The 144179-nt window shown below is 43.2% G+C and overlaps 2 protein-coding genes across 5 annotated transcripts; one reads left to right on the top strand and one right to left on the bottom strand.

Annotated features, from left to right (window-relative positions):
• Positions 1–34708: 34708 nt before the first annotated feature.
• On the top strand, positions 34709–36446 carry MIXL1 (Mix paired-like homeobox; the record flags this gene model as incomplete). Its single annotated transcript, XM_080698699.1, has 2 exons — positions 34709–34906; positions 36141–36446. The coding sequence occupies 2 exons, from the start codon at positions 34709–34711 to the stop codon at positions 36444–36446; spliced, it is 504 nt and encodes a 167-aa protein (XP_080554825.1).
• Positions 36447–45711: 9265 nt separating this feature from the next.
• On the bottom strand, positions 45712–140028 carry LIN9 (lin-9 DREAM MuvB core complex component; the record flags this gene model as incomplete). Of its 4 annotated transcripts, XM_080699055.1 has the most annotated exons (15): positions 45712–45817; positions 49968–50065; positions 50166–50345; positions 54671–54796; positions 76330–76410; positions 81027–81128; positions 81917–82036; positions 86980–87113; positions 93435–93592; positions 96605–96730; positions 99735–99868; positions 122199–122303; positions 124867–124961; positions 130892–130924; positions 139950–140028. In XM_080699055.1, the coding sequence occupies 15 exons, from the start codon at positions 140026–140028 to the stop codon at positions 45712–45714; spliced, it is 1677 nt and encodes a 558-aa protein (XP_080555181.1). The 4 variants fall into 4 exon arrangements, with proteins under 4 accessions (XP_080555181.1, XP_080555182.1, XP_080555183.1 ...); XM_080699056.1 differs by lacking the exon at positions 76330–76410; XM_080699057.1 differs by lacking the exon at positions 81027–81128.
• Positions 140029–144179: the final 4151 nt, after the last annotated feature.

Here is a 144179-nt window from a genome sequence, read left to right as displayed (position 1 = left end):
TTCTTGTGATACTGGGGGATTGAACTCAGGGGCATTCTACCTCTGAGCTACACCCCCAGCCCTATTGTGTGTGTGTGTGTGTGTGTGTGTGTGTGTGTGTGTGTGTTACTGGGAATTGAACCCAAAGGCATTCTACCTCTGAGCTACATGCCTAGACTGATTTTGTTTCTTATTTAGAAACAGGGTCTCACTAGGTTGCTGAATGTCCTTGAACCTGCAGTCCTCTAGTCTCAGCTTCCCAAGCACTAGTATTACAAGAGTGTGCCACCACAGGCAACTATTTTTTTTACTTATTTATTTTTAGGTGGCAATGGTAATTGAACCCAGAAGTATTCTACCTCGAAGCCATACCCTCCTATAACTTCAACCATATATGTGTGTGTGTGTGTGTGTGTGTGTGTGTGTGTGTGTGTGTGTATGTATATATAATCTTCAACCATATATATACATACACACACACACACACACATATATATAATATATATATATATAATATATATATAGTGGGGGGGTCTGGGGATGGAACCAGGAGCATTCGAATTCCAAGCTATACCCCCTGCCCTATTTTTTATTCTTTATTTTGAAACAGTCTCACTGAGTTGCAAAGGGCCTCACTAGGTAGCTGAGGCTGTCCTCAAACCTCGATCCTCCAGTTTCAGCCTCTCGAATGCTGGGATTACAAGCGTAGCTCTCCTCCTCCTTCTTCTCCTCTTCCTCCTCCTCCTCCTCCTCCTCCTCCTCCTCCTCCTCCTCCTCCCAGACCCATTTTATATTTTATTTGGAAACAGGGTCTCACTGAGTTGCTGAGAGCCTCACTAAGTAGCTGAGGCTAGCTTTGATCCTGCGCAATCCTCCTGTCTCAGCCTCCCAAGCACTGGGATTACAAGTGTGTGCAACCATGCCTGGCATTCATTTTTGTTTTGAAACACGATTTTGCTGGGTTGCTGAGAGTCTCAGTAAATAGCTGAGGATGGTCTTCAATATATGATCTTCCTGTTTCCTCCTCCCAAGTACTGGGATTATAGGAATGCACCACCATGCCTGGCTTCCCAGCAGTATTTTATTTTTTTATTTTGAAATAGGATCTTTCCAGGCATGGTGGTGCATGCTTGTAATCCCAGCATTTGGAAGGCTGAAACAGAATGATCGCGGTACCCGGACAGCCTCAGCTACTTAGGCCCTTTGCAACTCAGTGAGAATAAGATATAGGGCTGGGGCTGTAGCTTGGAGGTAGAATACCCCTGGGTTCCATCCCCAGTACTGCAAGCAAGCAAACAAACAAACAAACAATAACACACAGGGCTGGGGTGCACGTATGTCTCCACCATCTTGTATCCCATTAAGATGTATGACTATGAGCCGAGCACACGCTTGTAATCTTGGTATCCGGGAGACTAAGACAGGAGGATCACGGTTCACGGACAGCCTTTGCTACATAGTGAGGCCCTTTTCTTGAGAAGACTCTGATTCAAAATAAAGAATAAAAAATAGGGCTGGGGGTGTAGCTCGGAGGTAGAATGCCCCTGGGTTCCATCCCCAGTATACCACGAAAAAAGAAAGAAAGAAGGAAAGAAAGAAAGAAAGAAAGAAAAGAAAGAGAGAAAGAAAGAAAGAAAGAAAGAAAGAAAGAAAGAAAGAAAGAAAGAAAGAAAGAGGGTCTTATTTAATTATGGCACCTTGGTCTTGAATTTGCATTCCTCCTGCCTCAGCCTCCCATGTATTAGGATTACAGGTGTATATCACTGTGCTTGGCTCAGCCAAAATTATCTTTTTGTGTTGTTACTGTACCAGGGATTGAACTCAGAGGCATTCTATCTCTGAGTAAGACCTCTAGCCCTTTTATCTTTATTTTTGTAATCCCAGGGTTTGGGAGGTAGAGACAGGAGGATCACCCAAGGTTCAAAGCCAGCCTCGCTGGTTTAAGAGACCCTGTTTCCAAATAAAATATAAAATAAAATAGGTCTGGGAGTGTAGCCCATAGGTCGAAGGGTTTCCAGGAACCCCAATACCACCAAAAAAAAAACAAAAAAAAACCCCATAACTTTGCAGGGTTTGGTGGTGCAGGTTTGTAATCCCAGCATTCAGGAGGCTGAAACCAGAGGATCACGGTTCGTGGACAGCCTCGGCTACTTAGTGAGGCCCTCTGCAACTTAGTGAGACCCTGTTTCAAAATAAAGAATAAAAAACAGGGCAGGGGCAGGAGATGTAGCTTGGAGGTCAAATGCCCCTGGGATCCATCCCTAGACCCCCACAAAAAAAACAAAAGAAACAACAACAAAAAAAAAACTTTGCTTCCTTCCTCTCTTGCAAAAGTTCTATTTTTATACACTAGTTTAAAAAATATTGATTGGTCACTTACTCTATGAACATGACACAGCAGTGACTTGTGTTAGCTACCCCTAAAGATTGAACATTATTTATCCAATAAATAATTGAGCTCCTTCCACATCTTCTTGATGACTGTGAGGGTGGCCCCTGCTTAGTGTGCCTCGGGGTCTGGGTGTCTTGAATCTCAGCCCTTCAGGCCCAAAGCCTCTTTGCCAAGCAGATTGTGTGTGTGTGTGTGTGTGTGTGTGTGTGTGTGTGTGTGTGTGTGTTTTACTAGGAATTGAACTCAGGGATATTTTACCTTTTAGCTATACCCCCTAGCCCAATTTTATTTTTTGTTTTGAAACAAGGTCTCATTAGGTTGCAGAGTCATACTACTTGCTGAGTCTGGCTTTGAACCTGCAATCCTCCTGTCTCAGCCTTCCAAGTATGGGATTCATACATCTGCTACCACGCCCAGCTTTCAACTCTTTAGGAAAAAATAGCTTATGTGCCGGGTGTGGTGGCGCACGCTTGTAATCCCAGCATTTGGGAGGCTGAGACAAGAGGATCACGGTTCATGGACAGCCTCAGCAACTACTTAGTGAGGTCCTTTGCAACTCATTGAGACCCTGTTTCAAAATAAAGAATAAAAAATAGGGCTGAGGGTGTAGCTTGGGGGTAGAATGCCCCTGCGCTCCATCCCCCATACCGTAAAAATAAATAAATAGATAAATAAGTAAGTAAACAAAATAAGCCGGGCGTGGTGGCTTACACTTGTAATCCCAGCATTTGGGAGGCTGAGAATGGAGGATCATAATTTGCGGATAGCCTCAGCTACTTAGTGAGGCCCTCTGCAACTCAGTGAGACCCGGTTTCAAAATAAAGAATAAAAACTAGGGCAGGGGGTGTAGCTCTGGGTCGAATGCCCCTGGATTCCATCCCCAGACCCCCCCCAAAAAAAAAGAAAAAATAGTGTTAGATGAATTAGATTCTTACTTCAGAAGCCCCCCCCAAAAAAAAAAAAACTAAGTTTCCTGAAAGGCCCCGGTCTAACCAGTTAAGCTATCATCGCCCTCTGACCACACCTGGTCACTTACCTAGGAGACCTGCCCCCGCTTGGTGCCTTTGGCCAACCAGTGAAAAGGACATTCCCTGCTGACCCTGAGCCAATTACCTGGCTGCACGACCCCCTCCCATGGGACTCTAGGCTATTAGTTCAAAGGGCATTTCTCCTAGCCTATTAGCCCCCAATCCGTAACCCCAACCCCCTATATAACCCTGATCCCAGCGTGTGGTCTCTCTCTTCCTGGATTCTTCTTTCTCTCTCTCCCTCTCTGTCTCTCCCTTTCTTTCTTTCTCTCTCTCTCTCTCTCTCTCTCTCTCTCTCTCTCTCTCTCTCTCTCTCTCTTTCATACCTGCCCCTCCAATAAATCTCTTGGCTACAAGGTGGTCTCTGGTGTGGTCAAACTTTGTCCATTCAAATAGTTTATGTAGTAAACAATTTCCCCAAAATTTCAGTGTATGTTAAAAACCATGTGCAAATGCACTATGCTTTTTTGTGAAATGCATGTTCTAAGCTCATTACAGGCTTCTTGAGTTTTTGTCTCCATGACTGTGCAGCAGCGTGGGAGGGCAGGTGATTGAGCCATGCAGGACTTCCAGGGCCTCGCCCTGTTCATTGCCCCTGGCTGTGAGCCCTGCAGAAAGGCCTTGTCCTTCCAGATAGCAGGTGGGCAGTAACTGAAGCCAGACTGCCCGCCCAACCACATAGCTTCAGATCAGCAGGAAGTCCTTACACCCAAGACAATGTGGTTTGCAAGCCCCAGCTCAAGGCCAAGGGTGTTGGCTTCCCAGGTGCCAGACAGCAGGATTCCAGCTGAGCAAGATATGGAGGTAATAATCAAAGCCCCAATTATAAAGGACCTTAAAATAAGTACCAAGCCATGCCCTCCCCCTTGCTCAGGTATGTGTGCCAGGCTACATCTAGTTTTTTAGTTGAACATGGGTGTTCTACCACCGAGCTGTATCCCCAGCCTACCTACCTATCTTACCTATTTATTTACTGTGGTACTGGAGGTGAAACCCAGCCACCACGCCTGGCTAAAAAGCAGCATTTTTTGTTTGTTTGTTTGTTTTTTGGTGGTACTGGGATTCCTGGAAACCCTTCTACCTCCGGGCTACACTCCCAGACCTATATTTTATATTTTTTTAATTTGGAAACAGGGTCCTCTAAGCCAGCAAGGCTGGCTTTGAACCTGATCCTCCTGTCTCCGCCTCCCAAGCGTGGGGATTACAAGCGTGTGCCACCACACCTGGCAAAAGCAGCATTTTAAAAGATGTCTTGGAGCCGGGCGTGGTGGCACACGCTTGTAATCCCTGCACTTGGGAGGCAGAAACAGGAGGATCACACAGGTTCAAAGCCAGCCGCGCGCTGGTTTAGGAGACCCTGTTTCCAAATAAAAATATAAAATAGGTCTGGGAGTGTAGCCCAGAGGTTGAAGGGCTTCCAGGAACCCCAGTACCACCAAAAAAAAAAAAAAAAAAAGATGTCTTGGAGCTGGACATAGTGGCACACGCTTGTAATTCCAGCACTTGGGAGGCTGAGACAGGAGGATCACACAGGTTTGAAGCCAGCCTCAGCTACTTAGTGAGGCTCTCAGCAACTTAGTGAGACCCTGCTCACTATAAAATAAGTCTGGGAGTGTAACCTGAAGGTAGGAAAGCCCCTAGGTTCCATCCCCAGTACCCACATACACACAAACCTAGGGGCTTTACTTACTAATTGCTTACTAATTATATATATATATATATATATATATATATATATATATATATATACACACAGTGGGGATCCATTAAGGCCTTCCCCTAGATTAGTGTCTCTGACTCAGCAGTCCTTCGCTTTGGGGAGAAGATCAGATGGTGATGGCATGAGGGTATTGATTGCTCTACCTATAATGTGTGTGCTTTGGATTTGGTCTTTATTGTATTCCGGTGGTGATGACACGAGATTGTTGATTGACCTGTAGCTAAAAAACAAACCCATCATCGGCATCAGCACAATAAAGATGAGATTGACCCCGAAGTAGGCGTCGGCACAATAGAGAATACTGACCCAGGCGTAGTCGTCGACCAGTAGGAAATATTGACCCAGGAACAGGGGTCGACCAGTAGAGACAGGAGGCTGGCGGCTCCCCCACGTTAGAATTAAAAATTCTTCATCCTCACGCCTCTCTTCAGAACCCGTACTTCTGCCGGCTGGCTCAGGCAATATGTAAATACATATATATATTTGCTTAATAATTGCTGAGTCTGTCCTCAGATATGATCCTCCTGTCTCAGCCTCCCAAGCACTGGGATTACAAACACACACCTCCGTGCCTGGCTTTGAAACAGTCTCACTAAGTTGCTGAGGGCCTCACTTAGTCAAACCTTTGATCATCCTGTTTCAGCCTCTTGAGTAGTGGGATGACAAAACTGGCTGTGCTGATGGGAGATTCTTGTTCTTTTTTTTTTTTGGTGCTGGATATCAAACCCAGAGGCATTCTACTATTACAGGAGTCTCAGTCTCCCCCTCTTCAGTTTCCCTCTGGTTCCCAAGACAGGATTTCCGGAGGCCAAAATCAGATCTACATGATTAGATAAGCTAGCTAAGATGGTAGGTGGGGGTCAACCTTCATGAAAGTAGACACCTCGCCACACCTTATTGGGGGAGGTACCTTACAGGGACGTTCACTACATCAGGATTACGTAAACAAGATGGAGGTCATGGGTATAAAAAGTCCGGTCCACATGCTGTATCTGGGGAGTGGTGAATTGGCCTGGGCCACCCTCCCCTCTCATTTTGGCATGGGGTTATAACTATTTTCTGTATTTCTATCTTTTTAATAAACTTCTTTAAATCTTCAGCAACTGTCCAAGCTATGCATATTTTATTTATTCTTAGCTTAGGACAAGAACCTAAGGTTTTTCTGTTTTTGGTCATTTTGGGTTTTGTAATGGGTTGGGGGAAAGTGTGTCCGGGACCCTAGCAGGGGTTCCTGGGGAACAGTTTCCCCACAACCATACTCTCCCCAAACTGTAACACAGGATCCCTGAAACTGATTTATTTATTTATTTATTTATTTATTTATTTATTTATTTATTTATTTATAGCACTGTATGTGGAACCCAGGGGCATTCTACCTCCAAGCTACATGCCCAGCCCTATTTTTTATTCTTTATTTTGAAACAGGGTCTCACTGCATTTCAGAGGGCCTAAGTAGCTGAGGCTGGCCACTAATCCAGATCCTCCTGTCTTAGTCTCCCAAATGCTGAGATTACAAACGTGCACCACCACGCCCGGCCTATTTATTTATTTCTGGATTGAACCCAGGGGCATTCTACCTCCAAGCTATACTCCCAGCCACTTTATTTCTATTTTATTTTATTTATTTATTTTTTATTTTTTTATTTTGCTGGTCTGGGGATGGAACCCAGGGCATTCGACCTCTGAGCTATACACCCCCTGCCCTATTTTTTATTCTTTATTTTGAAACCAGGTCTCACTGAGTTGCAAAGGGCCTCACTAAGTAGCTGAGGCTGTCCGCAAACCGTGATCCTTGGGTCTCAGCCTCCCGAATGCTGGGATTACAAGCATGTGCCACCACGCCCGGCTTTATTTCCATTTAATTTAATTAATTAATTTATTTATTTTTGGTGATACTGAAGGTAGAACCCAGGGGCTTTCTACCTCCGGGCTATACTCCCAGACCTATTTTATATTTTATTTAGAAACAGGGTCTCACTAAGTTGCTGAGAGCCTCATTCAGTAGCTGAGGCTGGCTTCGAACCTGTGCGATCCTCCTGTCTCAGCCTCCCAAGAGTGGGGATTACAAGCATGCGCCACCATGCCCAGTGTTGGGAATCCAGCCCAACAGCGGCAGGGCTTAGCCAGATGATGAGTACCAACGGCCCGATCACCACACAGAGCCGGGAGATATGTCAAGCAAGATCTCATTTATTTCTCTCCAAGCAATCATATATATAGCACCAAGCCATGAGGGGAATTCCCATGAGAAATAGCCTAGCCTATCCGGGATATCACTAGCACATAGTTTACAGCCAATCCCAGGCCAGTACATGAGCCATTCATGTGTGCAGAAAGCTCCTTTAAAGGTATAAAAGGGAAAAACAGCTCAGTCTCCCCACCCATAATGAATGGGGAAACCACGCCTTCGTAGCTTCCTCCGGGCGCCATCTTTAGTCCATTTTCTGCTGAATCACTTTACTTTTTTTTGCCTTAGGCTGCATCTCCTTAGCCGCTGTATGGACACACCCCATCAGCCCGGCTTTTATTTCTATTTTAAAACAGGGTCTTGCCAAATTGCTGAGACTGTCCTCAAACCTGAGATCCTCCTGTCTCAGCCTCCCAAGCACTGGAGTTACAGTCATGATGAAGAGCCAGTGTGACTTCATCTTGTATAACAACTCAGTGCTGTTACTCTGGAACGCAGTACATGCTGAACCCTGTTTAACCTTTGCACTGTTATCCTAAAATTGTAATCGTTTAACCCCTGCTTTCCTGAAATTGTAACTACCTCTTGAATGTGATCACCAGTCTTCCTCCTCTCTGTTCTCCGATAAACTGCAGGCCAATGCTCAATACAAAGTTCGACCCCTCCCCTGGGAAAACCTAAAGAAGACAAACTGGTTTCCAGATATGCACCTAAGTGGGGGCTAGCCAACCAAAAACTGATACCTGTCTCCGTTAAGGGAACTTAGCCAATAAGAAAAAGGTCAACTATAGTTAAGGGTTTTATGGTTTTTCCTTCATAAAAAGGGCCTGGCTGACTGGAAGGGAGCACAGCTCTGATAATTGGCTCGAGAGTCTATAGCCCCAGCTAGCTAGTAATTTTTCTTTTATGCTAAATTCTTCTAAATTCTTTAAATAAAATTTTTAATAACCTGTTGGTGTGTGGCTCTTTTCACCCCCGCATAGTCCCAGCCCAACAATGACAACCAAGTTCTGGGTAAATTATTTGATCCCGTCCCAAGCATCAGTATCATCATCTTTATGTGTGGCTCTTTTCACCCCCGCATAGTCCCAGCCCAACAATGACAACCAAGTTCTGGGTAAATTATTTGATCCCGTCCCAAGCATCAGTATCATCATCTTTAAAATAAATTGTGAGCTTGGCATGGTGGCGCAAGTGTAATCCCAACATTTGGGAGGCTAAGACTGGAGGATTGCGGGTTGCAGACAGCCTCAGCTACTTAGCAAGGCCCTTTGCAACTCAGTGAGACCCTGTTTCAAAAATAAAGAATGACACCAACAACAAATGCTGGCAAGGATGTGGAGAAGTGGGAACTCTAAAACATTGTTGGTGGGATTGCAAATTAGTGCAACCACTTTGGAAAACAGTATGGAGGATCCTCAGAATTAAAACAAATCTGCCATTTGACCCAGCAATACCACTTCTGGGTATCTACCCCAAAGAAAGGAAACCAAACTACCAAACTAATTCACATGTTTTTATGTTCATAGCTGCACAATTCACCATAGCCAAACTACAGAACCAGCCAAGATGTCCAGCAACAGATGAATGAATTACAAAACTGTGGGATATGTACACAATGGAATTTTACTGAGCCATAAAAAAAAACACAATTGCAGTATTCACAGGGAAATGGATGGATCTTGAGGATATTATGTTAAGCGAGATTAGTCAGTTGCTAAAAGTAAGGAATTGGATGCTTTCCCTAATATGTGAAAGCTAAGGTGAAATGGGTCATAGGAGGAACTCCAGGTTAAAAAGGAAATCCTATAGAGGAGCAAATAAGGCAACCTAACTGTGGGGATGGGGGGGGACTCTTTAAAGTGCACGAGGTACTTATTCATATCATAGTCAACCACTAAGCCAAGCATGAGAGGGAGGGATGGGGAAGTAGTGGGGTGAACTTGGTGGGGACTGGCTGGGTGATGTGTGCATTTATGTCTATGCAAGGTTTTTATTTCATTATGATGTATAAATACAACGCACCAATAAAAAATTAAAAAAAAGAAATGAGCCGGGCATGGTAGCGCAAGATTGTAATCCCAGCACCTGAGAGGCTGAGACAGGAGGATCACACAGGTTCAAGGCCAGCCTCAGCTACTTATTGAGGCTTTCAGCAACTTAGTGAGACTCTGTTTCAAAATAAAGAATAAGCTGGGCGTGGTAGCGCACGTTTATAATCCCAGCATTTGGGAGGCGGAGACAGGAGGATAGCGGTTCAGGGACGCCTCAGCTACTAAGTGAGGCCCTCCGCAACTCAGTGAGACCCTGTTTCAAAATAAAGAATAAAAAATTGCCGGGCGTGGTGGCGCACGCTTGTAATCCCCGTGCTTGGGAGGCGGAGACAGGAGGATCGCGCTGGTTCGAAGCCAGCCTTGCTGGCTTAAGAGAACCTGTTTCCACATAAAAAGGTAAAAAAATAGGTCTGGGAGTGTAGCCTGTGGGAGTGTATCCTGGAGGTAGAAGGGCTTCCAGGAACCCCAGTACCACCAAAAAAAATAAAATATAAAAATAAATAAAAAATTGGGTAGGGGGTGTAGCTTGGAGGTCAAATGTCCTGGGGTTCCATCCCCAGACCCACAAAATAAATAAATAAATAAATAATAAAATAAATTGAGTGGAGTGTGGTAGCACACACCTGTAGTCCCAGTACTTGGAGACTGAGACAGCAGGATCACAGGAGTTTACAGCGACTCTCATCAACCCAGTAAGGCCCTGTTTAAAAATAAAAACAAATTAGAGAATGTAGCTCGAGGTAGAATCCCTCTGGGTTCAACCCTCATTACCACACACAAAAATAAGTAAATCCAGGTATGGTGGCACATGTTTGTAATCCCAGTACCTGAAAGGCTGACAAGGAGGAGCGCAGGTTCACAGCCATCCTCAGTTACTTAGGCTCTGCACAACTGATTGAGACCCTATTTCAAAATAAAGAATTAAAAATAGGGCTGAGGTGTGCTCAGAGGTAGAATGCTCCTGGGTTCAATCCCCAGTTCCAATAAATAAGTGAAGTGAAGCCAGGCGTGGTGGTGCACACCTGTAATCCCAGTACTTGGGAGGAGGAGAGCCTTAGCTCTTAGTCTTAAGTAATAAGACTCAGCAACCTAGAGCGACCCTGCTTCAAAACAAAAACAAACAGCCAGCGTGGTGACCAGACTCTCTTGTATGGGTGCTGAGAGAGGAAGGAAGGCGGGACCCTGACAGATGGCAAGTTAGAGCGAAGCCAGGGATCATCTGTTTTCTTACTAAATCTGCTATCTGAAGACAGGGCGGTCATCTCAAGACTCAGAGCTTGGGGTTCCTGTGGAGGAAGCGGCTCCCTTCCTTGGTGCTCCAGAGCCCCTCGAGGAGGCAGGGAGGTATGTGGAGTTGGCACCACAGCCCACAGGGTGCTGCGTATCTAGAGGGACTGCGTGGAGGCCAGGGCAGGCCCACCCCGCCTACAGCCATTGGGTCTTGTCATCTGTAGCCTCAGAGCCTCAGTTTGCCAGCCTGTGAGATGGAGGAATAGTCCTTGAAGAGTGGGTCATTGGGGCATTTGAAGAGATGCTGTGTGCAAAACCACACCGACAAGCGTGCACCACATGCCCAGCTTGTATGTATTTTTTTAACTTTTTATTTTTTTGTGGTACTGGGTATTGAACCCAGGGGATTCTAACACCATGCTATACCCTCAGCCTGTTTTTTTTTTTTTTTTTTAAATTCTTTCTGTCTTTACTTATTTATTTTGTGGTACTGGGGTGGAACCCAGGGGCTTTTCTACGTCTGGGCTTTACTCTCAGACCTATTTTATACTTTATTTGGAAACAGGGTCTTACTAAGTTGCTAAGAGCCTCACTAAGTAGCTGAGGCTGGCTTCGAACCTGTGCGATCCTTCTGTCTCAGTTTGTAATCCCAAGTGCTGGGATTACAAGCGTGCGCCACACACCCGGCTTTTATTCTTTATTTCGACAGGGTCTCTGTAAGTTGCAGAGGGCTTCCCTAAGAAGGTACCAAAGAACTCCATACAAATGAAAAACCTGTTTGGGGAATCTCTGTCCTCTCTATCCCTGCCTCTCTAGCACAATGCTGTCTTTTCCTCATTTCTTTGCACACTCTGGGGCAGATGGCCTAGGTGTTCCTCTGAGCAGGAGTCCTCGGCACCAGGCCTGGGACTAGTACGATCCTTTCTGGAGAAGCCTCTGGGTCCTTGGCCCAGATCTCTGCAGCTCCTGTCTCTGCTCCTTGGTTGGGTTGGGGGTTGGTAGGGGCTGAGAATTTGAAACCAGTACTCATCAAGTCTGTTCTGGGCAGGGGCCAGGAGTGACTGAGGCAAGAGAAAGAGAGGCTGGATTTCAGAATTCAAAATCTCTTCTCCAGCCAAGTGTGGTGGTGAGGAGAGAGAAAGGAAATAGGCAGATAGGGAAAACGCCTGGTAGAAAAAAGTTAATTTCCTGAGTTTCCTGAGGGGAAACAAATACCTGAAATTCCAAAGGCTCAGAGATAAGAAGGCTAGAGCTTCACAAAGCCATCTGTTTACTAATCAACAAACCCAGGAGCCCTCACAGAGCAAGTGGACACTCCTACTGAATGAAATGAGATGAGACCCTTCAAAGGACTTGCAAATACCCTATGCAAATTCTGAGAGCTACTTCCTAGAATTCTCCTTTTGGAATCCCAAAGTCACCCTAACCAAAGAGATCGCAAATGATCAGGCCTTCGCCTTACTCGAACTGCAAAACGGGGACTTTTCCTCTCAGGATCTCCTCCCTTTTGGGGGAGCTGTTCTCTCTCTCGCAGGTCGTGTTCTCTTGGTGACTCTCGACTAGTGACCTGAAGGTCTCTGCTGGACATCATGGCTGAGGAGGCCCCTAGAGGTGACCTGTACCTCTTTTCTGGCAGATTGTGTGGACTCTGGAAGAAAGCAGCCTGCACCTGAAGGCAATTCGGCTTGGGCTACTCTCAAGTATTGTCCTGAAGGCAGCTGCTGGACCCAGAGTTCCAGCCCCTTTGGGGGTGTTCAGCCACCCTTGCCCCATTCCCTGCTGCTTCCAATAAACCTTTTACTCCCCTTCCTGAGGTCTGCGGGTGTCATTCTTCGCTCACCGTAGACCCCCGTTTCAGTGGCACACACTTGTAATCCCAGTACTTGGGAGGCTGAGACAGGAGGATTGCAGATTCGTGGCCAGCTTCAGCTATTTAGTGAAGCCCTCTACAACTAAGTCAGATCTTACTTCAAAATAAAAAATAAAACAGAGCTGGGGGTGTAGCACAGAAGTAGAACGCCCCTGGGTTCCATCCCCAGTGCTGAAACAAAAAACAACTCTCCTCCTTCTGGTAACCTGAAGGCCACTCCCCTCCTCACCCAGTGCCTGGCTTTCTAATCAAATTTCACTGTTCCTCCAGAGCTGAATGCATAGAAAAGAAATTAGGAACTCAAAATAGTTTGATGGAGGCTGGGCGTGGTCGTGTAGTCTTGTAATCCCAGCATTTGGGAGGCTGAGACTGGAGGATCGCGGTTTACAGATAGCCTCAGCTATTTAGTGAGGCCCTCCACAACTTAGTGAGACCCTGTTTCAAAATAAAGAATAAAAAAATAGGGGCAGAGGGTATAGCTCAGAGATTGGATGACCCTGGGTTCCATCCCCAGACCCGCAAAAAAAAAAAAAAAAAAAAAAAAAGAAGAGAAAGAAGACAGACAAGAAGGAAAAGTAAAATATAATTTTCATATAAGAACCTGGAGTTGAGCCAGGTGTAGTGGCGCACGCTTGTAATCCCAGCATTTGGAGGGCTGAGACAGGAGGATTGTGGTTCGCAGACAGCCTCAGCTACTTAGTGAGGCCCTTTGCAACTCAGTGAGACCCTGTTTCAAAATAAAGAATAAAAAATAGGGCTGGGGGTATCGCTCAGAGATAAAATGCCCCTGGGTTCCATCTCCAGTACCGAAAAAAAAAAAAGAAAAAGAAAAAGAAAAACAGAAAAAAAACCCCTGGAGCTGAAGTGCTTCAGCTTCTACTCCCCAAACCAGTTCTCTTTACAAGGCCTGACTCTCAAATTCCTAGGAAATTTGTAGACCCTGAAAGTAACTGTAATTGCCCTATGCATTGGTAATAAGTCAGGTACAATACTTTGAGAAAACTATAATTTAGGACACTCCAGCTTATCTGCAAATCAGCTGATAAGGACCCCAATCAGCTCGTGGACCCTAAGGTTGACCAGACCACAAGATCACCAGGAATCGACTCAGGACTACCGGACTGAGATCATCCTCACACCTTCTCTAGCCCACCCCTCACAAAAGAAAAGAGCCCTTCTCTCCCCTATATGCCTTTCTCATCTTGAGGAGGCTCACATTCTCTCTTGAATGTATATTTCTTCCCTTTTCTTTTTTTTTTTTTTTTTGTGGTACTGGGAGTGGAACCCTTCTACCTCCGGGCTACACTCCCAGACCTATTTTATATTTTTATTTGGAAACAGGGTTTCTTAAGCCAGTGAAACTGGTTTCTAATGGAACCAGCGGGATCCTTCTGTCTCCGCCTCTCAAGCCTGGGGATTACAACCTTGTGCCACCACGCCCGGCTTTCCTTTTCTTCAAATAAACCCCTGTCAGTGTCTCTGACTGATGGGTGTTTAAATTCTTTTCTGTCATGTTAGCCAAGTTCCTGAGTCCCAAGGATCCTGAGTTCCTGAGCTGAGGACTCACCCTGACAGTGGCACGTGCCTGTAATCCCAGCACTTGGGAGGCTGGGATAGGAGATGCAGATTTGCCACCAGCCTCAGCAACCTAGTGTGAAACCCTGTTTCAAAGTAAAAAATAAGCTGGGCGTGGTGGCTCACACTTGTAATCCCAGTGCTTGGGAGGCTGACACAGGAGGAGCCTCGGCAATTTAGTGAGGCTCTCAGCAACTTAATGAAACTCTGTCTCCAAATAAAATATAAAATAGGTCTGGGAGTGTAGCTCAGAGGTAGAAGGCCCCTGGGTTCCATCGCAGCACCACAAAAAAGGGGGGAATTAAAAATAGGGATGGGATGTAGCTCAGAGGTAGAATGTCCCTGGGAATGAATAAATAAATAAAAGATGGGTGTGATGGGTAAACACCTGTAATTCCTGTACTTGGAAGGATGTGGCAGAAGGGTTGTGGGTTCTGCCTCAGCAAGTAGTGAGACTCTTAGCCACCTAGTGAGACCTTGTTTCCAAATAAAAAAGTAAAATAGGGGTGAGGGCAGAGTTTGGAGGTAGAATGCCTCTGGGTTCAATCCCCAGGGCCAAACACACACACACACACACACACACACGTCCCCAGAAAGTTGTTCTGTGCAGCCAGGTTTGGATCCCGTTGATCTGTCTCTTTTCACACATCTGGAAACAGGCCGAGAGAGTGCAGCATTTCCCCAAGGTTACCAGGCCCAGGACTGGGCTTCTGACCTCCACCCCAGGATTGGGTTTCTCTGCCTTCTCTGAGCCCACTTGCTCAAGGAAAGGGCAGATTTTGTCCTGAACAGAGAGGCCTCTCTCCCACCAACTCACACCGTCGGTGTGGCTGATTAGCCTGCTTTTTCCCGCCATCCCTCCGCCATACCCAGCATTTTTTTTTTTTTTTTTTTTTTTTTTGGTGGTACTGGGGGTGGAACCCAGAGGCTTTCTATCTCCGGGCTATATTCCCAGACCCATTTTGTATTTTATTTGGAAACAGGGTCTCACTGAGTTGCTGAGAGCCTCACTAAGTAGCTGAGGCTGGCTACGAACCTGTGCAATCCTCCTGTCTCAGCCTCCCAAGCGGGATTACAAGCGTGCGCCACCACGCCCGGCTCCCAGCAGTTATTTTTTATTTGGGACAGGATCTCACTAAGTTACTGAGGGGCTTGTTAAATTGCTGATACTGGCCTTGAACCTGTGATCATACCATCTCAGCCTCCCAAGTACTGGGATTAGTTCTCCTTGTGGAATTAGAGAACAAGTCCTTTATCTGAAAATGGGCAAACACAGGAAAAGAAACAAACATTTATCTTTTCTTTAATCTGATAGTTAATGAAGAAAAGTTTCTTCTATCTGGGCAAGGCGACATGGCCCTGTTAATCCCAGTTCTTGGGAGGCTTAGATAGGAGGACTGCAGATTGAAGGACAGCCTCTGCAATTTAGTAGACCCTGTTTCAAAACAAAAAATAAGCCAGGCATGGTGGTGCGCACCTGTAGTACTTGGGAGGCTGACGGGAGGATCATAGTTTTTTGTTGTTGCTTTTTCTTTTTTTTGCGGTACTGGAGATGGAACCCAGGGGCATCCTACCTCTGAGCTACACCTCAGCCCTATATTTTATTCTTTATTTTGAAACAGGGTCTCACTAAGTTGCAATGGGCCTAAGTAGCTACAGCTGACTTGAATCACAACCCTCCTGTCTCAGCCTCCCAAATGTTGGGATTACAAGCATGCACCACCATGCCCGGCTGGATCATAGTTCTGAAACCAACCTCAGCAACTTAGTAAGACCCTGTTTCCAAGTAAAAAATTTAAAAATAAGCCGGGCGTGGTGGTGCACACTTGTAATCCCAGCATTTGGGAGGCTGAGACCGGAGGATCGCAGTTCGCAGACACCCTCAGCTACTTAGTGAGGCCCTCTACAATTTACTGAGACCCGGTTTCAAAATAAAGAATTAAAAAAAAAAATAGGGCAGGGGTGTATGTTCGAAGGTTGAATGCCCCTGAGTTCCACCTCCAAACTTGCAAAAATAAATAAATAAATAAATAAATAAATAAATAAATAAAAATTAAAAATAGGGCTGGGAGTGTAGCTCAAAAATAGAAAGCCCAGCCGGGCGTGGTGGCGCATGATTGTTATCCCAGGATTCGGGAGACTGAGACCTGGGGATCGCGGTTCATGGACAGCCTCAGCTACTTAGTAAGGCCCTTGAAACTCAGTGAGACCCTGTTTTGAAATAAAGAATAGCCGGGCGTGGTGGCGCACGCTTGTAATCCCCGCGCTTGGGAGGCAGAGACAGGAGGATCGCGCAGGTTCGAAGCCAGTTGCGCGCACTGGCTTAAGAGACCCTGTTTCCAAATAAAAATGTAAAAATAGGTCTGGGAGTGTAGCCCAGAGGTAGCAGGGCTTCCAGGAACCCCAGTACCACCAAAAAAAAAAAAAAAAAAAAGAAAGAAAGAAAGAAAGAAAGAAAGAAAGAAAGAAAGAAAGAATAGCCGGGCGTGGTGGTGCACGCTTGTAATCCCAGCATTCAGGAGGCTGAGACCGGAGGATCGCGGTTCGCGGACAGCCTCAGCTACTTAGTGAAGCCCTCTGCAACTCAGTGAGACCCAGTTTCAAAATAATGAATAAAAAATAGGGCAGAGGGTGTAGCTCGGAGGTCAAATGCCCCTGGGTTCCATCTCCAGACCCACAAAAAAAATAAAATAAAATAAAAATAAAGAATAAAATATTGGGCAGGAGGTGTAGCTCGGAGGTCAAATGCCTCTGGGTTCCATCCCCAAACACGGAAGATAAAAAAATTGAAAGCCCTTTGTGTTCAGTGCCCAGAACCACAAAAAAAAGAAAATGGCTGGGGGTGTAGCAGAGAAGTAGAACATTACATAGTTCAATCCCCAGCACCACAAACAAATTAAGTAATAAAGGCTGAAACAGGAGGGTCACAGGTTCACGGCCAGCCTCAGCTTAGTGAGGCCCTTTGCAACTTAGTGAGACCCTGTTTCAAAATAAAGAAGAAAAAATAGGAGCCGGGCGTGGTGGCGCACACTTGTAATCCCAGCATTCGGGAGGCTGAGACAGGAGGATCACGGTTTGTGGACAGCCTCAGCTACTTAGTGAGGCCCTCTGCAACTCAGTGAGACCCTGTTTCAAAATAAAGAATAAAAAATAGGGCTCGGGGTGTCACTCGGAGGTAGATTGCCCCTGGGTTCCATCCCCAGTACTATAAATAAATAAATAAGTAAAATAAAATAATAAATGAGCCTGGCGTGGTGGATCATGTTTATAATCACAGCATTCAGAAGTCTGAGACTGGATTGCTGTTTGCGGACAGCCTCAGCTACTTAGTGAGACCTTGTTTCAAAAATAAAGAATAAGCTAGGTGTGGTGGCACGCACTTGTAATCCCAGCGCTTGGGAGGCTGAGACAGGAGGATTACACAGGTTCGAAGCCAGCCTCAGTTACTTAGTGAGGCTCTCAGCAACTTAGTGGTGAGAACCTGTTTCCAAATAAAGTATAAAATAGCTCTGGGAGTATAGCCCCTGAGGTAGAAAAGCCCCTGAGTTCCACACTCAGTACCACAAAAAGAAAGAAAGAAAAGAAAGAAAGAAAGAGAGGAAGAAAGAAAGAGAAAAAGAAAGAATCTGGGCATGGTGACACATGCTTGTAATCTCAGCATTCGGGAGGCTGAGACCAGAGGATTGCGGTTTGGTTCGTGGACAGCCTCAGCTACTCAGTGAGGCCCTCTGCAACTTAGTGAGACCCTGTTTCAAAATAAAGAATAAAAAGTAGGGTAGGGGGTGTAGCTTGGAGGTCAAATGCCCCTGGGTTCCATCCCCAAACCCGAAAAAAAAAAAGAAGAAAAAGAAAAAGAATAGGGCTGAGAGTGTAGCTCGGAGGCAGAATGCCCCCGGGTTCCATGCCCATACAGCAAAATATAAAAATAAAATAAAAAAATAAATGAAAAGTGTTGAGGATGTAGCTGAGAAGTAGAACACCCCTGAGTTCAGTTCCCAGCACCACAAAACAATAAATTAACTAATAAATAATAAAGAGGGCTGGCATGTAGCTCAGAGGCTATTGTTTAGGGTCTGGAGCACGGCGTGATTGTTAGGGTCTGGAGCACCGTGATAGAGCGCTGAGTGCCTGCGTGCCTGTGTAGTACTGTGGATTGAACTCAGGGGCATTCTACCTCTAAGATATAACCCCAACCCATTTTATGTTTTGTTTGAAACAGGGTCTTGCTAAATTGCTGAGCGTCTTATTACTTGCTGAGGCTGTCCTTGAACCTACTATCTTCCTGTCTCAGCCTCCCAGGTATTGGGATTATAGGTGTGCACCACCATGCCTGGCTTGAATCTATTTGAAAGTATCTTTTTCTCTTTGGTCTTTGATGGTACTGGGGATTTTAACCTAGGGTTGTGCTACCACTGAGCTACACTCCCAGCCCTCTTTTTTATTTTTTAAACAGGGTCTCGCTTGCTAAATTGCCGATCCTCCTATTTCAGCCTCCCAAGTACTGGCATTGCAGGCCTGTGCCACACCTCTGGGCTTAAAAGAATCTTCTTCTATCTTGGATCCACCAACAATCTGTTTGACTAAATCAACTCAGGGTGATATTTTTCGTGGCACGGAGGTGCCCTTACTAGTATAGGCAATCCATTAAGAACTGTATTTTGGGAATATGCACCCAATACATGCAGGCTGAGATAGAGTCCAGAATCGATCTGAGGTTACTCTGGGTGTCTGCTAACACATAAATTATTCAAGAGCAGAATGGACAGACATCGGCAGGTGCCGTGTTCTACTGGGCCTCTTTCTTTACTTTCCTTGTCTGGAATACTTCTCGCAAGACACATGATACATACTAACTCAACACCATCTCACCTGCCAGAGAGTCAGAGAACTGCAGGAGAGTTTCACTATAGGATTAGAAGAGAACAGAATGAGCCGGGCGTGGCGGTGCACACTTGTAATCCCAGCATTGGGAGGCCGAGACAGGAAGATCTCAAAGTTTCGAAGCCAGCCTCAGCTATTTAGTGAGGCTCTCAGCAACTTAGAGAGACCGTTTCCAAATAAAGCATAAAATAGGCCTGGGAGTATAGCCCAGAGGTAGAAAAGCCCTTGGGTTCTACTGCCAGTACTACAAAAAAAAAAAAAAAAAAAAAACACGCTTGTAATCCCAGCATTTGGGAGGCTGAGACTGGAGGATCACGGTTCATGGACAGCCTCAGCTACTTAGTGAGGTGCTTTGCAACTGAGTGAGACACTGTTTCAAAATAAAGAATAAAAAATAGGGCTGGAGTATGTATAGCTTGGAGATAGAATGCCCCTGGGTTCTATCCCCAGTACTGCAAAAAATTAAAAATAAAACTAAAGGAGTCCATGATGTGGTGACACACGCCTATAATCTCAGTACTTGGTGATAGAAATTGAATTTGTATTAATTGCTAATAAGAACAAGTTTTCTTACTTAGGCAAAATGATAAAATCCTTTTCTCTGTCTCTAAACCGTCAGCCAAGGGCTACAGTCAGGGTTGATCTTGGTTAACTAAAAGTTGGCTTGTGCTGGGCGTGGTGGCGCACGCTTGTAATCCCAGCAATTAGGAGGCTGAGACTGGAGGATCATGGTTCACGGCCAGCCTCAGCCACTTAGTGAGGCCCTCTGCAACTCAGTGAGACCCGGTTTCAAAATAAAGAATAAAAAATAGTGCAGGGGGTATAGCTCAGAGGTCGAATGTCCCTGGGTTCAATATCCAGACCCACAAAAAAAAAAAAAAAAAAAAAAGTTGGCTTGTTAGCCTAGCTAAACACTGAATGGTTTCCAACATAAGTAACTTCTAGCAGACAGAGATAGGGAAAAGCTGAGAAATCACTAAGGACACAGGTGGTCAGTACATACTTCAAACTTTAAGAATAAAAATAGCCAGGTGTGGAGAAACACACTTTTTTTTTTTTTTTTTTTTTTTTTTTTTTTTTTTTTTTTGCAGGTCTGGGGATGGAACCCAGAGGCATTTGACCTCCGAGCTACACCCCCTGCCCAATTTTTTATTCTTCATTTTGAAACAGGGTCTCACTGAGTTGCAGAGGGCCTCACTATGTAGCTGAGGCTGTCCGCGAACCGCAATCCTCCAGTCTCAGCCTCCCAAATGCTGGGATTACAAGCGTGTGCCACCATGCCTGGCTTGGCACACACTTGTAATCCCCGTGCTTTGGTGGCGGAGACAAGAGGATACTACAGGTTCAAAGCCAGCCTTGCTGGCTTAAGACTGTTTCCAAATAAAAAAATGTAAAATAGGTCTAGGAGTGTAGCCCGGAGGTAGTAGGGTTTCCAGGAACCCCAGTAACACACACACACACACAATCAATAAATAAATAAATAAATAAAAATAAAACCAAAAACAAAGCGGGCAGCCTGACCTTGCTAACCAAGTAACACATTTTGGTCGGTGATATTGAGGAGGTAGAAAGGAAATAGACAGATAGGGAAAAGGCCTAGGTAGAAAAAAGTTAATTTCCTGAGTTTCCTGAGGGGCAACAAATGCCTGAAATTCCAAAGGCTCAGGAGATAAGAAGGCCAGAGCTTCACAAAGCCATCCTGAGTTTCCTAATCAACAAACCCACCGAGCAAGTCTGGCATTCCTGAAAGGAGACCCTTCAAAGGACTTGCAAATGCCCTATGCAAATTCTCCTTGGAATCTCAAAGTCACCCTAACCAAAAGCAAACTTGCAAGCGGTCAGGCAAGGCCAGTCAGATGGCAAACGGGGGACCCCCGGGGATCCTCCTCCCCTTTTGGGGAGCTGTTCTCTCTCTTGCAGGTCGTGTTGGCACTGAGAGAAGGCAGAGTGCATCTGAGGGCACGTGGCTCGGGCGACTCTCGAGTAGTGGCCTGAAGACCTCTGCTGGACATCAAGGCTGGCCAGGCCCCTAAGGGTGACCTGTACCTCTTTTCTGGCAGATCGCGTGGACTCTGGGAGAAAGTAGTTTGCAACTGATGGGCGCTTGGCTCGGGTGACACTCGGGTAGTGACCCTGAAGGCAGCTACTGGACCCCGGAGTTCCGACCGCCCCTATGGGGTGTTCGGCCACTTTTCTCTATTCCCTTCTGGCAGATCACGTGGACTCCGGAAGAAAGCAGCCTGCACCTGAAGGCAATTCGGCTTGGGCTACTCTCAAGTATTGTCCTGAAGGCAGCTGCTGGACCCAGAGTTCCAGCCCCTTTGGGGGCGTGCAGCCACCCTCGCCCCATTCCCTGCTGCTTCCAATGAACCTTTTACTCCCCTTCCTGAGGTCTGCGGGTGTCATTCTTCGCTCACGGTAGACAAGAACTCGCCAGGTTTTCTCTCAAGAAACCCCCGTTTCAATATCAGACCTGCCTGTCCCAATGAGGATGAACAAAAAGGCTGACGGAAAAGGCTCACACAGCAGAGATGACTGGCGGCCTGCACCTGCTTTGGGTGCACAAAGAGGACTATTGGCTAAGCAGGATGGGAGGAAGGAGATGATGAATTCTTATAGATAATGAACAAATAAACAAAAACAAAAAAAACTAAAGGCGTCCATGGGCGTGGTGGTTCACACCTGTAATCCCAGTACTTGGGAGGCTGAGACAGGAGGGTCTTAATTTGAGGACAGCCTCAGCAACTAAATGAGACTGTCAGCAATACAGCAAGACCCTGTTTCCAAACAAAAAATAAATAAATAAAAAGGAATAGGGATGCAGCCTGGAGGCAGTGTAAGGACGGCCTGCTTCAGACCTGGGCAGCCAACGGTGCTGCCTCTCGTCATCTCCCTTGCCAACAGGTAACAGGCTCCTGTCAGTTTACAAGGCCCTGCACCTGGCTGTGTGAAGCCCAGAAAGAACTAACTCAAGACGACTTGGACATGGACTCTTCTGACCAGCCCATGCGGCCCTGAGAGCTAACTCTTAAAGGGAGCTTGACTCCTTGGTTCAGGGAGAATCTAGGGTTTGATTCTGAGCCCCAAGTTCAACTGGTTTCTCCTGTTTGCTAGAAAATCAACAAATATCTTTTTCCATCTTCCCAAAAGCTTGCCCCCATTATTTGATTCTGCAAAATGGGGCAGGCACCTGGAATTTGGTTTCTGTAGAATGCCTCTGGGTTCAATCCCCAGGACCAAAACCAAACAAAAACAAAAACCCAAAACTAAATGAGTGGGTGGGAGGTGTAACCCTTGGTTCTAACACTAGCTCTTCAAGGGAATAAAAACAAAACAAAAAAACTTAAGTTTTTTTTGTGTGTGTGTATGTGTGCTACTGAGGATGGAACCCAATACCACACACACACACACACACACACACACACACACACACACACACACACGAAGCTGGGCGTGGTGGCGCACACTTGTAATCCCAGCATTTGGGAGACTGAGTCAGGAGGATCTTGGTTCGTGGACAGCCTCAGCTACTTAGTGAGGCCCTTTGCAACTCAGTGAGACCCTGTTTCAAAATAAAGAATAAAAAATAGGGCTGGGGGTGTAGCTCAAAGTTAGAATGTCCCTGGGTTCCATCCCCAGTACCGCAAAATAAATAAATAAATTAATTAAAATGAAACAGGAGTTGGGTGTGGTGGTGCATGTTTGTAATACCAGTACATTGGAGGCTGAGATAGGAGGATCACAGGTTCAAGGACAACCTCGGCAACTTTGTGAGGCTCTCTACAACTTAATGAGACCTTGTTGCAAAATAAAATAGGACTGTGGGTATAGCTCAGAGGTTGAACGCCCCTGAGTTCCATCCCCTGTACCACAAACACACCACACACACACACACACACACACACACACACGAAATAGGCTCTTGCTGTGTTGCCGAGGTTCTTAGTTGCTGAGGCTTGCGGAGAACTTGCTGTCCTCCTATCTCAGCCTCCAAAGTCCTGGCATTACAGGTATATGTCACTGTGTCTGACAAACGTTCAGCACTCTTCAAGCTAAGGAGCCTGTGTGTCCAAGCCCACCTGTTTGGCCTGGGCAGTTTCATGAATGTTCTTAAAGTGAACATGAAGATTCTGAACCTCAGCCGGGCGTGGTGACGCACGCTTGTAATCCCAGCATTCGGGAGGCTGAGACCGGAGGATCGCGGTTCGCGGACAGCCTCAGCTACTTAGTGAGGCTCTTTGCAACTCAGTGAGACCCGGTTTCAAAATAAAGAATAAAAAATAGGGCAGGGGGTGTAGCTCGGAGGTTGAATGCCCCTGGGTTCCATCCCCAGACCCGCAAAAAAAAAAAAAAAGATTCTGAACCTCTTTATTTGCATGATTTTATGGAGTTTTCTGGGTCAAGAGACGTGTGAACCATTTTCACAGATCATCTCAGGCTGCTTCCAGATTACCGCTTTTGAAGAAAGGCCATTTATGAACATGATACTATTTTTAAAATTTTTTTATGATACTGGGGATTGAACCCAGGGGCATTCTACCTCCGAGCTACACCCTCAGCTCTGTTTTTTAGTCTTTATTGTGAGACAGTGTCTCATTAAGTTGTGTAGGGCCTCACTAAATAGCTGAGGCTGTCCTCAAACCTGCGATCCTCCTGTCTCATCCTCCAAAGTATTGGGATTACAAGTGTGTGTCACCACGCCTGACATGATAATTCTATTTAACACATTATTCAGCCAAATCTATATGAGACTGGTAAAAAATAAGAGATCATTTATGACTCAAAGTTCTGTTTAAACAATAAAAATAGTAGCATATGCCAATAATCCCAGTACTTGGGAGACTTAGACAGTAGATTCTCAGGTTTGAAACCAGCCTCAGCAATTTAGTGAGCAGTTGTCACGGTCACCGTCATCTCCACTATCATCAGTATTTTCATCATCATCACCAGTATTACCATCATCATCGGTTTGCAGGGTGGATACTGCAAACTCTCTGACTGGTCCTGTTTTTAGGTCTTTGAAGCAGTACAGGTAGAGGAGAATTAAGATTTAGATGGTAGGGCCGGGCGTGGTGGCGCGCGCTTGTAATCCCCGTGCTTGGGAGGCAGAGACAGGAGGATCGGTGCAGGTTCGAAGCCAGCCGCGCTGGTGTAAGAGACCCTGTTTCCAAATTTAAAAAAATATAAAAATAGGTCTGGGAGCGTAGCCGGAGGTAGAAGGGTTTCCAGGAACCCCAGAACCACCAAAAAAAAAAAAAAAAAGATTTAGATGGTAGGAACGGTGACCACCCAAAGGTCACCAAGAGACCCATATTCTCCTAGGAAAGTATATGATTTGGAAAGGGCTGGAGGTAGCTCAGAAGTAGAATGCCCCTCACTTCAAACCCCGGTACCATAAAAAATAAAAACAAATAATAAAAATGGGAGTCTGGGCCGGGTGTGGTGGTGCACGCTTGTAATCCCAGCGTTCGGATTGTGGTTTGTGGACAGCCTCAGCTACTTAGGCCCTTTCCAACTCAGTGAGACCCTGTTCCAAAAAATATAAAGACTATCCGGGCGTGGTGGCGTGAGATTGTAATCTGATCGCTCAGGAGGCTGACACAGGAGGATGACACAGGTTCAAAGCCAGCTTCAGCTACTTAGTGAGGCTCTCAGCAACTTAGTGACACCCTGTTTCTAAAGAAAGTATAAAATAGGTCTTGGAGTATAGGCCAGAGGTAGAAAAGCCCCTGAGTTCCACCCCCCAGTACCACAAAAAAACTGTATATATATACACACTAAAAAATAGGACCGGGTGTGTAGCTCGGAGGCAGAATGCCCCTGGGTTCTATCCCCAGTACTGGAAAAAAAAAAAAAGAGTCTGGAATTCAAATGTAATTGAATGGTTTTGCATCAACTACTTATATCTCTAAAACAACACATAAAAAGTTATCAAAGAGCCAGGTGTGCAGGGCTTGGTGGTGCACACTTATAATCCCAGTACTTGGAAGGCTGAGACTAAAAACTAGGGTTGAGGGTGTAGCTTGGAGGTAGAATGTCCCTGGGTTCTATCTGCAGTACCCGCAAAAAATAAATACATAATAAAAATAAATAAAAAATAGGGCTGTGGGAGTAACTTAAAGGTAGAATGTTCCTGGGTTCAATCCCCAGTACCTCAAAAAAAAAAAAAAAAAAAGGCCAGGAGTGTTGGCACACACGTGCAATCCTAGTATGTGGGACACTGAGACAGGAGGATCACAGGTTCAAGAACAGCCTCAGCAAATAGTGAGACTCTAGTCAACCTAGTGAGACCCTATTTCAAAATAAAAATAAAAAATAGGGATGGTGGTGTAGCTCAGAGGAAGAATGTCTGTGGGTTTACTTTCCAGTAACACACACACACACACACACACACACACACACACACACACACACACAGAGAGTTATCAAAGAAGCCAAATGTGGTGGGGTGGCACAAGACCGTAATTCCAGTACTTGGGAGGCTAAGACAGGAGGATCACAAGTTTAGGCTAGGTTCAGCAATATAAGGAGACCATCAGCAACTTAATGAGACTCTTTCAAAAAATTCTAGGGGGAGCCGGTCATGGTGGCGCACGCTTGCAATCCCAACATTTGGGAAGCTGAGACAGGAGGATTGTGGTTTGCAGACAGCCTCAGCTATTACTTAGTGAGGCCCTTTGCAACTCAGTGAGACCCTGTTTCAAAAATAAAAAGACTAACTGGGCGTGGTGGCGCAGGCTTGTAATCCCAGCACTTTGGAGGCTGAAACAGGAGGATCGTGCAGGTTCAAAGGCAGCCTGGGCTATTTATTGAGGCTCTCAGCAACTGAGTGAGACCCTGTTTCCAAATAAAATATAAAATAGGTCTGGGAGTATAGCCCTGGGGTAGAAAGCCCCTGGTTCCATCCTTAGTACCACAAAAATAAATAAATAAATTAATTAAAGACAAAAAATAGGGCTGGGGGTGTAGCTCAGAGGTACAATGCCCCTAGGTTCCATCCCCAGTACCGAAGGGAAAAAAAAATGGTGGGGGGGAGTACTGGAGATTGAATGCAGGGACCTTACCTCCAAGCTACTTCCTGGCTCTATTTTATTTTTTTGTTATTGAAACATGGCCTTGATAGGCCATGCTGACAGGCTGCTGAGGCTAGCCTTGAACTTGTTTTAGCCTCCCAAGTAATAGGATTGCAGGCAATGCCACCATGCCCAGCTTCTGTTTCAAAATTAACAACAACAACATATGGGGTGGGGGCTGAGAGTGCGGCTCAGGGTAGAATGCCTCTCACTTCAATCCCCAGTTAAAATAAAAAAGTTAAGCCGGGCATGGTGCTATGCCTGTAATCCCAGGAGGAGCACAGAATGGAGGCCAGCCCCAGCAATTTACCAAGGCCCTCAGCAACTTAGTAAGATCCTGCTTCAAAATAAAAACTAAAATAATGCTGTTGAGGGTGTTGGTCAGCGGTAGAATGCCCCTGGGTTCACACACACACACACACACACACTCACACACACACACACACACACTAAATAAACGAAAGAAATTTCTTGTATTTGCTAGAATTTGTCTGGCACCCCCTGAGCAACACACAAATGCGTCTTAATATTTTAATACTTTCCTGGCACATTAATACTTTTTGGAGGGTTGTTGTCTTCGGTGCCTTGGAAATGAAAGATGGCTCAGAAGCAAATGCAGAAAGTGAGAGGAAATGAAAGGGACCAGGATCAAAGAAAGGCTCAGGGTGGAGGGCCATCAGCGCCTCCCTGGTTTCCCCTTTAATAAGACACCCAGGGCTTTAGGCTGTGAGAGGGGCTGACTTAAACAAAGAGAGCCCAGGAAGAGAGCACTTAGCACTTGGGGAGGAAGGACAGGCTTGTGTGATATTTAGGTGTCAGGACAAGAAGCCAGGTGTGCTGGCACAGGCTTGTAATCCTAGTAGTTGGGAAGTTGAGACAGGAGGATTGCAAGTTCAAAGTCAGCCTCAGCAATTTAGCAAGGCACTCAGCAACCTAGTGAGACTCTGTTTCTAAACATGAAATAAAACAGGGCGGGGGGTGTAGCTTGGAGGTGGAATGCCTCTGGGTTCATTTCCCAGGAACCAAAAGAAAAAAAAAAAAATTATAGTGAGTATAGTGGGGAATACTGAGAATGAGCCAGTACGTGGGAGGCTGAGACAGGAAGATTGTAGGTTTGAGGCCAGCCTCAATAATTTAACAATACCCTTAGTAATTTGGAGAGATCTGTTTCAAAATAAAAAATAAAAAGGCTGGGGTGTAGCTAGAGGAAGAAGGCCCCAGAACCAAAAAAAGAAAAGAAATATTGAGTCAGGAATGGTGGTGCACGCCTATAATCCCAGCACTTGGGAGGCTGAAACAGGAAGACAGTCTCAGCAAGTAGTGAGACTCTTATCAACCTAGTGAGACCTTGTTTCCAAATAAAATAAAATAGGGCTGGGGGTATCAACCGGATGTGGTGGTGCACACTTGTAACCCCAGCATTTGGGAGGCTGAGACAGGAGGATTGCAGTTCAAGGACAGCTTCAGCTACTTAGTGAGGCTCTCAGCAACTCAGTGAGACCCTGTTTCCAAATAAAGCATAAAATAGGCCTGGGAGTATAGCCCAGAGGTAGAAAAGCCCCTGGGTTCCACCCCCAGTACACACACACACACACACACACACACACACACACACACACACACAATAGGACTGGGGGGTATAGCTTGAAGATGAGAATGCTCCTGGATTCAATCCCCAGTGCAGAAAGACAGGAAGGAAGGAAGGAAGGAAGGAGAGAGAAATAAATAAATAAATATTGAGAAGCTGGGCGTGGTGGCGCACACTTGTAATTCCTGTTCTTGGGAGGTTGAGACAGGAGGATCAGGCAGGTTCAAAGCCAGCCTCAGCTGGCTTAAGAGACCCTGTTTCCAAATAAAATATAATATAGGTCTGGGAGTGTAGCCCAGAGGTAGACGGCCCCTGGGTTCCATCCCCATTACTACCAAAAGAAAAAAAGAAGAAAGAAAAAGATAAAAAGAAAGAAAGAAATATTGAGGACAGAAAATGTGACAGTGACCTCAAAGGTCGTATCCTTCCCAACTTGGGCTCTTGGGCTGTAGGAAGGGCCCTGGTTCTAGATAAAGGTGATTTTTAAAAACCTTACTCTCATTCTTGGCTTTCCCCTGTGATGCAGGAAGTATCTCTGAATCTCTGAGTACTGTCTTTCACTTGTCCTCCCTGTATCTATCTCTTTTTTGTCTTCTTCTTCTTCTTCTTTTTTTTTTTTTTTTTGGTGGTGCTGGAGGTTGAACCCAGTGGCCTTCAATCTCCAAGCTACACCCTCAGGCTATTTTTATGGGGGGGTGTCTAGGGATGAAACCCAGGGGCATTTGGCCTCTGAGCTACACTCCCTGCCCTGTTTTTTATTCTTTATTTTGAAACTGGGTCTCACTAAGTTGCAAAGGGCCTCACTAAGTAGCTGAGGCTGTCTGCGAACCACGATCCTCTGGTCTCAGCCTCCCAAATGCTGGGATTACAAGCGTGCACCACCACAGTCTTGCTGAGTCGCAGAGGGCCTCACTAAGTAGCTGAGACTGGCGGCGAACCTGCGATCTTCCTGTCTCAGCCTTTCAAGTACTGGGTTTTAAGCATGGGCAACAATACCCGGAACACTGATTTTGAGACAGGGTCTCACTAAGTTAATTACTTGCAGAAGCTGTCCTCAAACTTGCAATTCTCCTGTCTCAGCCTCCCAAGTACTGGGATTATAAATTTACACCATCATGCTTGGCTTTTATTTTTATTTTGAAACAGCGTCATGCTTGCTAAGTTGATAAGTCTCACTACTTGCTGAGGCTGTCCTCGAACCTGCGATCTGTAGCAGCCTCTCAAGTACTGGGGTTACAGGTGTGAACCACCACATCTTGGCTCCCTGTGTCTATATCAACATATGTCAGATGTTACTGATGCACTGGATACGAATAGTGCCCAAAAATGCTCAGTAAATCAGGTTTTGTGCCAGCCCTGTGATGCAGACTGAGAACCCAGACCCTCATCTCAGCGACCACTGTCTTCAGCTAACCTTGAACTTCAGCTTGCTATCTGAAACTGGGTAAAATGATGGGCTTCTGGAGTCTTACATTTCACAAACTATTTTTGGGAAAATAGTTTGCAATGCCAGCTTTAGAAAGATAGCAGGCTCTTTTCGTTTTGCAGTTGGGGAAACAGGTATAGAAGAATTACCAAATACTCACTGTATGACTGCAGCAGGGTAACTGAATAAGGAATCTAGAACTTAGATTCATGGAGAAATAGTTATTGGGAGCCAGGCGTGGCGATGCATGCTTGTAATTCCAGTACTTGGGAGGCAGGAGGATTGCAGGCTTGCAGCCAGCCTCAGCAATTTAGCCAGGCCATCAGCAACTTCAAAAGATAAATATTAAATAGGGTTTGGGGTGTAGCTCAGAGGTAGACTGTCCCTGGGTTCAATCTCCAGCAACAGTCCCCAGTAACACACACACACACACACACACACACACACACACACACACACACACACACACACTGTCTGGAAGTCTGTTCCCTGAGTGGGAGAGGATGGAACGAGGTGCTCTGTTCCAGACAGTGAAAGGCCCTTCTCTCCCTCCAGCAGTACAAAATGGCCTCCAGTTTTCCACCTTGGGCTTTAGCCTTTATCCCATCTGAAGCCCGCCCCCCAGCCTATTCGGGAGGTCACTGTCTCTTCCTGCCACCACTTCATGTATCTGTTCTACTTTTCCGTGTAGGAAACTCTTCCTACTGGTGCCTAGGTGGAAGCCAGGGGAGGGTCAGCCCTGCAGCCCTGAGGGCCTGATGGGCCTGTGGTCAGAGCTGCGGCTGGGCAGGCGGAGCGCTGCTACCCACCCGCCACCCCCAGTTTGCTCTCACGCCTCCTTTTGTCTAGCTACCTAACAACAACTACTTATGCAAATACTCAAAAAAGGCTTTTTCCCCTTTCATTTTCTTTTTTGTGGTACTGGGGATTGAACCCAGGGGTGTTTTACCTCCAAGCTATACTTGCAGCCCTTTGTATTTTTTGTTTTGAAACAGGGTCTCCTGTCTGGTTGTGGTGGTGCACACTTACAATCCCAGTACTTGGGAGGTCGAGACAGGAGGGTTGCAGGTTCACAGACAGCCTCAGCAATTTAGTGAGGCCCTCTGCAACTTAGTGAGACAGACTCTACTTCAAAATAAAAATATTAAGCTGGGCATGGTGACACACACTTGTAATCCCAGCATTGGGAGGCTGAGAGAGAAGGATTGCGGTTCGTGGACAGCCTCAGCTACTTAGTGAGGCCCTCTGCAACTCAGTGAGACCCTATTTCAAAATAAAGAATAAAAAATAGGGCTGGGGGTGTTGCTCAGAGGTCGAATGCCCCTGGGTTCCATCCCCAGTACCACACACACACACGCACGCACACACACACACACACACACACACACACACACACACGCACACACACAATTAAATAGGGTTGGGGATGTAAGAGGTAGACTGTCCCTGGGTCCAATCTCCAGCAACAAACAAAAAAGAAAGGAAGGAAGGGAGGGAAGGAGGGAGGGAGGGAAGAAGGAAGGAAGAAAAAAAGAAAGAAAGAAAGAAAGAAAGAAAGAAAGAAAGAAAGAAAGGAAGAAAGAAAGACTCTCTAGGTTGCTGAGGAACCAGGCATCGTGGTGCTTGCCTATAATCCCAGGATTTGGGAGACTGAGACAGGAGAATTGCAGATTTGAAGTCAGCCTCAGCAATTTTGGAGATACCCTCTGAAACTTACTGAGATGCTGTTTCAAAATAAAATATAAAAGCCAGGCATGGTGGTGCACACTTGTAATCCCAGTACTTGTGAAGCTGAGACAGGAGGATCGCAGGTTCACTGCCAGCCTCAGCTACTTAGTGAGGCTTTCCGCAACATAGTGAGACCCTGTTTCAAATAAAGAATAAAAACAGGGCTGGGAATGTAGCTCAGAAGTAGAATGTCCCTGGGTTCCATCCCCAGTGCTGCTAAATGAGTGAATGAATGAATGAATAAATAAATAAATAAATATAAATAAATAAATGGTCTGGGGATATGCCTCAGAGGTAAAATGCCCCTGGGTTTGACCCCCAGTATTCCCCCCAAAATCCCTACACAAATAAAAATTTTTTTCACAACAATTATAAATGCACATAGCCAGGTGTGGTGGTATAAGCCTGTAATCTTAGTACTTGGGAGGCTGAGACAGGAGAATCATGGTTCACGTACAGCCTCAGCTACGTAGGGAGGTCCTTTGCAACTCAGGAAAACCCTTTTTCAAAATAAAGAATAAAAAATTAGGGCTGGGGATGTCGCTCGGAGATAGAATGTCCCTGGGTTCCATCCCTAGTACCGCAAAATAAATAAATAAATAAATAAATAAAATGCATAATTAAAAATAGGGCTGGGAGTGTAGGTTGGAGTAGAATGCCCCTGAGTTCAATCCCTAGTATCAAAAAAGCACATGAATTAAAAAAGCGATAAATCAGTACTGATGTATATAGAAGTTTCCCAGTGTTCACTCCAAGCTTCGTTTCCTTCCTTCCTTCCTTCTTTCCTTTCTTTCCTTCTTTTCTTTCTTTCTTTTCTTTTTGGGAGGGGTGCTGGGGATGGAACCCAGGGCATTCTACCTCTGAGTTACCACACCTGGTTTGTTTCCACTGTACCCTCACAGGATGCTTACTTTTTGTGGTAGTGAGGATTGAACCCAGAGGGGGTCTGCCTCTGAGCTACTACCTTAGACCTCTTTGTTTTGGGTAGGGTCTCACTAAGTGGGTGAAGGTCTGGCTGATTTTTTGAAGCTGGCCTCTAACTGCTATTGAACCTCATGTCCCAGCCTCCCAAGTACCGGGCATCTTTTTAACCAATTTTTTTTTTTTTTTTTTTTTTTTTTTTGGTGGTACTGGGAGTGGAACCCAGGGGCTTTCTACCTCTAGGATATACTCCCAGACCTATTTTATATTTTATTTGGAAACAGGTCTCACTAAGTTGCTGAGAGCCTCACCAAGTAGCTGAGGCTGGCTTCGAACCTGTGCGATCCTCCTGTCTCAGCCTCCCAAGCGCGGGGATTACAAGCGTGCGCCACCACGCCCGGTAGAAATAAAATTGACAGATTTCTTTCTTTCTTGTGGTACTGGGGGTGGAACCCAGAGGCTTTCTACCTCCGGGCTATACTCCCAGATCTTTTTTTATATTTTATTTGGAAACAGGGTCTCACAAGGTTACTGAGAGCCTCACTAAGTAGCCGAGGCTGGCTTGGAACCGTGAGATCCTCCTGTCTCAGCCTCCCAAGCGCGGGGATTACAAGCGTGCGCCACCACGCCCGGCTCCACCTGGCATCTTTTTAACCATCGAAGCAGCTGCAGCTTCAATGAGGGCGTGGTGTATTTTCGGATCTGTAATTGGGATGGGACTGCCTGCTTCCTAAGAACATCCAAAGAGCATAGCCCAGCACAGTGACAACTGTAGGAATTTTGTTTTGTTTTTTAGCTCATGAAGAATAAATGAGCATGAAAATGGGAAAGTCTGACCACCTGTTTCATACATTCTGGGCCTGAAAGCCCCAAAGAGCTAGTAAATAAATGAACGAAGGGTTTGGGAGGAAGGAAGGGGTGCGAGTAGAAAACCAGGTGCTGAGCTTTGTGAGGGCTTAGGGGGCTCAGTTCCGGGACACGCCCGCGCCCCCAGCAGGGAGATCAGGGGGATCCAGCGGAGCCGCCTCCCCCGCGGCGCCCAGGCCACTTCTAGCTGGACACCTGCAGGTCCGCCCGGGTGAGAAGAGCCAGGCTTTTGAAGACGCCCATTAGCATTCTAGAGCAGAGCAGACCGTGCCGGAAAGACCCCCGCCGTCGACGGGCTCCTGGAGCGGGTCACGGGGAGCTGGGGGCCCGGCCCCTCCTAGGGCGTGCTCGGCGGCTCAGCGAGCACGGATTGCTCTTTCTATAAAGCATCTCAGTAGTCGGGAGTGGGGATGCACGCCTGTAATCTCAGCATTTGGGAGGCTGAGACGGGCTCCGATCACGGGTTTGAGACTCTCAACAAATTTAGCGAGACCCTGCTTCAAAATAAAAAATAAAACGGAGGCGGACGTGGTGGCGGACGTGGTGGCGCACGCTTGTAATCCCAGCATTTGGGAGGCTGAGACAGGGGGGTCGCTGTTCGCGGACAGCCTCAGCTACTTTGTGAGGCCCTCTGCAACTCAGTTTGACCCGGGTTCAAAATAAAGAATAATAATAATAATAATAAAATAGGGCGGGGGTGTAGCTGGGAGGTAGAATGCCCCTGGGTTCTATTGTTGTAACCCAGCCAGCGAGAAAAACTGTCCAGAGCCAATTATGTCCGCAAAACCACATTTTATTACAGGTTCGAACCTGGACCCAAGCACCTCTGGCACAGCAGAAATGGCATGGGCCCAGAGCTCCGTTTGGGGGTCGAATTTATGGTTTTACATCAAATTGCAAGTCATTTTTACATCCTTGATGACGTTTTTTAAATTTCCCGCTTTACATAATTCTCCACTTTACATTTCCCACCTAACTTGTTTGGACTTTTTTTTTTTTTTTTTAAGATAACTGGGGTAGGGGTAGGGGCAGGGGGTCTCCTATCTAGGTTTACAGCCCTGGTAGGGGCGGATGCTCTTAGCCGGGGCGGATACCCTATACTTTTAGCTTTTCTAGGAATTTGCCCGTTAATATTGGCCACTTGAACTTACAATTTATGGAGCTTTTATACAATTAAAAACTTTTTTTTGTTTTGTTTTGTTTTTTTGGTGGTACTAGGGGTGGAACCCAGAGGCTTTCTACCTCCGGGCTATACTCCCAGACCTTTAAAATATATATATATATATTATTTGGAAACAGGGTCTCACTAAGTTGCTGAGAGCCTCACTAAGTAGTGAGGCTGGCTTCGAACCCGTGCGATCCTCCTGTCTCAGTTTCCCAAGCGCGGGGATTACAAGCGTGCGCCACCACGCCCGGCACCTTATAAAACTTAAACCAATTCCTAAAGCATCTAACTTCAAACTAGGCATAGGCAGGGGCTTCTTATCTAAGACACAGGCGGTCTGGGCCTGGGCAGCTGCTTTGGGTGTTTCCCGTTTAGCTGCTCTCTGCCTGCCAATTTAAAACTTTTAAACAAAACTTATAAAAACAGATCTAAATATGTGACATTAAGAACTTATTACTTAACTGATTATTAAACACCATACAGAACTAAATTAGTTACCTATTATTATTAACTTTTATTAACACACAATGCACTCATGAATTTAAGGACACACTATAACACTATCCCCAGTACCACAAAAATCCATCCATCCATCCATCCAATAAATACAATAAAACAATACAATAAAGCAGGCTGGGGTGTAGCTCGGAGGTATACCGAACGCCTGTAGGGAAAGCAAAGCAAAACCAACCAACAAACAAGACATCCGATCCGACAGGCATCAGCTGAGCGCGTAGCTCCCCATGGGCTCCAATGGATGAACGGGGGGGGGGCGGGGGGGGACACATGTGCACACGTCACCCCCCAGCAGAAAGCGGGACAACACAGGACTTTATTTTTGGGTACTGGGGATGGAGCCCAGCCGCACTTTACCCTGAGCCGTGCCCCCCCATTTCGTTTCTTACTTGGGGCAGGGGGTCGCGGTCCTGGGCGCGGCCGGGATGTGGATTGCCCCCCCCCCGCGTCTGGCGCCCCCGCCCGGCGCCGCTATAACCGCGGGCGGCGGCCGGCCCGCGTCCCGCCATGGCCGCCGCCGAGTGGCCCCCGCGCCCCGCCGGCCCCGCGCCCGCCCCGCCCGCCCCGCGCCGCCGCCGCCGCACGACCTTCAGCCGCGAGCAGCGGCAGCTGCTGGAGCTCGTCTTCCGCCAGACCATGTACCCCGACGCGCAGCTGCGCGAGCGCCTGGCGCGCCGCACGCGGCTGCCCGAGGCCCGCATCCAGGTGAGCGCGGGGCGCCCGGGCACGGACGGGCACGGACGGGCACCGACCCGGCACCCACCGACCGGGCTGGACGGCCAGCGGGCCAGGCCCGCCGCCGGAGAGCGCCGCCCGGCCGAGTGGGGGGCGCGGGCGCCGCCAGCCGGAGCCTGAGACACGGATCGAGGCTCACGGCCCGCAGCCCAGGGAGGCCCCGTAGCCTGGTGAGATCCCCCTTTTTGAGTTTGATTTTTCAAGATAGCTGGGCTTGGTGCACACCTGTAGTACCCAGTACTTGGAAGGCTGAGACAGGAGGATCGCAGGTTCAAGGACAGCCTCAGCCACTTAGTGAGACTCTGCAACTTAGTGAGACCCTGTTTCAAAATAAAGAATAAAGAATAAAAAAACAGGGCTGGGGCTGTAACTCAGAGGCATTAGAATGCCCCTGGGTTCAATCCCAGGACCCCAAAGCAAAACAAAAAGAGCAGCTTTTTTTTTTTTTTTTTGGGTGGTACTAGGGTTCCTGGAAGCCCTTCTACCTCCGGGCTACACTCCCAGACTTATTTTATATATTTTTATTTGGAAACAGGCTCTCTGAAGCTGGCTTCAGACCTGCGCAATCTTCTGTTTCTGCCTCCCAAGTGCGGGGATTACAAGCGTGCGCCACCATGGCCGGCAAAGAGCAGATTCTAAACAACTCTAGCGGCTTTCATGATGGTGTTCATTCCTAAGAATCTAAGGCTTCTGTTCCACTGGCCCCTTCTTCCATCGCAGGTGTCCTTAGATGACATACAGATAGAGCGAGGCAGCTTTTAGGTTTTGCATGGGGGAATGGTGGAGCAGAGAAAGCCAGGCGTGGTGGCGCACACTTGTAATCCCAGCATTCGGGAGGCTGAGACTGGAGGATCGTGGTTCGCGGACAGCCTCAGCTACTTGGTGAGGCCCTCCGCAACTTAGTGAGACCCTGTTTCAAATTAAAGAATAAAAAATAGGGCAGGGGGTGTAGCTCGGAGCTCGAATGCCCCTGGGTTCTATCCCCAGTACTGCAAAATAAATAAATAAATAAACAAGCAAATAAATAAAAGTAAAAATAGCGCTGGAGGTTTAGCTTGGAGGTAGAATGCCCTTGGGTCCAATCCCCAGCACTACCAAAAAAAAAAAAAAAAAAAAAACATATAAAAATAAAACAAGTCTGGGGGTTTAGCTCTGGGTAGAATGCATACTTCCTATGAACTGCGCGTTTCCCTCCGCCTTGCAGGTGTGGTTTCAGAACCGTCGTGCCAAGTCCCGGCGTCAGGGTGGGAGATCTGCTCAGGCTTCAGGGCGGCCGGAGCTCTTCCTCAACCACTCTGCTCCTGGGACTGAAGAAACACTTGTGAAGCCTCAGCTGCCTCTGGAGGGCAACAGGAACTACCTGCCCAACCTCAGCATAGCTGGAGAGGGCACGCAGGACCCTAGCTGCCAAGGTCAGAATGTGGAAACCTACTTCCCTCTCTCTGAAGACGTTCGTTCACACCTGGACTCCTGGGAGGAACACATCTTTTCAGCCTTTGGTAACTTCTGAGGATTCCAGGACAATTCAGGACAAGCCCAAAAGAGCTGTGACTGATACTCAGCAGAATACTGTCCTGTCTGCCTGCCATGTCAACCTTATTGATGGTTTTGACAGCTGTCTCTTGCCTTAGAAGCTTTCTCCTTTTTTGCCAATTTTTTTTTTTTTTTTTTTTTTTTTTGCCCACGGCCTATTCCTTCTCCCCACCCGGGAGTTCCGACACTGGTGTGTACCCACGCATCACCAACTCACCAACGCACCAAGTCGCACGTGTGCGCTGCTCCGCCGGCTTGCCAGGACTGTTGCGTGTTTTTGGATCCGTTGTTCAGGGCGCTTTCTTTTCCTCACAAGAACCCTGTGCTTGACTCCCTTTCTTGTCCCTGAAGCTGCATCTTCTGGTTCCTCCAGGGTCTGGTTCACTCCTGCTGTCTCCTCTGCCCTCAGCTGGCCACCAAGATGTATTACTTTTTTAAAAAATTGAATACTTATTTTTTGACTGATAAATAAAAGTTATATATATTTATGGCATACAACATATGTTTTTATATTATATATATGAAATTACATATTCAAATCATATGTCAAATACAATGTGAAATGTTGAAATAAAGACTTTTTTTGGTACTGGGGGATTGAATCCAGGGACATTCTACCTCTGAGCTTCACCCCAGCTCTATTTTATTTTTATTTTGAAATAGGGTCTCACTAGGTCGAAAGAGTCTCACTACTTGCTGAGGCTGTTCTTGAACCTGGGATCCTCCTGGCTTAACTTCCCTAGTACTGGATCACAAGTGTGCATTATCACCCCCAGCTCAACTAATACTTTTCTACACACCCCACTGCAATTTTATTTTTTTTTAATTTTTTAATTTTTTTGGTGGTACTGGGGGTGGAACCCAGAGGCTTTCTACCACCAGGCTATACTCCCAGACCTATTTTATTTGAAAACAGGGTCTCAATAAGTTGCTGGGAGCCTCACTAAGTAGCTGAGGCTGGTTTAGAACGTGTGCGATCCTCCTGTCTCAGCCTCCCAAGTGCTAGGATTACAAGTGTGTGCCACCACGCCTGGCTTGCAACTTTATTTTAATTAATTACTTAATTAATTATTTAATTAATTTTGTGGTACTGGGGTTGGAGGTTCTACCTACAAGCTACCCCTGCCTTACTTTTTTTTTCCCCCAGTACTGGGGATTGAACCTAGGGGACTTCTACCTCTGAGCTACGCCCCCAGCCCTATTTTTTTTATTCTTTATTTTGAAAGAGGGCCTCACTAATTAGCTGAGGCTGGTCTTAAACCTGAGATCCTCCTGGGATTATAAGCGTACACCACCATGCCCAGCTTCCCTGCTGCCATTTTAAACTTATAATTGACTAAGAATCACATTAAAACATAAATCTTAGCCAGGCGTGGTGGTGCACGCTTGTAATCCCCGTGCTTGGGAGGCGGAGACAGGAGGATCGCGCAGGTTCCAAGCCAGCCGCGCGCTGATTTAGGAGACCCTGTTTCCAAATAAAATGTAAAAATAGGTCTGGGAGTGTAGCCCGAAGGTAGAAGGGCTTCCAGGAACCCCAGTACCACCAAAAAAAAAAAAACCAAAAAAACCCCCCATAAATCTTACTTAGTGAGGCCCTCTTCAACTAGTGAGACCCTGTCTTAAAATAAAGAATAAAAAACAGGGCAGGGGGTGTACCTCGGAGGTCGAATTCCCCTGGGTTCCATCCCCAGACCCGCAAAACACACACACACACACACACACACACACACACACACACACACACACACACACACAAAATGTAAATCTTGAGCTAGGCATGGTGGTGCAAGTTTGTTATCCCAGTTCTTGGTAGGCTGATAGGACAATTGTAGGTTTGTACCCAGCCTCAGCAACTTAGGCCTTCCGCAACTCAGTGAGACCCTGTTTCAAAATAAAGAATGAGAAAATAGAGCTGGAAGTATAGCTCAGAGGTAGAATGTCCCTGAATTTCACCCCCAGTACTGCAAATAAATAAATAAATGTAAATAGAAATAAAGAATAAAAACAAAAATAAAAACAAATTATGGCTCATAGATAGAATGCCCTGGATTCAATCTCCAGTATCAAAAAAAAAAAAAAAAATAGCATAGTATAGTGTTGTACACTGTAATCTCAGCATTTTTTTTTTTTTTTTGTGGTACTAGGGATGGAACCTAGAGCATTCTACCTCTAGTCTACACTCTCAGCCCTATTTTCTAAATTTATTTTGAAACAGGGTCTCACTGAGTTGCAGAGGGCCTCAGTAAATATCTGAGGCTGTCCTTGAACTGCTATCCACCTGTCTCAGCCTTCCAAATGCTGGGATTATAAGCATGAGCCACTACAACCAGCTTAATTTTCTGCAATTTAGTGAGACCCTGTATCACAACAAAACAAAATTAAATGAATAGGGCTTGAGTGTAGCTCAGACATAGAATGCCCCTGGATTCAATCTTCAGTACAAATTTTAAAAAATATTGTGATTATCTTAGTTGATTATATTAAGTATCTATTTATGAGCTGGGCGTGGTGGTGCATACTTCTAATCCCAGCAATATTCAGGAGGCTGAGACAGGAGGATCACGGTTCACAGCCAGCCTCAGCTACTTAGTAAGCCATTGCAACTCAGTGAGACCGTGTTTCCAAATAAAGAATACAAAATAGGGCTGGGGTTTAGCTCGGACTATAAGATAATACAAGCAATTATAAATTATCTTATAAATAACAATTGTCTTTTTTTGGAATTGTGTATTGAACCCAGGGACATTCTACTTCTGAGCTATACCCCCAGCCCTTTTCATTTTTCTTTTTTTTTTGTGTGTGCTTGGGATCAAATTTATATTTATTTATTTATTTATTTTTGTGGTGTTGGGAATGGAACCCAGGGGCTTTCTACCTCTGGTCTACACTCCCAGACCTATTTTTTATATTTTATTTGGAAACAGTCTCATAAGCTGCTGAAAGCCTCACTAAATAGCTGAGGCTGGCTTCGATCCTGCGCCATCATCTCACCCTCCCAAATACTGGAATTACAAACGTGCACTACCACACCCGTCCTGGGACATTGTTTTTCTGAGCTACATCCCCAACTCTGTTTTATTTCTTATTTGGAAACAAGGTCTCACTAAGTTGCTGAGAGGCTCACTAAGTTGCTGAGGTTGGTTCCTCCTGTCTCAGGCTCCCAAATCCTGGGATTATAGCTGAGCACCACCACTTGTGGCCTTATTTTTTATTTTATTATTGTTTTTGTTTTGGTACTGAGGATTGAACCCAGGGAAATTTTACCTCTGAGCTACAACCAGCCCTATTTTTTAATTCTTTATTTGAAATAGGGTCTCACTAAGTAGCTGAGGCAGGCCATGAACCTGCGATCCTCCTGTCTCAGCCTCCCAAGTGCTTGGATTAAAAGGCTGTGCCAGCCGGGCATGGTGGCAAATGCTTGTAATCCCTGTGCTTGGGAGGCGAAGACAGGAGGATCGCGCTCGTTCAAAACCATCCTCTCTGGCTTAAGAGACCCTGTTTCCAAATAAAAATATAAAATAGGTCTGGGAGTTTAGCCCAGAGGTAGAAGGGTTTCCAGGAACCCCAGTACCACCAAAAAAAAAAAAAAAAAAGAAAGAAAAAAAAAAAGAAAAAAAGAAAAAAGAAAAAAAAGAAAAAAGAAAAAAAAGGGTGTGCCACCAAGCCCAGTATCTTATTTTTTATTTTGAAATGGGGTCTTGTTAAATTGCTGAAGCTGGCCTCTAACCTTGGATCTTCTCAGTAATGGGGTTACATGTGTGTACTACTGCACCTAGATCTCTCAAGGGAACAATTTTTTAAAAATCTACAGATATTTAAGTCCTATTGTTGTATTTTTGATTTTTAAAAATTATGGATACTTGCTGGGTGTGGTGCCAATCCCCAGTAGCCATTCCACTCAAATAAAACTATGGACTTCCTGAGAACAGAAATAGTCTATACATCTCTTAAACTCTTAAGAGGCCTCAACTGCTAAATGTGTTATAGATATCGAACTTACAATCCTCCTATGTCAGCCTCCTGTATTACAGGCATGGGCCACCACACCTGGCCTATTTTTCCCATTTTAGCTTACTTTATTTTTGTGGTACTGGGGATTGAACCCAGGGGCATTCTACCTCCGTGCTTCACCCTCAGCCCTATTTTTTATTCTTTATTTTGAAACATGCTAAATTGTGGAGGGTCTAAGTAGCTGAAGCTGTTTGTGAACCTGCGATCCTCTTATCTCAGCCTCGCACATACTGGGATTATAAGCATGCCTTACCACACCTGGCTCTTCCCCCCCCCCCCCTCTTTTTTGTACTGAACTACACCGCCATTCCTTTTTTTTTTTTTTTTTGCGGGTCTGGGGATGGAACCCAGGGGCATTTGATCTCTGAGCCACACCCCCTGCCCTATTTTTATTTTTTATTTTGAAACAGAGTCTATGTTGCGGAGGGCCTAAGTAGCTGAGGCTGTCCGAGAACTGCGATCCTCCGGTCTCGGTCTCCCGAGTGCTGGGATTACAAACGTGCGCCACCAAGCCCCGCCCCAGCCCTATTTTTTATTCTTTCTTTATTTTTTTGCGGGTCTGGGGATGGAACCCAGGGGGGATTCGACCTCTGAGCTACACACCCAGCCCTATTATTTATTTATTTATTTATTTATTATTTATTTTTGCAGCACTGGGGTAGGAGCCCAGGAGCATTCTACCTCCAAGGTACACCCCCAGCCCCATTTTTTATTCTTTTATTTTGAAACAGGGTCTCACTGAGTTGCAAAGGGCCTAAGTAGCTGAGACTGTCCACAAACCGCGATCCTCCTGTCTCAGCCTCCCGAATGCTGGGATTACAAGTGTGTGCCACCATGCCTGGTTATTCTTTGTTTTTGAAATAGGGTGTCACTAAATTGTGGAGGGCGTCACTAAGTAGTTGAGGCTGTCTGAAAACCTCGATTCTCTGGTCTCAGCCTCTCTAATGCTGGGATTACAAGCTTGCGCCACCAACCCTGGCTCTTCCCATTTTAAAGATGAAGAAACTTGAGCCGGGCGTGGTGGCGCACGCTTCTAATCCCAGTGCTTGGGAGGCTGAGACAGGAGGATCGCACAGGTTTGAAGCCAGCCTCAGCTACTTAGTGAGGTCTCAGCAATTTAGTAAGGCCCTGTTTCCAAATAAAATACAGAATAGATCTGGGAGTATAGCCCAGAGGTAAAAAGCTCCTGGGTTCCACTCCCAGTACCACCAAAAAAAAAAAAAAAAAAAAGAAAAAAAGAAAAAAAGAAAAAAAAATAAACTCATTCTAAGTAGAGGTTTAAGCAGAGGCTCGTAGTCACAGAACTTGTAAGTAGCAGTGGCCAGAACTTAAAGGTAGGACAGACTGAGCTCACTGTTCAACCTCCATCATATAAAACCTTCTCTATTGAATGGGCCTTTTTAGTCCAGACTAATAGGTAACGTGATAGATTTAAAAGCACCCCGAAATCTGAATTTCTACATGCCAATGAATATTATCTCATCTTTTAAAGCAATCGGGAAGAGCACACTCTTATTCTAATGACAGTGATGCTTAGAGCTCTTTGGACACATTCATCACTCCTTACCGCGTCCTTGGTGCCTAGGATCAGGCACTTTACCAGGACCTGGAAACAAAATGGTGAGCAAAACCAGAAACAGCCCCTCTCCTCATGGAGGAAAGAGGCCAGTCTGAAGACAAGACCATGCCAAGAAATACACAGCTCAAATGTGGCGAGAGCTGGAGGGAGACTTGTGACCGGAGGCTCTAGTGTGTGTTGGGTCAAGGACAGTTTTCCTGAGAAAGACACTGCAGAAGATGTGTCAGGAGATCAGGAGTGACTGAGGGGAAGGGAGGGGCAGGGGCTCCAAAGATGCAGGCCCTCTGTAGTCAAGAGCAAGATGGAGAGACAGGCGGCGGTGGCTGGACCACCGTGGCTTTGTAGATATTAGGAGAGAGTTCTCAGTTTGCCAGAGAACCACAGACGTTAAAAAAAAAAAAAAATGTATGTATATATTTTTTTGCAGTACTGGGGATGGAACCCGGGGCATTCGACCTCTGAGCTACACCCCCCAGCCCTATTTTTTTAATTACTATTTTTTGTGGTACTTGGGGTGGAACCCAGGGGCCTTTCTACCTCCGGGCTATACTCCCAGACCTATTTTATAATTTGGAAACAGGGTCTCACTAAATTGATGAGAGCCTCACTAAGCTTTGTACCTGTGTGATCCTCCTGTCTCAGCCTCCCAAGCGCTGAGATTATAAGCGTGTGTATTTTAAAGCAGTGTCTTGCTAAATTGCTGAGGCTAAGCTGGGAGTGGTGGCACACGCTTGCAATCCCAGCATTCGGGATCCTCTGAGACCAGAGGATCATGGTTCGCGGATAGCCTCAGTTACACAGTGAGGCCCTCTGCAATTTAGTGAGACTCTGTTTCAAAATAAAGAATAAAAAATAGGGCAGGGGGTGAGGGGGTGTAGCTCGGAGGTCGAATGCCCCTGGGTTCCATGTCCAGACCCGCAAAAAAAAAAAAAAAAAAAAAAATTGCAGAGGCTCTCCTTGAACCTGCAGTCCTCCTGTTTCAGACAAGGATTAAGATTACAAACCTGTGCCACCATGCCTGATTTAGGCGGTATTATGAAATCAACCATTCACTAGGTCTATAATAGGTCAGGTAATTTACTTGCTTAGTGTTTGCAGTGATTTGCTCACACATGGAAAAAAAATCCTAAAATAATACTGGATAAGCCAGATGTGGTGGTGCACGCTTGTAATCCCAGCATTTGGGAGGCTGAGACAGGAGGATCGCGGTTTGAGGATGGCCTCAGCTACTTAGTGAGACCTTTTGTAACTCAGTGAGACCCTGCTTCAAAATAAAAAATGAAGCTGGGCGTGGTGAGGCATGCGTGTAATCTCAGTGCTTGGGAGGCAGAGATAGGAGGATCTCACTGGTTCAAAGCCAGCCTCAGCTACTTAGTGACGCTCTCAGTAACTTAGTGGGACCTGTTTTCAAATATAAAACAGGTCTGGGAGTGTAGCCTAGAGGTAGAAGTCCCCTGGCTTCCATCCCCAGTACCGCAAAATACATAAATAAATAAATAAAAATAAAAAAATTAAAAAAAATGAAATATAGGGTTGGGGGTGTAGCTTGGCGGTAGAATGCCCCTGGGTTTCATCCCCAGTACTGCAAAAAGAAAAAACAAAAACAAAAACAAAACAAAACAACAACAACAAAAATGGGTTGGGAGTAGAGCTCAGAGGCAGAATGCCCTCTGGGTTTAATCCTCATCACTGAAATGCAAAAACAAAAACATAAAAACAAACAAAACTAGAGCCTGGCATGGTGGCACAGGCTTGTAATCCTAGTACTTGGGAGGCTGAAACAGGAGGATCATGCAGGTTTGAAGCCAGTCTCAGCTACTTAGTAAAACCCTGTTTCCAAATAAAATATAAAAAATGTCTGGGGGTGTAGCTTGGAGGTATAAGGCCCCTGGGTTCCATTCTCAGTACAAAAACAAAAACAAAAACAAAAAAAAAAGAAAAGAAAAAAGAGCTGGGTATTGCTTGGTGGTAGAATGTCCCTGGGTTCAACCCCTAATACCAAAAAACAAAAAACAAAAACAAAACTTTTTATTTTTATTTTTTGTTTTTTGCAGTACTGGACATGAAACCCAGGGGCATTCTACCTCCAAGCTACACTCTCAGCCCTATTTTTTATTCTTTATTTTGAAACAGGATTTCACTGAGTTGCAAAGGGCCCAAGTAGCTGAGGGTGTCTTTGAACTGTGATCCTCTAGTCTCAGCCTCCTGAATGCTGGGATTAGAAGCATGTGCCACCACGCCTGGCTTAAACAAAACTTTTTAAACAGAAGAAATATCAACTTGTAATAACCTATCAACTTATATTAAGTAATAACACAGATAACATTAATTTTCATAAATCAATTTATTAGAATTACAAATATTAAGAATAAAAGATTTATGCATTTCTCAACATAACAGTTTAGCTAAATATAAACTCTGCACTAAAGTTCTGCAGTGGCACAATACCAATAAAGAATATGGAAGCGTTTTTAAACTATACAAAAATTTCAAATGGAAAATAATCTTATTTCAATTTTATTATACATTAACATATAAAAAGTCTCATCTTATGAGACATCTAAAAGAATCAAAACCAACTCTATAGCTGTATCTTAAACTCCAAATCTGAAAACAATTTATTATATTTTGAATTTATAATATTCTATATTAAAACAAAGAAAATTTAAAATACATACTTTTTACAAGATTAACATTTTAGGCAGGGTTTTTCTTAAAAAAACAAAAAACAACCAAGAACAAACCTTTCTTCTGCATTTCAAAACACTGGTTATATTTGTTTTTCCTTATAAAATCTTTTTCTTTATAAATTGTGTATTGTTGGATTTTAACCAGTAATCTGGTTTAAAAGTTGTGCAAATAAACAAATAATATGAAAATAGTGTGTTATCTTTCTTTTTTCTTTAATAAATCTCATAACAATAGCACTTTTTGCCCTGAATTGACGGGAAACACATGCCAATTCCACTTGCTGAAATTTAGCATTTTTCAGTAATGTTTTTCCTGCTCCTTCATTTTCTTTCAACAAACAACAAAGGTTTCTTTTATAAATTATGATAAATTAAATTATTTATTATTATAAAATGATCTACAGAACCATGTCACACTGCAAGTATATATCACATACACTTGTAAAGTCCGTATTCCCCATCTACATTCCAGTGGCTTCCTGAAAAATAGGACTCCCGACACCTCACAAGTTATCTTTTAAAGACGAGAGGGCCATCACCTGAATCCAATGGAGTGGTTGTTTTCCAGACGGATTTCTACATTGCCGTTGTTGTGCACAAAAAGACCTGGCTTCTTCATGGTCTCCATTGTGGCAGTTGTTGGTATGTGTTGGGTGGAATTCACACACATTTAAAAAAATGCTGAAAGTATTCTTCCATGAAATTATATTATGTCCAGACATCTTCAGTTTAAAAATACTTGCTAATAAACATATGTAACATAAGCAATGCTACTGTATCTGAATAAAAGAAAAATAAATATATGCTGGTATTATAAGAAGCAGTACAGTATATTAAAATGCCTTATTTGGAGATTTAAATTTCCCTTGTTTTCCAGCAGTTAGGTTATTTGGTGTTGGAAGCCTATGTAGAGAAGACCTTCTCACAATCAATGTCCCATGCAGGTAGCTAAGTTTCTTTTGCTAGTCTCTGTTGGTATTGTTTGCAGCAAAGGCATGTAAATTTCCCATCTGGCTCAAGCCACTTTGAATATGTGCAACATGGATTTCTACATTATTCTGAAAGCAACTGTAAAAAGAAAAGAAAAAAAAAAGAGTTAATGATTTCCTCTAACTAAATTAAGAAAAACAAACTTTAAAAAGGAAGAGTTAAGCTGGGCATGGTGGCACATGCTTGTAATCCCAGTATTCGGGAGACTGAGACCTGAGGATCAAGGTTCACGGACAGCCTCAGCTACTTAGTGAGGCACTCTGCAACTCAGTGAGACCCGGTTTCAAAATAAAGAATTACGGAGCCTGCGTGAGGCAAGGCCGGTACTGGGGCCTCCGAGGCCGGGATCGGAGCCTGCCGAGGGGTGAGGCCGATGCTGGGGCCAGTGAGGCCAGCATTAGAGCCTGCCGTGAGGCAAGGCCGGTGCTGAGGCCTCCGAGGCCGGGATTGGAGCCTGCCTTGAGGCAAGGCCGGTACTGGGGCCTCCGAGGCCAGGATAAGAGCCTGCTGAGGGGTTAGGCCGGTGCTGGGGCCAGCGAGGCCGGCATCGGAGCCTGCCGTGAGGCAAGGCCAATACTGGGGCCTCCAAGGCCAGGATAAGAGCCTGCTGAGGGGTTAGGCCGGTGCTGGAGCCAGTGAGGCCGGCATCGCAGCCTGCCATGAGGCATGGCCGGTGCTGGGACCTCCAAGGCCAGTATTGGAGCTGGCCGAGGGGTTAGGCCGGTGCTGGGGCCAGCGAGGCCGGCACTGGAGCCTGCCATGAGGCAAGGCCGGTACTGGGGCCTCCGAGGCCGGGATTGGAGCCTGCCGAGGGGTGAGGCCGATGCTGGGGCCAGCGAGGCCGGCATTGGAGCCTGCCTTGAGGCAAGGCCGGTACTGGGGCCTCCGAGGCCAGGATAAGAGCCTGCCGAGGGGTTAGGCCGGTGCTGGGGCCAGTGAGGCCGGCATCGGAGCCTGCCGTGAGGCAAGGCCGGTACTGGGACCTCCAAGGCTGGGATAAGAGCCTGTCAAGGGGTTAGGCCGGTGCTGGGGCCAGCGAGGCTGGCATCGGGGCCTGCCGTGAGGCAAGGCCGGTACTGGGGCCTCCGAGGCCAGGATAACAACCTGCCGAAGGGCTAGACCGGTGCTGGGGTCAGCAAGGCCGGCATCGGAGCCTGCCGTGAGGCGAGGCCAGCATCGGAGCCTGCCGTGAGACATGGCCAGTGCTGGGGCCTCCTAACCCGGGAACGGAACCTGCCGAGGGGTTAGGCCGGTGCTGGGGCCAACGAGGCCGGCATTGGAGCCTGCCGTGAGGCTAGGCCGGTGCTGGGGCCTCCGAGGCCGGGATTGGAATCCTGCCAAGGGGTTAGGCCGGTGCAGGGGCCAATGGCCAGCATCGGAGCCTGGCGTGAGGCAAGTTCACTCCTGCGGCCTCCAAGGCCGGGACCAAAGCCAGCTTAGGGGTTAGACCGGTGCAGGGGCCAGCGAGACCAGAACTGGGGCCTCCCAAGAGGCAAAGCCGCTGCTTGAGCCAGCGAGGTCTGGATCAGTCCACTGAGTAGCCAGGCCGCTACTGGGACCATCAAGAGTGGGATCGGTACTTGCAAAGCAGCATGCACAGAGAAATATCGCAGAAAATATAAATCAGATGCTTCTCTTAATCAGCAATAACTAGGAGGGAAAGGGCAACAGGAAGAGGTTGAGCTATAGAAAGGGCCCTATAGTGAAGCAACTAATGTGACCAATCAGAGGGTATGTAATACTGGAGGAGGAGCCTCTTTAAAACGCAGGAGGTACATAAACAAATGTATCAAAGTAAATCACCAAAGAAGCGTGGGATGGAGGGAGGGGGAGGGAATGGGATGGGGGCTGGAGGAGGGCTAATTAGATGATGTGTGCTTGTATATCCTCTCAAGTCTTGTACTCCAATGTGATTGATATATGACTACAATGCACCAATTTAAAAAATAAATTAATTTAAAAAAAGAATTAAAAAAAATAGGGCAGGGGTGTGTAGCTCAGAGGTTGAATACCCCTGGGTTCCACCCCATTATCTGCAAATAAATAAATAAATAAATAAATAAATAAATAAATAAAAATAAAAAGGAAGAGTTAAGCTGGCTGTGGTGGTGCACACTTGTAAATCCCAGCATTTGGCAGGCTGAGACAGGAGGATAGTGGTTCGCGGACAGCCTCAGCTACTTAATGAGGCCCTTTGTAACTCAGTGAGACTCTGTTTCAAAATAAAGAAGAAAAAACAGGGCTGGGGTGTATCTTGGAGGTAGATGCCCTTAGGTTCCATCCCCAGTACCAGGGGGGAAAAAAAGAGTTGTTTAGTCATGGTAACGTACGCCTATACGCCCATATTTGGGAGACTAAGACAGGAGGATCACAAGTTCAAAGCCAGCCTCAGCAACTCAGTGAGGCTTGCAACTTAGCAAGACCCTGTTTCAAAAAAAAAAAAAAAGGACTGGGGGTGTAGCTCAGAGGTATAATGTCTTTGGGTTCAATCTCCAGCCCACACACAAAAAAAGAAAAGTAACAAAAGGTTAGGAAATAGCTATGTTAAAAACCTCAGAGCCCAACATGGTGGCGTACACTTGTAATCACATTACTTGGGAGGCTGAGACAGGAGGATTGCAGGTTTGTGGCTGGCCTCAGCTACTTAGGCCCTCAGAAATTTAGTGAGACTCTGTCTCAAAATAAAGAATAAAAAACAGGACTGAGGGTGTAGCTCGAAGGTAGAATGTCCCTGGGTTGAATTTCTAGTACTGCACAAAAAATACAAACAAGCCGGGCATGATGGCACACGCTTGTAATCCCCACGCTTGGGAGGCTGAGACAGGAGGATTGTGCAGGTTCGAAGCCAGCCTCAGATACTTAGTGAGGCTCTCAGCAACTCAGACCATTTCCAAATAAAATACAATAGGTCTGTGAGTATAATCCAGAGGTAAAAAGCCCCTGGGTTTGACCCCCAGCACCACCAAAAAAACCTCCCACAATCAACCCCCACCCCAGGTAAGGAATCCATTTCTTATGCATTAGCCATAATTCTACTTCAGTGGTACTAAAAAGCAGTGCTGTGAAAGAATCAAAGGAACCACACGACCAACCTCTCTCTGACTTGGTGAAGGTTGCCTTATTTTTTTTTTTTTTTGAGGGGAGAGATCTACTTCTGAGTTGAACTTTCATGCTAAGCCAAAGCTATATATTAGTGTTTCTGATTCATTTATATAGAAATCTGAGTGAAATTTCAATTTTGTCAATATAATGGATATAATTGAAAGGCTGTGTGTGTGTGGGGGGGGGGGTACAAGGGACTGAACACAGTCTACCTCTGAGTTATATCCCAGTATTCTTTTATTTTGAAACAGGGTCTCACTGAGTTGCTGAGGTGGGCTGCAAACTGTAATCTTCCTGTCTCAGCCTCTTAAGTACTGACATTACAAACAATAACCAATATGCCTGGTTAGAAAGCTGTTCTAGCCAGGTGTGGTGGCGCAAGCTTGTAATCCCAGTACTTGGGAGGCTGAGAGAGGAGAATTACGTAAGTTCAAAGCCAGCCTCAGCTACTTAGGCTTTTTTTTTTTTTTTTTGTGGGTCTGGAGGTGGAACCCAGGGGCATTTGACTTCCAAGTTAAAGCCCCAGCCCTATTTTTTATTCTTTATTTTGAAACCGGGTCTCACTGAGCTGCAAAGGGCCTCACTAAGTAGCTCAGGCTGTCCACGAACTGCGATCCTCCAGGTCTCACAGCCTCCTGAATGCTGGGATTACAAGCGTGCACCACCACACCCGGCTCAAAAAAGCTATTCTAAAACATACATAAATCAAGAGTGGTGGTGCACACTTGCAATCCAGTATTTGGGAGGCTGAGACAGGACAATGCAGGTTCACTGCCAGCCTCAGCTAGTGAGGCTGAGACAGGAACAGGAGTGTGGTTCATGGCCAGCTGCAACTACTTAATGAGACCCTGTTTCAAAATATAGAATAAAAAATAGGGCTAGGATTATAGGTTGGAGGTAGAATGACCCTATGTTCCGTCCTCAGTACCGCAAACAAACAAACAAACTAACTAACTAACTAAAATAAGGCTGGTGGGTGTAGCTCAGAGGTAGAATGCCCCTGGGTTAAAATTCCAGTGCCAAAAATAAATAAATAAATAAATAAATAAATAAATAAATAAATAAGTCCTGAAGAAAAAAATCAATGAATCGAACATAAAATGATTAGAGTACGCTTAGTGATTACCTGATATTAGAAGCATCTATTGTCCTCTTGATATCATTTAATGAGTCTGTAAGTGATTTGAATTCAAAGGAATTCAGGTCTCCTCCTTCTGCTAGACACTAAAGAGAAAAAATATTTCAAAATTGGATTATGAAAATTGGGTTTTTAGCATAGTTTGGTTCGGGTCAAAATTAAGAAAACATTTTCTCTGAAATATACCTTAATCTGTAATAAAATAGCTGTAAGCCTGGAGATTAAGTCTGTGAGGTTTTCATTTTCGACACAGGGCTGTCCTGTAGAGGAGTTGGCATGCCGGACGATCTCCTGTGCCTCCTCCTCACACCTCCTCCTCATGTCTGTCGGCTGGTCTGCAGGCTGTAGCCCCTGGTCTGGAGCGAGCTGAAGAGGATTGAAACATACAGCTTAAAAACACAATTACTTCTCTAGTGTTTGTGTCCTGTATTCAGATTTGGATTTTTACAAAACTAGCACTTAAAACTTAAATGACAGACAGGAGTGGTGGAGCATAGGAGGATCACAGGTTCAAGGACAACCTCCAAGAATAGTAAGATTCACATCAACCTAGTGAATTTATGTTTAAAAATAAAAATATAAAAGGGCTGGGGGTGTAGCACAGAGGTAGAATGTACCTGGATTCAATCCTTAGTACCACAAAATAAAAAGCAAAAACCAGGATCTCAAATTGCTGACACTGGCCTGGAACCTGTGATCCTCCTGTCTTAGCCTTCAAAATTGCACCCTGTGCCACCATACCTGACATACATACATACATACATACATACATACATACACACACACACACACACACAGACACACACACACACACTCCTCCCCCCCAGGTCTAGGGCTGGAACCCAGGGGCACTGGACCACTGAACTACATCCCCAGCCCTATTTTTCATTCTTTATCTTGAAACAGAGTCTCACTAATTTGCAGAGGGCCTCACTAAGTAGCTGAGGCTGCCTGCGAATCCTCTGGTTTCAGCCTCTCAAATGCTAGGATTACAAGAGTGCGCCACCACGCCCAGCTCTGACTTATATTTTTTTATTTTTATTTTCTGTGGTACCGGGGATGGAACCCAGGGGCATTGTTCCTCCGACCTATACTCCCAGCCCTATTTTTTAGTCTTTTTATTTTTGAAACAGGCTCTCTCTGAGTTGCGAAGGGCCTCAATAGGTAGCTGAGGCTGTCTATAAACCGCGATCCCCGTCTCCACCTCCTGAATGCTGGGATTACAAGCATGCACCACCACGCCCAGGTCATTTTTTACTTTGAAACAGGGACTCACTACATTGCTGAGGGCCTGGCTAAGTAGCTGAGGCTGGCCTGGAACCTGTGCTCTTCCTGTCTCAGCCTCCCAAATCCTGAGATTACAGGCGAGCATCATGGCACCCAGCGTCTGCACGCTTTATTCCATCTGATTTGTTACTTGTCCTTCCCCTCTGCTATGTTTATATAACTTATCCTCTTAACCACTTGAGAATATGGAGTAAATATATGCGTTTTTCTTTTCTTTTTGCGATACTAGGGATGGAACCCAGGGGCATTCTACGTCTGAACGACACTCCCAGTCCTATTTTTTTTTATTCTTTATTTTGAAACAGGGTCTCACTGAGTTGCAAAGGGCCTCACTAAGTAGCTGAGGCTATCTTCAAACCGCAATCCTCCTGTTTCAGCCTCCCAAATACTGGGATTACAAGCGTGTGCCACTATGCCTGGCTTTGTAATAGTATCTGTTAAGAGATACTTTGACATTATATAAAGCTCCTATTTGTCAGAGTGTGGTGGTACACACCTGTCATCCCAGTACTTGGAGGGCAGTTGCAGCAATTCTGTGAGCTTCTATTTCGAAATTAAAAAAAAAAAAAAAAAAAAAAAAAGCAGCTGGGTGTGGTGGTGCAGGCTTTTGATCCCAGTACTTGGGAAGCTGAGATAAGAGGATTCTAGGTTTGAGGATAGCCTCAGCTGGTAGTGAGCCTCTCATCAACCTAGTGAGACCCTGTTTCAAAATAAAAATAAAATTGGTCTGGGTGTAGTTCAAAGGTAGAATGCTCTTGAGTTCAAATCACCAGTACCATGAAAGAAAGAAAGAAAGAAAGAAAGAAAGAAAGAAAGAAAGAAAGAAAGAAAGAAAGAAAGAGAATCATGCTGGGTGCAGTGGCACAGGCTCATAATTCCAGTACTTAGAAGATTGAGACAGGAGAATCTCAGGTTTAAGGACAGTGTCAACAAACAGTGAGACTCTCATCAAGTAGCTGAGGCTGTCCGGGAGCCAAGATCCTCCTGTCTGAGCCTCTTGATGATATGTTATTTTGAAATCAATATTGTTCTTTCACAAAAGCTTTGTGAGAATTCAATCATTTAATTTCATTAGGAAAGAAGCCTATCACAATGTCCTGGGGCACTACAAAAAGAATGACAAGCAACCCACTTTTGCAAGGGTCACCTTGAATTGCCTTGCGTATGCCTCTTGCGGACAGTGACTAGCCAGAGACGAAAATCTACTTACTAGAGCAACACATATTTCCATGCATGTGATAAAAAACTAACAGGATGCCGGGTGTGGTGGTGCACGCTTGTAATCCCCGAGCTTGGGAGGCGGAGACAGGAGGATCGCGCAGGTTCGAAGCCAGCCTTGCTGGCTTAAGAGACCCTGTTTCCAAATAAAAAAGTATAAAAATAGGTCTGGGAGTGTAGCCCAGAGGTAGAAGGGTTTCCAGGAACCCCAGTACCACCACACACACACACACACACACACACACACACACACACACACACACACACACAAATAAATAAATAAATAAATAAATAAAAATCTATGACAACGAATGGCTAATAGAATGAGCACACTACACAGGAGTTTAGTAATAAGAGATCAGTTTTTTCTCTCAGTTCAGTTCAGGTGGACAGATAACATCAGCCATGGCAAATGTGGAGGACTTAACCTATAAGATTATTAGAATAAAAGACAACTGCATAAGACACTCATAAATAGTGTTGCCTTTGCTGGAAACACACCTCAAAAATAAAAAGGCAAGAGAATTTTAAACTCGTCTCAGTTCTTACCCTGTAGTAAAACTGCAAATTTTAGATGAAACTGTTGAGCCACCCTTAGAAATAAAGTCATATAGGGAGCCGGGCATGGTGGCGCATGCTTGTAATCCCCGTACTTGGGAGGCAGAGACAAGAGGATCGCTCAGGTTCAAAGCCAGCCTCAGCTACTTAGTGAGGCTCACAGCAATTTCCAAATAAAATATAAAATTGGTCTGGAAGTGGTGAGTGCAGCCCGGAGGTAGAAAGCTCCTGAGTTTCATGCCCAGTACCACCACCAAAAAAAACCCAACAACAACAACAAAAAGTCATATATAAATAATAAATCACAAATAACCCTATGTATATGAAATGCCAAAAGTGCATAGTTCTAATGTAAAGTTTAAAGGTGGAGGATATAAATTGTACACAGAGCATGTTCATACCTTTCTGAGAAAAAGCATGTATTGTTTTAAAAAAAATAAGACCAAGAAGAAATTAACCAAATATAGTCTTTGGGCCTGGTGTGGTGGCGCACGCTTGTAATCCAAGCGCTTGGGAGGCTGAGACAGGAGGATTGCACGGGTTAGAAATCAGCCTCAGCTACTTAGTGAGGCTCTCAGCAACTTAGTGAGACCCTGTTTCCAAATAAAGTATAAAATAGGTCTGGGAGTGTAGCCCAAAGGTAGAAAGCCTCTAAAAAACAACAACAATAACAACAAATATAGTCTTTGGGCTTCCTCTCTCCTTTTTTTTTTTTTTTTTTTTTTTGGTGGTACTGAGGAAGAAACCAGAGTTCTTTTACCTATGAGCCACACCCCAAGCCCTACTTTAATTTTTAGTTTGACATGGTCTTCCTAGGTTGCTGAGAGTCTATGTGGTAAAGGCTGTCCTTGGACCTGTAATCCTCTGGTCTCAGTTTCCCAAGTACTGGGATTACATAGCATGTGCTACTACACCCAGCTAAATTTTTTCTTTTTTTTTATGGAACCCAGGGACATTCTACCTCTGAGCTATACCCCCAGCCCTGTTTTTTATTCTTTATTTTGAAACAGGGTCTCACTGAGTTGCATAGGGCCTAAGTAGCTGAGGCAGGCCGCAAACCATGATCTCCCTGTCTCAGCCTCCCAAATGCTGGGATTACAAGTGTGTGTCACCCGACTTAAATTTTCCCTTTTAAAGAACAGTATCAGCTGGGTGTGGTGGTGCACACTTGTAATCCCCGCACCTGAAAGGTGGAGACAGGAGGATCACACAGGTTTGAAGCCAGCCTTGATGGCTTAAGAGACACCCTGTTTCCAAATAAAAATATAGAAAGTAGGTCTGGGAGTATAGCCTGGAGGTAGAAGGGTTCTATCCCCAGTACCACCAAAAAAATAAAATAAAAAAACAGTATCATTTAGAATTTGGTAACTACAAGTTGATAGCTTAGTGTGTATAAAACACTCTTCAACACTGGTGCTGTGAGGAGTAAAATATATTGACAAGCTGGGCATGGTGATACATGCTTATAATCCCAGTATTTGGGAGGCTGAGACTATATATATCTATGTCTACTAATGTTCTACTAGTGAACCTTATAAAAAATAGAACTTAGTTCATATTTTCTAAAATGTGAAGGTGAAAGTACTGTTTGAAGAGAAAGTGGAGAGAGACTCATACAAATCACCTACCTCGTAGCAGTACTGTTGAACTTTATGCAAAACTTTGTTTAGGTCCTTGTTCAGCTGTTCAAGCTCTAGAACAATTGTTGCGTATCTCCGCTGAAACTCAATGCCAATAGGCATAGAATATGATTTCTGAGAAGAAAGAAAATCAGGTCTTGATAAAAATTTTTTAGCAATGAAATTTCAAATGATCTTTAAACGATATAACACATCTAAAACTTTTAAAGCCAGGTGTTGTGGCACACACCTGTAATCCTAGTACATGGGAGACTGACAAAAGAGGATTGGAGGTTTGAGGACAGCCTCAGCAGGTAATGAGACTTTATTAACCCAGTGAGACCCTGTTTCAAAATAGGTTGGAGATAGAATGTTTCTGGGTTCAATCCCCAGTACAACAAACAACTTTATAAAACTTGTGTAAACCTAATGTTAAGTTCTTGGGTGATATAGTTGTTTTTTACTTAAGCAACTGTTATTGTTCTTAGGAGTGTCATAATGTCTGAACTTTACTTTTCTTTGTATATGTGGTACTGGGGATTGAGACCAGGAGCATTCTACCTATAAGTTATACCCGCAGCCCAGTTTTATTTTTTATTTATTTTTTGGTGGTACTGGGGTGGAACCCAGGGGCTTTTTACCTCTGGGCTATACTCCCAAACTTATATTTTATTTTGAAACAGGGTCTAAGTTGCTGAGAGCCTCACTAAGTAGCTGAGGCTGGCTTCGAACCTGGGCAATCCCCCTGTCTCAGCCTCCCAAGCGCGGGGATTACAAGTGTGCACCACCACGCCCGGCCAAGCCCAGTTTTATTTTGAAACAGGGTTTCACTGGGTGATGAAAAGTGTCCCTAGTTGCTGAGGCTCCTTGAACCTGAGATCCTCTTGTCTCAGCCTCCCAAGTATTGGGATTACAAATGTGTGCCACTTTACTTTTTGACCAGATTTTATTTATTTATTTTTATGTTTTATTTTTGTTGTACTGGGGATGGAACCCAAGGGCATTCTACCTCTAAGCTACACTCCCAGCCCTATTTTTTATTCTTTATTTTGAAACAGGGTCTTACTGAATTGCAAAGGGCCTAAGTAGCTGGGGCTGTCTACAAACTGTAATCCTCTCGTCTCAGCCTCCTGAATGCTGGGATCAAAAATGTGCACCACTATGCCTGGCTTGACCAGATTTTAAACTGGGCATGGTAGCACACACCTGTAATCCTAATACTTGGGAGGCTGACACAGAGAATCATTGGTTCAAGATGATCAGACTGAGACAGGAGGATTATGGTTCGCAGACAGCCTTAGCTATCTAGTGAGGCCCTTCGCAACTTAGTGAGACCCCGTTTCAAAATAAAGAATAAAAAATAGGGCAGGGGGTGTAGCTTGGAGGCTGAATGCCCCTGGGTTCCATCCTCAGACCCGCAAATAAATAAACAAATAAAAAAAACAATAAAAAGATAAAAAACACATGAGTACTAGAATCAGGTTATGTATTCCAACTCTATCTGCTACTAGATGGGTAACATTAAGCAAGTTCCATAATCCTTCTTTAACTCAGTTTCCTTACCTGCAAAGTGGGATAATAAGAATATCTATTAATGGGGTCACTGTGGAAATTAAATGAGATAACACAAGCCAGCAGTGCCTCCTAAATAGGAAACATTCAATAAATATCAAGTGTATTTTATTTACTTTTTTTTTTTTTTGCAGTGGTGGGGATGGAACCCAGGGGCATTCTACCTCCAAACTACACCCCAGCCCTAGTTTTTATTCTTTATTTTGAAACAGGCTCTCACTGAGTTGCAAAGGGCCTCACTAAGTAGCTGAGGTTGTCCGTCAACTGTGATCCTCCTGTCTCAGCCACCCAAATGCTGGGATAATAAGCGTGCACCATCATGCCCAGCTTACTTTTTGTTTCATTGTACTGGGGGTTGAACCCAGGGGCATTCTATCTCCGACCTACACTCCTAGTCCTATTTTTGTGGTTTTTTTTTTTGAAACAAGGTCTTCCTGTCTCGGCCTCCCAAGTACTAGAATTACAGGTATGTGCCACCACTCCCAGCAACTATATTTTATTACTATTATGATTCTGTATTTGCAGGGTTTCGTTTCCTTTGTTGACACTTTTAATAAATGATACTCTTCACTCCACTTTAGCTACAAATGCTGGGAATAAGACCTGTCTAATCAAGGCAAATTCAAGCATATCCCTGGCCCCCAAAGGGTTTCTGAGAAAGTGAAAGTTATTTTACAAGGAACCAACATCACTTCTTATGCTAATAATTATTCTTATTTAATCATTAACATAAACATGGTGAATCACCACACACTGTACTCTCTAAATACCTATAATTATTTCCATCAATTAAAAAATTTTGAGTTTGGACTTCCGGGAAGATGGCGACCGAGAAAAGCGGGGCTTAAGAGCTCCGCTAACAACCAATCTCCATTACCACAAAATCAGCGCCTTTCATAGCCAGAAAACACCATCACCAGAGAAACAAAAAAATCACCAGGCTCCAGAGAGAAAGCGGACTGAGAACAGAGCTCAGAGCCACAAAGGAGATACACCGGCCTCACGCCTGAGGACGCGGCAGCAGCGCCATACTGCCGGAGGCACCGGCGAATTCACCGGAAGGCTACAGCAAGCCGAGGTGAGCAGCTGCGGGACAGCCAGGCGGGATCTTTCGGCGCAGGGAGCATCTAAAGCTCCCAGTGGCTGAGCTCACCACACGCTGCAGGGACTCAGAGTGGATCTCAAAACCAGAGAAGAAAAAATATGCCAGCCTCACGGCCAAGGGCGTGGCAGTGGCGCCATATTGCCACCGGCGGCAGCAGCATTGAATTCACCGAGTCCAGTACAGCTACATCTGCGTACTCAAGACCAGTGAGTCAAATTGCGGGCCACAGAGAAATCCCAGAACTGTACTCCCTGGAACTTGACCCAGTGGGGGAGGGGCGGTGGTAGAGATATCACACCATAGGAGAACGTGCAACCTGGCACCCCCCATAGTCTAAAGCAGCCTCTATCGACTCTCTGGGTCAGAGACTCTGTGATACAACCCAGTAAAGGAGTAGTGGGGTCAGAAATACTACAGACTCGAGATCCAGAGCACCTTAAGCGAAGTCACAGTGACCCAAGGGAAGAACCCAGAGAAGGCACAAACTTCCAAAATCATGGGAAAGAGGAATAACACTGGAGCAATGAATGCCCACAACCCCACAACATCAGAACCCGATAAAACAGAAAATCAGAGATTTCTAGAAGATCAAATCAGGAAAATAACTGTAGAAATAATAGAGGTGCTTCGAAAAGAATTCAGAGAGAGCCAAAGAGAGATAAAGGATGCAATTAATGAAGTAAAGGCCTCAATTCAAAGCATGAACAACCGATTAGACCACATGGAGAATAGAAGATGATCTCGCTCTTAGAAGATGATCATTCCAAAAATGAACGCATAGTTTCTAATCTAGAAAAAAATATCCGACAGCAGGAATCTGACATTGAAGAAATATGGGCCCATTTTAAGAGAGCTAACCTAAGAATAATTGGAATAGAGGAGGGAAAAGAAAGTGAAACCAAAGGGATCAACAATCTCTTCAAGGAAGTAATAGCAGAAAATTTTCCAAACATAGAGCAAGAGGTCGATACACAGGTCCAGGAAACTTATAGAACTCCCTTTAGACAGGATCAGAGAAGAGGATCCCCATGCCACATAATTGTCAAAATGACCAATGTGGAAGCCAAGCAGAGAATCTTAAAGGCAACAAAAACAAAGGGCCAAGTGACATTCAGAGGCAAACCAATTAGAATCACTCCAGACTTCCCAAACCAAGTCATGAGAGCCAGAAGGGCTTGGAGTAACATATTCCAAACTCTGAAAGAAAACAACTTCCAGCCAAAAATTTCCTACCCAGCAAAACTTTCTATCAAATTAGATGGAGAAATAAGAAGCTTCCATGACAAACAGAAACTGAAGGAATTTATGTCTTCAAAACCAGCGCTAGAGAAAATACTCAAAGAGATTAACTACAAAGAAGAAATAGGTAACACACACCAGAACCAGAGAAACAAGATTTTCCATCCAACAGACAACTAAGACTGGTTATCTGTGGAGATTCATTATTTATGTTAGTCTTTTACCTATCTCTAAATTGTATTGTTTGCTTTTATTGTTGCTAATTTTTAGGATATCTAGTTGGAATATTAATATACCTTCAGATATAGCATTTGGAAATATTTTATCCCATTCTATTAGTAACTTTTAACTCTGTTTACAGTTTCTTTGGATATACAATATTTTTTATTTTTTAGGGAATTTGTATACTCTTCTGTTGCCTGTGCCATTGAAATCATATCCAAGAAATCACTGCCAATTTCAATGCTGTGAGGTTTTATGACCCAGATTTTCTCCTAAAAGTTTATAGTCTTAAGATTTATATTTAGGTCTTTTATCTATTTTGAGTTAATATTTGTATATGGGATTAGGTAAGGGTCCAATTTTATTCTTTTCCATGTAAGTATTATTTTTCAACAATATTTAGTTAAAAGATTATTATTTCCACCACCAAATGTTCGTGGAAACCTGTCAAAAATAACTTGACAATATAGGGAAGAATTTAGCTCTAGGCTTTTATTTAACTCCAATGGTTTATATATCTGCCTTTAGAACAGTACTACACCGTTTCAATTATTGTAGCTTTATATGGTTTGAAATCAGAAAATATATATCTTCTAGCTTTGTTCTTTTTCAAGATCATTTTGGGTATCTAGAGTCCATATTCCATATTAGGATAGATTTTTTTCCTGAATAATAAAATATATAAATAATAGAAAAAAAAATTCTCTGGTAAGAAAGAAAGCAAAAAGAAATATTGAAATGTTATCTTTAAGTCATCAAAAGCTTGGTATCAGACAAATGAAACTGTTATGTGAAATTATCATTTTTAATTCTGGATAAATTGCTATAATACTAGATGTCAACCACTAAGCCAAGCATGGGAAGGAGAGATGGGGAGAGAATGGGTGGGGATCGGGTGGGGGCTGACTGGGCGATGTGTGCATGTATGTCTACAAAAGTTTGTATCCCACTATGATGTATGAATACAGTGCACCAATAAAAATAAAAAAATATTTAAAAAATTTTTTTTGAGAGCCAGGCAGGGTGGCACATGCTTGTAATCCCAGCATTTGGGGGGCTGAGACAGAAGGATCGCATTTTGTGGACAGTTTTCAGCTACTACTTAGTGAGGTGACTCAGTGAGACCTTGTTTCAAAATAAAGAATAAAAAATAGGAGCAGGCAAGGTGACGCACAGTTGTCATCCCAGCATTTGGGAGGCTGAGAGTGGAGGATCTCAGTTCCCGGATAGCCTCAGCTACTTTGCAAGGCCCTCCACAACTTAGTGAGGCCCTGTTTGAAAATAAAGAATAAAAAATAGGGCAGGGGGTGTAGCTCGGAGGTTGAACGCCCTTGAGTTTCACCCCCAGATCCAGAGGAAAAAAAAAAAAAAGAAAAAGAAATAGGGCTAGGGGTGTAGCTTGGAGGGTGTAGAATGCCTCTGGATTCCATCTCTAGTACTGCCCTCCTCCACCAAATTTTTTTTTGAGTAAGACATGGTAGAGCACACCTGTAGTCCCATTACTTGGGAGGCTAAGAAAATAGGATCCTGGGTTTGAGTATGTCCAGTATGAAACAAATACACACAAGTACCAAAAACAAAACAAAACAAAACAAAACTCTCTCCTATAGAAAGTATAGATAAGGAAAGAAAGCATTTTTAGACTATACAGGGGGAAAAAACTACAGGAATCCTAAATCATAGAATTTTAGGTTTTTTGAGCTAACAGAAACATTAGAGCATATAGTTCAGCCACATTATTACACAGGCCTAAAAAATTGAAGCCTAAAAGAGTTAAATATTTTTATTTATTTATTTTTGGTACTAGGGATTGAACTCAGGAGCATTCTACTTCCAAGGTACACACCCAGAACTTTATTTTGAAACATGATCTCACTAAATTGCTGAGGCTGGCCTCCAAGCTGTGATCTCCCAGTCTCAGTCTCCCAAGTACTGTGATTATAGGTCTGTGCCATCATGTCCAGCTCAGCGTCAGCTCTTGTGGAGTTAAATTACTGGACTACCTAAAATATTTGTATGTTATACGAATGCAAGGAGAAGTAGAACATGCTGAACTTATTTCCTTTGGGAACTGAGGACTACTGAGGACACAGTGCAACAGAACTATGATTAAGTCAGTACTGGGGATTGAACTCACAGACATTCTACCTCCCAGCTATACCCCCTGCCTTATTTCTTGAAACAGGGTCTCACTAAGTTGTAGATGGCCTCACAAACTGATGAGGCTGGCTGCAAATCTGTGATCCTCCTGTCTCAGCCTCCCAAGTACTGAAATTACAAGCGTGCGCCACCATGCCCAGCTTTTCTTTTTAATTGGGATTAAACCAGGGACATTTACTTCCAACCTATACTATTAGTCTTATTTTTATTTTTTATTTTTTGTGGTACTGGGGGTGGAACCCAGGGGCTTTCTACCTTCAGGTTATACTCCCAGACCTATTTTATACTTTATTTGGAAACAGGGTCTCACTAAGTTGTGTAGGGCCTAAGTAGCTGATATTCTTTTTCTTTTTTTTTTATTATTTATATATTTTTGCAGGTCTGGGAATGGAACCCAGGGGGGCATTCTACCTCTGAGTTATATCCACTGCCCTATTATTTATTCTTTATTTTGAGACAGGGCCTCACTAAGTAGCTGAGGCCTCCCGAATGTTGGGATTACAAGTGTGCGCCACCACGTCTGGCGTTCTTTTTATTTTTGAAACAGGGTCTCATTAAGTTGCAGAGGGCCTCATTAAGTAGCGGAGGCTGTCCGTGAACAGCAATCCTCGTCTCAGCCTCTCGAATGCTGAGATTACAAGTGTGTGCCACCACACCCGGTGTCCCATATTTTATTCTTTATTTTGAAACAGGGTCTCACTGAGTTGCAAAGGGCCTCACCAAGTAGCTAAGACTGTCCTTGAACTATGTTCCCCTGTCTCAGCCTCCCAAATTCTGGGATTGCAAGCGTGCACCACCACGCCCAGCATATTCTCTATTTTGAAGCAGGGTCTCACTGCTAGGTGTGGTGGTGCATGCTTGTAATCTCAGTACTTTGGGAGGCTGAGACAGGAGGATTGCTGTTCACAGGTAGTCTCAGCTACTTAGTGAAACCTTCTGTAACTCAGTGAGACACTGTTTCAAAAAAAAAAAAAAAAATAGGGCTGGGGGTGTAGCTCAGAGGTAGAATGCCCCTGGGTTCCATCCTCAGTACTGCAAAACAAAAGGCAAAAACAAAAGACAGGGTCTCATTAAGTTGTGGAGGGCCTCACTAAGTAGCTGAGACTGGCTGAGAACCTGTGATCCTCTGGTCTCTGCCTTCCAAATGCAGAGATTACAAGCATGTGCCACCATACCCACCTTTCTCTTTCTCTCTCTTTTTTTGCAGTACTGGTCATAGAATGGAGGAGCCTTCTCCCACTGAGCTACATTTGCTTTTCTTTTTTTATGTGTGGTTTTGGGGATGGAACCCAGGGGCATTTTACCTCTGAGCTACACTCCAAGCCCTATTAGGGGTGTAGCTCAAAGGTTCAAAGGTAGAATGCCCCTGGGTTCCATCCCGTTTGCAAAAAGAAAAAAAAGAAAAGAAAAGGGAAAAAAAGAAAAAAAAAAAAAGAATTGGGGTATTAGCTAGAGGTAGAATGTCCTGGGGTTCAATTTCCAGAAAAAATAAATAAATTTAAGTATCTGTGCTATATCAGAAACAAAGTTAAAAGTATAAATGGCCAATTAACATATTTCCTTCCTTCCTTCCTTCCTTCCTTTATTTATTTGTAGTTCTGAGGATGGAACCCAGGGGCATTATACCTTCAAGTTATACCCTCAACCCTATTTTCGATTCTATTTATTTATTTATTTATTTATTTATTTATTTATTTATTTAGTACTGGGGATGTAACCCTGGGGCATTCTATCTCCAAGCTACACCCTCAGCCCTATTTTTTTCTTTTTCTTTTTTTGTGGTACTGGAGGTGGAACCCAGGGGCCTCCAAGCTATATTCCCAGACCTAATTTTTTTTTTTTTATATACTTTATTTGGAAACAGGGTCTCACTAAGTTGCTAAGAGCCTCACTCACTAGTAGCTGAGGCTGGCTTCAAACCTGTGCAATCCTCCTGTCTCAGCCTCCCAAGTGCTGGAATTACAAGCATGTGCCACCACACCCGGCTCCTTACTTTTTTCTTACTTTTTTCTTTTAGCAGTTCTGGGGACAGAACCCAGGGGCATTCGACCTCCGAACTATACCTCCTGCCCTATTTTTATTCTTTATTTTTGAAACAGGGTCTCACTAAGTTGTGGAGGGCCTCACTGTCTGCGAACCTCGATCCTCTGGTCTCAGCCTCCCAAATGCTGTGATTACAAGTGTGCACCACCACACCCAGCTTTGATTCTTTATTTAGAAACAAGGTCTTATTAAGTTGCAGAAGGCCTCACTACATAGCTGAGCCTGGCCACAAATCTGTAATCCTCCTGTTTCAGCCTCCTAAGTGCTGGAATTAAAATTGTGCCCACATCTGGTTTAGTATCTTTTTGCAGATGCTTAATTCCATTAGAAGCCTTTTACCTATCATACTGTTAACAATTTAAGGATCATATGATACTAGGATTGAAGAGATTTATATTTATTGATAAAGTAGGGTTAAAATCAGAACATTATCTAGCATACCATTTGTTAAAAATAAAAAAAAGTCCACCCTTTAAAAACTCCACAAGGGCTGGGCGTGGTGGAGCTTGGGAGGCGGAGACAGGAGGATCTCGCTGATTTGAAGCCAACCTTGCTGGCTTAAGAGACCCTGTTTCCAAATAAAAAATATAAAATAGGTCTGGGAGTGTAGCCTGGAGGTAGAAGGGTTTCCAGGAACCCCAGAACCACCACCACCAAAAAAACAAAAAACAAAAAACAAAGAACCTCCACAAGGGTTGGGTGTGGTGGTGCATGCTTCTCATCCCAGTATGTGGGAGGCTGAAACAGGAGGATTTGCAGACAGTCTCAGCTACTTAGTGAGGCCCTTTGCAACTCAGTGAGACTTTCAAAACAAGGAATAAAAATAGGGCTAAGGGTATAGCTCGGAGGTAGAATTCCCTTGGATTCCATCCCTAGTACTGAAAGACAAAAAACAACAACAACAACAAAACTCCACAATGGTATGTGGCAGCAAATGCTTGTAATCCCAGAATTTGGGAGGTTGAGACAGGAGGATCACAGGTTTAAGAACAGGCTCAGCAGTAGTGAGACTCTCATCAGGCTAGTGAGACCCTGTTTCAAAATAAGAAATAAAATCCGGGCTTGGTGGTGCATGCTTGTAATACCAGCATTCGAGAGGCTGAGACGGGAGGATTGTGGTTCGCAGACAGCCTCAGCTACTTAGTGAGGCCCCGGGTCCCATCCCCAGTACTGCAATAAACAAATACATAAATTTATAAATTAATAAATAAAGGATTAACAGCCGAGGATTGCAGGTTCAAGGCCAGCCTCAGCTACTTAGTGATGCCCTCTGCAATTTAGTGAGACCGATTCAAAATAAAGAATAAAAAATAGGGTAGGGGATGTAGCTCGGAAGTAGAATGTCCCTGGGTTCCACCCCCAGACCTGCAAAAAATAAAAAATTAAGATAAATAAAGAACTACATAAATAATGTGTGGCACAGCCGGGCGTGGTGGTGCACGCTTGTAATCCCAGAATTCGGGAGGCTGAGACCTGGAGGATCGTGGTTCCCGGACAGCCTTAGCTACTTCGTGAGGCCCTCTAGAACTCAGTGAGACCTGGTTTCAAAATAAAGAATAAAAAATAGGGAAAGGGGTGTAGCTCGGAGGTCAAAAGCCCCTGGGTTCCATCCCCAGACCGCAAAAAAAAAAAGGTATGGCACACACACAAAAAAAGGCATGCCCACAAAACAGTGAAAAGATTTTCTTGCATGGCTTTTAAGATTGGGCTGAGGTTAAACATTCTGTGCTGATGTGCTTTTAGGGGCCAGGAGAGGAATAATGGATCTGGCAATTCACTGTGTGAGAGTGTGGTTTTAGCTGATTAGACTTCAATGGATAGTCATTAAAGCCATTTCCAACTGTGTACTATTACACATAATGTCTCAATGACACCCTCAAATGCACATCCTGTATGCAGACATGGCTACTCTTCCAGTGTTATTCTAAAGCAGACTTTCTGGCTTATCAATATGGCTGACCGCCTTCCAGAAAGATACGAGTAACCGATTCCCACCGAAGTGTGCAAGTATGCCCACTTCCGCGCACACTCACCAATGCTTACTTGGAATATTTACAAATCTGTTGGGAGGACTAGGAATAGTTTGTCTGAAAAGGAACAGAAGATGGAAGAGATGTGAGTTGTCTTCATGTACTTTTATTTTTATTTATTTTGCAGTACTGGAGATGTAATCCAGGAGCACTTGACCTCCGAGCTACACCCCAGCCCTATTTTTTATTCTTTATTTTGAAACAGGGTCTCACTTTTGCAGAGGGCCTCACTAAGTAGCTCAGGCTGTCCGCAAACCACAATCCTGTCTTAGTCTTATACTAGTTTTATACTCTAAAACCCAGTCTGTTTTTTATATCTTCTGTGTGGTAACTAAAAATACATGAAGAAAGCCGGGCATGGTGGCGCACGCTTGTAATCCCAGCATTCGGGAGGCTGAGACTGGAGGATCACAGTTCACAGACAGCCTAGGCTACTTGGGTCCTCCACAACTTAGTGAGACCCTGTTTCAAAATAAAGAATAAAAAATAGGTCAGGGGGTGTAGCTCGAAGGTCGAATGCCCCTGGGTTCCATCCCCAGACCTGTAAAAATATAAAATAAAATAAAATTTCACTAATAAGTTTGATGTTGGCTGTAGGTTTTTTCTTTTTCTTTTTAAACAGAGTCTTACTAGGTTGCTGAGTCTCACTACTTGCTAAGGCTGTCTTTTTTTTTTTTTTTTTTTTTTTTACTTTGTGGAACTAGGGATGGAACCCCGGGGCATTCTACCTCTGAGTAACACTCCTAGTCCTATTTTTTTATTCTTTATTTTGTTTTTTGGTGGTATTGAGAGTGGAACCCAGAGGCTTTCTACCTCCAGGCTATACTCCCAGACCTGTTTTTTAAAATACATATATATTTTTTATTTGGAAACAGGGTCTTACTAAGTTGCTGAAAGCCTCACTCAGTAGCCGAGGCTGGTTTCGAACCTGTGTGATCCTCCAGTCCCAGCCTCCCAAGCGTGAGCCACCACGCTGGCTTATTCTTTATTTTGAAACAGGGTCTCATTAAGTAGCTGAGGCTGTCCTCAAACCATGATCCTCCTGTCTCAATCTCCCAAATGACTAAGGCTGTCCTTGAACCTGCGATCCTCCTTTCTTAGCCTCCCAAGTGCTAGGACTACAGGTGTGCACTGCCATGCTTGGTTGCTGCAAGTTTTTGGTGACTATTACCCATTAGACTAACAAATTTCCTTTCTAGTTTAATAGGAGTATTTTTTAAAATAAAGCAATGTTTAATTTCATGAAATTTTATTTGACACACATCGAGATGACTTCTTTTTGTGTGTGTATGGTACTAGGGGTGGAACCCAGGGGCTTTCTACCTCCAAGCTATATTCCCAGACCTATTTTATTTTATTTTTTGGTGGTACTAGGGGTAGAACACAGAGGCTTTCTACCTCCAGGCTATACTCCCAGACCTATTTTATAATTTATTTGGAAAGAGGGTCTCACTAAGCTGCTGAGAGCCTAAGTAGCTGAGGCTGGCTTCGAACATGTGCAATCCTCCAATCTCAGCCTCCTAAGCGCTCGGAGGTAGAATGCCCCTGGGTTCCATCCCCAGACCCGCAAAAATAAAATATTTAGCGGGTCTGGGGGTGGAACCCAGGGCATTCTATCTTCGAGCTACACCCCCTGCCCTATTTTTTATTCTTTATTTTGAAACTGGGTCTCACTGAGTTGCAGAGGGCCTCACTAAGTAGCTGAGGCTGTCTGCGAATCATGATCCCCAGGTCTCAGCCTCCCAAATGCTGGGATTACAAGCGTGCACCACCACACCCAACTTCCTTTTTATTTTGAAATAGGGTCTCACTAAGTTGCAGAGGCTGGCCATGAACCTGTGACCCTCCTGTCTCAGCCTCTCAAGTACTAGGGATTATGAGCATGCACTATCATGCCCTATTTGAACAGTCCACTTTACATTTATTTATTTATAACCCAGGGTATTCTATCTCTGAGATACACATTCAGCCCTATTTTATTTTTATTCTGAAATGGATCTCCCTAGGTTGATGAGTCTCACTACTTGCTGAGGCTGTCCTGGAACCTACAATCCTTTTATCTAAGCCTCCCAAGTACTGAGATTACAGGTGTGTGCCACTATGCTTTGGCTCCACTTAAATTTAAATAGATGAATCATATAGAATGCAAATAATATCTCAATAAAACTGTTATAAACCGGGCATGGTGGTGCACGTTTTTAATCCCAGTATTTGAGAGGCTGAGACCAGAGGATCCTGGCTCAAGGCCAGCCTCAGCTAATTAGTGAGGCCCTCTGCAACTCAGACCCTGTTTCAAAACAAAGAATAAAAGAGAGCTGGGGGTGTAGCTCAGAGGTAGAATGCCCCTAGATTCCACCCCCAGTCCCACATACACACAAACAAAAAACTGTTATTAAAAAAAAAATTGCCCTCAAGCTGGGCGTAGTGGTACACACTTGTAATCCCCACGCTTGGGAGGTGGAGACAGGAGGATTGTGCAGGTTCTAAGCCAGCTAGCTGTGCTGGCTTAAGAGACCCTGTTTCCAAATTTAAAAAAAGGGTAAAAATAGGTCTGGCAGTGTAGCCCAGAGGTAAAAGGGTTTCCAGGAATCCCAGTACCAACCAAAAAAAAAAAAAAAAAAAAAAATTGCCCTCTTAAATATTTTTTTTTTTTTTTTTTTTTTTTGCCCGGGCATGGTGGCGCATGCTTGTAATCCCTGCACTTGGGAGGCAGAGACAGGAGGATTGTGCAAGTTCAAAGCCAGCCTCGCTGGCTTAAGAAACCCTGTTTCCAAATTAAAAAAAAAAAAAAAAAAAAAAAAAATATATATATATATATATATATATATAAATTAGGTCTGGTGGTGGGATTGCAAATTAGTGCAACCACTTTGGAAAACAGTATGGAGAATTCTCAGAAGAATGGGAACAAATCTAACATTTGATCCAGCAATACCACTTCTGGGTATCTACCCAAAAGATAGGAAACCAGACTACTAAACTAATGCATGTGTATCTATGTTCATAGCTGCACAATTCACCATAGCCAAACTATGGAACCAGCCAAGATGTCCATCAACAGATGAATGGATTACAAAACTTGGGATATGTACACAATGGAATTTTACTCAGCCATCAAAAAAACTCAATTACATCATTTTCAGGGAAATGGATGGAACTGGAGGATATTATGCTAAGTGAGATTAGTCAGTCACAAAAAATAAGAAATCAGATGCTTTCCCTAATATGTGAGAGTTAGGAAGAAATGGGTCATAGAAGGAACTCTAGATGAAAAACCAAATCCTATAGAGCAGCAAACAAGGCAACCTAAAGGAGGAGAAAGGAGGGGGGAAGAGGAAAATTTCTTTCTTTCTTTTTTTGGTGGTACTGGGGTTTCTGGAAGCCCTTCTACCTCCGGGCTATACTCCCAGACCTATTTTTACATTTTTATTTGGAAACAGGGTCTCCTAAGCCAGTGCGCGTGGCTGGCTTCGAACCAGCATGTTGAAGAGGAAATTTCTAAAACACACAATGTACTTAACCATATTGAAGTCAACCACTAAGTCAAGCAAGGGAAGGAGGGACGGGGCGGGGGGGGATGAGGTGGGAATTGGGTAGGGGTTAAACCAGTGATGTGTACATGTATGTACACACACTTTTTTTTTTTAAGATTTAAAGAAGTTTATTAAAAGATAGAAATACAGAAAATAGAAATACAGCCCCATGCCAAGATGGCATGGGGGGGGTGTGACTCGAAATGAATACACCCTACACACAAGTTTTTTATCCCAATATGATGCATGAATATAATGCACCAATAAAAATAATTTAAAAAATTAGATCTGGGAGTGTAGCCTGGACGTAGAAGTGTTTCCAGGAACCCCAGTACCAGCCAAAAAAAAAAAAAAAAAGAAAAAAAATATATTTTGTTTGTTTGTTTGTATGATACTGGGATGAAACCCATGGGCATTCTACCACCGGGCTATAACTCCAGCCCTATTTATTTTTTATTTATTTGGAAACAAGGTCTCACTAAGTTGCTGAGAGTCACTCTAAGCTGCTGAAGCTGACAGGGAACCTGTGATCCTCCTGTCTCAGCCTCCCAAGTACTGGAATTAAAAGTGTGTGCCAACACTCCCAGGTTAGATATCTTATGCTAATTAACCAGTGTGCTATAGGCTGCCACATACAGGTTGAATGTGATATACACAATGAATTCGGTTTTTTTGGTGGTACTAGGGTTCCTGGAAACCCTTCTACCTCCGGGCTACACTCCCAGACCTATTTTTTATATATATACATACATGCATTTTATATATATATATTTGGAAACAGGGTCTCTTAAGCCAGCGAGGCTGGCTTTGAACCAGCACGATCCTCCTGTCTCCGCCTCTCCAGCGCAGGGATTACAAGCGTGCGCCACCACACCTGGCTATGAATTCAGTTTTGAAGACTGGCTAACTGGTAAGTAGATTTCTACATAGATCCATAATCCAAAAATAAAAAATTACTAGCATTACAGGGAAAAATTCTACAACAGACACAGGAAAAGAACACCAACTTTCACAGTGGACATGAAGGAAGCAAAGATAATACAGTATCTAGCATTTCCAATATCCAGAGTAACTTAAAAAAGGTGAAAATAGCTCTCAGAGAAACTCTCTAATTCTTGTATTATTAGTGATATCTATAAATGACAAATTTTCTTTTCTTTTCTTTTTTTTTTTTTTTGCGGGTCTGGGGATGGAACCCAGGGGCATTTGAACTCCGAGCTACACCCCCTGCCCTATTTTTTATTATTTATTTTGAAACCGGGTCTCACTGAGTTGCAGAGGGCCTCACTAAGTAGCTGAGGCTGTCCGTGAACCGCGATCCTCCAGGTCTCAGCCTCCCGAATGCTGGGATTACAAGCATGCGCCACCATGCCCAGCGACGACAAATTTTCAAAGTCAAAAAGAAATCATCAGACTGAGATTTGCAGGTCAATATCCATTTTTATATAATGCTAAAGCAACTTAAAACTATTTAATAAGCTCTGTACTATTAGTTTGTATGTAACTGTTCTCCATGCATCATTTTAACAAGTTTAAAGAGTATGTGAATAATCCAAAAGAAGAAAGGCAAAACAATTATGGTGGTGCATTCCTGTGATCCTAGCTACTCAAGAGGCTGAGACAGAAGCATGTCAAGTTTGAGGCCACTCTGGGCAACTCAGCAAGACCCTGTCTCTAAACAAAAAATAAAAAGAGCTGATGATGTAGCTCAGTGGTAGAATGTTCCTGGGCTCAATTCCTAGTATTTGCTGAATGGAGGAATGAATGAATGAATGATTGAATGGATAAATGATTTAGAAAAAGTATGTTGAAATTAATAACTATAATCCAGGCGTGGTGGCGCACACCTGTAATCCCAGTACTTGGAAGGCTGAGACAGGAGGATCACAGGTTCCCTGACAGCTTCAGCAGGTTAGAGTGGCTGGATTTGAAGCCAGACTAACCTACTTAGTAAGGCCCTCTGCAACTTAGTGAGACCCTGTTTCAAAAATAAAGGCCAAGTGACATTCACAGGCAAACCAATTAGAATCACTCCAGACTTCCTAAACCAAGCCATGAAAGCCAGAAGGGCATGGAGTAACATATTACAAACTCTGAAAGAAAACAACTTCCAGTCAAAAATTTCCTACCCAGCAAAACTATCAAATTAGATGGGGAAATAAGAAGCTTCCATGACAAACAAAAACTAAAGGAATTTATGTCTTCAAAACCAGCGCTAGAGAAAATACTCAAGGAGATTAACCACAAAGAAGAAATAGGTAATAAGAAAAGAAACCAAACTACCAAACTAATGCATGTGTATCTATGTTCATAGCTACACAATCCACCACAGCCAAACTACAGAACCAGCCAAGATGTCCATCAACAGATGAATGGATTACAAAACTGTGGGATATGTACACAATGGAATTTTACTCAGCCATCAAAAAAAACTCAATTACATCATTTTCAGGGAAATGGATGGAACTGGAGGACATTATGCTAAGTGAGATTAGTCAGTCACAAAAAATAAGAAATCAGATGCTTTCCCTAATATGTGAGAGTTAGGGAGAATTGGGTCATAGGAGGAACTCTAGATGAAAAAGAAAATCCTATGGAGGAGCAAACAAGACAACCTAAAGGAGGAGAAAGGAGGGGGGAAGAGGAAAATCTCTAAAACACACAATGTACTTAAACATATCGAAGTCAACCACTAAGCTGAGCAAGGGAGGGAGGGAATGGGGTGGGAATTGGGTAGGGGTTAAATCAGTGATGTGTGCATGTCTCTACACACAAGTTTTTTTACCCCAATATGATGTATGAATATAATGCACCAATAAAAATTTAAAAAAAATAAAATAAAGAATAGCAGGGCATGGTGGTGCACACTTGTAATCCCTGCGCTTGGGAGACTGAGACAGGAGGATCGCACAGGTTGGAAGCCAGCCTCAGCTACTTAGTGAGGCTCTCAGAAACTTAGTGAGACCCTGTTTCCAAATAAAATATAAAATAGGTCTGGGAGTATAGCCCGAAGGTAGAAAGCCTCTGGGTTCTACCCTCAGTACCACCCAATATAAATAAAATAAAATAAAATTAAAGAATAAAAAAAAAAACGGGCTGAGTGTGTAGCTTGGAGGTAGAATGTAATGGGTTTAATCCCCAGCACCAAATAAAAGAAGTATAAACAAACTTCCACTGACTTAAACATATAATTTAACCAAAAAAGGTGGCTTTAATGTTTTTTCTTTTTTTGTGTGTGTGTTAGAGATTGAACCTAAAGGCATTCTACCTCTGAGCCGTTTTATTTGGAAACAGAGTCTCATTAAGTTGCAGAGGGCCTCACTAAGTAGCTGAGGCTGTCCCTGAACCCCGATCCTCCTGTCTCAGCCCCCCAAATGCTGGTATTATAAGCTTGGGCCACCAGGCTCGGCTCAACTGTCTACTTTTTCATGGTGACAGAAGTTTCACCCTTCCTCCCTCCCTCCCTCCCTCCCTTCTTTCCTTCCTTCCTTTTCTTTCTCTTTTGGTGGTAATGGGGGTGGAACCCAAGAGCTTTCTACCTCCGGGCTATACTTCCAGACCTATTTTTATATTTTATTTGGAAACAGGGTCACTAAGTTGCTGAGAGTCTCACTAAGTAGCTGAGGCTGGCTTCGAATCTTTGTGATCCTCCTGTCTCAGCCTCTCAAGCGCAGGGTTACAAGTGTGCGCCACCACGCTCGGCTTTCACAATTTCGTTGGAAGCACTAGACATTATAATTCTAGAAGTGCAGCTGTAATACTCTAAGGAGTTTGCCATTTTGCCAACACTGGCATATTTTTTTGCATCTACAATCCCACTGGAAATATTTAGTGTATTCCTATTAAATTTTTTGCAAATCTAGCAAAATAGCTTCTGAGTATTCAGGTCATTCTAGTTTATGGGCTTTTTATTTTTGTGTGGTGCCAGGGATTGAACTTCGCGCATCCTAGGCAAGTGTTTTATGTTTGAGCAATACCCCCAGCCTTTTATTTTTAATGTGCTTTATTGATGCATTATATCTCACATCACAATTTAAAACATGTTGACAATGATATACATGTACATAGCACTTGACGGCCTCCCCTTTGTCTCCTCATTTTCCCCTTTCTTGATACAGAGTACTAAGGTTGACATTGGCATATTCATATATATATGAATTCATATACGCTACTGATGGTAGTATTTCCATTAATGAACCTCAGTCTTCCTCTATTTATTTTTTATAATTTGTTTTTGGAGACTGTTGTCATCATTTGTGGCCTTGACTTTACTTATGTATTTTTGCACATAAAACCAGTCTTGCAGCTGGGGTTGGTTGCACATGCTTGTAATCCCAGCATTTGGGAGGCTGAGACTGGAGGATCGTGATTCCCGGACAGCCTCAGCTACTTAGTGAGGCCCTCTGCAATTTAGTGAGACCCTGTTTCAAAATAAAGAATAAAAATTAAAAAAAAAAAAAGGGCAGGGGGTGTAGCTTGGAGGTCAAATGCCCCCAGGTTCCATCCCCAGATCTGCAAAAAAACCCAACCCAAAATAAAAATAAACACCACTCTTGCCTTCCTGAAATAAACTCTACTTAGCTGGGAAGATTTGCTTTTTTTTGTTGTTGTTGTTGCAGAACTGGGGATTGTACTCAGGAGCATTCTACCTCTGAGCTAAACCTCTGACCCTATTTTTTTATTCTTTATTTTGAAAGAGGGTCTCACTAAGCTGCAGAAGGCCTCACTAAGTAGCTGAGTCTAGTCCTGAACCTGTGATCCTCCTTACTCAGCCTTCCAAGTAATGGTATTAAAAGTGTGTACCACCACACCCGGCTTAAGATATGCCTTGTTATTTTATTTTTTGCAGTACTTTGGATTGAACCCAGGGGCATTCTACCTCAGAGATTATAACCCAGCCCTATTCTTTATTTTGAACCAGGGTGTAACTAAGTTGCAGAGGGCCTCACTAAATTGCTGAGTCTGTAGCTGGATGTGGTGGCACACACTTGTTATCCCTGCGCTTGGGAGGCTGAGACAGGAGGATCGCGCAGGTTCGAAGCCAGCCTCAGCTGGCTTAAGTGACCCTGTCTCCAAATAAAATATAAAATAGGTCTGGGAGTGTAGCCCAGAGGTAGACGGCCCCTGGGTTCCATCCCCAGTACCACAAAAAAAAAAAAAAAAAAAAAAAAAAAATTGCTGAGTCTGGCTGCAAACCTGTGATCCTCCTGTTTGTCTCCCAAGTACTGGGATTACAAGTGTGCACCACAATAATTGCTGGCTGTGTCCTTTTTTTTTTTTTTTTTCAGATCTGGGGATGGAACCCAGAGGCATTCGATCTCTGAGTACACCCCTAGCCCTCTTTTTTATTCTTTATTTTGAAACAGGGTCTCACTGAGTTGCAGAGGGCCTCACTAAGTAGCTGAGGCTGTCCGTGAACCGCGATCCTCCGGTCTCAGCCTCCCAAATGCTGGGATTACAAGTGTGAGCTACCACGCTCGGTTTACCACTCCAGTCTCTGCCTCCCAAAGGCTGGGATTACAAGCGTGAGCTACCACTCCCGGCTTGCTATGTCTTTTTAATATACCAACAAATACTATTTGCTAATATTATGTTCAGGACTTTTGCATGTTTACTCATCAACAAGAGTAGCTTAATTCTTCTGGTGTTTTTTTTTTTTTTTTTTTTTTTGTGGTACTGGGGACATTCTACCTCTGAGCTACATCCCCAGCCCTATTTTTCATTCTTTTATTTTTGGAAACAGGGTCTCACTAAGTTGCGGAGGTCTCACTAAGTAGCTGAGGCTGGCCGTGAACTTGCAATCCTCCTGTCTCAGACTCCCAAGTACTGGGATTACAAATGTGCACCACCACGCTCAGCTAATTCTTTTGTTTTAATGTCTCTATGTTTTGGAGTCCCAACTCAGAGAGTGGAAGGTTTGCTAATTTCTCCCAACTCCCAGTCTGTGTTTGTTCTCACCACTCCTGCAGCCTTTCAAAAATGCCACTGAGCATTTCAGCTACATTTTCGTAATTTTAGAAGCTGCCATGAAAAAAGCAATCCTAAACGTTGGGTTCTCCCTTGTAGTTTTCTTCTTTTTCCAGATCCAAAAAACTTACAATTCTTTTTCTTTCTTTCTTTTTTTTGGGTGGTACTGGGGGTGGAACCCAGGGGCTTTCTATTTTTACCTCTGGGCTATACTCCCAGACCTATTTTATACTTTATTTGGAAACAGGGTCTCACTAAGTTGCTGAGAGCCTAAGTAGCTAAGACTGGCTTTGAACCTGTGCGATCCTCCTGTCTCAGCCTCCCAAGTGCTGGGATTACAAGCGTGTACCACCATGCCCAGCTCTTCTTCTTCTTCTTTTTTTTTTTAATGGCATTGGAGACTGAACCCAGGAGTGTTCTACCTCCAAGCAAAACTCCCAGCCTATTATAAAAAAAATATATATATATATATATATTATTGTGTGTGTGTGTGTTGGGGGGGGCGCTGGGGATTGAACTCAGGAGCATTCTACCTCCGAGCTACACTCCCAGCTCCCGGCCCTATTTATTTATTTTTTTTAATTTGGAAAAAGGGTCTCACTAGGTTGATGAGAGTCTCACTACTTGCTGAGGCTGTCCTTGAACCTATAATTCTCCTGTCTCAGTCTCCCAAGTACTGGCATTACAAATACACCCCACCACACTCGAATCTATTTTTTTTTTTTTTGCTTTTTAAAAATGTTATATATATATGTGGAACAAAGTGAAAATGGTATACATTTAGACTGTGCTTGGTGCCCCGCCCCCCTTTCCCCTTCCCCCTCCCATGCTTTATTTATTTTATTTATTTATTTTGTGGTTCTGGGGATGGAACCCAAGGAATTTGACTTCCAAACTATACCTCCTGACCTATTTTTTTTGGGGGGGAGTGGGGTATGGGAATGGAACCCAGGGGCATTTGACCTCCAAGCTATACCCCCTGCCCTATTTTTTATTCTTTATTTTGAAATAGGGTCTCACTGGTTGTGAAGCGCCTCACTAAGTAGCTGGGGCTGTCTGTGAACCGCGATCCTCCTGTCTCAGCCTCCCGAATGGTAGGATTACAAGCGTGCACCACCATGCCTGGCTTATATTATTTTTATTTTGAAAGAGGGTTTCACAAGGTTGATGAGAATTCTCACTACTTGCTGAGGCTATCCTTGAACCTGTGATTCTCCTATCTCAGCCGCCTAAATACTGGGATTACTAATGCGAACCACCATGCCTGGATTCATTTTAACTTTAGTCAGATACACCAGTCTCAAGGATTCTATACTCACGCAAACTATCAAAGAACCCAATATGCCTATTAATCCTATTCAACTGTATAATGAGTGGCATAATGAGCTCTGGGTTGCACAATGCATTGCATTGCTAATTTATTAGCATGTGATCAATATAACGAGAGGAAGTGACAACAAATCTTTTTTTTTTTTTTGCGGTACTAGATTGAACCCAGGGCCACCGCAGCTCTAATTTACACTCCCAGTCCTATTGGTTAGTCTTTTTACTTTTTGAAACGGGGTCTTACTGAGTTGTGAAGGGTCTCGCTAAGTAGCTGAGGCTATCGTGAACCACAATCCTCCGGTTTCTACCTCCCAAATGCTGGGATTATAAGAGTGTATCACCACACCCTGCCAACAAATTATTTTAAAATAACATTCATCTCATTATTTTAAAATTTAAAATTCATTTTATATAGTAAGTCTCACCATTTTAAAATTAGGTATGCAAAGGAAAAAATAAACAAATCCTTACCAGTTTCTCTGCTTCTGTATTCATTTCCCTTAATTTCTTGATATGCTCCTTTTTAATCATGAGAATTTTTGACAATTTAGTCTATAGACAAAGAAATATTTTGAAATCAGTAAGGCATTTGCATATATCAGTCAGATATCAAATTTCCAATTTTTTGCCAGGTGTGGTGATACACACCTATAATCCAAGTAGTTGGAGGGTCACATGTTTGAGGCCAACTTCAGAAATTTAGTGAGATCCTCAGCAACTTAGCAAGACCACTTCAAAATAAAAAGTAAAATAGCAGTGGGGAAATAGCTCAGAGGTAGAATGCTCTTGGGTTCAATTCCCAGTACCATGCACACGCACACACACACAAAAATAATAACTGCAAAATACTGAAGTGCATGTGATAAAAGCTATATATCAATTCACATTGATACTTGATAGGTAAGTCAGGCATGGTGGCGTATGTTTGTAAACCCAGTATTTGGGAGGCTAAAACAGGAGGATTGCACAGGTTCGAAGCCAGCCTCAGCTACTTGGGCTCTCAGCAACTTAGCGAGACCCTGTTTCTCTAAATAAAATATAAAATAGTTCTGGGAGTGTAGCTCAGAGGTAGAAACCCTGGGTTCCATCCCCAGTACCGCAAAAAAAAAAAAAAAAAAAAAGGAGGGAACCCTAATGCAAACTATGGGCTTTGTTCAATAAATGATTTTATCAATGTAGATTCATCAACTGTATAATAAATGTACATCTCTGGTGGGGAAGATTGGTAATGAGGGGAGACTATATATGTGTGGGGCAGGGGACATATGGGAAATATCTGTACTTTCCTCTCAATTTGGCTATGAACCTAAAAGTGCTCTAGAATAGTAAAATCTGTTAAATTAAAAATTATCAAACATAGGCTGGGTATGGTGGTGCACGCTTGTAATCCTAACATGTGGAAGGCTGAGACCAGAGGGTTGCAGTTCGCGGACAGCCTCAGCTACTTAGTGTGCCCTCTGCAACTTAGTGAGACTCTGTCTCAAAGAATAAAAATAGGGCAGGGGGTGTAGCTCAGAGGTCAAATACCCCTGGCTTACATCCCCAGACCCACCAAAACAAACAAACAAACAGCAATAAAAATAGTGATATGTTATGCACAGTACAAGAGCCCTTGGTTTATGATTCCCTTTGCTTTTGGGTCTCTTTGGACACGTCTCTCTCTCTCAAAAAACAGTAAGTGTACCACTTCTTTTTTTTTTGGTGGTACTAGAGATGTAACCCAGGGGCATTCTTCCTCTGATCTATACCCCCAGCCCTATTTTTAATTCTCCTTCTCCTTCTCCTTCTTCTTCTTCTTTTTCTTTTTTTGGTGGGTCTGGGGATGGAACCCAGAGGCATGTGACCTCCGAGCTATACCCCCTGCCCAATTTTTTATTCTTTAATTTGAAACAGGGTCTCACTGAGTTGCAGAGGGCCTTATTAAGTAGCTGAGGCTGTCTGTGAACCACGATCCTCCAGTCTCAGCCTCCCAAATGATGGGATTACAAGTGTGCGTAGTTACACCTGGCTTATTCTTTATTTTGAAACAAGGTCTCACTGAGTTGCAAAGGGCCTCACTAAGTAGCTGAGGCTGTCCACAAACCCAGATCCTCTTTTCTCAGCCTCCAAAATGCTAGGATTACAAGCGTGTGTCACCATGCCCGGGTCCCACTTATTTATTTATTGGCACTAGGGGCATTGAACCCACAGGCATTCTACCTCTGAGCTATTATCCAAGCCCAGCACCCCTGACTGTTCTACTTATGAAAGGGGAAAGCCTTGGCTCTTCTCATATTTTCAACCTCTTTCTCTCTTTTAAATAGTATTAGAGATTAAACATAGGGGAATTCTACAACTGAGCTATACGTCAATATCTATTTTATTTTTTATTTATTTATTTTTGTTTGATGGTACTGGGGGTGGAAGCCAGAGGCTTTCTACCTCCGGGCTATACTTCCAGACCTATTTTATATTTTATTTGGAAACAGGGGCTAAGTTGCTGAGAGCCTCAGTAAGTAGCTGAGGCTGGCTTCCAACCTGTGCAATCCTCCTATCTCAGCCTCCCAAGTGCAGGGATTACAAGTGAGCACCGCCACGCACAGCTTATTTTTTATTTTGAAACAGGTCTTTCTAAATTCCTAAGGCTGCCCTCAAACCTACGATCCTTTGTCTGAGCCTCTCAAGTACTGGAATTAAGGAAATGTGCCACTATGGCGTGGTGGCGTGCGATTGTAATCCCTGCGCTTGGTAGGCTGAGACAGGAGGATCACGCAGGTTTGAAGCCAGCCTCAGCTACTTAGTGAGGCTCTCAGCAACTTAAGTGAGACCCTGTTTCTAAATAAAATATAAAATGGGTCTGGGAGGATAGCCCGGAGGTAGAAAGCCTCTCGTTTCCACCTCTAGTACCACCAAAAAAAAAAAATGTGCCACTATGCTTGGCTCAACCTCTTATAAAATACCTACCTCTGGAAGCCAAAAGGTATAAGAAAAAAAATTTTTTTTTTTTTGGTGGTAATGGGGATGGAACCCTTCTACCTCCAGGCTATACTATTTATTTGGAAATAGGGTCTCTTAAACCAGCGAGGCTGGCTTCAAACATGTGCAATCCTCCTGTCTCCGCCTCCCAAGCGTGGGGATTACAAGCGTGTCCACCACGCCCAGCAAGAAATTTTATACTATAAGGATAATAGACAATACATGTTAAATATAAAATGTTATACACACATAGACCAAAGACAAAACTTTCCCTCCAAATATCAACTGCAAAAGGCAAGCACTGTGAATACTGTAATAAATTATGATATAAACATCTTTATATTTCAGGCCAAACTAGTTTTGATTTTCAAAAAAGAGAAAAGTAAAAAACTAAAACATTATTAGACTATGGGTAGTGGCCATGGTGGTACACACCTGTAATTCTAGTGGAGATTGGGAGGCTGTTACAGGAGGATCACAGGTTCATGGCCAGCCTCAGCTACTTAGTGAGGCCCTCCACTACTTAGTGAGACACTGTTTCAAAATAAAGAATAAAATATAGGCCTGTGGATGTAATTCAGAGGTAGAATGTTCCTGGGTACAATCCCCAGTACCACAATAATAAATAAATAAATAAAGCCACAGTTAAACTAGACTATTTATTAAGTGTGTGTGTGTGTGTGTGTGTGTTACTGAGGATTGAACCCAGGGACATTCTTTTTTTTTTTTTTTGGTGGTACTGGGGGTGGAACCCAGAGGCTTTCTACCTCCGGGCTATACTCCCAAACCTTTTTTATATTTTTTATTTGGAAACAGGGTCTCACTAAGTTGCTGAAAGCCTCACTAAGTAGCTGAGACTGGCTTCGAACCTGTGTGATCCTCCTGTCTCAGCCTCCCAAGCGCTGGGATTACAAGCCTGTGCCACCAAGCCCGGCCTTGCCCAAGCAGTACTAGGGATAGATCCAGGGATATTCTATATCCAAGCTATACCTCTAGCTCTATTTTTCATTCTTCATTTTGAAACAGGGTCTCACTGAGTTGCAAAGGCCCTAAGTAGCTGAGGCTGTCCATGAACCATGATCCTTCTGTCTCAGTCTCCAAATGTTGGGATTACAAATGTGAGACACTATACCCAGCTGTATTTTTTATTTTTTGGTGGTACTGGGATTCCTGGAAACCCTTCTATCTTCAGGTTACACTCCCAGACCTATTTTATATTTTATTTGGAAACAGGGTCTCTTAAGCCAGCAAGGCTGGCTTCGAACCAGCGTGATCCTGTTTCTGCCTCCCAAGCGTGGAGATTACAAGCATGTGCCACCACGCCCGGCTTAGCTTTATTCTTTATTTTATTTTCACTAAGTTGTGGAGGGTCTCACTAAAAAGCTGAGGCTGGCCCCAAACCTGTGATCCTCCAGTCTCAGCCTCCTAAGTACTGGAATTACAAGTGTGTGCCACCATATCCAGCTTGTTTTATTTGTTTTTATGTATATTTTTTTATGGTACTGGGGATTGAACCCAGGGATATTCTACCTACGAGCTATATTCCCAGCCCTATATCTTATTCTTTATTTTGAAACAGGGCCTCAGTAAGTAGCTGAGGCTGGCCATGAACCTGATTCTGTCTCAGCCTCCCAAGTACTGAAATTACAAGTATGCACTACCACACCTGGCTTAAGCTATTTACTTTTTAATTTTTTAATTAAATTAATTTATTTATTTTTGTTGGTACTGGGATTTTTTTTTTTTTTTTTGGCAGTACTGGGTTGAACCCAGGGATGCTTTGCCACTGGGCTACATCCTCATCTTTTTTACTTTTTATTCTGAGATAAGGCCTTGCTAAATTGCTAAAACTGGCCTTTGATTTGCAATCCTCCTGCATCATACTCATGAGTCACTGGGATTACAGACTATGCCACTGTGCTTGACTTACATTAGATTCTCAGGGTCTAACTCTTAAGTACTGAGCAAGTGATGAGCTGCTTCTAGTCTCAGAAGAGAAAGAAAAGTGTAATAAGAAAGACCTCTTAGTAATTTTTGGCAGTTATAACTTTCATTTTCAAATTTGTTGGAAATAGCAGTCATTAAAACCTATATAATAACAAAAGAAAAATATCTAAAAATGTTCTTCCTTAGAAAATTTTCATCATTAACAACACAAAAGACAGTACTTTGAGTTTTAAAACAAATAACAAGATATTCAGAACAATTCTTACCACTTGGATAAGGAACTCTACTGGAAAACCACCTAAAGTTTCAGTGTCAGAACCGGAAATTTTACTTCTCCAAGGTGACTGTCCTAATAATGGATCATTATCCTATCAGAACAGAAGGAAATTAATCATTGACTGCTCAAAAGAAAATTCTATCATAGTTGATACAACATTAAAACCAAATAGGTGCTGGGTGTGGTGGTGCACGCTTGTAATCCCAGCGTTTGGGAGGCTGAGACAGGAGGATCGCATAGGTTCAAAGCCAGCCTCAGCTACTTAGTGAGGCTCTCAGCAACTTAGTGAGACCCTGTTTCCAAGTAAAGTATAAAATAGGTCAGGGAGTATAGCCTGGAGGTAGAAAGCCCTTGGATTCCACCCCCAGTACCACAAAACAAAAAAATAAATAGGAAAGAAAATGTTTCCAGAGTTGAAACAATTATGTGCTCATTTCATTTTATACATACACATATATATATACACACACATATATATGTGTATACACACACACACACACACACACACTACATCTGAGCTATGTGTGTATGTGTATGTTGCTAAGGATTGAACCCAGGGGCATTCTACTGCTGAGCTATACCCCCAGACGAATTTTTTTTTTTTTTATTCTTTATTTTTGAAACAATGTCTCACTATGTTGCAGAGAGCCTCACTAAGTAACTGAGACTGGTCATGATCCAGATCCTTATGTCTCAGCCTCCCAAGTACTGGGATTACAAGCATGTGCCACCATGCCCAGCTTCACTTAATATTTCACAACTCAAAACAATATGGGTAACCCCTGAACTTAATGTAATAGATGTGACTTTCATAAGAACATAATTTATATTCAAAATATCCAATTAAACAACAAATGGCATTTTTATAGTATTACTTACCATAATTGGGGACTGGAGGGAAGGAGTATAATGTAACCGTGGGGGGGTCATAAAAAACCGAGAAGGCCGCTGTTTTTGTCCAAAGGCAGCAATTGGCATTGTCTCATGAGGCTCATTACTCTTTGGGGAAAAAAATAATCCACAAAACTTAGAGAAATTTACCAATCATTTAACCTTTATAAATATTACATTTCAGCTTGAAATATATACTCACTCAGTCTATAATTTGTGATAGTATATATATATATATACATTTTACAAAAAACTTAACTGGAGAATAAAAATATTATTTTGCTGCCAAAACTTTGGTTGAACGCACAAGAGAGAAAAATTAGATGAACAAGATCAAATGATCAGAATGGTTTAGAAAATGAGTCACTCAGGCGTGGTGGTGCACGCTTGTAATCCCAGCATTCAGGAGGCTGAGACCTGAGGATCACGGTTCACGAACAGCCTCAGCTACTTAGTGAGGCCCTCCACAACTTAGTGAGACCCTGTTTCAAAATAAAGAATAAAAAATAGGGCAGGGCATGTATCTTGGAGCTAGAATGTCCCTAGTTTCCATTCCCAGACCCACAAAAAAATAAATAAAAAGGGGAAAAAAAATGAGTCAGAGCTGAGTGTGGTGGTACATCCTTATAATCCCAGTACTTGAGAGACTGGGAAAGGAGTACAACAGGTTCTGGCCAGCCTCAGCTACTTAGTGAGGCCCTCAGCAACTTACTAAGACCCTATTTCAAAATAAAAAATTAAAAATAGGGCTGGGGTGTAGCTTGGAGACAGAATTCCCCTGGGTTCAATCCTCAGTACAAAAAAAAAAAAAAAAAAAAAAAAGCTTAACATTAAAATATTCTATGGCTCCTTTTGATTGTCTGCATTTTGACTATCAAAACATGTTATTAAAGCCAACTCATATATAGCCCTGAAGAAATTTTCAGGTAACCTCATAATAAAAATTAATAAAATAAAAAAGTAACTTTCTTTTTTTGAAAGGGAGGTTTGAATAGTTTATCTTCGATGCAAAAACTTAAGAGTGGCATACTTTGCTCTGTATTTAGTTCAAATTTAAATTTTCCTTCTCTCTAAATGGAATGTTTGGTAACTAAACTCTCATAATAAACAGAAAGGTGTATGTGTCTGTGTGTGTGCATGCACACGCATGTGAGCTATGTTAGAGATTGAACCCAGGGGCATTCTACCACTGAGCTATACCCGCAATCCATCTTATTTATTTTTTGTTTGGAAACAGGGTTTCACGAAGTTGTCGAGGCTGGCTTCAAACCTGTGATCCTTTTCTCACCTTCCAAGTACTGATTACAGGTATGCACCATTGTGTATGGCTAAAAGTTATAGGTTTTTTTTTTTTTAAGTATTTATCAGAAAAAACAAAGATTCTTCTACTTTTGCTTTAAGGAAATTAAGATTTTTTTAGTTTTAATTATAAGTGCACAATTGATAAAAATAAAATTTGTTAACAGTTGAATGTGGTGGCACATGCTTGTGATCCTAGCAACTTGGGACACTGAAGGACTGCAAATTCAAGATCAGTCTCAAGAACTTAGCTAGACCCTATTTCAAATAACAAAAAGAGGGGAGGCCTTGGGATGTAACTCAGTAATAAAGAACTCCTGGGTTTATTCCCTAATACTGAGGGCTAAAACATCACATTTATAACAAGAATTTTAAAAAGGGGCTAAAAGTAAACAACTAAATTCCCATTATGCTTAGAGAAAAACTATTTTGTTATAAAAAATTCATTATTCATGGGGGGAGTAGTGGGAATTAAATAAAGAGACATCCTACCACTGAGCTACACCCCCATGACTTTTTATAAATTTGAGACAAGGTCTTGATAAATTGAGAATTTATAATTTTATAAACTGAATTTATAATCCTCCTGCTTCCACCTCCCTAGTGACTCTGATTAAAGGCATGTGCCACTACATCATGTGTCATATTATTAATGTTCACCAGGTGTGGTGGCACACACCTGTAATTCCAGTATATAGAAGGCGGAGACAAGGAAAATCACAGGTTTGAGGACAACCTCAGCAACATAGTGAGACTTAGCAAACTAGCAAGATTCTTTTTTTTTTTTTTTTTTTTTGTGGTACTGGGGTTCCTGGAAGCCCTTCTACCTCTGGGCTACACTCCCAGACCTATTTTTACATTTTTATTTGGAAACAGGGTCTCCTAAGCCAGCGCGCGCGGCTGGCTTCGAACCTGTGCGATCCTCCTGTCTCTGCCTCCCAAGTGCGGGGATTACAAGCGTGCGCCACCACGCCCGGCAGCAAGATTCATTTTAATAAACAAAAAATAGCCGGGCGTGGTGGCGCACGCTTGTAATCCCAGTGCTTGGGAGGCTGAAGACAGAAGGATCACAGAGGTTCGAAGCCAGCCTCAGCTACTTAGTGAGGCTCTCAGCAACTTAGTGAGACCCTGTTTCCAAATAAAGTATAAAATAGGTCTGGGAGTATAGCCCAGAGGTAGAAAAGCCCCTAGGTTCCACCCTCAGTGCCACCAAAACACACACACACACACACACACACACACACACACACAAACAATTAAAAAATTAAAAAAAATAAAGGACTGGGTATAGCTTGAAGTTAGAATGTCCATGGACTCAGTCCCCAGTACCACCAAAATAACAAAACAAAAAACAGAGCCAGGCATGGACACACATGCTTGTAATCCTAGTACTTGGAAGGCTGAGACAAAAGAATTGTAGGTTTCCCTGTTTAAAAAAAAAAATAAAAGCCAGGCGTGGTGGCGCACGCTTATAATCCCCGCGCTTGGGAGGTAGAGATAGGAGGATCGCGCAGGTTCGAAGCCAGCCGTGCACGCTGTCTTAGGAGACCCTGTTTCCAAATAAAAATGTAAAAATAGGTCTGGGAATATAGCCCGGAGGTAGAAGGGCTTCTAGGAACCCCAGTATCACCAAAAAAATGAATAAATAAGTAAATAAAATAAAATAAATAAAATAAGTCTGGGAATGTAGCACAGAAGTAGAAGTCCCCTGAATTCCATCCCTAGTACCACAAAATAAATGAATGAATGAATTTATTTTGCGGTATTGGGGATAGGACCCTGGGGAATTCTACCTCTGAGCTATACTCCCAGCCCTATTTTTATATTCTTTATTTTGAAACAGGGTCTAAGTTGCATAAGGCCTCACTAATTAGCTGAGGCTGTCCTTAAACTGTGATCCTCTTCTCTCAGCCTCCCAATTACTAGGATTATTAGCATGTGCCACAGCACCCAGCTAAAAATAAATAAAAATTTAAAAGGGGGGCGGGTTTAGCACAGAGGTAAGATGCCTCTGGGTTCAATACCCAGTACCACAATGAAAAAAAAAAAAAAGACATAATGGGGTCCAGTATTCTAATGAAGTGTATTAAAAATTTGAAACATCTGAATTCTAGTCCCAGCCTGAAAGAAAAACAATTCTTTGCTTTCAAGTAATTGTTCGATGTACTTATGTCTTGGTATCATTATGCAAAAAGTTATAGCATTTTGTACAGCCTTAGCTACTTAGTAAGGCCCTCTGCAACCTAGTGAGACCCTGTTTCAAAATAAAAAATAAAGCCGGGCGTGGTGGCGCACGCTTGTAACCCCTGTGCTTGGGAGGTGGAGACAGGAGGATCGTGCAGGTTCGAAGCCAACCGCGCTGGCTTAAGAGACCCTGTTTCCAAATTTAAAAAAGTATAAAATAAGTCTGGGAGTGTAGCCCAGAGAAGGGTTTCCAGGAACCCCAGTACCACCCCCCCCAAAAAAAGAATAAAATAATAGGGCTAGGGGTGTAGCTCGGAGGTAGAATGCCCCTGGGTTCCATCCCTAGTGCCACAAAAAAATAAATAAAATAAATGTATAAATTAAATAAATTAAATTAAAAAATAAAAATAAAATAAAAGCACTTTAATTTTTTTTTTTTTTTGGTGGTACTGGGGTTCCTGGAAGCCCTTCTACCTCCGGGCCACACTCCCAGACCTATTTTTACATTTTTTTTATTTGGAAACAGGGTCTCCTAAGCCAGCACTCGGGGCTGGCTTCGAACCTGCGCGATACTCCTGTCTCTGCCTCCCAAGCGCGGGGTTTACAAGCGTGCGCCACCACGCCCGGCTAAAAAGCACTTTAATTTTAATGAAGGAGGACTATCCTCTTCATCAGTACCTGGAACGAAGATGCTGTATAGAGCCGGGCGTGGTGGTGCACGCTTGTAATCCCAGCATTCAGGAGGCTGAGGATCGTGGTTCGCAGACAGCCTCAGCTACTTGGTGAGGCCCTCTGCAACTTAGTGAGACCCTGTTTAAAAAATAAAGAATAGCTGGGCATGGTGGTGCATGCTTGTAATCCCTGCGCTTGGGAGGCAGACAGGAGGATCATGGAGGCTCGAAGCCAGCCTTGCTGGCTTAAGAGACCCTGTTTCCAAATAAAATATAAAATAGGTCTTGGAGTGTAGCCTGGAGGTAGAAGGTCCCTGGGTTCCATCCCCAGTACCAAAATAAATAAATAAATAAAAAAGAATAAAAAAGGGGGTGTAGCTCGGTGGTTAAATGCTCCTGGGTTCCATCGCCAGACCAGCAAAAAAAAAAAAAAAAAAAAAGATTATACACAGCATAGCTTCTTTCCTGAGATCATTAGTCAGGAGCAATCAGTGCAGGTACACAGAAGTATGGTATTGGCAAAGTACAACAGAGGGGTTCTAGCTTCTTTTTTTTTTTTTTTTTTGGTGGTACTGGGGATGGAACCCAGAGGCTTTCTACCTCTGGGCTATACTCCCAGACCTATTTTCTATTTTATTTGGAAACAGGGTCTCACTAAGTTGCTGAGAGCCTCACCAAGTAGCTACTTAGTGAGGCACTCCATAACTTAATGACACCCTGTTTATAAATAAAGAATATAAAATATGGCAGGGAGTATAGCTCGAAGGTCAACTGCCCCTGGATTCCACCCCCAGACCCGCAAAATAAATAAATATATAAATAAAAGCAACAACAACAACAAAAATACAACATATTTAATAGACATAAAACACAAATGTATTATAAAATACTACTCACAAGAACTTCATAGTCAGGGATGGTATGAGTCCCCAGCCCTGTCCTATCAAATGTTACTCTATAAGTGGCATTGAGGGTATCCACAGCATCTATCTGTCCTGTGAACAGACCGTCATGAACACCACGCAATCGTGCTGAGGAAAGAAACAAAGGCATTATCATGTTTCAGAGATCCAAAGAATTTTCAAGTATAAAACTATTCTAAGCATGAAATTTAAAACAAAATGCATAGTGGTGTTGCTTATTAGTTTCAATCCAAGCATGTACGTGTGTGTGTGTACGTGTGTGTGTGTGTGTGTGTGTGTGTGTGTGTGTGTGTGTGTGTGTTACTGGGGATGGAACTAAGGGGCTTTCTACCTCTGGGCTACACTCCCAGACCTATTTTATATTTCATTTGGAAATAGGGTCTCACTAAGTTGATGAGAGCCTCACTAAGCAGGTGAGACTGGCTTCAAACCTGAACAATCCTGTCTCAGCCTCCAAAGTACTGGAATTACAAGTGTGCACCACCACGCTTACTCAAGCATGTACTTTTATTTTATGTTTAGAGAAACAACAAAGGTTGATTTTTTTTTGGTCTGTTTTTGATGGTACTGGGAAATGAACCAGGTTGGGGGTGGTACTCTAAGCCACACCTCCAGCCCCCCCCTTTTTGGTGGGACCCCCCCCTTTTTTTTGGTTCCTGGAAACGCTTCTACCTCTGGGTTACACTCCCAGACCTATTTTTGTATTTTTTTATTTGGAAACAGGGTCTCTTAAGCCAGCACTGCTGGCTTCGAACCTGTGTGATCCTCCTGTCTCTGCCTCCCAAGCTCGGAGATTACAAGCGTGTGCCACCACGCCCGGTGCCATCTAGCCCTTTTTATCTAATCATTACTATTTTTTTTTTTTTTTTGCAGTGCTGAGGATTCTACCTCCAAGATACACCTCCACCTCAGCCCTATTTTATTTTGAAATAGGGTCTTAATAAGTTGTGGAGGGCCTCACTAATAGCTAAGCTGGCTTCACCTGCAATCCTATCTCAGCCTCCCAAGTACTGGAATTACAAGCATGCATCACCACGCCCGGTGACCTTTTTATTTTTTATTATGAGACATGTTCTTGTTAATTTTCTAAGGCTGGCCTGGAACCTGAAAACCTGTCTCAGCCTTCCAAGTACTGGGATTATAGGTGTTTGCCCGGAAAAAAGGTTTTCTTGAAACAAAAAAAATAAACTTATAAATGATGATCCTTGGGAGCTGGGCATGGTGGCACATGCTTGTAATCCAAGTACTTGGGGGCTGTGAAAGGAGGATGAAGGTTTAAGAGCAGCCTCAGCAACTTAGTGAGAACCTGTTTCAAAATAAAGAATAAAGAGCTGGGCTTGGTGGCACATCCTTGTTATCCCAGGATTTGGAAGGCTGAGACAGGAGGATCCTGGTTCCAGGACAGGTTCAGCTATTGCTTAGTGAGGCCCTTTGCTACTCAGTGAGACCCTGTTTCAAAATAAAGAATAAATAATAGTGCTGGGAGTATAGCTCAGAGGTAGAATGCCCTTGAGTTCTATCCCCAATACCTCAAAATAAATAAATAAATAAATAAATAAATAAAATAAAAAGGGCTGGAAGGAGCCGAGTGTGGTGGCACATGCTTGTAATCCCCACGCTTTGGAGGCTGAGACAGGAGGATCACACAGGTTCAAAGCCAGCCTCAGCTACTTAGTGAGACTCTATTTCCAAATAAATATAAAATAGGAGGCCGGGCATGGTGATGCACACTTGTAATCCCAGCATTCAGGAGGTTGAGACCAGAGTATCGCAGTTCGTGGAAAGCCTCAGCTACTTAGTGAGGCCCTCTGCAACTCAGTGAGACCCTATTTCAAAATAAAGAATAAAAACAGGGCAAGGGGTGTAACTCAGAGGTTGAATGCCTCTGGGTTCCATCATCCCCAGACCTGTAAAAATAAATAAATAAATAAATAAGAGAAATTTAAAAAAAAAAAAAAAGGTCTGGGAGTAAAGCCCGGAGGTAGAAAGCCCCTGGGTGCCACCCTCAATACCACCATTAAAAAAAAAAAAAAAAAAAAAGTAGATGTCCCTGGGTGCAATTCCCAGTACTAGGGGGGGAAAAAAAAAAGCCAGGCATGGTGGTGCATGCTGGTAATCTCGGCATTTGGGAGGCTGAGATAGGAGGATCATAGTTTGCAAACAGCCTCAGCTACTACTTAGTGGGGCCTCCTGCAACTTAGTGAGATCCTGTTTCAAAATAAATAAGCCAGGCCTGGTGGCACACACTTGTAATCCCCGTGCTTGGGAGGCGGATACAAGAGGATGGTGCAGGTTTGAAGCCAGCCGTGCTGGCTTAAGAGACCCTGTTTCTAAATAAAAAGTATAAAAATAGGTCTGGGAGTGTAGCCCAGAGGTAGAAGGGTTTTCAGGAACCCCAGTGCCACCAAAAAAAAAAAAAAAAAAAAAAAAAAGAATAAAAGGTGGGGTTGGGAGTGTAGCTCAAAGGTAGAATTCCCCTGGGTTCCATTCCCAGTACTGCAAAAAAAAAAAAAAAAAAAAAAAAAAAAATCCTTAATTTGGTATATGAATGAAATCATATAGCTATCAAATAAAAATAAAATATTTTAAGCTGGGCGTGATGACATATGCTTGTAATCCTAGTACTTAGGAGTCTGAGACAGGAGGATCTGAGGTTTGTGGCCAAACTCAGCTACTTAGTGAGGCTCTCTGAAACTTAGGAAGACCCTGTTTGCCAATAAAGAAAATATAGATCTGGGGTGTAGCTCAAAGGTAGAATGACCCTGGGTATCATCTTGAGTACAAAAAAGAAAAGGGAAATATTTTTTAATTACCTGGAGTTTAAACTCCTAAAAAGACAACAAAATAACTGGCCATTATACTAAAAAAATGAAACACTAAGAGTGGTTCAATTACAGGTGGTTTATACCTGTAATTCCAGCTACCTGGGAGGCCTTAGCCAGTATTTGGGAGGCGGAGATAGGAGGATCCCAGGTTTGAGGACAGCCTCAGCAAGTAGTGAGGCTCTCATCAACCTAGTGAGACCCTGTTTCCCAATAAGAAATAAAATCAGCCTGGGGATATAGTTCAGAGGTAGAATGCCCCTGGGTTAGATCCTTCGATCAATCTCTCTCTCCTTCTACCTCGTGCACCTGCCCGTATGGCTGACCCTTGCGTGGCATCTGGGGACCTAGATTTCTGGAGTATTCCCACTGTTCCCTATTAATAAAAGAGTCAACTTTGTCTAGATTGTTTCTACAAATAAAATGGCTTATGCTGAACACCTGCTTGCTTGCTGTCTGTCTGTCTTTCATTCTTTCTTTCAGTCTAGAATTCCAGTATGTGCTAGGCAGGAGGTGCCCACCCCCACTAAAAACTCTGGGCACTGGGTCTCTAATGAGAGCTTCCCTGGTCCACAACACTTCACATGTGTTGTGACAACTTGTTTCTAGAGGAATTAAGGAAATCCTTTGTGAATATCAGAAGAGGACTCTTGTAAGCACGCACCTAGTTTCCTCTGGACTTTGCCGCAGGCACCTTTTACTTTGCTAATTTTGCTTTGTATTCTTTGATTTAATAAATTTTAGCCATAAATTGGTGCTAAGTACACTTCAGTTTTTCTAGTGAATCACACAATATAGGGGTGGTCTTGGGGACTGCTGCAGATAAAATCTTGTGTCACTATTATTTAAGTCCAGGCTGAAATACCATCAGAATAACCCAAAATAATATCCAGCATGAGTGAAAATGGTAAGAATGGTAGCAGAGCCAGCGTGGCAACATATGCCCATAATATTCCAGCTACTCAAGAGGCTAAAGTAGGATTGCAGGGCCAGCCTGCTGGGCAATGTAGTGAGACCCCCATTTCAAAAAAAAAAAAAAAGTTTAAGCTTTATATTAACCAAAAAGTATGATATATTTCAGAATACAGAAATTTTAGCCAAGTGTGGTAGCACACACTTGTAATCCCTGTACTTGGGAAGCTGAGACAGGAGGATTGCAGATTCATGGCCAGCCTCAGCTTAGTGAAGCCTTCTACAACTTAGCAAGACCCTGTCTCAAAGAAAGACCTTATTTCAAAATAAAGAATAAAATAATAGAGCTCGGAGTGTAGATTGAAGGTAGAATGCCCTGGGTTCAAGCCCCACTCCTAAAAAATATATATATTCAGAAATAGTATATGCAAAGGTATTTATTTTATTTTATTTTTATTTTTTGGTGGTACTAGGGGTGGAACCCAGAGGCTTTCTACCTCCAGGCTATACTCCCAGAACTATTTTATATTTTATTTGGAAACAGGGTCTCACTAAGTAGCCGAAGCTGGCTTTGAACCTGTGCGATCCTCCTATCTCAGCCTCCCAAGCACAGGGATTACAAGTGTGCGCCACCACGCCCGGCATGCAAAGGTATTTAAAAGGACTAAGTTGGATGTGTTGGTGCATGCCTGGTTGCAGGTTTGAGGCCAACCTCAACAATGTAGTGAGACCCTCAGCAACCTAATAATACCTTATTTCAAAATAAAAAATAAAAAGGGCTGAAGTGTAGTTCAGAGGTAAAATGCCCCTTGGTTCAATGGAAGGGAGGAAGGAAACAGAGCGTCAGGCTAGAAGTGGGAGAGCTGGTGGCCTTTCAGCATGAGGTTATTCAGGCCATCAATATGGATAGTAAAAATGGTTTAACTGGTGCAGGGCTAGTCAAGAAAACTGGTAATGTTGTCAGAAGCAATAGACTGGATGTGGACCAGTGGGTAAAAAACTGATCCTGCCAGTTAAAAGTGGTGAATTTGATCAGAAAAGAATAGGAACAATTCACAGCTCTATAAACCCAAGCTGTGGCACTAGCTGAAATGAGTGGCAGACTAGCCAGAAATTTAACATGGAAATCTGGAAATGAGAGAACCATAAAAGGGTTGAAATTGCTCTCACTCATCAATGGCTAAGGGAGAAACTATGCAAACGGGCAGGCAAGACCCAAGAGAATCTGGCAAAAAAATAAAAGCTAAGAGATGACTTAAAAACTGGCAGAAATTTTGTGTACATTTTCCACCCTATACACAAATCAAACTAATGCCTTTCAGACATTAGAGGATTATTAACTTTTTCAATGGGAGGCTGAAATGGGAAGATCACAGGTTTGAGGACAGCCTCAGCAAGTAGTCAAACTATCATCAACCTGGTGAGACACAAGGGTGGAGGTATAGCTTGAAGGTAGATTGCCTCTGAGTTCAATCCCCAGTACCACAAAACACACACACACACACACACACACACACACACACACACACACACACACACACACACACGCTGGCCGTGGTGACACATGCTTGTAATCCCAGCATTCAGGAGGCTGAGACAGGAGGATCGCAGTTCGCAGGCAGCCTCAGCTACTTAGTGAGGCCCTTTGCAACTTAGTGAGACCCTGTTTCAAAATAAAGAATAAAAAATAAGCCAGGCGTGGTGGTGCATGCTTGTATTCCCTGAGCTTGGGAGGTGGAGACAGGAGGATCACGCAGGTTCAAACCCAGCTTTGCTGGCTTAAGAGACCCTGTTTCAAAAAAAAAAAAAGTATAAAATAGGTCTGGGAGTGTAGCCTGGAGAAGGCTTCCATCCCCAGTACCACCAAAAAAAAAAAAAAAAAAAAAAAGACTAAAACATAGGGTAAGGGGTGTAGCTTGAAAGTCAAATTCCCCTAGGTTTCATATCCAGACCCACAAAAACAAAAATAAAAACCTCTGAGCAAATTAGTGTCTGACCAGGTTGAACAGTCCCCAGAGTCATTCCTATGAAGCCAGTCTTAAAATGTATAATAAAATGAAGCTGGGCGTGGTGGCACATGCTTGCATTTGGGAGGCTGAGACAGGAGAATTGTGGGTCATGGACAGTCTCAGCTACTAGTTAGTGAGGCCCTGTGTGACTCAGTGGAACCTTGTTTCAAATAAAAAATTAAATAATAGGGCTGGGGATATAGCTTGGAGGTAGAATGCCTCTGGGTTTTATTCCTGGTACTGGAAAAACAAAACAAAACAAAACAAAACAAACAAACAAACAAAATATATATATATAAAATGGAAATTTAAAAAATTTCATCTTCACAGCACTTTGCTTTAGTTTATACTGCAGAAAATATTAATTTGAACCAGCATACTCTTCTAATTACTTTAAAAATATATTTCATACATGAAGAAAAATGACTAAGTAAGTTACTATATATCTACAGCTGAGATTTCTATTCTTTATTTTGAAACCGGGTCTCACTGAGTTGCAGAGGGCCTCACCAAGTAGCTGAGGCTGCCCGCCAACCGTGATCCTCCAGGTCTCAGCCTCCCGAATGCTGGGATTACAAGCATGCGCCACCACGCCCGGCTTACAGCTGAGATTTCTAAATCTCTAATGGAAATTATCTTGGCTAGAAACTGTAAATCACAACCATAATGAGCTTGTCTTCGTTTACCTGTAACTTTGGTTCCAATAACCAGAGGTAAAGGGATTTCATCTGGGAGATCTTTGAATTGTGAAACATCTGCAACTTTCCTTTGTTGTAAGAGCCTTATTTTCTGCCGTTTTTGTTTTAATGCTGATCTCTCTTCCTCAAAAAATGCAGAAGAACATCTAGAATAAATTACAAAAACATATAAATGAATAACACTCCTATACAGAAGCTGAAGATCTGACCATCCATCTCATTATTTCCTTTATCCTTCCCTTTTTTGGGGGGGTACTGGGGATGAAACCCAGGGGCTTTCTACCTATGGGCTACACTCCCAGACCTATTTTATATTTTTATTTGGAAACAGAGTCTCACTAAGGTACTGAGAGACTCACTAAGTAGGTAAGGCTGGCTTTAAAACCATGTGATCTTCCTGTCTCAGCCTCCCAAGTACTGAGATTACAAGCGTTCTCATTCCTTTAAATATATTTAGCCAGGTGTGGTGGCACACGCTTGTAATCCAGCATTTGGGAGACTAAGACAGGAGGATTGCGTTTCAAGGACAGCCTCAGCTACTTAGTGAAGCCCTTTGCAACTCAGGGAGACCCTGTTTCAAAATAAAAAATAAAGTTGGGTGTGGTAGCGCAGACTTGTAATCCCAGTACTTGAGAGGCTGAGACAGGAGGATTGTGGAGGTTCAAAGCCAGTCTCAACTGCTTAGTGAGGCTCTCAGCAACTTAGTGAGACTAATTCCAAATAAAACATAAAATAGATCTGGGAGTGTAGCCCGGAGGTAGAAAGCCCCTGGGTTCCATCCTCAGTACCACCAAAAAAAAAAAAAAAAAAAAGAATAAAAAATAGAACTGGGGATGTAGCTTGGAGGCAGAATGCTCCTGGGGTTACATCCCCAGTTCTAAAAGGGGGAAAAAAAAATATAGGATGAGTCAAAATATTTAGCCCAGAGCCAGGTGTGGTAGTGCATGCTTGTAATCCCAGCATTCAGGAGGCTAAGACTAGAGGATCGCAGTTTGCAGACTGCCTCAGCTACTTAGTGAGGTCCTCTGCAACTTTGTAAGACCCTGTTTCAAAAAAAGAATAAAAAATAGGGCAGAGGGTGTAGCTCAGAGGTAGAATGCCCCTGGGTTCCATCCCCAGACCCGCAAAAAAAAAAAAAAAAAAAAACACACACACACATATATTTATGTATGTGTATCTATCTATCTATCTATCTAATTTTTTGGTGGTACTAGGGTTCCTGAAAACCCTTCTACCTCTGGGCTACACTCCCAGACCTATTGTTTTATATTTTTATTTGGAAACAGGGTCTCTTAAGCTAGGGAGGCTGGCTTCCAACCTGCGCGATCCTCCTGTTTCCACCTCCCAAGCGCGGGGATTACAAGCGTGCGCCACCATGCCTGGCTCACAATTTAGAAAACCTGCCTTAAATTACAAAAGGGGCAGCCGGGCATGGTGGTGCACACTTGTAATCCCCCTCGCTTGGGAGGTGGAGACAGGAGGTTCATGCAGGTTCAAAGCCAGCCTTGCTGGCTTAAGAGATCCTGTTTCCAAATAAAAGTGTAAAATAGGTCTGGGAGTGAAGCCCGGAGGTAGAAGGGTTCCATCCCCAGTACCACCAAAAAAAAAATAAAATAAAAATTTAAACGTGATTTTCATGCCATGTTATGTCTACCACCTTGGAAGGTACATTATGAACTATTTTCATTTAAATAGTCTCAAAACCTGAATACAGCTGGGCCTGGTGGCACACGCTTATAATCCCAGCATTTGGGAGGCTGAGACTGGAGGATCATGGTTCGCAGACAGCCTCAGCTACTTAATGAAGCCCTCAGCAACTTAGTGAGACCCTGTTTCAAAATAAAGAATAAAAAATAGGGCTGGGGGTGTCGCTGGGTGGTAGAATGACCCTGGGTTCCTTCTCCAATACCGCAAAAAAAAAAATAAATAAATAAATAAATATTCAATCATATGTGGAGGCGCACACTTGAAATCCCAATACTTGGGAGGCTGAGACAAGAGGATGGCAGGTTCAAAACCAGCTTCAGCAATTTATTAAGACTCTTAGCAACCTATCAAAACCCTATTTTGATAAGTTGGGCATGGTGGCACATGCTTGTAATCCCAGTATTTAGGAGGCTGAGACTGGATGATCGCTGTTCACGGACAGCCTCAGTTACTTTGCAAGGCATTTTGCAACTCAGTGAGACCCTGTTTCAAAAATAAAAAGACTAAAAAATAGGGCTGGGGGTGTAGCTCAGCAGTACAATGCCCCTGGGTTCTATCTCCGGTACTGGAAAAAACAGAAAAGAGAAAAAAGAAAAAAAACATTTCAAAATAAAAAATCAATCCGGTGTGGTGGTGCACATCTGTTCTTGGGAGGCGGAGATAAGAGGATCATAGATTCGAGGGCAGCCTCAGCAAGTAGTGAGACTCTCATCAACCTAGTGAAACCCTATTTTAAAATAAAAATAGGGTTGGAGGTATAGCTCAGAGGTAGAATGCCCCAGAGTTCAATCCCCAATAAAACACACAAATAAATACAATGGAATAGGGTTCGGTGTGTAGCTCAGAGGGAGAATGCCTCTAGAATCAATCCTCATTACTGAGGGTGGAAAAAAACTGTTATGTTTTAGGATGAGTCAGTTAGAAAAAAGTTTTTTTTTTTTTTTTTTTAAATCAATGTATGCCGGGCATAGTGGTGCATGCTTGTAATCCCCACGCTTGGGAGGCAGAGACAGCAGGATCGCGCAGGTTTGAAGCCAGCCGCGTGAGCTGGCTTAGGAGACCCTGTTTCCAAATAAAAATGAAAAATAGGTCTGGATGTGTAGCCCGGAGGTAGAAGGGCTTCCAGGAACCCCAGTACCACTAAAAAAAAAAAAAAAAAAAAAATCAACATACGCTGTGTGTGGGGCTATTTGCCTGTAATCCCAGCATTTGGGAGGCTGAGACAGGAGGATTGAAGGCTGGAAGACAGCTAAGTAGTGAGACTATTTATTAACCTTGCAAGACCCTGTTTCCAAATAAGAAATAAAATTAGGCTGGTGGTATAGCTTGAAGGTAGAATGCTTCTGGGTTTAATCTCCAGTACCACACACACACACACAAAAAAAGTCAGCACAATAATGATAATATCAAGGATTTACTGACTTTATTTAAAATAAAAACATTATTTTTACCTCCGTGGTTTTCCCATAAGCCGCCTGATTTTTCCCCATTCTACTCTGGTTAATTTCCTTGTCTTCAAATTAGGAAAAGATTCTTTTAGACATACACAGAAGTCATTATCACCTTCAAAAAGTGGTCTGTAAAATAGAAATGGCATTTTATTAACATATAAAATGTTATTTTCTTAAAAATAAAATTCAAACTATACACATTCTAACTTTCTATATAAAATAATCACAAAATATTAAACTTACTCTTCTATCCCGTACTTAGATAAAATAAACATAAATTCAAAGTGCTAAAACTAAATCCTTGGCATTATGAAACAACTAATGTGTTAAAGTTACTTGGGAAGTGCTGTCTGTGCTTGAGAGTCCAGGAGATACTGATTTTGCTCAGTCTCCTATATGGGTATACATTTTTTGTGACACTATCTAGGTCATGGCATTAAATCTGATAAAAGACAAACAATAATGTTACCTACAAAGTTTCTTTGTCCCAGTGGTAATACCATCACCAAGGAGTTCTCTTTGGGATTAAACCAGTCTTAGAACACCAGAGTCTCTGGAGGATTAGAGTAGTTTTGGGGAGTCCAAAAACAACTCGGATCATACTAACCCTAAAAGCTTTCTTAAGTCAGTGGAAAACTTAAGGAAAAGATAAAACAATTCTATAGCTGGGTATATGAATATGAAAATGAATATCCAAATATGAATATCCATCAGATTCACAAGCCTCAAAGTAGATAACTAGTTTTGTAAACAGAAGGAAAAATTCCCCAGCAAAATAAGGAACAATAACTACCATACAAGGATGGATCAGAAGTCAGAATTTTTCCTTATTAAATTATTTTGTCAAAGCCTGGCGTGGTGGCGCATGCTTGTAATCACAGCGCTTGGGAGGCTGAGACAGGAGGATTTCGCAGGTTCAAAGCCAGCCTTAGCTGGCTTAAAAGATCCTGTTTCCAAATAAAATATAAAATAGGTCTGGGAGAGTAGCCCAGTGGTAGAAGGCCCCTGGGTCCCATCCCCAGTATTACTCTCACACACACACACACACACACACACACACACACACACACACACACACAAAGGGATTTTAGCCAAATCTTTTCTACTCAAACATTTATCAGCCGGGCGTGGTGGTGCACACTTGTATTCCAAGCATTTGGGAGGCTGAGGCAAGAGGATCACAATTTGCAGACAGCCTCAGCTACTTAGTGAGACCCTTTGCAACTCAGTGAGACCCTGTTTCCAAATGAAGAATACAAAATAGGGTTGGGGGTATAGCTTAGAGGTAGAATACCCCTGGGTTCCATCCCTAGTACTGCACAAACAAACATTATGTTTGTGTTTGTGTGTGTGTATGTATTGATAGGGATTGAATCAAGGAGCATTCCACTTTTGAGCCACACTCTCAGTCCTATTTTATTTTTGGTTTCAATACTAGGGATTAAACCCAAGGCCCATGCTAGGCAAGTGATCAGCCACTGAGCTAAACCCAGCGTTTTCACTTCTTATTTGAAAACAGGGCCTTCCTAAGTTGCTGAGAGTCCTGATAAACTGCTGAGGCCAACCGGCTTCAAACCTGTGATGTTCCTGTCTCAGTCCCCCAACTACTACGATTACAGGCATATACCACCATGCCCAGGTATTTATACTTATTTATTTATTTTTGTGGTACTGGGGGTGGGACCCAGGGGATTTTCTACCTCTGGGCTATACTCCCAGATCTATTTTATATTTTATTTGGAAACAGAGACTCAGTAGCTGAGGTTGGCTTCAAATCTGTGCAATCCTCCTGTCTCAGCCTCCCAAGTGCTGGGATTACAAGTATGTGCCACCACGTCCAGCTATTTATATATCTTTAAAGTCCTTAAATATTATCCCCAAAGTATAAAGACTATCCTTCTAAAATTTTTTTTTCTTTTGCAGTATTGGGGATGGAACCCAGGTGCATTCTACCTCCAAGCTATAGCCCAGCCCTAATTTTTATTCTTTTTTTTTAATTTTTATTCTTATTTTTTTGAAACAGGGTCTCAAAGTGAGTCACAAAGAGCCTCTCTAAGTGGCTGAGGCTGTCCATGAACTGCGATACTCCTGGTTTAGCTTCTCAAATGCTGGGATTACAAGCATGTGCCACCAAGCCTGGCTTTTTTTTTGGGGTGGTACTGGAAACCATTCTACCCCCGGGCTACACTCCCAGACCTATTTTTTTATATATGTATTTTTTATTTGGAAACAGGGTCTCTTAAGCCAGCGAGGCTGGCTTTGAACCTGTGCGATCCTCCTGTCTCTGCCTCCCAAGTGCGGGGATTACAAGCGTGCATCACCACGCCTGGACTGGCTTCATTTTAAAAATTTTATTTAGTCATTTTTATCATTAGTAACAATTTCTCTATTATTTATTTATTTATTTATTTATTTATTTATTTATTAGTACTGGGTAATGAAGCCAGGGGCATTCTGCCTCCGAGCTACTAGTTTTTATTCTTTATTCTGAGACAAGGTCTAAGTTGTGGAAAGCCTCACTAAGTAGATGAGGCTGGCTGTGAACCTTCGATCCTCCTGCTGTGCCTTCCACGTACTTGGATTACAAGTAAGCACCACCACACCTGGCACAATTTCTCTACTATTACACAAGCAATTTTATGCAAAAAATACTATATTTCTCTTTATTATAAAACCTTAAGATTTAAGCTGTGTTGGGTGGCACATGCCTGTAATTCCAGTACTTGAAAGGCTGAGACAGGAAGATGCAGGTTTGGGCCAGCCTTACCAACATAGTAAGATTCCTAGTACTGGGGAAAAAAAACAAAACCCTTAATATTTAGCTGGGTATGGCGACTGTACTCGAGAAGCTGAGACAGAAGAATCACAGGTTTGAAGCCAGCCTCAGTGTGAGGATGTCAGCAACTTATTATGAGCCTTTCTCAAAATAAAAAAATAATAAATGTGTGAGAGTGTAGCTCGGAGGTAGAATGCTCCTGGGTTCAATCCATAGCAAAACACGCACACAAAGACACACACACACACACACACACACACACAAAGAAACAAGAAGCTGTTAAACCTAACGAGAAGGTTGTAAAATTAAATTTTTAGTTCAAATAATATTAATCATATAAGCCATGATACATACTTATCTATATTTGAATAGAACCACTCATATATGCACCATTTATGTGCTTTGGGAAGCTTGAGTAAGTTCCGTAACCGAAAACCTATCTTCTGTGAAGCTTTCTTATCTGGTGTTGACATTGTTGCTGTAAATTTCTGTGTGACAAAAAAAGAATACATTAGTTACAGCTCTATTAAGTAAATATGAACATTTAAAATACCAAATTCGAGCCGGGCATGGTGGCGCACACTTGTAATCCCAGCATTTGGGAGGCCGAGACTTGGAGGATCGCGGTTCGCAGACAGCCTCAGCTACTTAGTGAGGCCCTTTGCAACTCAGTGAGACCCGGTTTCAAAAATAAAATAATAAAAAATAGTGCAGGGGGTGTAGCTCGGAGGTCAAATGCCCCTGGGTTCCAACCCCAAACCTGAAAAAATAAAATAAAAATAAAATACCAAATTCAGTTGTAAAAACTAATATATGCTTATGTACTCAAAAAATTTTGATATGAAAATTATTTCCATTTTTGCTTTATATTATAAAAATATGTTAATAATTTTATTTATTTATTTATTTTCTGCAATACTGGGGATGGAACCCGGGGGGCATTCTACCTCTGAGCTACACTCCCAGCCCTATTCTTTATTCTTCATTTTGAAACAGGGTCTCTTGCCAGGAGTGGTGGCGAACGCTTGTAATCCCCATGTTTGGGAGGCAGAGATTCGAAGCCAGCCTTGCTGGCTTAAGAGACCTGTTTCCAAATAAAAAATATAAAAAAAATAGGTCTGGGAGTGTAACCTGGAGGTTGAAGGGCTTCCAGGAACCCCAGTACCACCAAAAAAAAAAAAAAAAAAAAAAAAAAAAGAAAAAGAAACAGGATCTCACTGAATTGTATGCAAAGGGCCTTACTAAGTAGCTGAGGCTGTCCTCCAACCATGATCCTCCTGTCTCAACCTCCCAAATGCTAGGATTAATATGCAGCATCATACCCAACTTGTTAAAAAAAGTTTTAAAAACATAAAGAATTTGTTATTGTTTAATGAATAAACATCCTAATTATGTCTTACAAAGTTAGAGCCTCGAGTTTTATAACATATTCCAAACAAGAAAGGTGAAATATATGCCCCCACCATGTTCATGCTGTAATATAATCCAATTAATGTACACAGAAAGAGACTTACATGAAATATTCCTAGACTTCATGGGTCAGAGGAACCCAGTAAGAACAACTCTACTGGACTAGCTTTGTAGCTCAGTGGTAGAACGCTTGCCTAGCATGCATAAAGGCCCTGGGTTCAATACCTAGCTCTGCCAAAAAAAAAGAAACAAAACTCAGGAACTTTGCTGAGAAGAAAGAGGGAATGCACATATACTCTAAGCCCTGAAGTATTTTCTATATCAAACTAGAGGACTCAGATGCTACTCAAATGTTTTAGGTCACTGAAAATAAAAAGCTTCCTGTTTTTATAAAATGAGCATAATAGACATAAAATCTCCTAAACTATAATAAAATTTTATGAAATGCCATTTATGTAAAGGGATTTTAAAAATCCTTAATAAAAATTTAATAAGAGCCAGGTGTGGTGGCACATGCTTGTAATCGTAGTCCTTAGGAGGCTAAGACAGGAGGATCACAGGTTCATAGCTAGCCTCATCAACTTAGTAAGACTCTGTTTCAGGATAAAAAATAAAATAAGGCTAAGGATATAACTCAGAGGTAGAATGCCTCTGGGCTCGACCTTCAGTAACAAATCTTAAATATTAATAAAAAAACTTATCATTAGAACATCAAAAGAATGCAATATAACCTTGTGGGATTCATATGAAAAATGAATATAAGGATGGACAAGTATTAGGAAATTTTTTTTTTTTTTTTGGTACTGGTGGTTTAACCCAGGGGCATTCTACCTCCAAGATATACCCCAGCCCAATTTTTTATTCTTTATTTTGAAATAGGGCCTCACTAAGAAGATGAGGCTGTCCTTAAACCTGTGATCCTCCTGTTCAGTCTCCCAATTGCTAGGATTATTATAAGTGTGTGCCAACATACCTGGATTAGGAAAATATTAATGTGATTTGCCATTATTAAAAATTCAAACAAAAAAGGCACAAAATCATCTCCAGTGATTCTCAAAACATTTGAATAATACCCATTAAAAAAATTTTTTAAAGAACCAGGCATGGTGATACACAACTATAACCATAACACTTACCTGGGAGGCTGAGAGGAGGACTAAGTTTTGAATCCAGCCTTAGCAACTTAGACCCTTGGTAACTTAGCAAGATATTGTTTCAAAGTAAAAAATACAAGCCAGGTATGGTGGCAGCAGCTTGTAATCCCAGCATTCTGGAGGCTGAGACATGAGGATCGCAGTTCAAGGACAGCCTCAGTTACCTAGTGAGGCCCTCTGCAACTCAGTGAGACCCTGTTTCAAAAATGAAGAATAAAGAATAGGGCTGGGGGTGTAGCTTGGAGTTAGAATGCACCTGGGTTTCATCCCTAGTACCACACACACACACACACACACACAAAAAAAAAAAAAGGAAAGAAAGAAAAGAAAAGGGATTGATACTGGTTATTTGAGTTATTTCTAATATAGGTTATATTTAAAATCTATAAATTAAAGCTGGGTATGGTGGTACACACTTGTAATCCCAGTACTTGGGAGGCTGACAAGAGGATCACAAGTTTAAAAACAGCCTCAATAATTTAATGAGGCCCTGTTTGAAAATAAATAAAATAGGGATAGGGTCTCATTAAGTTGCAGAAGGCCTCACTAAGTAGCTGAGGCTGTCTGCAAACCTGGATCCTCCTGTCTCAGCCTCCCAAATGCTGGGCTTAAAAGCGAGCACCACCACGCCCGGTTTCCCTATTTTTTATTTTGAAACAGGCTCTCACTTTGCAAAGGACCCCACTAAGAAGCTGAGGCTGTCCCCAAACCGCAATCCTCCTGTCTCAGACTCCCAAATGCGGGGATTACAAGCGTGCACCACCACGCCTGGCTCAATCCCTTTTCTGTTGGTAGTAACACAATATCACGAGTGGGTGACCTATAAAGAAAAGGAGTTTATTTCAGCTCACAGCTCTGGAGATCCTAAGCCAAGGAGCCGTATTTGGTGTCAGCCTTCTTCCAGTTGAGTTCCAAGGCAATACAGAACATCACATGGCGAGAGTGAGGCAGCACATGGATGTGTATCAAAGTACCAGCGGACCTTTCTCCCTCTTCTTATAAAGTCACTAGGGTTCAATCACAGGGGCTCTACCCCAAAGACTTTTTCTAGTCCTTCTCTTGTCCCAAAGGTCCCACTCCTATACATCAGAGTTGGACTGAATTCAACTCTCATAATACCTCAAAGTAAGGATTATTATTATTTTTTTCAGTACTAGAAATTGAACCCAAGGGCATTCTACCTCTGAGCTACACCTCTAGCTCTGTTTTGTATTCTTTTTTTAAAAAAACATGGTCTCACTAAGTTGCACGGCGTCTCACTAGGTAGTAGAGGCTGGCCATTGGCCTCGAACCTATGATCCTCTTGTCTCAGCCTCCCAAATACTGGAATTACAAGTGTGTGCCACCACACCTGGCTCAGGTGCTAAAATTTAATCCCCAAAGTCATGTTTTAATGGTATCAGATAGGGCTTTAATAGGCCTTAGGGCCTGACTGGTCTGCCCTCATGAACTGATTGATGCATTCATGGATCAATGGCTTATTAAAGACAATCTCTCTGGCATTCTTGCTATCTGGACCTCCAATACAGTCATCCATGCCAAGACCCAGCAGAGCAGAAAGGCTTTCACCTGAAGTGGAGCAGATATCAGCGCCATGATCAGACCTCCAGAGCCACAAGCCAAAATAAATCTTTTTTATAAACTAAGCAATTTACCAGGCATGGAGGTTCACGCTTGTAATCCCAGTACTTAGGAGGCTGAGACAGGAGGATTGTGTAGGTTCGAAGCCAGCCTCAGCTACTTAATACGGCTCTCATCAACTTAGTCAGACCCTGTTTCCAAATAATATAAAAGAGGTCTGGGAGTATAGCCCGGAGGTAAAAAGGCCCTGGGTTCCATCCACAGTACCACAAAAAAATTAAAAAATGAATAAGATAAAATAAGCAGTTGGTGGTGGTAGTCAGCTACAGCAACAAAAAACAGACTATGACACTTGATAAAATACATTTCTACTGGGTATGTAGCTCAGTAATAGAGCTTTTGCCTAGCATGTTGATGCCCTAGGTTTGATATCACCACCAGTGGGGGATAGGGAGAGAGAGTAGGAGGAGAGGGAAAGTAAAGAAATCATTATCACACTCCGTAATAAAATATTAAAAAACAAGCCGGGCATGGTGGCGCACACTTGTAATCCCCGTGCTTGGAAGGCAGAGACAGGAGAATCACACAGGTTCGAAGCCAGTCCTGCTGGCTTAAGAGACCCTGTTTCCAAATAAAAAAGTATAAAATAGGTCTAGGAGTGTAGCCCGGAGGTAGAAGGGCTTTTAGGAACCCCAGTACCACCAAAATGAATGAATGAATGAATGAATGAATGAATGAATGAAAGAAATATTAAAAACAAAGCCGGGCGTGGTGGCGCACGCTTGTAATCCCCGCGCTTGGGAGGCTGAGACAGGAGAATCGCACTGGTTCGAAGCCAGCCTCAGCTACTTAGTGAGGCGCTCAGCCACTTAGTGAGACCTGTTTCCAAAAAATATATAAAATAGGTCTGGAAGTATAGCCCGGAGGTAGAAAACCCCTGGGTTTCACCCCCAGTACCACACACAAAATAAGTAAAATATTAAAAACATTCTAATGAAAATGGGAAATATAAGGTGGGCACAGTGGTGTGCACTGGTAATCTTTGTATTTGGAAGACTGCAATGGGAGAATAACAGGTTCAAGGCCAGCCTCAGCAACTTATTATAGGGCAGGGGGTGTATCTCGAGGGCTGAATGCCCATGGTTCAATCCCCATGGTTTAATCAAAAAAATTAAAAAATAAATAAAGAAAATATAAGTGGGAGCTAGGTGTGGTGGCGCATGCTTGTAATCCCAGCATTTGGGAGGCTGAGACAGGAGGATCGCGGTTCAAGGATAGCCTCAGCTACTTAGTGAGGCCCTCTGCAACTCACTGAGACCCTGTTTCAAAATAAAGAATAAAAAATAGGGCTGGGGGTATAGCTTGGAGGTAGAATGTCCCTGGGTTCCATCCCCAGTACTGCAAAAAAAAAAAAAAAAAAAGAGTGGGATGTATGTAGCTCAGTGGTACAACTTGCCTATAAAGTGCAAGGCTATGGATTCAGCACCATACAAAACAAGAATGCAACCTGATGTCAACTGGTTGACTATTTAACACCATTACCACTATTTAACATAATTTTTTGCAGGGCATGGTGGTGCACACTTGTGATCCCAGTACTTGGGAGGCTGAGATAGGATTGTAGGTTTCCAGCCAGTCGCAGCAACTTGAACCCTTTGCAATTTAGTGAGACCCTGTCCCAAATCAAAGAATAAAATAAACTGGGCATGGTGGCTGAGTAAGGAGGATCACAGGTTCAAGAACAGTCTAAGCAGCTGAGCGTGGTGGTGCACGCTTGTAATCCCTGTGCTTGGGAGGCTGAGACAGGAGGATCACACAGGTCCAAAGCCAGCCTCAACTACTTAGTGAGGCTCTCAGTAACTTAGTGAGACCCTGTTTCTAAATTTAAAAAAATATAAAATATGTCTGGGAGTATAACCGGGAGGAGAAAGCCTCTGGGTTCCAACCCCAGTACCCCCCACACACACACACACAGAACAGTCTTCGCAAGTAGCGAGACTCTTATCAAGCCATCAAAATAAAAACAAAATAAGGCTGATGGTGTAGCTCAGAGGTAGAAAGTCCCGGAGTTTAATCCCCAATACTACAAAATATAAAATAAAATAAATAAGCCGGGCATGGTGGCGCACGCTTGTAATCCCTGCGCTTGGGAGGTGGAGACAGGAGGATTGCGCTCATTCAAAGCCAGCCTCGCTGGCTTAAGAGACTCTGTTTCCAAATAAAAAAATATAAAATAGGTCTGGGAGTGTAGCCCGGAGGTAGAAGGGTTTCCAGGAACCCCAGTACCACCATAAATAAATAAATAAACAGATAAATAAATAAAACAGAGCAGGGGTATAGCTCAGAGCTAGAGCACTCCTGGGTTCCATCCCAAGACACACACACACACACACACACAAATCCAACAACACCATTTTTTGAGGAATAGGCCAGTTCGATAAGTGGAATAAAAAAGAGAGCAAAACTATCACTATTCAAGTGATATGACTGCCCCCTTAAAACAAATTTCAACTGTAATCATTTAAAAAGTAAGAAAACTGCCAAATATGGTGGCACGTGTTTATAATTCCAGTACTTGGGAGGCTGAGACATGAGGATCTCAGGTTTGAAGCTAGCCTTTATAACTTAGTAAGACTCTTAGCAACTTAGCAAGACTTTGTTTCAAAATAAAAAATAAAAAGGTCTGAGTTTGGGTGGTGGCATACACCTATAACCCCAGTACTTGGGAGGTTGAGACAGGAAGATTGTAAGTTCAAGGACAGCCTCAGCAATAGTGAGACTTATCAACTTAGTGAGACCTTATTTCTAAATAAAAGTAAAGTAGGAGTAGGTTATAGTGACGCACGCTTGTAATCCCAATAGGTGTGAGGCTGAGACAGGAGGATCGTGTAAGTTTGAAGCCAGCCTCAGCTACTTAGGCTCTCAGCAACTTAGACCTTGTTTCCAAATAAAATATAAAAAACAGACCTGAGAGTATAGCCCAGAGGTAGAAAGCTCCTGGGTTCCATCCCCAATACCACACATAAAAAAAGAAAATTTAATGAAGTAGATAAATAAAAAGTTGATATATAAAAATTGGTATCTTAATCTGTCATGGTGGCACACACCTATAATCCCAGTACTTAGGATAAAATTGGAGGATAAAAGGTTTGAGGACAAGTTTAGCAACTTAGTAAGTCCCTGTTTCAATATAAAAGTAAAAATAGCTCAGAGGTAGAAAAGGCCCCTGGGTTCAATTCCAGTAGCCCCATCACCACCACCAAAAAAATCAGGTCTTATCTGTAGTCCCAGTACTTGAGAGGCTGAGACAGGAGGATTGCAGGTTTAAGGACGGTCTCAGCAATTTAGGGAGACTCTCAGTAACCGAGTGAGACCCTATTTCAAAATAAAAAATAAAAAGGGCTAAGGGTATACCTTGGAGCTAGAACTCCTGAGTTCAATATCACAAAAAGTATAAAATTAATATGGAAAAAAGTAATTTTAACATATCAAGATATTAAGAACTACCTATTTGCCAGGTGTGGTGGCACAGGCCTATAATCTTGGTATATGAGAGGCTGGGACAGGAGGATCTCGGGTTCAGAGCCAGTTAGGGAGACCTTGATTCAGAATAAAATATAAAATAGGGCTTGCTGGATGTGGTGGCACAGGGGAGGTTGAGGCAGGAGTGTCCCAATTCTGAAGTCAGCCTCAGCAAGACCCTCAGCAACTTAGTGAAACTTTGTTTCCAAATAAGAAATAAAAATTGGGCTAGGGGTATAACTTGGAGTTAGAATGCCTCTGGGTTCAATCCTCAGTACCCAAAAGTAATTAAAAAAAAAAAAAAAAAAAAAAGAGCCGGGCGTGGTGGCGCACGCTTGTAATCCCCGCGCTTGGGAGGCTGAGACAGGAGGATCGCACGGGTTCAAAGCCAGCCTCAGCTACTTAGTGAGACCCTGTTTCCAAATAAAATATAAAAAAGGTCTGGGAGTATATCCCGGAGGTAGAAAGCCTCTGGGTTCCACCCCCAGTACCACCAAAAAAAAAAAAAAAAAGCCGGGTGTGGTGGTACATGCTTATCATCCCAGTACTTAGGAGGCTGAGACAGAGGATCCTCTGCAACTTAGTGAGACCCTGTTTCAAAATAAAGGATAAAATGCCAGGCATGGTAGTACATGCTTGCAATCCCAGCATTTGGGAAGCTGAGATAGGAGGATCGCAGTTTGCAGACAGCCTCAGCTACTTAGGCTATTTGCAACTCAGTGAGGTCCTGTTCCTGTTTCAAAATAAAGAGTGAAAAATAGGGCTGAGGGTGTAGCTCATAGGTAAAATGCTCCTGGCTTCCATCCCCAGTACTGAAAGAAAAGAGAAAGAGAAAAAGAAGGGCTGGGGGTGTATTTCAGAGGCAGAATGCCTCTTTTTAGGTAGTAGGGATGGAACCCAGGGGCATTCTACCTTAGAGCTACACCCCCAGTCCTACTTTTTATTCTTTATTTTGAAACAGGGTCTCACTGAGTTGCAAAAGACCTCACTACGTAGCTGAGGTTGTCCGCGACCTCGATCTCAGCCTCCCAAATGCTGGGATTACAGGAGTGCGCCACTATACCTTGCTCACACACACCAATTTCATACTGCCAGACCTGTAACTTCAGAGGCAGAATGCCCCTGACTTCAATCCCCAGTATTAAAAAAAAAAAAAGGCAATTTGAAACTAGCAAATACTAAACACAGATAGGTAGAAAGCAAAGTAATCCCAATTATATACAGGAATTTACCTTGTGATGAATAAAGTATTATAAATCAACATATAAAAGATGGATTACAATACATTTTACCACTTTAGTTACATAGACCAGAAGGAGAAAACAATTAGGTAGCAGTCTTATCTCATTCCTTTATCTAAAATCAATTCCAGAGATATTGAAGATTTTAAAAATTTGGGTGGGTATATATATTGCTAAGGATTAAATCCAGAAGCATTTCTACCTCCAAGCTACACCTTCAGTTTTATTTATTTATTTATTTATTTATTTATTTATTTATTTATTTATTTATGCAGTACTAGGGATGGAACCCAGGGGCATTCTACCTCCAAGCTAAACCCCAGCCCTTTTTTATTCTTTATTTTGAAACAGGGTCTCATTGGGTTGCAGAGGGCCTCACTAAATAGTAGCTGGTGAACTGTGACCCACCTATCTCAGCCTCCCAAATGCTGGGATTACAAGCATGCACCATCATGCCAGGCCTTTAGTTTTTTATTTGAGAACAGAGTCTTGCTAAGTAGCTGAGGCTGGCTTCAAAACTAAGATTCAGCCAGGCATGGTGGCACTAGCTTATTAAACTGATAAGAACAGATACTACACTTGATCTTAGCCAAAAGGCCAAGAAGCGATGGCACATGCTTATAATCCCAGCATTCAGGAGGCTGAGACAGGAGGATCACAGTTCACAGCCAGCCTCAGATACTTAGTGAGGCCCTTCCCAACTCAGTGAAACTCTGTTTCAAAAAATAAAGAATAAAAAATAGGGCTGGGATGTAGCTGGAAGGTACAAAGCCCCTGGGTTCCATTCCCAGTATGGCAAAAAAAACAAAACAAAACAAACAAAACCAAAACAAAACAACCCAAATAAACCCAAGATTCTATTTCAGTCTCCCAAGATTGCAGGCCTGTACCTACCTTTTTTTTTTGGTACTGGGGATGAGATCCAGGGGCATTCTATCTCCAAGCGACACCCCTAGCCTACCCCCCCCCCCCCCGCCTGTAACGGGAATGGAACCCAGGGTCATTCTACCTCCGAGCTTTTTTTTTTTTTTTTTTTTGCGGGTCTGGGGATGGAACCCAGAGGCATTTGACCTCCAAGCTACACCCCTGCCCAATTTTTATTCTTTCTTTTGAAACAGGGTCTCACTGAGTTGCAGAGGGCCTCACTAAGTAGCTGACACTGTCTGCGAACCGCGATTCTCCAGTCTCAGCCTCCCAAATGCTGGGATTACAAGCGTGTGCCACCACTCCTGACTCTTCGAGCTATTTTTTTATAGCCTTTTTAAATTTTTTCTTTTTCTTTCTTTTTCTCTTTTTTCTTTTTGTGTTGCTGGGGATGAAATCCAGGGGCCTTCTACCTCCAGGCTACACTCCCAGACCTATTTTATATTTTATTTGGAAACAGGGTCTCACTAAATTGCTGAGAGCCTCACTAAGTAGCTAAGGCTGGCTTTGAACCTGGTCAATCCTCCTGTCTCAGCCTCCCAAGTACTGGGATTACAAGCAAGTCCACCACACCCAGCTCTTTTTTTTTTTTTTTTTTTGGTGGTACTGGAGGTGGAACCCAGAGGCTTTCTACCTCCTGGCTATACTCCCAGACCCATTTTATATTTTATTTGGAAACAGGGTCTCACTTAAGTTGCTGAGAGCCTCACTAAGTAGCTGAGGCTGGCTTCAAACCTGCGCCATCCTCCTGTCTCAGCCTCCCAAGCATGGGGATTACAAGCGTGCGCCCAAACGCCCAGCCACACTCAGCTCTTTTTAAAATTTTTGAAACAGGGTCTCACTGAATTGCAAAGGGCTGAGTACTCACAAGTAGCTGAGGCTGTCCACAAACTGCGATCCTCCACTCTGCCTCCTGAATGCTGGGATTACAAGTGTGCACCACCACATCCGGCCCCCAGCCCTATTTTTTTATTCTTTATTTTGAAACAGGGTCTCAAGTAGCTGAGACTGGTTTCGAATCTGTGCAATCCTCCTGTCTCTGCCTCCCAAACACTGGGATTACAAGCATTAAATATATATAAGATAAATGTCTAAGAGCCGGGCGTGGTGGCGCAGGCTTGTAATCCCTGTGCTTGGGAGACAGAGACAGGAGGATCGTGCAGGTTCGAAGCCAGTGGTGCTGGCTTAAGAGACCCTGTTTCCAAATAAAAAAAGATGTAAAAATGGGTCTGGGAGTGTAGCCCAGAGGTAGAAGGGCTTCCAGGAACCCCAGTACCACCACCACCACCACAAAAAAAAAAAAAAAAAAAAAAAAAAGAGCTGGGTGTGGTGGACTTGCTTGTAATCCCAGTACTTGTGTATATATACATATATATATATATATATATATATATATATGAATTCTAAAATTAAATTTTAGATCAGGGAACTAGGCCTTTTTGAGTATAATAAACTCAGAAAGTTATAATAAGCAAAGAAAGTTAGATTCCACCCTAAACTTTTAAAAAAAATTCTTCCTGTTGAAAACTTAATGAAAATATTTAAAACCAATATAAAGAGTCAATGGGTGTTTTTTGTTTTTTTTTTTTTGCGGTACTGTGGATGGATCCCAGGGGCATTCTACCTCCGAGCTACACTCCCAGCCCTATTTTTTATTCTTTATTTTTGAAACAGGGTCTCACTGAGTTGCAAAAGGCCACACTAAATAGCTGAGGCTGTCCTCAAACTGCAATCCTACTTTCTCAGCCTCCCAAATGCTAGGATTACAAGCATGTGCCACCACGCCTGGCAAGAGTCAAAGGTTTAATACTCTTTTGTGTGTGTGTGTGTGGTTCTGGGGATTGATCCCAGGGACAGTCTACCTCTGAGCTACATCCTCAACCTTATTATTATTATTATTGTTTTTTTTTTATTTGCTGGATGGAACCCAGGGGCATTCTACCTCTGAGCTATACCCCCAGCTCTATTTTTTTATTCTTTATTTTGAAACATTGTCTCACTGAGTTGCAAAGGGCTTCACTGAGTAGTTGAAGCTGTCCACAAACCCCTTCCTCCTGTCTCAGCAACCCAAATGCTGGGTTTACAAGCATACACCACCATGCCCGGCAATATTCTTAACATACACAAAAATCTTATAATCTACCAAGAAAATAATCAATAATTCAATAAAATGGAAAAAATTTTATAGAAAAGAAATGGTTTTTAAACACATATGAAAGTATTTTAACCTCACTCATATGAAATGCCAACTAAAACAAGAGGCCAGGCACAGGGATGCACATCTTAAATCCCAGCTACTTAGGAGGCCGAGGCAGGAGTATCCCAAATTCTAGAATAGCCTCAGCAACTTAGTGACACTCGCTCTCAAATTTTAAAAGGGGTTTGGGGTAGATGGAGTTGTAGTTCAGTGATAGAGTGCTTTCTTGCCTACCCTGCACAAGATCCTGGATTCAATCCCCAGTACAGAAAATTAAAAAAAAAAAAAAAAAAGGTAAGGTTATTTCTACAATCAGACTAGAAAAATTTTTGATGTTTGATTATATACTGACTTGGTAAGCACTTAGAAAAATAGGGAATGTGACATATTGTTCGTAGGAAGTATTAACCAGTACAGTTTCTCTGGAGAATAATTTGGCACTACATTAAAAACTGTAAATATGAATATCCTATGTTCTAGTAATTCCACACCTTAGGAATCTGTCCTAGAAAAACACTTGCAAATTTATATGAACATGCCTGGGATGCTCACTGCAGCCTTGTTTGTTTATTGTGTGGTACCGAGGACTGAACCCAGAGTATTCACCTCCAAGCTACATTCCCAGCCTTAATCTTTTATTCTCTATTTGGAAACAGCGTCTCACTAACTTGTGGAGGGCCCCACTAAGTAGCTGAGGCTGGCCACAAACCTGCGACCCTCTTGTCTCAACCTCAAAAATACTGGGATTACAAGTGTGCGCCACCACACCCAGCTTGCAGCATTATTATTTTTTTATTTTTTAAAGAAATTTATTTATTTATTTATTTATTTATTTATTTATTTATTTAGGTGGTACTGGGGTTCCTGGAAGCCCTTCTACCTCCGGGCTATACTCCCAGACCCATTTTTACATTTTTATTTGGAAACAGGGTCTCCTAAGCCAGCGCGTGCGGCTGGCTTCGAACCTGCGTGGTCCTCCTGCCTCTGCCTCCCATGGGCGGGGATTACAAGCGTGCGCCACCACGCCTGGCGCAGCATTATCTTTAAAAGAAAAAACTTAGGCCGGGCGTGGTGGCGCATGCTTGTAATCCCCGCCCATGGGAGGCAGAGGCAGGAGGATCGAGGCCAGCCGTGCTGGCTTAAGAGACCCTGTTTCAAAAATACAGAAAATAGGTCTGGGAGTGTAGCCCAGAGGTAGAAGGGCTTCCAGGAACCCCAGTACCACCAAAAAAAGAAAAAAAAGAAAAAAACTTATAAAGTACTTAAATTCTCACAAATGAGAGAATTTATAAATTACAGTATCACATAAGATTGAATATTATATCATAGTAAAATGAAATAAAATATTAAATTATATTTGCCTATCTACCTCAATCAGCATAGTCAAACATCAAAAATACTTTTTCTTTTTTCCAGTACTGGCTAATGAATTCAGGGGTGCTCTACCACTGAGCTACATGCCCAGCCCATTTTACTACTTTTTACTTTTTGTGATACTGGAGATTGAACCCAGAGACATTCAACCTTCGAGCTATACCCCCAGTCTGACTTTATTTCTTATTTGGAAACAGGGTCTTGCTAGGCTGAGAGTCTCACTACTTGCTTTGAACCTGTGGTCCTCCTGCCTCAGCTTCCCAAGGACTTGTAACCTTCTCTTGGATTACAAGTGTGCACCACCACACTAGCTCCATGTTATATTTTTAGACAGGGGCTTGCTAATTTCTCCAGTCTAGCCTCACACTTGTAACACCACTACCTCAGCCTCCCAAATTGCCATGATTACTGGGATCATAAGCATTACAAATGTGCCTGGCTTAAAAAGTTTTAATCAGGAGTGGTGGCAAACACTTATAATCCCATTACTTAGGAGACTGAGATAGGAGGATTAGAGGTTTGAAGCCAGCCTCACAACTTGTTTCAAAAAAAAAAAAAAAGCTATGCCGGGCCGGGCGTGGTGGCGCATGCTTGTAATCCCCCCCCCCCGCCCCCCTCTTGGGAGGTGGAGACAGGAGGATCTCAGGTTCGAAGCCAGCCTTGCTGGAGACCCTGTTTCAAAAAAAATAAAATAAAATAAAAAATAAAAATAAAACAATTGGTCTGCGAGTGTAGCCCTGAGGTAGAAGGGTTTCCAGGAACCCAGTACCACACACAAAAAAAAGCTATGCTGGGTGTGGTGGCGCACGCTTATAATCCCAGCGCTTGGGAGGCGGAGACAGGAGGATTGACCAGGTTCGAAGCCAGCCTCAGCTACTTAGTGAGGCTCTCAGCAACTTAGTGAGACCCTGTTTTCCAAATAAAGTATAAAATAGGTCTGGGAGTACAGCCTGGAGGTAGAAAGCCTCTGGGTTCCACCCACAGTACCATCAAAAAAATAAAAATAAAAATAAATTTAAAAAGCTGAATGTATACTTTGGAGGAAGAAACAAAACAATTTACCTGTGGGTTAGTGGGAATTGAGCCCAGGAGCATTCTACCTCCAAGCTACACTCCCAACCCTTTATTATTATATTATTATTATTATTATTATTATTATTATTATTATTATTATGTACTGGGGATTGAAATCAGGGACTTTCTACACACAATCTACACCTCCAGTCCTGTTGTAATTTTGAAAGAGGGTCTAAATTGCTGAGCCTGGCTTTGATCTTGTGATCCATGATCCTCATCCCAACCTCCCAACCTCCCATATACTTGGATTACAGGTGTGTGCCACCACGCCAGGCATATATAGTGTGGTACTGGGTGGTGCAGGGGCATTCAATCTCCAAATTACATCCCTAGCCCTATTTTATTCTTCTTTTTTTTTTTTGGCAGCACTAGGAATGGAACCCAGGGGCATTTTGAGCTACACTTCCCGTTCTATTTTTCAGTCTTTTTCTATTTTTTGAAACAGAGTCTCACTGAGTTACAAAAGGGCCTAAGTAGCTGAGGCCTTTAGGGAACCGCGCGTTCCTCCGGTATCAGCCTCTTGGTACCAGCCTTCCGAATGCTGGGATTACAAGTGTGCGCCACCACGCTGGGCTTATTCTTTATTTTGAAATAGGAACTCAGCCGGCTGTGGTAACACATGTTTGTAATCCCAGTACTTGGGAGGCTGAGGCAGGAGGATCATAGGTTTGTGGCTAGCCTCAGCTACCTAGTGGAGGCCCTTCACAACTTAGTGAGACCTTGTTTCAAAATAAAGAATAAAAAATGGGAGCTGGGCGTGGTGGCGCACGCTTGTAATCCCAGGATTTGGGAGGCTTAGACAGGAGGATCCAGGTTCAAGATCAGCCTCAGCTACTTAGTGAGACCCTTTGCAAATTAGTAAAACTCTGTTTCAAAATAAATAATAAGAACAGGGCTGGGGTGTTGCTCAAAGGTAGAATGCCCCTGGGTTCCATCCCCAGTACCATTAAAAAAAAAAAAAAAAAAAAAATTGGGCTAGGGGTGTAGCTAGAAGGTAGAATGTCTCTGGGTTCAATCCTCAGTTCTTGAAAACAAAAACAAAACAAACAAGAAACAGGGTCACTAAGTTGCAGAGGGCCTCACAAGTTGCTTAGGCTAGCCTCGAACCTGCAATCATCCTGTCTCAGCCTCTGAAGTACTGGGATTACAAGTGTGTGTTACCATGCCCAGCTATTTATAATTTTTTTAGGTACTGGGGATGAAACACTGGGGCCTTTTACCTCTGGGCTAAACCTCTACCCCTATTTTATTTCTTATTTGGAAACAGCGTCTCACTAAGTTGCTGAGAACCTCATTAAATTGCTGAGGCTGGCTTTAAACCTACAATCCTCCTATACTGGGGTTATAGCCCACCATGCCCGGCTTTTACTTTTTATTATAAATTATTTATTTTAGAAAAACTTTATGTGTAGTACTGGGAATTGAACCCAGAGGCATTCTACCTCTGAGCTACATTCCCAGACTGATTTTTAAAATTTATCTGTAGCCGGGCGTGGTGGCGCACGCTTGTAATCCCTGTGCTTGGGAGGCTGAGACAACAGGATCACACAGGTTCGAAGCCAGTCTCAGCTACTTAGTGAGATTCTTAGCAACTTAGTGAGACTGTTTCTAAGTAAAATATAAAACATGAAATATAAAAATCTAGAGTATAGCCTAGAGGTAGAAAGCCTCTAAGTTCCATCCCCAGTACCACCAAAAAAAAAAAAAAAAAAAAATTGTAAACAGAGTCTCACTAGGTTGCTGAGAGCCTTACTAAATTGCTGAGGCTGTCTTTGAACCTGCAATCCTCCAGTCTTAGCCTCCCAAATACTAGGATTACAATTGTGAACCACCATGACCAGCAAAAAATTGTATATTTACAGAGAAGTTGCAGACACTACAGAGTTCCCACCTGCCCTTCATCCAACTTTCCTTATTTTAAAATCATACATATCCCAGGTGTATTTGTCAAAATTGTTACAATAATATTAATAAAACAAAAGAATTTCATTGCATTTTATCAGTTTTTCTACTAATCCCTTTGATCTGTTTCAGAATTCAAGTTACCATATTAAGAAAAGCCAATTTTTGAAAAAAATTACATCATATTGATGCATCATTTTATTTTTGCAGTACTGGAGACTAAACCCAGGGGCATTCTACCTCCAAGCTACACCCCTAGCCCTATTATTATTTATTATTATTATTTTTTTTATTTTTTATTTTTTTTTTTTTTTGCAGTACTGGAGTTCTGAACCCAGGGGCATTCTATCTCTGAGCTACACCCTCAGCCTTGGCTTTTATTATCCCTTCCTTCCTTTGTTTCTTTTTTTAAACAGGGTCTCACCAAGTTGCAGAGGGCCTCACTAAGTAGCCAACGTAAGTTGGCTGAGAACCTGTGATCCTTCTGCCTCGGCTTCCTAGTACTGAGATTACATGAGTCACCATATCCAGCTATCATTTTATTTATTTTTATTTCTGTGGTACTAGGGATTGAATTCAGGGACATTCTACCTCTCAATCACATCCCCAAAGCATTTAATATTTATTTAGTGGTACTGGAGAGATTGAACCTAGGGGCATTCTACCTCCAAGCTATACCCATAGTCCTATGTTTATATTTTTTTTATTTTTTATTTTGAAGCGGATCTCATTAGTTGCAGAGGGCATCACTATGGAGCTGAGGCTGGCCATGAACCTATGATCCTCCTGTCCCAGCCTCTCAAGTACTGGGATTACAAGTGTACGCCACCACACCTGGCTTTATTATTGTTTTGAAACAAGGTCTCACTAAGTTGAGAAGGGCTTCACTAAGTTGCTGAGGCTGGCAGAGAATATGTGATCCAGTCTTCTTGTCTCAGCCTCTCAAGTACTTGGATTACAGGCGTGTGTCACCACATCAGGCTTTACTGCATCATTTACTTACGTACTTATTAATTAATAGTAGGAATTGAACCCAGGGACATTCTAGCTCACTAGGGTGCTGAGAGTCTTGCTACCTTGTTGAGGTTTTCCTCGAACCTGCAATCTTCCAGTCTCAATCTTCCAAGTACTGGGATTACACGTCTGGATATTTCCTTTTAATATACTTTTATTGTGCATTATAATCTCATATTATAGTAAGAGTTCAGAGTAGTAGGACATGCATACACACAAGCACTTGGCGAGTTTCCCACCAGGTCCCACTTCCTCCCTCCCCTTCTCTGAACATGATATTGAGACTGGCCTTGATAGTTTCCTACATACACAAAGCATCAACACAAGTGTTTCCTTCACCAAGTTTCCCTTTCACCCACCAGAAAATCATTATTATATTATTATTATTATTATTATTATTATTATTTTGTAGTACTGGGGGTGGAACCCAGGAGCACTCTACCTTCAAGCTCCATACCCAGCCCTATTTTTTTAAATTTTGAAACAGGGTCTCACTAAGTTGTGGAGGACCTCACTAAGCTGAGGCTGTCCACAAACCTGCGATTCTCCTATCTCAGCCTCCCAAATGTTGGGATTATAAGCGTGCACTACCATGCCTGGCTTTGAAAATTTAAAAAAAAATTTTTTTTTTCGATATTGGGGATGGAACCCAGGGGCATTCTATCTCTGAGCTACACCCCCAGCCCTAATTTTTATTCTTTATTTTGAAACAGGGTCTCACTAAGTTACAGAGGGCCAAACTAAGTGTCTGTCTGTGAACCCTGATCCTCCAGTCTCAGCCACCTGAATGCTGAGCTTACAAGCATGAGCCAACATGTCGGGCTATGTTACATATAACTTTTTTTTTTTTTTGGTGTTACTAAGGGTAGAACCCAGGGGGTTTCTACCTCTAGGCTATACTCCCTGACCTATTTTATATTTTATTTGGAAACAGGGTCTAAGTTGCTGAGAGTCCCACTAAGTAGCTGAGGCTGGCTTCAAACCTGTGTGATCCTCCTGTCTCAGCCTCCCAAGTGCAGGGATTACAAGTGTGTGCCATCACACCCCGTGAAATTATAACTTTTTGTGTGTGTGGGGGGGGGGGTCTGGGGATGGAACCCAGGGGCATTTGACCTCCGAGCTACACCCCCTGCCCTATTTTTATTCTTTATTTTGAAACCGAGTCTCACTGAGTTGCAGAGGGCCTCAATAAGTAGCTGAGGCTGTCCACGAACTGCAATCCTCCTGGTCTCAGCCTCCTGAATGCAAGCCTGCGCCACCACGCCTGGCAAATTATAACTTTTAAGCATAGATATTTTGTGTGTGTGGTACTGAAGATGGAACCTAGAGGCTTTCTACCTCCGAGCTACACCTCCAGCCCTACTTTTTATTCTTTATTTTGAAACAGGGCCTTACTGAGTTGCAAAGGACCTCACTAAGTAGCTGAGGCTGTCCTCGAACCACAATCCTCTTGTCTCAGACTCCCAAATGCTGGGATTACAGCATGCACCACCATGCCCAGCTAAGCATAGATTATTTGATAATATCTTCCAAATTAAATTAAATTAATTAATTACTTATTTTTGCAGTACTGGGGGTGGAACCCAGGAGACATTCTACCTCCAAGCAACACTTCAGCCCTATTTTTTATTCTTTATTTTGAAACAGGGTCTCACTGAGTTGTAAAGGGCCTTACTAAGTAGCTGAGGCTGGCTTCGAACCTGTGCGATTCTCCTGTCTCAACCTCCCAAATGGTGGGATTAAAACATGCACCACCACACCTGGCTATCTTCCAAATTCTAAATGTAAACATGTTTATTTAGTGACTACACTTCTAAGGGTTTATTCAACAAATGGTAAAAGGTTTCTTGTGGTGATGAAAATATTCCAATTTGTGGTAATGACTGCACAACTCTGCATACTTATTAAGAACTATTACACTATACACTTTAAACAGATGAACTGTATGATATCTAAACTGTATGATACCTCAATAAAGATGTTTATTTTTTTAAAAAAGCAAAAAGCAGAACTTAGAAGTCAGGCTGCATACCATTTTATCATCAGCTTCACTTACTAGCTTTCTTTTCTTTTGTGTTACTGGGGATTGAACCTAGCAATGTTCTATCTGAGTTAAACCTCCAGTCCCATTGTATTTTTATTTAATTATTTTCTGTGTGGTACTGGAGACTGAATATAAAGGCACTCTACCTCTGAGCTACACCCAGATCCCTATTTTATTTTTTATTTGGAAACAGAGTCTCTCTAAGGTGCAGAGGGGCTGAGTTGCTGAGGATGGTCATGAACCTATGATTATCCTGTCTAGGAGATGTGTGCCACCACACCTGGCTCCCATTTTATTTTTCCCTTTGAAACAGGGTCTTGTCAAGTTCCTAAGGCTGGCCTCAAACCTGTGATCCTCTTGCATATTACTCTTACTGTCTTCTTATCCAATTTTCATTCTTTGGTTTTATATGTCCATTATAGTTTTTTGTGTGTGGGGGTATGTGGTACTGGGGATTACACTGAGGGGCATTTTACTTCTGAGCTACACCCCAGCCCTATTTTTTTTATTATTTTGAAACAGGGTCTCACTAAGTTGTGGAGGGCCTCAGTAAGTAGCTGAGGCTGGCTGGATCATGAACCTGTGATCCTCCTGTCTCAGCCTCCCAAGAACTGGAATTAAAAGCCTGGGCCATGACGCCTGACTCAGTTTTTTATTTTATTTAAAAAAAAATTTTTGATGGTACTAGAAATGGAACGCAGGGGCATCCTACCTCTGAGCTATATCCCCAGCCCTATTTTTTTTTTTTTTTTTTTTTTTTTGTGGTACTGGGGGTAGAACCCAAGGCCTTTTCTACCTCTGGCTATACTTCCAGACCTATTTTATACTTTATTTGGAAACAGGGTCTCACTAAGTTGCTGAGAGCCTCAATAAGTAGCTGAGGCTGGCTTCGAACCTGTGTGATCCACTTGTCTCAGTCTCACAAGTACTGGGATTATAAGCATGCGCCACCACGTCCGGCTCCCGGCCCTATTTTTTATTTTTATTTTTTTTTAATGGTACTGGAGATGGAACCCTTCTGCCTCCGGGCTACACTCCCAGACCTATTTTACATTTTATTTGGAAAGAGGGTCTCTTAACCCAGCGAGACTGGCTTTGAACCAGCGTGATCCTCCTGTCTCCGCCTCTCAAGCGCAGGGATTACAAGTGTGCGCCACCACATCCTTATTTTTATTTTTGAAGCAAGGTCTCAATATGTTGCAGAGGTCCTCACTAGGTAGCTGAAGCTGTCCACAAACCTGTGATCCTCCCATCTCAGCCTTCCAAGTTCTGGGATTACAAGCATGTTCACTGCACCCAGTATTTTTTGAAAATTTAGTGAGGGTGTGTGTGTTATATTAGTTATTGGTAATATTACCTTCAAGTTACACCCAGCCCTTTTTATTTTCTGTTTGAAAACAGAGTCTAGTTAAGTTGAAAGTCTAGATATTTATTTCCTCAGGCTAGTCTTGAACCTGCAATCCTCTTGTCTCAGTCTCCCACATACTGAGATTATAGGTATGCATCACCACACCTGGCTATCAGTATTTTTTTAATTCTAAAAACACAAAAGGAGGGACTAGGGGTGTAGTTCAGTAGTAGAGTGCTTGCCTAGCATGTATGAGACCTGGGTTTGATACGTAGTAGTTCCCCCAAAAAAAGTAAAAATAAAAAGGGAAATCTGATTTCAAATAATATATTTTCCTCTTTTGGATAAAGAAAGTCTTCAAATACTTCCTTTGGTGATAAAGTTAAACATTTCCTCCCTCGTGTGTGTGTGTGTGTGTGTGTGTGTCTGGGGATTAAACCCAGAACCCAGCTGACTGACCTCTCAGCTACACCTCTAGCCCAATTTTTTTTTTTTTTTTAATGTACTGGCGGCAATGGAACTCAGGGGTATTCTACCTCCGAGCTATACCCCCAGCCCTATTTTTTATTTTAAAACAGGGTCTCACTAAGTTGCAGAGGACCTCACTAAGTAGCTGAGGCTGTCCACGACTGGGATCCTTCTGTCTCAGCCTCCCAAATGCTGGGATTACAAGTGTATGCCACCACGCCCAGCCCTCCAGTCCTATTTTATTTTTTTATTTGGAAACAGGTCTAAGTTGTTAAGGCCTCTATAAATTGTGGAGGCTGGCTTCAAAACTGCAATCCCCTCTTATTTCTATGCAACTTTCGAAATTGATTCCACCAAATCCATTTGCTTAATGCCTACTACCTTCATGCTAAAAGGATGATGACTGGCTTTCTACTCTGATTTATTATTTATTTATTTATTTATTGGTGGTGCTGGGGGTGGAACCCAGGGGCTTTCTACCTCCGGGCTATACTCCCAGACCTATTTAATATTTTATTTGAAAACAGGGTCTCACTAAGTTGCTAAGAGCCTCACTAAGTAGCTGAGGCTGGCTTTGAACCTGCGCGATCCTCCTGTCTCAGCCTCCCAAGCGCGGGGATTAAAAGCGTGTACTACCACGCCCGCCAGACTTTTCTACTCTGATTTAAAGTTGACCAACAGCTGGGGCTAGTGGCACATGCCTGTAATCTCAGTATTTGGGAGGCCGAGAAAGGAGGAGCACAAGTTTACAGTCAGCCTCAACAACATAGTGAGGCCATCAGCAACTTAGGGAGTCCCTGTTTCAAAATAAGAACTAAAAAATAGAGCTGGGGGTATAGCTCAGAGGTAGACTGCCCTTGGGTTCAATCCCCAGTAACAAATACCAAAAAAAAAAAAAAAAAGAGCCAAGTGTGGTGGCACATGCTTGTAATTCCAGTATTCCGGTACTTGGGAGGCTGAGACAGGATGATGGCAGGTTGCCTCAGCTACTTGGTGATGCCCTCTGAAACCTGGTGAGACCTTTTTCCAAAATAAAGAATAAAGAATAAGCTGGGCGTGGTGGCCCACGCTTGCAGTCCCAGCATTTGGGAGTCTGAGACAGGATTGCGGTTCGCAGACAGCCTCAGCTACTTGGTGCAGCACTTTGCAACTGAGTGAGACCCTGTTTCAAAATAGAAAATAAAAAATAGGGCTGGAAGTGTCCCTGTGTTCCGTTCCCAGTACCTTAAAAAAAAAAATAGGGCTGGAGGTGTAGCTAAATGGTAGAATGTCCCTGAGTTCAATCAAAGTACCAAAAAAAAAAAAAAAAAATCACATTGGGGCTGGGGTTGTATCTTGGAGGAAATATACCCCTGGGTTCAATACCCAGGACTGCAAAAATAAGGTTGATCAATAAAACCATGACATTTTCTAAATAAAAAAATAAGAGCCCTGTAGTAGTACTGACTTAAAGAAAAATACTTGTTTATCAAAATGTAACAGAATAAATAAATATAAACTTTATCATGTTGAACAACTGTTTACTTCCTTTCACACGAAATAAAGTTTTAGCACACACATACCTGTGGAACCATTGCAACCCTCTGGTTTCTTTTAGGTGACTTTGTATTTATTTGTCTGTCATCTTCATCAGAAAAGAGTCGACTTCGTTTTGAATTTCTAAAAGGCTTTGATATAAATTTATTTAATGAAAAAGCAGAACACGTCTCATTTTTGTTCCACAATATAATCCTATATTTGAAAAATTTAGCTACCCTAGACTATCAGCAGTATGAAAGGATTAAATATGAGTAATACAAAGTACACAAAGCTAAGTATATGTTATTTAATATTTAGACAGCATTAAAAATATTTATGCAATTTATTTATAAATGAAACACTTTGCTGATAAGAACTAGAACCTGCTGGGTGTGGTGACACACACTTGTAATCCTAGTACTTGGGAGGCCGAGATAGGAGGATCATGTGTTTAAAACCAGCTCAGCAACTTAGTGAGACCCTGCTTCAAAATAAAATATAAAATAGGGCTGGAGGTATAACTCAGAGGTAGAATGCCCATGGGTTCAATCTCTAATACCACAAAAGAAAAAAAAAAGAAAAAAGCTAGAACTCTAGTGTCCTCCTTAGTACACTGGCAGCCTTGAATAGTGCAACAAGAAAATAAATTCTGGAAATTCCAGTTCAATTTATGTTGGTTAATACTACTTGGGTGGATTGCATGATGTCTGCTACAAAGGGCTGGGTTGCAACAAAGACATTAAGTCACTCTAAAAGAACATGCCTAAATGTATATACTATATACTAGATCTGCTGTCAAAAACTTTTAATCAAGCCAGGTGTGGTGGTGCATACCTGTAATCCTAGTACCTGGGAAGCTGAGACAGGAAGATTGCAGGTTTGAGATCAACCTCAGCAACTTAGTGAGATACTCAATAATTTAATGAGATACTGTTTGTTTCAAAAATTTTAAAAATATATAAAATAGGTCTGGGAATGTAGCTTAGAGATAGCATATCCCATATTTCATCTCTAGAACTCCCCCCTCCACAAACTGTTAACCAAATTTCCATTTGAAAATAAAAATATTAGACACATATAAAAGATACTTGGCAATTACGTTTAGAACTCAAAATTTTTTAAGTACCAAAAGTCCAAAAGGGTCAAATATGAAAAAAATTAAGTCTATCCTAGGCTCAGAGATTTCATGAACAGACAACAGAAATAATATCCCAGTAAGATCCACATCTTTTTCCAAAGCTTCCTCTTACCAATCAAGACAGATATCTACACCTATTTAGAAGGGAAATAGGTGGAAAGGGCTAACAACAGACTGGCAGCATCCAACCGGGTCAAGACTAGACCCTTGAAAGTAAACCTACTCAGAATCTCCACTTCATTGACCCTAGTTCCCTTCATTGACCTCTGTCCCTAGGTCCGCTTCCCTGGCCATGGGAAGAGAGGAGAAAGAAATGACAGTGATGGGACTGATGGTGAGGAAGCCCCCATACTCACGATGGCCAGCTTCCCGGGCCTCGCTGCCTACCCAGTCCCAGGTCTGTTTCAGGACTCCTCACAGCTACCTGGCTGGACAGTTTGAGAAGCAGAGGTCCATCCAAAGATGGTTAGTCATGTAATTATATGCTCATCTCTACTTTCCACCTCTAAATGCACCTATCCTTGACCTACATAAGATTTTGATACATTTTTATGTATCTTTTAAATATTTTTGTAGTGCTAAGGATTATGCCCAGGGGCATTCTACCTCTGAGATATAGCCCCAATCCTATTTTATTTTGATTTGGTATATGTGCTACTGAAGAGAGCACCTATTTTATTTTTATTTGGAAACAGGGTCTCACTAAGTTGCTGAGAGCTATGCTAAGTTGCTGAACCTGACCTCAGCAATTGTGATCCTCCTGTATCAGCCTCCCAAGTAGTAGGACTAAAGGCATGTGCCACCATATCTGGCCTATTATATCCTTCTGCAGGGACTAGAGCCACATGAAATTTCTGCATATTTAATAAAAGACTTTGGGTTACTAGTCAGTTGTTTTTTTTTTTTTTTTTGGTGGTGGTACTGGGGTTCCTGGAAGCCCTTCTACCTCCAGGCAATACTCCCAGACCTATTTTACATATTTTTTTAAATTTGGAAACAGGGTCTCTTAAACCAGCACGGCTGGCTTCGAACCTGTGCGATCCTTCTGTCTCCACCCCCCAAGCGCGGAGATTACAAATTTGCACCACCACGCCCGGCTACTAGTCAGTTTTTAGGTTTGTTTTTCCTATTAAAGACTTTGTAATTTTATTATGTGTTTTTTGAGGTACTGGAGATTGAACCAGGGGAATTCTACCTCTGAGCCACACCCCTAACCCTATTTTTTATTCTTTATTTTGAAACAGGGTCTCACTAAGTTGCAGAGGGCCTAAGTAGCTGGGGCCGTCCGTGAACGTGCAATCCTCCTCTATCAGCCTCCCAAGTACTGGGATTACAAACGTGAGCCACCATGTCTGGCCTGCAATTATTTTTTTAAATGCTTATTGATGAGGAGATATCACTGGCTATATAGATAATTTATCTAAATAAAGTCAAATACTGCTCAGTGACAAAAACAGAAATGCTTATGATTGGGGGAAAATTTTGGAAACTTTCTACTTTGCTCTAAAAACGTATACACAATAATAAAATTTAGCTATAATTATTCTAAAGTATAAAAAATACTCATTCCTTACCATTTCCACAGCAGGTCCTGTATTCCTGCCTTTCCAAACAGGGGTTTTCTGTAAAGAACTGTACTTTTCATTCCATGTGCTAGATAAGCTTCCCTCTGTAATGAATAATTAATGCTAATAAAATTTATGTTTAGTTCAAAGGATTTCAGACTGAACACTACCTCTTTTTGTTTGTGTGTGGTACTGGGGATTGAACCCAGTGGCATTCTACCTCTGAGCTACCCCCCAGTCCTATTTTATTTTGAAATAAGGGTCTCATAAAGTTGCTGAGGCTAGCCTCAAACCTGTGATCTTCCTGTCTCAATCACCCAAGTACTGGGATTACAGGAGTGTGCCATCTAGCCTTGTTTGAACACTACCTTTTTACTAATAGCAATATATCTGAACTATATACCAATATTGAAAAAATACACTAATCATAGTAATTTTACTTTATTACAAATGAAAAATCTCATCTGTATTTTTCCGTCCAATTCTCTTAATCATTTAATAAAGCAATGCATCTTCAAAGTATTAAATTTCTATACTGAAATATATAGCTCCTTTGTCTCCTTCCTTTTAGGCCTTCAATAATTCCTCCATTCCAATTGCCAAAAACTATATCCTAATTCTTGGTACAATCTGATTGAAAGCAGGACAACTGAAAATAAATAAACCCTTCTAACTTTTAATTTAGAACACATTTTCTAAATAGTTTTGTTTTAGCATGTGGAGCCCTTGATATGTAAAATTAAATTAATTGATGCTTAGCCAGGTGTGGTGGCGCACACTTGTAATCCCAGCATTTGGAGGCTGAGATTGAAGGATTGTGGTTCACGGACAGCCTCAGCTACTTAGTGAGGCCCTCCACAACTTAGTGCGACCCTGTTTCAATTAAAGAATAAAAACTAAGGCAGGGGATGTATCTTGGAGGTCAAATGCCCCTAGACTCCACCCCACACCCGCAAAAAAAAAAAAAAAAAAAAAAATTTAGTTGATGCTTTTAAACATTTTCACAATTCACAAAAAGTCTCTGGAATTGTGCACAATAAGAAAGAATCCAACCATGTAACTGACTACATGTACTTTGAAAATAAAGGGGAGGAGGAGTGAGTTTGATTCCCAGCACTGAGAACAAACAAAAAAACCCCATATATACAAAATAAAAAAGAGATCCAGAAATAGTGGAGCAAACCTATAATCCCAGCTACTTGAAAGGCTGAAATGGGAAGATTACTTGAGCCCAGAGATTCAAGGTCAGTATGAACAACATAGGGACACTCTGCCTCAAAAATAAATAAATATGACCAGGCGTGGTGGGATACACTTGTAATCCCAGCAATTCAGAGGCTAAGAAAGGAGGATCACCATTTGCAGACAGTCTCAGCTACTTAGTAAGGCCCTTCTCAACTCAGTGAGATCTGTTTCAAAAATAAAGAATAACCAGGGTGTGGTGGTGCATGCTTGTAATCCCAGTGCTTGGGAGGCTGAGACAGGAGGATCGCATGGGTTTGAAGCCATCCTCAACTACTTAGTGAGGCTCTCAGCAACTTAGTGAGACCTTATTTCCAAATAAATTATAAAATAGGTCTGGGATATATCCCGGAAGTAGAAAAGCCCCTAGGTTACACCCTCACCACACACACACACACACACACACACACACACACACACAATTAAATAAATAAAAACAAAGAATAAAAAATAGAAGCTGGGTGTGGTGGCCCACACTTGTAATCCCAGCATTCGGGAGGCTGAGACAGAAGGACTGTGGTTCGCGGACAGCCTCAGCTACTTAGTGAGGCTATCTGCAACTTAGTGAGACCCTGTTTCAAAATAAAGAATAAAGAAAAATAGGGCAGGGGGTAGAATGTCATTGGCCTCCATCCCCAGATCCGCAAAAGAAAAATAAATAAATAAATAAATAAATAAATAAATAAATAATAGGGCTGGGGTGTAGCTCACAGGTAGAATGCCCCTGGGTTTCATCCCCAGTACTGCAAAAAGTAAAATAAAATAAAGTAAACATATAAGTAAATAAAATAAGTGGATTTAATACTGGGAGAAAAATAAATACTTTTTTAGCCAGGAATGGTAGCACACACATATAATCCCAGTACTTGAGAGGCTGAGACAGGAGGATCTCAGGCTTGAAACTAGCCTCAGCAACATAGTAACACTCTCAGCAACCTTGCAAGACCCTGTTTCAAAATAAAAAATAAAGCAGGAGGCGGCCGTGGTGGCACAAGCTTGTAATCCCCATGCTTGGAAGCTTGGGAGGCAGAGACAGGAGGATAGCGCAGGTTCAAAACCTCGCGCGCTGGCTTAGGAGACCCTGTTTCCAAATAAAAATGTAAAAATAGGTCTGGGAGTGTATCCCGGAGGTAGAAGGGCTTCCAGGAACCCCAGTACCACCAAAAAAATTAAAAATAAATAAATAAATAAATAAATAAATAAATAAAAATAAAGCAGGATGTGGTGGGGCAGGCTTGTAATCTCAGTACTTAGGAGGCTGGGATAGGAGAGTCACAGGTTTATAGAGTCTCAGCATGTAGTGAGACTCTCATTAACCTACTAAAACCCTGTTCCCAAATTAAAAAAAAAATAATGATAGGGCTGGGGGTATAGCTCAGAGGTAAAATGTTCCTGGGTTCAACCCCCAATACCCCTCCCACCCACAGAGCAATCAGCAATCTAGCCAGACCCTGTTCAAAAAAATAGTAATAAAACAGGGCTGGAAAGGGTAGCTCAGAGGTAGAATGTCTTTTGAGTTCAATCTCCAGAATATATATATATATATATATATATATATATATATGTATGTATGTATATGTATATGTATATACATATATATACATACATACATACATACATACATACATATATTAATATACATACATACATATTGAAAGTGCAGCTCAGAGGTAGAATGTCCTTGGATTCAGTACACACAGACACACACACACAAATAAAAAACTCCACAACTTTTTTTTGGTGGTACTGGGGATGAAACCCAGGGACATTCTACCTCCAAGCTATACCCCTATTTTTTATTCTTTATTTTGGTACAGGGTCTCACTAAGTAGCTGAGGCTGGCCACAATCCTGCAAATCCCTGTCTCAACCTTCCAAGTACCAGGATTATAAGTGTACGCCACCACTCGTGACTCTCCACAACTTTTTAACATGTGTACATGTATGTGCATGTAGCAGTGCTCGAGATTGAATCCAGGGTCTCATACATGCTATGTGTTCCACTACAAAGCTATACTTGGAGTCCCCAGATGTATAGAATAAGAAACACAAAAGAGGTGGGAGGCTGGGAATGTAGCCCAGTGGCAGAGCATGTGCAAAAGGTCCTGGGTTCAGCCTTTAGCGGGAGGGAGGGAGAGAGAGAGAGAGAAGAGAAAGAGGAGAAAGACAACAAAGAGAGACAGAGATAAGAAAGATCCTTCTAGATAAACTAACCAAGGCATTCTAGAAGATAAATGGTCTCAAGCAGAAGGATCTGATTTGGTAAATCATTAATTCAAAAGACAACACAATAGCTATAAAGATTCAAAGTACTAATGATCCTCAAAGAATATTTAGGTTGGTTTCCAATTAATTTGTTGAATAGAAATCTATTTTTCTTTTTTCCCCCTCTTTTGTGATACTAGGATTAAACCCAGGGGCATATGACCTCAAGCTACACCCCCAACACTTTTTACTTTTTGTTTGGGACCAGGGTCTTACTAGGTTGCAGAGATTTTCACTAAGATCCTGAGGCTAGTTTTGAACCTATGATTCTCCTGTCTCAGCCTCCCAAGTACTAGGATCAAGGTAGAATCTTTTCTTTTTCTTTTTTTGCAGTACTGGAGATTGAACCCAGGGGCATTCTACCTCCAAGCAACACCTCCAGCCCAATTTTTTTTTTTTTTTTTTGGTACTGGGGATGGAACTCAGGGGAAATCTACCTCCAAGCTACATACTTAGCCCTATTTTTTTATTCTTTATTTTGAAACACGGTCTCCCCAATCCTCCTGTCTCAGTCTCCCAAATGCTAGTATTACAAGCATACCCCACCATGCCTGGCTCCTGGCCCTATTTTTATTTTTTATTCTTTTTTTTATTTTTGGTGGTACTGGGGATGGAACCCAGGGGCCTTCTACCTCCAGGCTACACTCCCAGACCTATTTTATAATTTATTTGAAAACAGGGTCTCTTACACCAGTCGAGGCTGGCTTCCAACCTGCGTGATCCTCCTGTCTCTGCCTCCCAAGCATGGGGATTACAAGTATGCGCCACCACGCCCAGCTTTATTCTTTATTTTTGAAATGATCTAAGTTGCAGAGCACCTCACTAAGTAGCTGAGATTGGCCGAAAACCTGCGACCAACTTACCTCAGCCTCCCCAGTACTGGGATTATAAGCATGCACCACCACACCCAGCTGCCCTGGGTAGAATATTAACCAAGAAGTAACATCTAAAATGAACTATATTAAGAGGGTTAGTCTCATGTGCCTACCAAAAGAAATAAGAAGACCAAGAAACATATCTAGCTTTTTTTTTTTTTTTTTTTTTTTGCGGGTCTGGGGATGGAACCCACGGGCATTCAACTTCCGAGCTACACCTCCTGCCCTATTTTTTATTATTTATTTTGAAACCGGGTCTCACTGAGTTGCAAAGAGCCTCACTAAGTAGCTGAGGCTGTCCGCGAACCACGATCCTCCGGTCTCAGCCTCCCAAATGGCTGGGATTACAAGCGTGAGCCACCATGCCCGGCTTAGCTTTTTTCTTAGAAAAAAGAAAAAGTATAATAATTCTTTTATTTCAGGGAATTTGCACTGTACTTAGAAGGCATTTTTTTTTGTTTGTTTGTTTGTTTTTTTGGTGATACTAGGGGTGGAACCCAGGGGCTTTTGTACCTCCGGGCTATACTCCCAGACCACCTATTTTATATTTTATTTGGAAACAGGGTCTCACTAAGTTGCTGAGAGCCTCACTAAGTAGCTGAGGCTGGCTTTGAACCTGTGTGATCCTCCTGTCTCAGCCTTCCAAGTGTGGGGATTACAAGCGTGCGCCACCATGCCCAGAGATGCTTTAAATCTAAATGAGATCTTTCTGGAATATTTACTGATAAAATTCTTTAACCAATAATTTTAGAAAAAACATTTTTCTTCATTTCTAACAACAGAGGCCCAATTCTCCTCTAAAAGTATCTGGTGGCCAGGCATGCACAACCTATAATCTTAGTACTTGGGAGGCTGAGACAGGAGGATTACTGGTTCAAGGACAGCCTCAGCAACTAAGGGAGACCCTGTTTCTTTTTTTCTTTTCCTATGTTTTTCTTTCAGTACTGGGGGTTGAACCAGAGGGATTCTACCTACGAGCTACACCCCCAGCCCTATTTTTTTATTCTTTATCTTGAAACAGGGTCTCACTGAGTTGCAGAGAGCCTCACTAAGTAGCTAAGGCTGGCCTCAAACTATGATCCTCCTGTCTCAGCCTCCCAAAAACTGAGATTACAAACCTGCGCCACCACACCCAGCTGACCTTGTGTCTTTATTTATTTATTTTTGCTGTACTGGGGAAGGAACCCAGGGGCATTCTACATTCAAGCTACCCCCAGCCTTTTTTTTTTTTTTTAATTCTTTATTTTGAAACAGGGTCTCACTGAGTTGCAAAGGGCCTAAGTAGCTGTGGGCGATTCTCCAATCTCAGCCCCCCAAATGCTGGAATTACGAGTGTGTGCCACCACGCCCAGCTTGAAACCCTGTTTCAAAAATAAAAGAACGGGCATGGTGGTGTACCCTGTAATCCCAGCATTTGAGAGGCTGTGACAGGAGGATCGCGGGTTCAAAACCAGCCTCAGCAACTTAACAAGGCTTCTAGGAACAAGGCTGGGGATGTGGCACCAAGGTAGAATGCCCATGACTCTAATCCTAAACTCCACAACAAACAAACAGAACAAAAACAAAAAAGGAAAAGAGAAATATAATATCCAAATTAATTTTACGAGCTAAATTTCTAGCTTAGGACATCCTTAAGAATGGTATAGTTCTTACCTTTTAAACTGACAAGGGCTTTTGCTGAAGAGCCTGCAATAAAAAAAAAATCAATAATTATTTCATAGTCAAGTGGAAGAGAAAGAGTTTGGGGTAAAAGTGGTTTATTTATTTTGAGCAACACTGAGTTTGAAGTGATGCTGGGATGTGCAATTAGAAATAACTATTAAGCTGGGTGTGGTGGTGTACACTTGTAAAACCAGTACTTGGGAGGCTGAGACAGTACTTGGGAGGCTGAGACAGGAGGATGAAAGGTTGGAGGTCAGTCTCAGCAATTATATGAGGCTCTCAGCAACTTTAGCAAAATACTTTTTCAAAATAAAAAATAAAACAGGACTAAGGAAGTAGCTAAGAGGTAAAATGCCCCTAGGTTTAATAAAACATGCGCGTGCGCTCAAGCACGCGCGCACACACACACACATCCTGGTGCTCCAAGAAAAGAGAACTGACATTTATTCAGGCAAAGATCAGAGGAGGTAACGGAATGGATGGAGAAAACAATGAAAATAATTCAGAGATTGCCATAGCATGCCATGGTCCTGGGAAAGCCTAGAATGCAGATATGTACTGTACATAAAGATCCATCCTAGAAAAAGGAGTTCAGGCCAGCCAAAAAGGGCTAGCATGAATTTGGAGAGATTCTGTAGATAAAACAAGTCTTAGTGTATACTTAGTGTAAAATAACCAGGAAACTCCTTAAACATACAGAATCTGTATTATTAATAAAGCTTTTCAGGGGCTCCATTGCAGGTAATCCACTTTGAGAAACACTGTGCAAAAGGTTCTTGTGTGAATAAAGGTAGAAACTATGGATGGAGGGAGTAGGAGAATCAAAAAGGAGAAACCCTCCCCCCCAATATTGGGAATTGAACCCAGGGGCATTCTATCTCTGAGCTATACCTCCAGCCCTATTTTTTATTCTTTTTTTTGAAACAGGGTCTCACTAAGTTGTGGAGGGTCTCAGCCTCATTAAGTAGCTGAGGCTGGCTGCAAACCCGGGATCCTCCTGTCTCATCCTCCCAAGTACTGGGATTACAAAACAAGTGTGCACCACCATGCCCGGCTAGAGACTTTTTTTTTTTTTGGCAGTACTGGGGGTGGAACCAAGAGGCATTCTACCTTTTTCATTATTTATTTTGAAACAGGGTATCACTGAGTTGCAAAACACCTCACTAAGTAGCTGAGGCTATCTGTAAACTTCCTCCTGTCTCAGCCTCCTGAATGCAGGGATTACAAGTGTGCACCACCACGCCCAGCAACTTTTATTTATTTATTTATTTTTTAAAGTTTAATGGCCAAAGGCAGTAAAGTTCAAATGACAGAGGAAGGATACCATAAAATCTTGTTAAAAAGCCTCAAACAATATAACACATCTGGGAAGCAGCAAAGCAGACAGTATCCATATTCCTGTAGCTAACAAGAAAAATACAGTTCATTTGAGAAAAAAGTAGTAACATTCACTCATTCAGTGACTGTACTGAGTGCTGTGTGCCAAGTCTCTGTTCCAGGCAATGGGATACAACAGAGTAAAATAGCCCAAGTCCCTGCACTCCCAGAACTTATATTCTAGTGAGGAAAGAGAGATGCACACATGCCAGGTGATGGGAAAACGATAGCAGGGTAACAGGGATAGAGTGTGGGAGCAGGGGAAGAACAGACTATTTTTATATGAAATGCTCATGAGGAGCTGCTGTGAAAGAGCAAGGATCTGAAGAAGCATTAGCCACAAGGATATCCATTCCTGTTCCATGAACACAGGAATCGTGTGACCTTTTTTTCCCTTTTTCCTTCTTGGGGAAACTGTATAGCCTATGGTCAAGAGAATAGGTTCTAGACTGAGACTAGCTGTGTCTGAATCTTGGTACTGCCACTGTCTTGCTATGCTACCTCCCACAAGTTATTTAACCACTCTGTGCTGCTCTTTCTTCATTTGTAGGAGTGTGTGTGTGTGTGTGTGTGTGTGTGTGTGTGTGTGTGTGTGTGTTAACACCTAGAGCAGTGCATGGCTAATTTTCATATAGGGCTTGCTGTTAATATTTTGTAATAAACTCTATTAAGGCTGGGCAGAGGCTTGTAATCCCAGCATTTGGGAGGCTGAGACCGAAAGAGCACGATCGCAGACAGCCTCAGCTACTTAGTGAGGCTCTTTGCAACTTAGTGACCCTGTTTCAAAATAAAGAATAAAAAAGAGGGCGGGGGTATAGCTTGGAGGTAGAATGTCCCTGGATTCTATCCCCAGACCTGCAAAACAAAAACAAAAACAAAAACAAAAACAAAAAATAACCCTCTTAGGGCCAAGCATGGTGACACATGTCTACAATCCCAGTTATTGGGAGGTTGAGGCAGGATGAACAAAGGTTTGAGGACAGCCTCAGTAAGTAGTGAAATACTCATCAACCTAGCAAGATCCTGTTTCCAAATAAAAATAAAATAGGGTTGGGGGTGTAGCTCAAGGTAGAATGCCCCCAGGTTCAATCCCCAGTGCCACCAGAAAACAAACAAGCAAAAAACCCTATTAGTAGTTGGGCATAGTGGCACACACTTGTAATCCCAGTACTTGGGAGGCTGAGACAGGAAGATCACAAGTTCGTGGTCAGCCGCAGTGACCTTAGTGAGGTTCTCTGCAACTTAGCAAAACCCTGTTTCAAAATAAAAATATAAAATAGATCTGGGAGGGTAGCCTGGAGGTAGTAGGCCCCTGGGTTCCATCCCCAGTACAGCAAAAAAAAAAAAAAAAAAAAAAAATAGGGATGGGAGTGTAGGTTGGAGGTAATGGACCCTGGGTTCCATCCCAAATACCACACACACAAAAAAATAATAGTAATTACAGTTTATAGTAACTGTTCTAAAGGAAATAAACAGGGTGATATCTGTGTGGAGAAATTACTTTACATAAGGTAGTTAGAGAAGGCTTCTCTGAGTCAGTAACACTGGAAAAGAACTAGCCATGACAAGAGCAGAAGGTCAAAGCATGCAGTCCGGGCAGAAGAAACTGTAGGTGAAAAGTCCTGAGGAACTAGGTTAGCATATTCAAGAACAACAAGAAGAAACCATTGTGCTTGGGGAGTGTCGGGGAAGAGTTGTAAGAGAAAAGGTCAGAGAGGCAATCCAGCTATTAGGCAGGAAAAGAAACAGAAATAGTACCTGCTCTGCTCTAGCTACTAACTGAATAATCCCATAAACAAATGTAAAACTGCAACTGTGACAGCTGCTATTAAAAAGTTACAGAGTGCTATGAAAAGATTTTTTTTGAAGATTTAAAGAAGTTTATTAAAAGATAGAAATACAGAGGATAGGCACAGCTCCATACCAGATTGGCATGGAGGGGTGACGCAAATGAATACACCCCTATGAAAAAGATTTAAAGAAAACATAATCTAGCCAGCCAGGACAGAGGAATAATGCTCTAACTTAAAATGGAAGAGAAAGGATAAGTAGAAGTTAAATGGAAGTGAGGGGAGTAAAGAACGTTCCAGATAGAAAGCAACATGTGCAAAGGCCCTGTGGAAAGGGAGCCTGGTGAGTACAGGGAATGAGACAGGTCCAATTAAACTCAAAGAGACAGAATGAGGGTAGGGTGATGCAAAATGAAGCCAGAGAAGCTGTGAGCAGCCAGACCACAAAGGGTCTGTAGGTGACAACTCCTGTGGACTATGTATGTGGGGAGTGGATTAATGGGAGGCTGAAGTGTTTAGACACGGTGATAACCTGGGCTAGGTAATGGTAAGAAGCAGGCAGAATTGAGAGGCATTTAACACGGTAAAAGTTCCAGCTGAGCATGATAGCACATACCTATAATCCCAGTACTTGGGAGGTGAGATAGGAGGACCTGGGTTCTTGGCCAGCCTCAGAAACTTGTGAGGCCTTCTACAACTTAGTGAGACTCTGTTTCAAAATAAAGAATACAGAGTCTGGCCTGGTGGTGCACACTTGTAATCCCAGTACTTAGGAGGCCGAGACCCAGAAGATCCAGGTTCATGTTAGCAGACAGCCTCAGCTATTTAGTGAGGTCCTCACAACTTAGTGGGACCTTGTTTCAAAATAAAGAACAAAAAATAGGGCTGGGGGTGTAGCTTGACTGCAAAATGAATGAATGAATGAATGAATAATAAATAAATAAATAATAAAATAGGGCCAGGAGTGGTGGGTGGTGCATGCTTGTAATCCCAGTACTTGGGAGACTGAAACAGGAGGATCACAGTTCAGAGCCAGCCTTAGCTACTTAGTGAGGCCCTCTGCAACTTAGTGAGACCCTGTTTTCAAAAATAAAGAATAGCCAGGCGTGGTGGCGCATGCTTGTAACCCCACCGCTTGGGAGGCTGAGACAGGAGGATCACACAGGTTCAAAGCAAGCCTCAGCTACTTAATGAGGTTCTCAGCAACTTAGTGAGACCCTGTTTCCAAATAAAATATAAAACAGGTCTGGGAGTATAGCCCGGAAGTAGAAAGCCCTTGGGTTCCACCCTCAGTACCACAAATAAATAAAAAAGAAAGAAAGAAAGAGAGAGAGAGAGAGAGAGAGAAAGAAAGAAAGAAAGAAAGAAAGAAAGAAAGAAAGAAAGAATAAAAATAGGGCTGGGGACATAGCTCAGAGGTAGACTGCCACTGGGTTCCATCCCCAGTGCCACACACACAAATAATTAATTAATAAAATAAATGAAATAGGGCTAGAGGTAGACTGCCTCTGAGTTCTATCCCCAGTACTAGAGCCATGCATGGTGGTGCATGCTTGTAATCTCAGTACTTGGGAGGCAGAGAGAGGAGGATCACAGATTCAAATCAAGCCTCAGCAGCTTAGTGAGACCTTGTTTCCAAATAAAATATAAAATAGGTCTGGAGGTGTAGCATGAACGTAGAAGGCCCCTGGGTTCCATCCCCAATACCTCCCCCAAAAACAATTCCCATTACCACACACATAAAAAGAAAATTAATGATAGCTTTTATTACTGATACTGTTACAGTGGATATTAGCTAAAAAAAAATTAGATAGCTCTCTTGATTGAGCTTAGGGGAAAAATATCGCTATTTCCAGTATTAAACTGAACTACTTTTTTTTTGTGTGTGTATGGTACTGGGGGTGGAACCCAGAGGCTTTCTACCTCCTGGCTATACTCCCAGACCTTTTTTTTTTATATTTTATTTGGAAACAGGGTCTCACTAAGTTGCTGAGAGCCTCAGTAAGTAGCTGAGGCTGGCTTCGAACCTGCATAATCCTCCTGTCTCATCCTTCCAAGCGTGGGGATTACAAGCGTGCGCCACCAGGCCCGGCTCTTCTTAATTTTTATTTTCAGTACTGGAGATGGAACCCAAGAGCATTCTACCTCCAAGCTACACTCCAGCCCTATTTTTTATTCTTTATTTTGAAACAGGGTCTCACTGAGTTGCAAAGGGCCTCACTAAATAGCTGAGGCTGTCCGCAAACCTCAATCCTCCTGTCTCAGCCTCCCAAATACAGGGATTACAAGCGTGTACCACCATGCCTGGCTTTGAACTTCTTTTTAAGATCCTGTTCCATTTTAATAACACGTACCACTCTACATTCAATTCCACATATATATATATATATATATATATATATATATATATATATATATATTTTTTTTTTTTTTAAAGCCCTTCTATCTCCGGGCTACACTCCCAGACCTATTTTATTTTTGGAAACAGGGTCTCTTAAGCCAGAGCAGCTAGCTTTGAACCTGCGCAATCCTCCTGTCTCCGCCTCCCAAGAGCAGGGATTACAAGCGTGTGCCACCACGCCCGGCTCAATTCCATATATTTATATATGTATATCTGACTGTGGCTCTGTGTAACAAACCAGGTAAGGCAATCTCTGCTTTCCACAAAGCTGTAGTCTGGCTAAAAAAAAGACATATACCAAGAAAAACAAATGACACTGCCCTATCAAAGTGTTAGAGATGCCATAAAGTAATATAAATGATTAGATTTGCTGAAATTTGAACCTGGTATAAATTCCAAATCTTTACAAAGAGCCATAATAAGCCAGGCATAGCAGGGTGTGGTGGTGCGAGCTTGTAATCCCTGCACTTGGGAGGCTGAGACAGGAGGATTGCGCAGGTTCGAAGCCAACCTCAGCTACTTAGTGAGGCTCTCAGCAACTTAGTGAGACACTGTTTCCAAATAAAATATAAAATGGGTCTGGGAGTATAGCCCGGAGGTAGAAAGCCTCTGGGTTCCACCCCCAGTACTACCAAAAAAAAAAACACACAAAAAAAAAAAACATAATAAGCCAGGCATGGTGGCCCATGCTTGTAACCCCAGTACTTGGGAGGATGAGACAGGAGGATCAAAGGTTCACAGCTAGCTTTACCTACTTAGTGAGGCTCTCTGCATCTTTAAGACCCTGTTTCAAAATAAAGAATAAAAAATAGGGTTGGATGTGTAGCTGGGAGGTAGAATGCCTCTGGGTTCAATCCCCAGTACTGCAAAAAGAAAACAAAACAAAACAAAAAGAACCATATTAATAACAAGCACATCATGCAATTAGGCGCACCCTTATTTGCAAGCATCCTAAATCAAGACCGACTGTTATTGCCGGGCGTGGTGGCACACGCTTGTAATTCCCGCGCTTGGGAGGTAGAGACAGGAGGATCAAGCAGGTTCGAGGCCAGCCGCACTGGCTTAAGAGACCCTGTTTCCAAATAAAAATATGAAAAATAGGTCTGGGAGTGTAGCCCAGAGGTAAAAGGGCTTCCAGGAACCCCAGTACCACCAAAAAAAAAAAAAAAAAAAAAAAAAAAAAAAGGCTGACTGTATTCAACAACTATAAAACTTACAGATAGTCTATGCCTGTGCCCTGTCCAACAGAGTAGCCACTGCCGGGCGTGGTGGCGCACGCTTGTAATCCCTGTGCTTGGGAGGCTGAGACAGGAGGATCGCACAGGTTCAAAGACAGCCTCAGCTACTTAGTGAGGCTTTCAGCAACTTAGCGAGACCCTGTTTCCAAATAAAATTAAAAAAGAATAATAAAAAAAAGGTCTGGGAGTATAGCCCGGAGGTAGAAAGACTCTGGGTTTCACCCCTAGTATCACCAATAGAGTAGCCACCAACAATTCAAATTTAAACCAACTAAAATTAAGCAACATTTCAAATTCAGTTTCTCAGTGATTTTAGCCACATTTGAGGTGTTTCATAGCCACATATGGCTAGTGGCTATCCTACTGGGCATTGCAAAAGAGAATACATCACTGAGAAAGTTTTTTAGGCACTTGGTCCTGGTCTAGAGTAAATATAAAACACCAACACTTAAGCCAGGCATGGAAGTGCACGCCTGTAATCCCAGTACTTCGGATGCTGAGACAGGAGGATCACAGGTGAGCTACTTAGTGAGACTCTATGAAACTCAGTGAAGACCTGTTTCAAAATAAAGGAAAAATGTCAGGCGTGGTGGAGCACGCTTGTAATCCCTGCACTTGGGAGGCTGAGACAGGAGGATCACATGGGTTCGAAGCCAGCCTCAGCTACTTAGTGAGGCTTTCAGCAACTTAGTGAGACCCTGTTTCCAAATAAAATATAAAATGGGTCTGGGAGTATAGCCCGGAGGTAGAAAGCCTCTGGGTTCTACCTCCAGTACCACCAAAATAAATAAATAAATAAATAAATGAAAAAAATAGGGCTAGGGTGTAGCTCAGAGGTAGAATGCCCCGAGTTAAATCCCCAATGCTGCAAAAAGTAAAAATAAAAATAAAATAGGGCTGGGGCCAGGCGAGATGGAGCACACATATAATTCTGGCATTTGGGAAGCTTAGACAGGATGGAGGTTCGCAGACAGCCTCAGCTACTTAGTGAGGCCCTCTGCAACTCAGTGAGACCCTGTTTCAAAATAAGGAATAAAAACTAGGGCTGAAGGTGTAGCTTGGAGGTAAAATGCCCCTGAGTTCCATCCCAAGAACCAAAAAAGTAAGTAAATAAAATAAGGCTGGGGGTGTGATTCAGAGATAGAAAGCCCCTGAGCTCAATCCTCAAAAACCACAAAAAAGAAAACTAACACTGTGAATCCAGTTTTGCCACTTCACCTTTTAACTTCATAATATGTTAAGTATATGGGCCCTCAATAAAGAAAGTCATATTGGCAGTATCCTGAACTCTCGTTTTCAAAGTCTATTTGCCTTCTGTGCAGATAGACAACAGTGATTCTTTTTTTTTTTAATTTATTACATTAAACCTCTTGCCAAGTGACCCCCGTATATATAGGCTGAATAGTGAATGTGGATTCAGGACCATTTTGTAATTGTCAAAAATATCTGCCTTTCTATATTATTTATGCAATGCTGAGAAAATTAAATCCCACTGTCCTTTGACTAAGGAACTGGTGTTTTTACTGACTCCACACAAGTGTGCATCTCGCCTTAGGTCAGCCCACTGAAGGGGGTGTCAGGCAGGGTCCTGTGCTGGTCACAGCGATGTGCAATGACACCCCATGAATCTTAAGTCGCATGCACACAGATGCCAGTCTGCGGGATGGGGGCACCTGGACACTGTGTATCCAGTCTGGACGATCTCGGGAGAGGTCCCCAGCCACCTGTGGTCCCGGGGGAAGGGGCCAGCCCTCTTGACACGGAAACACTTGCAGGGGTGGACACGCGGGGCGGGGTGGGATGGAGGCGCCGCGGAGGCCCGGGCGGTCACAGGTCGGGGCTGGGGCCGGCGCAGGGGCCGCGGCCCCCGGAGCCCGCCGCCCGCCCGCCCCGGCCCCGGGCGGCGAGTTACATAAGCCGGGCCGCCGCCGCCGCTCTGCCCGCGCCGCCGGGCCGCGCCGGGCCAGGGAGCGGCCGCCGCCTCCGCCCGGCCCCTCGGACTCCCGGGCCCCGGGCCCCGGCCCCGGCCCCGGCGCTCGCACCAGCCCAGAAAGCAGCACCCAGGCACCACAACAAAGGCGGCGGCGCGGCGGCGGCGCGGGAGCCGGAGGACCCGGGGCCCGGGCGGGGCCCGCAGGCGCCCACCGGCCCCGCGGAGGGCAGGGCGGCCGGGCCGGGCCGGGGCCGCCGCGAGGCGGGCGGGCGGCCGGCGGGGCGAGGGGGCGCTCGGAGGTGCTACTCACTCTCGTCAGGCAACTGGTCGAGCTCCGCCATCTTGAACGAGCCGCGCCGCTTTTTCAAAGGCTGCCCGCCGCGGTGCATTGTGGGGCGGAGACTGTCTTTGCGAGGGAGGTTCGAATGCGGAGCCCGCCCGCCGCCGCCCGCGGAGCCGCCCGCCGCCGCCCGCCGCCCGCCGCCCGCCGCGGGGAGGCGGAGGCCCGGGAGGCCGCGCGGGAGCGGCCGGAGCGGGGGCGCCGCGCCGCCGAGTCCCGGCCGGCCTCGCTCCCGTGCGCGGGCGGCTCGCGCGGCGGCGGCGGCGGGCTCCGAGGGGCCGGCCGCCGGCGGGAGGCACCTGTGGCCGGCGCGGCGGAGGCCCGGGCCGCGATCGCGCTCTCGAGGCCGGGCACCCCGAGGCCCCCGCGGCTCCGAGCCCGCAACCTGAGCGGCCCCCGCAGCCCGGAAGGAGACCTTGAGAGGTCAAGAAGTTGGCCGTGCAGTCGGGCGGCGAGGGGACTGCTCCGCCCTGACCCACTCCGCAACACCCCGCGTCCCGACCTGGGAGACCATTACAGAGCGAGTGGCCCGAGGCTCCGCGGGGTGCGAAGACCGCAGTGACACCGCAGGGTGATCCAGTGGCCGATCCAACGTAGTGACCCCGGACGAGAGCTCATTCCGCATTGAAAGAAGCCCAGGGGAAGGGAAGGGGTTCACAGATTTCTGTCGGTAACCCTTTTCAGGCATAAACCACAGTTGCTTTGGGGCACTTCATTTACAAACGTTTCTGAGCTCCAGGCCCTTTCTCCAGGAATTCATGGGTGCAGGGGACGGGACATTTAAGTGAAAAGACAACATGGGTAAATTTCAGGAACTAAAAAATTTTAATTAAACCGGGCGTGGTGCCTCTCGCATGTAATTCTAGTACTTGGGAGGCTGAGACCGGAGGATCGTGGTTCCCGGACAGCCTCAGCTACTTGAGACCATGATAAAAAAAAAATTAAAAAAAAAAAAGAAAGAAAGAAAATAAAAAATAGGGCTAGGGGTATAGCTTGGAGGTAGAATGCCCATGGGTTCAATCCCCAGTACCACAAAAACAAAACAAAGTTTAAGGCGATAGACCAGATAAGAAGAGAAAGAACACAGAGGCCAGCCCAACCTAAGGAGTTGGACTCAGAGCCTTGGAGGGGGAGGAGTCTTTTTTTTTTTTTTTTCAGTACTGGGGATGGACCCAAGGGCATTCTACCTCCGAGCTACACCCCCAGCCCTATTTATTATTATTATTATTATTATTATTATTATTATTATTTTATTATTTATTTTGAAACAGGGTCTCACTGAGCTGCAAAGGGCCTAAGTAGCTGAGGCTGTCCGTGAACCACAATCCTCCAGCCTCAGCCTCTGGAATGCTGGGATTACAAGCTTAAGCCACCAAGCCCAGCTCATGTTTGTAAATAACGGTGGAGTCAGGCAACAAAAGTGTAAGAAATGGATTGCAGAGGTACTAAAGGAAGGCTGGGAAACCAGGCAGGGGAAGCCTGTTGGAGCAGTCAGAGGACAGCAGACAGGTTTTCTCCACTGGCTGTAGGAGGTCCCAGGGTGGCCCTGGAGTCATAAGGCCTGCATCCAACATTCTGGCTGCCAGTTATATAATCTGAGGCAAATTCATTTCTTGGTTTATGTCTATGTGCCTCTTTTTCATTTGTGAAATGCAGGTCCTAACAGGGTTGCTTTAAGGATTAATTGAGTTGCTAGATCTAAAGACCTTACCTGAGCTCCTTGCATGCAGTAGTTCCCCTGTTTACGGCAACAGGTAGTATCAGAATGAAGGGCCAGGACACAATCTGCCTCTCAAACATGTAAATAAAAAGGGCTCTCTGCGTTTCAGAGATGTGGGGAGAGCCGGCATCTAGCTTTGTGCCTTGGGTAGCCGGGTCCTGTTACACTGAGGTAGGAGAGGGAGTGTGCAGAGGGTGGAAGTTAAAAAAAATCGGGGGAGGTGGTACTGGGGATTGAACCTAGAGGCATTCTACCTCTGAGCTACATCCCCCCCAGCCCTATTTTATTTATTATTTTATTTATTTATTTGTATGTGTGTGTGTGTGTGTGTGGTACTGGGGATGAAACCCAAGGGATTTCTACCTCCGGGCTATACTCCCAGACCCATTTTATATTTTATTTGGAAACAGGGTCTCACTAAGTTGCTGAGAGCCTCGCTAAGTAGCTGAGGCTGGCCGTGAACTGTGATCCTCCTGTCTCAGCCTCCCAGGTACTGGGATTACAAGCGTGTGTCACCATGCCTGGCTTTTATTTATTATTTTAAAACAAGACCTCACTAAATTGCTAGGGCTGGCTTGAAACCTGTGACCCTCCTGTCTGCCTCTCAAGTACTGGGAATATAGACATGTGCCACCAAGGACTTGGAAGTTTGGTGTTACAAAGAAATCCTCTGATCTGCTCTCTAAGATGAAAACACTAGATGGGATAGGGGCTCTGCAGCTTGTATTTCACCATCAATTTGCAGATTAAATCAGGATAAGATCAAGCCTAGCCATGCGTGGTGGCACGTATCTGTCTTCCCAGTAGTTTATAGGTAGAATAGCCCAGCTCTCGATCCCCAGGACCACAAACACACACACAAAAATAAATAAATAAATAAAACAGGGCTAGGGGTGTATCTCAGAGGTAGAATGCCCCCGGGGTTCAATTCCCAGTTCCGCAAAAGAAAAAGAAATAGAATGGGGTTGTAGGTGTGGCTTGGAGGGAGAATGTCTATGGATTCAATCCCTACTGCCAAAAAAGAAATAAAAAAATAATAATAAATAAAGCCAAAGATCAGCTAAGGATAATAGATTAGAAATAAACATGAGGGGCCAGGATGTAGCTCAGTGGCAAAGTGCCTGCTTTGCAGGTGTGGCACTCTGGGTTTGATCCCTGGTTCCAGAAAAGAAAAAAAGAACCCCTTTAGAAATAAACAGGAAGCTGGGCGTGGTGGCGCATGCTTGTAATCCCCTCGTTTGGGAGGCAGACAGGAGGATCGTGCTGGTTCAGAGCCATCCTCGCTGGCTTAAGAGACCCTGTTTCCAAATAAAAAACTATAAAATAGGTCTGGGAGTGTAGCCCAGAGGGAGAAGGGTTTCCAGGAACCCCAGTACCACCAAAAAAAAGAAAGAAAGAAACAGGAGCCGGGCGTGGTGGCTCATGCTTGTAATCCTCGTGCCCCATGCTTGGGAGGTGGAGACAGGAGGATCGCTTAAGAGACCCTGTTTCCAAATAAAAATATAAAATAGGTCTGGGAGTATAGCCTGGAGGTAGAAGGGTTTCCAGAAACCCCAGTACCACCAAAAAAAAAAAAAAAAAAAAAAAAAAAGAAAGAAAGAAAGATGATGGGGAGGCTGAGACAGGTGGATCAAAGGTTCAAAGGCAGCTTTGGCAATTTAGCAAGGCTAAATAAAAACAGAGCTAGGGGTGTAGCTCAGAAATAGAACGCCTCTGTTTTCAATCCTTGGTACCAAAATTAAATAAGAAAAAAACGTGAACCGGACGTGGTGGTGTAGGTTTGTAATCTCAGCATTTGGTAGGCTGAGACAGGATTACGGTTCATGACCAGCCTCAACTACTTAAGCCCTTTGCAACTCAGTGAGACCGTGTTTCAAAGTAGAGAATAAAAAATAGGGCTCGGGTGTAGCTCAGAGGTGGAAGGCCCCCTCAGGTCCATCTCCAGTACTGCCAAAAAATAAAATTAAGCCGGGCGTGGTGGTGCAGCCTCAGCTACTTAGTGAGGCCCTTTGCAATTCAGTGAGACCTGGTTTCAAAATAAAGAAAGCCAGGCGTGGTGGTGCACGCTTGTAATCCCAGCAGTCCAGAGGCCGAAACCGGAGGAACACGGTTCCACAGACAGCCTCAACTACTTAGTGAGGCTTAGTGAGACCCTGTTTCAAAATAAAGAATAAAAATAGGGCAGGGGGTGTGGCTCAGAGGTTAAATGCCCCTGAGTTCCATCCCCAGACCCCCCCCCCAAAAAAAAAAAATTAAAAATGAAGCTGGGTGTGGTAGCACACGCTTGTAATCTCAGCATTTGGGAGGCTGAGACAGGAGGGTCGCGGTTCGCAGACAGCCTCAGCTACTGAGGCCCTCCACAACTCAGACCCTGTTTCAAAATAAAGAATTAAAAAAATTGGGCAGGGGTGTAGCTCAGAGGTCAAATGCCTCTGGGTTCCATCCCCAGACCTGCAAAAAAAATAAATAAATAAAATAAA

Source organism: Muscardinus avellanarius (genome assembly GCF_963383645.1).
Source record: "Muscardinus avellanarius genome assembly, chromosome: 7".
NCBI classification, from domain to species: Eukaryota; Metazoa; Chordata; class Mammalia; order Rodentia; family Gliridae; genus Muscardinus; species Muscardinus avellanarius.
Note: the sequence above shows the minus strand (reverse complement) of the source record. Positions and strands in the feature narration are given on the sequence as shown.